At 44.7% G+C, this 140,817-nt stretch overlaps 1 protein-coding gene across 1 annotated transcript; it reads right to left on the bottom strand.

The window, feature by feature from the left end:
* Positions 1–62,678: 62,678 nt before the first annotated feature.
* Positions 62,679–138,061, bottom strand: LOC117505821. The gene is given in 5 exon segments (XM_034165362.1): positions 62,679–63,428; positions 63,430–63,540; positions 63,801–63,819; positions 81,894–81,988; positions 137,904–138,061. Coding segments are annotated over 5 exon segments (1,050 nt in total). The 5' UTR covers positions 138,056–138,061; the 3' UTR covers positions 62,679–62,755.
* Between the last annotated feature and the right edge of the window lie 2,756 nt (positions 138,062–140,817).

The raw sequence follows: 140,817 nt of genomic DNA, 5'->3' as shown, positions 1-140,817 counted from the left end.
ACACCACACACACACACACACACACACACACACACACACACACACATATATATACACACACATATATATATACATACATATATATATATTATATATATATACTCGTATATATATACGAGTACACACACACATTAATCTGTAGTCTGTTACACTTTTTTGATAGAACTTCTTCAGCTGTAGAAAACACCTGCTCACACTGCACAGATGAGGCTGGAGTGCAGAGAAATTGTAAGGAACGTTGGTAGAGGTTTGGATAGATTGTCTTGTGGTTGTCCCAGTATCTCAGAGGATCCCGGGACCCTCTGCCAGGTATCTCTGCACCTCCTGGATGGCATCAGGTGTGGCACCTTTTGGTCTGCCTGCCCACTTCGATGTTGAGATGTTGCCAAAGGTCATCTAAAAACAACAAGGTGGCATTTCAGTACATGATTTCCAAACAACAACAAACAAATAATGCTGAATAACAAGCCTGACGTGGGTGCAGATGGTCCCGGCTGGGGCTCATTTGTTAGTCTGCTTACAGATGCACATTCTGACTGCAGTCTACTGATGGCTTCATTGCACTTGGAGGAACTGCAGAACCCAAGTGATTTAAATCAGGGGTCTAGAAGTGTTGCTAGGCATTGACAGATACACTTCCTTATCAACACAGTTTGGTGCATCAATGTCAGTTCGAAAAAGTTCCTGTATCAGTCACATGACTTTCTTAAAGCGACCGACACGGGGTTTTGCTCTATGAGCTTGACACGCCCACTGACACATCAGTGTTGCTGGACCCATCACTACTGGCTACTTTAAGCTTGTTATATAGTGCTTCCGATATGCTGAAACGTATGTCTGTGTTATTTCATTTGTGTAGGGGCGTGTCCTATGGAAGACACTGACTGGAGGATTTTGATTTTACTGTTTATTCAGAAATGAAATGGAGACAACCTCCAAATATACCCATGTCTGAGACTGACGCAGAGTCAGTCACAACCGGTTACAGATGCGTGGCGAGGAGTGATTGGAGGAGCGTATGAGAGGGGCGGGGTTTGGTGTTTGGCACGGACAGAAAAGTGGGGGCACAGAAGTCGGACAGGCGACTGAGCCGAGCGAGGCCTAAGTCTAGCGAGAACTGAGCCGAAGGAGGACGGGTGTGTCCTTCAATGCCGGCCAGAGAACACGAACTTGACGCTGGCAGCCAAACATTTGGCGGGTGAACAGGTGAGAGACATGCAGCGTAGGCGGGCATGCATGCACCTGGCTGGGAAATACCCAGGACTTGAGACGCGTGTTGCCGATGGAGGAGACGCTGAGCTACCGCAACTGAGAGCAGTATGAACGATGGACAGTGAGGTGTGAGAGAGCGACGACTTTGTTCGAGAGGACGCATCCGGAGCGGTTTGAGGTGCAGGTGGACCTGGAGTTGGAGAGACACAGTGGAATCAGGATGAGGAGAGATATAACTGATTCCACGCCGTGAATCAGGTCGTCTGTTTCCACGCGCCGGCCGTGGCTTTGAATAAATGTTCGACACAGTGATTGTGTGTCTGTGCTGAGGTTTCCTGCAACACTGGGGCTCGTTGTGACGCATCCAAGGTTGCCAACTCTCACGCATCTGGCGTGACACTCACGCTTTCAGCATCAATCTCACGCTCTCACACACACGCAAGAAATGTCATGCCAAAATAAAAAGTTATCCCGTTAATTTTCTGTTGATGACTAAATTAGACCAGACCACAGCGCATTGTTTCTTAATGAAAGGAGAGGAGTTTAAGGCGCACACTCCAAACAGCTGTTAACATCTGCCAACAGCGTTCTGACTGCAGGATTCTCTGATCGCTGATTTGCCAAAAACCTTGCAGCTGATACATCATCTGCACGTGAAGAGTTCAGCTTCAAAGCTTGTTTCTGAGTCGGCCACCTTCTGGATGACAAACATAAGCCAATAAAACAGCCTAACAAACCTAATAATATTTTATTGTCTAATAAAATTGGGTTGTGACTACAGGCGAAGCCTCATCAGTGTGTTGACACAGTCGACTACAGACTTCAACTAGTTGCAAACTTTGTTTTACCTTTTTTTTTTATCTTTCTCTTGCGCCGGGAAGGCGTGAGTACTGTGCTGGACTGGCTGCATGTGTGTGTGCCTGTGGGGGCCAGGGTGTGTTGTGTTCAAGGGGAGATGGAAATGTTGGTGGTTTTGATTTTAAGAGTTGGGAACAAATGATTAAGTGTGGGAAAGTTGAGGTTAATTTTATTGTTTTGATTTGTCTCGGGGTTTTAGCAAACGGCAGGATAATTTGTGGGTTTGGGGAAATGTGCTTATTGTGTCTTTATTAAATTGAATAAAATGGAGTTTATATGTTGGTATCAAAACTTCTCTCTGAGTCATTGCTCACTTACTAGGACTGCATTCCACACCACACGTTGGGGAGGACCTAATACCCTTTACTTGAGATTGGACCCAAAGCACTCCCCCATTCTGAAGTACAATTGTTATAGAGTGGTGGTATGGGTGCAACATATACATACATATATTCACACAGAATCATCTGTCTTTGATCAGGACAAATCCAAGGCACTGAAAATCTCCTTCAAAGTCCTTCAGGAATCAGCATGGGGTCTGTACTGGCACGGCCCCACAGACACGCTGTCCCGCTGCTCAGTGTTTCCCCAGGTCACGATGCACACCATTTACAAAGTTCTTGTCAATATGACAACCTTGGATTCATTTTTCCTTACCCCACAAGAGCCAGTCATAGTGCACCAGTTATGGACTAAGGGATGATCCTAAGCAGCTGTATCAAGTCTAGAATGTGTGGGAGAGAGGATGTGTGACAAATGCTCACACAGACGGGGGATTAATGAGACCAGATCTGAAGATACTTTATGTATATAGATCTGAACATCTATATACATAAAGGGCTACGTCTGTCTGTCTGTCTGTCTGTCCGGGATAAACTCCCAAACTATAATATGTAGCCCTAAAAACTATACATGTTGGGTAATTGTTTTGATTAAAATGATTGACATTTGGCTTATTATTTACACGGACATCTGGCTGAATGTGAACAATATATAAGCAGTACTAAGCTTATAGACTCTCTCAAATGTCATAAATTTGCCACGCCCTGTAAGGAATTTTTCCCTAAAGAGAATTAAATGTTAAAGGATCCATTTACTTATGTCATTGTACAGTTTATTTCACCCATCTTTTTTATTTATAATGATAATACTCAAATGTTATTGGGGAGGTGATGGTCTAGTGGTCACTGATGCAAGGCAATCTTCTAAGGATTTTATGTGGATGAGATTACCAGCAGTTATCGGGATGTACAACTGAGTATCATCTGCATAGCAGTGAAAGGTAATCCAAAAACACCACTGTATGTCCCCAAGGGGTGCTATATAAAGGGAGAAGAGAGCAGGGGGCCTAAGACGGACCCCTGTGGATCCCCAAATTTCAGGTTTAAGATTAAAGGTAGTGTTGTTGCACAAAACACAGTGAGAATGACTGGTCTGGTATGACGTCCCAAAAGTGATCCCAAAGTGATTCTCCAGCCTACTGAGTAGAATATGATGATCCATGGTATCAAATGCAGCACTGAGATCTAACAGAACCAGAACCATAGTGGTGTCTGAATCTATTGTAAGCAGAAGATCATTCACCACGTTAGTGAGAGCCGTCTCTGTGGAATAATATTTTCTAAAAGCAGACTGCAGTGGCTCAAAGAGATTATTCTCAGTAAGGTGGTCCACAAGGGGCTTGAGACCAGAGGATCCTTGGTTCACATTAATTTCCAATGCTGTTTTGTCTAAAAATAACAGGTAAGTTATGATTTTAATTTACAGATGAAGAAAGATTCCTAAAGAATCTTATATTTGTCCTTAGTCAACCCCTCCTTTCTTTTCTCTCTGGCGCCTGTGTGTGAGATCACTGTATTCCCAAACAAACCGATATCTCAACAGCTGCAAGGGTTTTTCTCCTTTTATTTTTCTCTGTCATTTCAACAGGGAGAAACGGTAGGGGGGAGGAGGAAGGCGGAATGAGGTTAGAGTGAATTTTGAAGCTATCCTCACCAATCCAACACTGTACCTGTTTTCTTTTTTTCCACTATCAACTCAAAGTTGTTTCTCCCTATGCTGTCATTAGTCGATTACAGTTGTATTAAGAATGACTTGGATAAGCTATCAGATTGGTCAAATGAATGGTTACTCAGGCTTAATAGTGGAAATGTAATGCATTTTGGTGCAAAAATCTTTGTTATGATGATTATATGAATGAAGATAAATAGACACTGTTATGGAAGAAAAAGATTTAGGTATTTTATTTATCAATAATTTATCATTTTCCAAGTACATAAGCAATGCAGCTGCAACAGCTAATAAAGTGCTCAGTCTTATTAAAAATCATTTATAAATCAGTTATATCAATGATGAATCTTTCCTGGTGTATAAGAGTTATTTTAGACATTAAAAAAAATTGTACCTGGTTCAGAACACTTATCTTATGAAAATAGGTTGAATGAACTCAGACTCACTACACTAGCAAACAGAAGAACCTGTGGGGACCTTATTGAAGTTTATAAAATATTAAACTGTTGATTATTGATCTAATTATGGATCATCACTTACTGGGTTATGTGAAACCTGGCTTAAACCTACAGCTGTCCTCCCCTTAAATGAGGCCTGCCCACTGGCATACACATTTAGTCACGTCCCTCGTGATGCGAAACAAGGCAGGGGTGTTGCTCTTATTTATAAATATAGGTTTGGTTTATTAGCTGTTGGGGGTCACAAACATAATTTGTTTGAGCATCTGATTCTCTACTCTGCCCACGGTGCTACATATTGCCAAGGTCAGAAGAATAAAAATCAGTTGTATTGCTTTGTCACTGTATATAGGCCTCCTGGCCCATACTCTGAATTCTTAGATGAATTTGGTGAGTTCATCTCTAACTTGTCAACTAGTGCAGATAACATTCTGATTACTGGTGACTTCAATATTCATATAAATAAGCCTTCTGATCCCCTCTGCAAATCATTTATGGAAATTGTGGATGCATTAGGAGTTTTAGCAATGCAGTCAGGGCTCGAAGCACATTAGTGGAAATACCCTGTATTTGGTTCTCACACGTGGTATTGCTGTCACAAATATTGACATCATACCTCTTACATCAGTGGTCTCTGATCACTCACTTATTAAGTTTACAGTTTCGCTGCCGTGTTTAGTGGAACAACAACCTTATTTATCACTACGGTGATGGATCAGCTAAGACTGAACTCAAAGCTAGACTGCCTGATGTCTTAGCTTCACGTTTGGAAAATACCCAATCAGTAGACAGTCTTGTGGACAGTTTAAACCCAGTGCTCAAAACTACACTGGACATGATTGCAGCACCTGTGTGTTAAAACCACGCTCCCCCAAAACACAGTTACTTTGGTTCAGTGATCACTTGCATGACCTCAAGCATAAGGCAAGAGGTCTAGAACGGAATCTCTCATTAACCCCTGGATCTGTTCCTAAATGTTTGAAATCTGCAATGATTAAACCTTTACTTAAGAAATCTAATCTTGACCCTTGTGTATTGAAAAACTATAGGCCGATATCAACAGGGTTGGGAGGGTTACTTTAAAAATGTATTCTGATACAGTTACTTGTTACCTGTTGAAAATGTAATCAGTAATGTAATCCAAGTACCATAATATTTAAGTAATGTAATTTGATTACTTTCAATTACTTCTGGATTACTCCAATATCAAATATGTTAATACAGACAAAAGAAACTAAATATAAATAGTCTTGACCACATAGTACAGTTTATTAAGCAAAAATCAAACTGTTTCTTTTCCATGGCATGCTCTGTTTTACTTCACATTATGAATTAAGAGCACCACAATATTGTTTTAAACACACCCAGTGTTCACCTGCTAAATTTTCAACAAAAAATGCCAAACAAATGAAGGATAATGAAAACTCAGGCGTGTGCGGATGAATTTGTAATTAAAAGTGGCAGAACAATATACAAAACAAAACAAAAAAGTCTACTACTTGTTCAGTAAATTCGCACCATGTTTAACATATCAGTCCACTTATTGAACTTTCAAAATAAGAACAAAAGCATAATGAAAACCATGAAGTAAATCCTGTCAGTAAGGAGGCGTGATTAACATTTTAATTCCAGGCAAGTTAGTGATTTGTGTGAATAGAAGTTCAAGAAACAGGTGGAATATGCTGGAAAGCTGCGCATGTTGGCAAAGTCACAAACGGAGGAACAAGGGAGACAATATTTCCTTCCATAAGTAAGTGGTTTTGATTCTTCTTGTCACCTTGTCCATGATATTTGGATGATAAACAGCTGTATGTCTCCTGCCGTAGCTGTGTCGCCCGATGACACGGACCATTAATTTCACTTATGTCTAGTTGATATTTTTTACTGCTAGATCGATGTCTAGTTAAAATACTTGTCGTTAGTGATTAAAATTGTTCGACAAGACTGGGGATTTTTTTTTTTTTATTTGCACCTTAAAATAATGAGATTATAATGACCCGCGCTGTGCCGCTCACAGTCACACACACATGCAGAGATGTGTACACACACCACTGACTTCATGAATGAAACTTGGTCAATAAACGTTAACTGTGTAAAAATATAATATGTATATAAATGTATTGTAATGGTTTTAGGAGCTGTGTTGAACAGCAGCTGCAGGACGCCTCAGCAGCTTGAACAGCACAGATCCGTGTAACTTTCAACACTAATATTTGGGAATGTGTGTATGTTAGAGTAAGTTTAATACTTTCCTGACATAATTTAATGTAATTTAATTTTACAGGCTCGATATCCAGGTCAAAAGGGCATTTTTTAACATGTATTTTGTGAGCATTTTTCTGAGTGTGACCAGTCGTGGATCTCCATTGAAAATGCATTAACATCCAGGTACTTCATCAATATTTTGCCCGGTTAGGAGACGTCATGTCGCTGTTCATGAAGGGACGTTTTCGTTTCAAAGAAAAAAATTATATACAGATAACAGGGTTCTAGCTAGAATAAAATTTTAACGTAGTGGTAATGTCGAGGGAGCAAAGCGGCTGGGGGGGGTTGCGGAAGGGGGGAAGCTTTTGAAAATTCAAGCTAAAAATTGGCCATTCTAGGGGTACCCAAAGGGGAAAAGCCAGGTATGACAGCCCAAGTCCCTTCATCATGTCCAGAAGGCTGGGGAAGTTTGTTGAGTGGGCGATCTCATTCTGGGTTAACCAGTACACGGCCCTCAGTGAGGCAGTCGGAGTCCGTGGACTTAAAACCTATTTTTATTCTCTTTCTTATGAGTAGCTTTTATTTTGTTATGTTTTATTCTTTTACTTCTGTTTGTAAATAGGTATTTCATCACTCTCTCAGAGCTGCGTGTCGTCAGAGCGAGCGGCAAAAAAGTTTGAACCTGAGTTTTCTGAGGTGGTGTTTGTAGTTGCCATCTGCCACGCCAGTGTTTGCCAACCCGGACAGTGGGAATACCACCTCAACATGGCAACTTAGCCCCGCGACTGGACAGCAGCAACGTCCGAGGCCCAACGTGGTGAATTCACTGAGGCCGCGCGCTGCGTCACGAGTGCCGCTTCCCCGAGGCCTCGTGCAGCCACCGCGGATCCATCAGCGCGGAAACACCAGCGCAGTGCAGATCCATCCCGGTGACAAACAACGCAGGCTGTTAACATCGGCGATCGTCAAGCTGCTCATAAGCCGACCATGGGGCCTAAGAATGTTCTGACAGCGGAGGAAGGTGACGATATTAAAAAATCTCTGGACTTTCTATCAGAGGAGATTTCTGTTGTGAAGCAGCAACAGAAATCAATCATGGATCTGGTGGAGGAGGTGAAGGCATTACGGCTCCAGAACGCCGAGAAAGACCGGCATCTGGTGCAGCTGGAAAATAGAGTGGCTGAATTGGAGCAGTACACCAGAATTAACGACGTCATCATCACAGGTCTTCACATCAAACCACGGTCCTACGCACGGGCGGTAACAGATGAGAGCTGAGGGGATCCCAGTGAACAGGAGGTCAGCTCTGTGGAAAAACAGGTTGCTGATTTCCTCCTATCTAAAGGTATAGAAATGGATTTAAATAACATTGAAGCGTGCCACCCTCTGCCCCGGAGAAATGACGGTGATAAACGAACCGTCATCATGAGATTCATCAACAGAAAACACAAAACAGCACTGTTAAAACAAGGAAGAAAACTGAAAGGGACAAACGTATTCATCAATGAACATCTCACCAAACGGAACGCCGACATCGCCAGGAAAGCACGCTTCTTAAAGAAACAGGGAAAAATCCAGCACACATGGACTTCAAACTGTAAAATATTCATTAAACTGAACGGATCACCAGAACAAGCAAAGGTTATGGCAATAAGGAACATCGAGGAGCTGGACAAATATGAACAATAGGTATGAGGACTCAAACACATCACAGCACCATGATGCAGACTGGAGCAACCCACTCATCCACATCATCTACACCCGGAGACAAGAGAGACATAATGACTAAGGATAATGATCCGTTTATTTCTGCCCAGGAGCTCTGTCTAGATACATTTAATTATAATAACTCTGCTAACCACCCCCCTCGAATCTGAAAATGATCCCGATACCTTTTTCAGTGAGAATATTGTGAGACAGTGCAAATATTTTACAGAAGAACAATTCAAAAATTATAAAATCAATGATGAAGATTTTTCAATTATACATTTCAACAGCAGAAGTCTTTCTCGTAATCTGTCCACTATTAATGATTGTTTGAAAACATCCAAAAAACGTTTTTCAGTTATTGCAATTTCAGAAACATGGTTAAATGAGGATAATAAAGATCTGGTATATCTTGATGGTTATGAATTGTTCCTGGTTAATAGGCAGACGAGAAGGGGCGGAGGCGTTGCATTGTTTGTAAGGTCAGATTATAACTCTAAACTCTAACAACATGTCATTTTCAGTGGACAACATCATGGAATGTGTTACCATAGAAATTACATCTATAAACTCCAAAAACATAGTTGTTAGTTGCATTTACAGAGCTCCTGGGACAAATATTGACACCTTTGAAGACATTATCTTAGGAATGTACAATAAAATCAACAGAAATAAGCATTTATTTGTCTGTGGAGATTTCAATATAGATTTTTTAAACCCTCACAATCATCCACAAATTACCTCATTTATAAACACCTTGTACTGTTTAGGACTGTTTCCAACCATCATTCATCCTAGCAGAATAACTATGGACTCAACAACTCTCATTGACAATATTTTAACTAACGTTATATCCGGTAATCTTAGTGGGGGACTACTGGTCAGTGATATCAGTGATCACTTGCCAGTTTTCTCAGTCTTTGCATTGGAGGGTTGTTGTAAGTATGGAAGCAATATTAAATTCATGAGTAGAAAAGTAACACCTGAAACAATTGATAATTTAAGGGAGGATTTATCAAGTCAGAATTGGTCAGATGTTTTTGTTGATGATGTTGACAGGTCATATGATGCTTTCATTTCCATTTTTTCCAGTTTGTATAATAAACACTGTCCATTTGTTGACAAAATATATAGAAATCAATATAGCAACAAACCATGGATAACTAAGGGACTTCAGAGGGCATGTAAAAAGAAAAACGTACTATATAAACATTTCATAAAACTACGAACTAAGGAAGCTGAAAGTAAGTATAAAACATATAAGAATAAGTTAATCAATATCATGAGACTCAGTAAAAAAAGATATTATAATGAGTTACTTGTCAAAAATAGAAATAATATCAAAAACACATGGAACATATTAAATGAAATAGTAAAAAAGAATAGAGTAACTAGAGATTATCCTTCATTTTTCAGAGTAACAACTACATCACGATTGATAACGACGAGTCTATTGCTGAACACTTTAATGAATACTTCGTTAATGTGGGTAAAAATCTTGCCAGTAAAATTGACTCATCAACTAATAACTTCTGGGTAAATAATTCAACATTTAACAAATCTGTTTCAATGTTCATTGGTGGTACTCATGAAAGGGAAATACTTGATCTGGTTCATGGTTCAAAAAGTAAGAAATCGACTGATTTTAATAATTTGGATATGGCTTTATTAAAAAAAGTTATTGATTGTATAGTAAAACCGTTCAATTATATTTGCAATATGTCACTAAGTACTGGTAAATTTCCTTCTCAAATGAAAATAGCCAAAGTAATTCCTCTGTTTAAAACTGGTGACAAATACACATTTTCTAATTATAGACCTATATCACTCCTGCCACAATTTTCCAAAATTTTGGAAAAAATATTTGCTAAAAGATTAAATGATTATTTACTGAAGCATAACATCATTTGTGAAGAACAATATGGATTCAGAAGGTCTCGAACTACATCACATGCTTTGATGGACTTTGTGGAAAGTATAGCAACTGCAATTGACAATAAACAATACACAGTAGGTGTTTTTTTGATTTACAGAAAGCGTTTCACACAATTAACCATGGAATACTATTAATTAAACTGCAGAAATATGGAATCAGAGGTCTGGCATATGAATGGATAGCTAGTTATTTACAAGGCAGATTTCAGTATGTTCAATTCAATAATACAAATTCTGAACTCAGGGATGTCACATGTGGGGTGCCGCAGGGCTCAGTGCTGGGTCCTTTGTTGTTTATAATCTATATAAATGATATAAGTTGGGTGTCGAGTTCACTGAGATGTGTCCTTTTTGCGGATGATACAACTGTGTTCTGTAGCGGTGAAAATCTTGAACAGCTTCTGGACATAGTGGAGAAAGAACTGGAAAAATTTAAGGTTTGGTTTGACGCTAATAAGTTGTCACTCAACCTTGGGAAAACTAAATGTATTATATTTGGAAATAAACAGGCACCAAAATGTAAAAATTTAACTATAAACAATAAGGAAATTGAGTTAGTAACAGAGAATAAATTTTTAGGTGTTATAATTGATAATAAACTTAGCTGGAAACCACATATAAAAAATTATGTGAAATCAAAATTGTCAAAAACTATAGCCATTTTGTATAAAGCCAAAGACCTACTGCCACAAGAAGGGTTACTTACTTTATATCATTCTCTGATGGTACCATATATGACATATTGTGTTGAGTCATGGGGAAACACTTACAAATCAAATACCAATCCAATATTCCTTTTGCAAAAACGAGCCATACGAATCATCTGCAATAAACAATATCGTGAACCAACTCATTCTCTATTTGTGTCTTTAAATTTATTAAAATTCATAGATTTGGTCGATTACATTACAATTCAAACTTTATTTCGAGCGAAAAACCAAGCCTTACCGAGACATGTCCAGAGTCTGTTCCGATTGAGGGAATCCAGATATAGTTTAAGAGGTTGTGCAATTTTTATGAAACCACCAGTAAGAACAAATGTAAAGGGTTTTTGTGTGTCTGTGGTTGGGGTGAGGAAATGGAACAAATGTTCAACAGAGGTTAGAATGAGTAGTACCTTAGTAAGATTTAAGAAACTACTCAAAAAGAACATTATGTCTAAGTATCATAAAGAAGCAAATATAATTTGATTTATATGGAATGTTCAATTTATAAGTGGGACTTATTGTATATTTGAATGTGTGGGTATGTATATGCGTATGTAGATATATAGATATGGGTAGGTGTATATGTATATGTATATAAGTGACTGTGTATATGTATGTATATATTTATGTTTGTAAAGTATATACGTATGTATATAGGTATATATGGCACAGCCCAAGCAGAGGGTCACCCCCAAGAGCCTGGTCTGCTTGAGGTTTCTTCCTTATAGGGAGTTTTTCCTCACCACAGTTGCCTAGTGCTTGCTCTGGGGGTTGGTAAGGTTAGTCCTTACTGGCGTAAAGTGCCTTGATTCGATTTTTTTGTGATCTGGTACTATATAAATATAATTCTAAGTGAATAGTATATTGATGTGTATGTCTGTGTGTCGACATGTAGTAATGAATTTGTATTTATGTAAATATGACTGATTAGAATTGTTGGACTTGTACTAGCAGGGGTGGGCGCTAATAAGCTTTGCTTCAGCCCACACCCTTTCGGACTCACTAGTTTTGTCTGTGTTTGTTTGTGGAATTGTTCATTTTTTTCTATTTGAATATTTTGTGTGCCGAATAAAAAAAACTTTGTCACTTTGTCACTTTGTATTTGAATTTTTTTATTTTATGGCTTTTGTTGTAATTTGGCGCTTTATATGCTGATTAAATTGAACAACATTTTATTGAGTCTTAACGTAAATAAATATGAAATTAGTTACTGGATAACCCTTTACCTACTAAGGCTATAAATCGATTGGTTATAATTTTTTATTATAGCAATAAAATTAAGAAATAATGTTCTATGTTTGTGTGCTTTGGTACCCTTTTCCAAGAGTACCTGAATTTCAATTATATTACACCTGATTAACTATTTATACACATTATTTATAAGTTTTAGCATTTAAAATGAGAAAAAAAACCCACACAAAAACAAACTTGATTTTTTCAGTTTTTTAGTGAAAAATGATTCTTATGTAAAGGAAGTTTGGATTTCACATTTTTAACAGGAAGCTGTACGTGTTTACAATCAAAATAATTAATTTTGCGTGTCTAGAACTCAGAAACAGTGCAGTTGGGTTTCCACTGCTTGTTGGCACCGGGCAGTGGCTTGTGGCTGATGGAGCCATCACACCCACACAAACACGCACACACACCTTCACAAATGACACTAACACCCTGCCTTTTCCTCAAAAATTACTACATTTATGTTTGCTGTCCGTCTCTGTACTTTTCTGTCACTTTTACGCTCTTCTTCATACTTTTCCCTCATTTCAAAAGTCACTGAACGCACTTTACCGTAATATATGCAACATATAGCTGTTGGAAAGCACGGGTTCTTGGCTTGCTGTCAGTGTTGAAATTTTTCAGATTGAGGGCTTACATGAGAACTTACGGTAATGAGAATCAGCGGCGCACGAGTGTGAAACTTCTGTGTTTTTCCTCTGCGTTATGACGTCACAGGCATACGTTTACCGTAATACACCATATATCATTGGAAAGCCTGTGGTGTTAGCTTAACAATGCACTTTGAATCATTCGGATTGGACAGACTATGGCGGCGTTACGCAAAAAAAAATACGCATATGGAAAATATGGCGTGGGCGCCATCGCCGTGGATAAAGGGTTAAACTCTGGACATAATAAACTCTACATGGTGGATCCTTGATCTCTGGACATGAACAGAAATAAAATCTGTTAGTTTTTGTCAAAAGCGTTTCCTTTCAGACATTATTATTGGCATGAATGTCTTTCCATATCTATGAGCTGAGCTCTTACAGATGTGCTGCAGGTCAGGTTTATAAAGAATGCAACACGTCTCATTTTGGGAGAAAAAAAAAAATGTTTTAGTCGATTGTAGTTTATTGTCTGTATTGCAACATTTGTAAGAGGTGTCATTTTATTTAAAGCGGCGATTCGTTTTGAAGTCATTAATTCTGAGCGGACTTTCAGAGAGACAGAGTCAGAGAGCCGCAAAGAAGAGGAGAACAGCAGGAGAAGAAGAAAACTAGAAGGGTGGAAATGAGAGTGGGGACTTTGAATGTTGGTAGTATGACTGGTAAAGGGAGAGAGCTGGCTGATATGATGGAGAGGAGAAAGGTAGACATATTGTGTGTGCAAGAGACCAAGTGGAAGGGAAGTAAGAGCAGGAGCATCGGCGGTGGGTACAAGTTGTTGTACCATGGTGAGGACAGGAAGAGAAATGGTGTTGGGGTCATTTTAAAGGAAGAATATGTTAAAAGTGTGTTGGAGGTTAAGCGAGTGTCCGACAGGGTGATGAGTGTGAAGTTGGAAATTGAAGGGGTGATGATGAATATCATCAGTGCATATGCCCCACAGGTAGGTTGTGAGATGAAGGAGAAAGAAGATTTCTGGAGTGTGTTAGATGAGGTGGTGGAGAGTGTGCCCAAGCATGAAAGAGTGGTGATAGGAGCGGACTTCAATGGGCATGTTGGTGAAGGGAACAGAGGTGACGAGGAAGTAATGGGTAGATATGGTATCAAGGATAGGAATGGGGAAGGACAGATGGTAGTTGATTTTGCAAAAAGGATGGAAATGGCTGTGGTGAATACCTACATTAAGAAAAGGGAGGAGCACAGGGTAACATATAAGAGTGGAGGAAGGTGCACACAGGTGGACTACATTCTTTATAGGAGATGCAATCTAAAAGAAATCACAGACTGTAAGGTGGTAGCAGGAGAGAGTGTCACTAGACAGCATAGGATGGTTGTTTGTAGGATGACTTTCGAGGTAAAGAAGAAGAAGAGAGTGAGAGCTCAACAAAGGATCAGATGGTGGAAGCTGAAGGAGGAAGACTGTTGTGTGAAATTTAGCGAGCAGGTGAGAGAAGCACTAGTTGGAGGGGAAGCAATTTTGGACAACTGGAAAAGTACTGCAGATGTGGTGAGGGAGACAGCGAGGACAGTACTGGGTATGACATCTGGACAGTTGAAGGAAGACAAGGAGACTTGGTGGTGGAATGAAGAGGTCCAGGAAAACATAAGGAGAAAGAGGTTGGCGAAAAAGTTTTGGGATAGTCGGAGAGATGAAGAAAGTAGACAGGAGTACAAGGAGATGCAGCGTAAAGCGAGAAGAGAAGTGGCAAAAGCGAAGGAAAAGGCATATTGCGAGCTGTACAAGAAGTTGAATAGTAAGGAAGGAGAAAAGGACTTGTACCGATTGGCCAGACAAAGGGACAGAGCTGGAAAGGATGTGCAGCAGGTTAGGGTGGTAAAAGATGCACATGGTAATGTGCTGACAAGTGAGGAGTGTGTGCTGAGAAGGTGGAGGGAATATTTTGAAGAGTTGATGAATAAAGAAAATGAGCGAGAGAAAAGGCTGGATGATGTGGTGAGAGTAAATCAGGAAGTACAAGAGATTAGCAAGGAAGAAGTGAGGGCTGCTATGAAGAGGATGAAGAGTGGAAAGGCTCAGAGCATGGAAGAGGAACAGGGTCCAGAACTATACCAACAGGCCCTAAAGGGCCAGATCAGTATACCTTCGGGTGATATTTGACAGCCGTTTTAAACCTGATAAGCAGATCTGTGTTTCTTCCAACTCCATCTCCTAGTCAAGTCCAAGCCATATTTCTCCAAGATTGACCTTGAAAAGGTTATCCACACCTCTGTCACAAGTAGACTAGATTATAGTAACTCTCTGTACGTTGGCTTGGATCAGTTCTCTCTAAACCGCCTCCAGCTTATTCAGAATTCTGCTGCTCGTCTTCTTTTGGGAAAGGAAAAGTCGCCGGTCTTGGCTACTCTTCACTGGCTTCTGGTCTGTTACCGAGTTGATTTTGAACTTCTTTTAATTGTTGTTAAAGGTGGGGGTGGTGGACAAGTGGTTAATGCACTTGGTTTCAGTCCAGAAGGTTCCGGGTTCAAATCCCATCCCTACCACATTTCTCCATGTAATGTGGATTTGCGTCAATAAGGGCATCCGGCGTAAAACCTGTGCCAAGTCAACATGCAGATTCACCTTGGATTTGCTGTGGCGACCCCGAGTGCAAAACAAGGGAGCAGCCGAAGGGACTTATTTTTTTAATTGTTGTTAAAGCCCTCAGTGGCCCCAGTGTATCTTTGGGAGCTTCTTCTTCCTCACACCCCAACCAGAGCCTTAAGGTTTTCTGACCAACTGTTTCTGGAAGTGCCTAAAACCAGATGAAAGATGAGAGATGACAGAGCCTTTGCAGCGGCTGCACCCAGGCTCTGGAATAGTCTCCCCTTTAATATGAGATCATCCCTGTCCTGGGAAACTTTTAAAGCCTCTTTAAAAACCTGTTTCTTTTCTGTGGTGTTTCCTAAATCAGCGATTACATCTCTGTTTCACCTTAGGATTTAGTCTGTTTATCCTGTTGCTTAATGCTGACAAATTTACCTTATTTGTTGTCTTTCGGTATCATGGCCTAAGCAGAGTCTCGCCCCTGTGAGTCTGGCCTGCTTGAGGTTTCTTCCTCAGAGGGAGTTTTCCTTTACCGCTGTTGCCTGTGTGCTTGCTCTAGGGGTTGGTATGGTTAGACCTTACTTGCACCTTACTACCTTGCACCTGAGGCAGCTTTGTTGTGATTTGACACTATGTAAATAAAATAAGTTATTTTCTACTACTTTTTACTTTTCATTTTACTTTGTCTTTTATTTGTTGTAATTTTATTGTTAAATTTTATTTATTTATTTATTTATGATAGGGGGTAACTTGGTGCCTATTTTTTAATTGTGTAGCACTTTGATCCACGACTGTTTTAAATGTTGAGTGAGTAGCAAATTTTCAGGGTCTCATGCAGCAGTCTCTTATTAATGTGATACAAGGCATGGCATAATGCTCATTTGCAATAGCCAGAATGAGTTCTCTCTGAGTTGTTTAAACTGCAGTGACTCTCTGGTATGCAAGGGATTATGGGATGTCTCAACCAGACAACTACAGAATCATGACACTGTGTTCATCTAAATTTAAGGAAAGGTTTTCTGCTTACCATTTTGTTGTTGCCACAGAGGTCCAGCATCAGCAAATCAACTGTCAGACTCAGTAAGACTGCTGTGGATTTCGCCAAATTTTCACTCGAAGACCACATCCGGGTTATGGCGCCAGACTGTTGGGGATTTACTGCCTGAGATCCCCATCCCGGTAATTTTATGTGGTAAGCAAATGTAAAACTCAAATACAGACAGGAGACGGACTTAGAAAACCAGATGCTGTGTTGACAAGATGCCCACACTGAACAAAAAAAGTCACCATTACAGTGCTGCTAACAAGAGCCCCGACCACTGGGCTCACCTGCATGTGGCCAACCTCCAAGTGGGTGGCCCATCCCTGCGGGGTGGATCAGTGGAGCTATGTGATTGGGTGAAAAAGTGTGGCCTTATATGCGGGTGACATGTTCATGTTGTTCATCTGAACGATATGTGTTCAAGACCCTGTGATGGATGTTTGTGTCAGCATTAGCACAGAACAGAATATTTCATGATGCTGTCTGCCCCAGAGGGAGACATGTAGACTTTCAGTTTTACCAGGTATGTATCATCAAGTTGCATCATGGAACCATTGTTGGGCTTTTGCCAGCTGTTAACAGCTGTTAATGTTAATGAATTCCAGGTGTTTGGTAGGCTGTCCAAGTACTTAAAGTAGACCTGCATTGAAATAAATGTGGTCAGATCTCAGAAAGAAATAGCTGATATGTATGAATACAGTAAAGTAAATCTGTAAGCCCAAATTTGTAATTCAGCGGAGAAATCTTCGTTTAAAAATGACAAATTTGCAGCTAAAATTTAGCCCTCTGTGAAAACAGTTTGTACATCCGGGTCATTTCCATGATGTCGGGGAGAAGACGACGTGCTCCCGCCTTCAGTCCGATTAAAAAAAAAAAAAAAGCCTTCACTCCGATCTCGCATTGAAATTGATTTTATCTGTTAGTAATGTTACTGTTATACACATCCTGATTTCAACATCCAAAAGTAAGCTGCAATGAATGTGAGATACAGCTCTGCATGCTCAGATCAGCGGTGACATCGACAGCGGACGACGTTCTTCTCTGTTTTGATGCGGAGCGGCCAGTAACACCTGCTGCCCGCAAGGACAGACTTCTTGTGGCAAAATCCGCAGCGCTGCACGTCTCAGTAATCGGAGCCGCAGAGCTCCATTGCCGCTGAGAGAGGTTTATATCTTTTTAATGACTTGAATTCTTTGCAGGTCCCGCATCCGTACCCCGTGACGGTAACACCGGAGGCTAAAGACAGTACATTTTCAATGCAACACCACTCAATCAAATGGGCGTATGAAAAAGTCCCCAAAAATCATTTTCAAGAAACAATAAAATAAATGTGTACTCACCAAATGTATCGCAAGACAGTGGAGGTCGTCTTGAAGTCCTGAGCGATTTCTCTCACCAGGCGCTGGAAGAGCAGCTTGTGGATCAGCAGCTCGGTGCTTGAGGACCACAATGTAAATAAGCATCCGTATTGGAAGCGTTCTTGTGTTATCCTCTGCGGTATTTTTATGTATTGTTATATAATTTTATTGCCGAATAAAATAAAATAAAATTCTGGGAGGAGTGGATTTCTGTAGCGGCGGATCTCTCACAGCGCCACGGTGCCGTGAGGCTTCTTCACGCCGACGTTGAAACTTCTGCAATTGTTCGCCAAATGCACGAAGTGTAATCACAGTGGCCACCGCGTTGTAATCCAGAATGGCCGCGGGACACAAAATGACGTGACCGATATGTCACATGAAAACCCCCTATAAGACAATAAAAAGGTGCTTTTGTAAGAGATGCAAACTGACATAAATCCACAAATTACAGTTGGCACGCGCAATGCATGCTGGGAGAAAGTCTTCTCCCTGACGTCTCGGCAGCGTCCTGGATGTGCTGACAGTTTTGCGGAGGGCTAAATTTTAGCTGTAAATTTGTAATTTTTAAACTAAGATTTCTCCTGTTGAATGACAGATCTGGACTTGCAGATTTACTTTACTACATTCAGAAGGATCTTATGTGTAAATATAAGTCATTTTTTGGTCCAAAGATCTGACTGCATTTATTTCAGTGCAGGTCTACTTTAATAGAGTGAGGAGCAGGGATCCTGTTTAATTATGGTGGGCAGAAATTGAGAATCCCCCATCGGATGTTCCTTTACATTCAGTTTTACATCTTATGCGGTTAGGATTAGGGTTGTGATTTCCATTGGGGATTCTAAATGCTTTCCTTGTGTAATATGCATGTTTATCTGGCGTTTTCATTAACTCTTTTTAATATGTCTAAGCCATGTATATGTCTAAGCCACTTCAAGTAAAGCTGAGAGAGAAAACGAAAATACGCTTACGTTGCCACATCAGAGATATTTGTGATAGACATTTTTGATCGCTGTTTTCCAACCATGGATTATGACTGCTTACTCAAATGTGACAAAGCCTGCCTGCCAATCCACAGATACTACGTATATCCCAAAATAAGTGGGAAAGTTTACAAGTAAAGTCAAAAGCCTGGACAGGACTTGACAGATTTGGTGATATTCATGACACAACTTCATGGGAAAGTGGACCAGCAGGTTATTATGTGCATAAGTCTTGTTATATAACAATCTCATCTTCAAGTTATTTGCAAAAGGCCCAGCAACGCAAGCAGAAAGAACAGGACATTGCTCAGTGTTCTAGTCAACCATCAGCTTCTAATATGTGTCATGATGTGCCTGAGGAAACTACTCCAAAGCGTTTGCGTTCATCATTTAGTGGGCCTCTACATGATAAAACAATGTGCGTTTGGTGCAAGTCCGGCGCCAGAAAAAAAATATTAAGGGGGCGATGAGTTTATCACAGGGAGGCGGGGTCGCCCCCTCTCCCAAAAAAAAGTGCGCACCGGAGGAGACGTGCCTCTGAGTGTGCGTAATCAATTGAGTGCGCTCCTGGAAAGCTCATGTATTTAGGCTACACCGTTGTAAGAGACTGACTGAGAGTAAAGAGTGATGACAGTATTTTTTTTAATTATTATTTGAACGTATAGACCCTCGGTCAAGTGATCTGCATACCACAAAACCAAACCAACAACTGATCTGAGAAATGACACGAGACAGTAGATTAACCCCACATACAGCCCTCCATCACAAGCGCAAACAGCGCAATTGGGCATGACAGTCACAAAGTTCTTCTGAAAAACTGGAGCGATCTGGATTCAGTTGGATGAATATGGGTGTGTGTGTGTGGAGACAATTCACCTCATTCACAACGTGACAGAACGTACGATGCGCTGTTACGCGCAATAGCGCGCAACAACACGGAACACTATTCATGACCGTGCGTAATGGTTCCTGATAATTCTCCAGCAACACGTGCCATTAATTGTAACGTGTGGTAACAGGTTGCAGCAGTTCCTGAGGACACCTGAGAATTGTGTTGTTGCGCGCTATTGCGCGTAACAGCGCATCGTTAAGTTCTGTCACGTTGTGAACAGGGGAATTGTCTCCACACACACCCATATTCATCCACCTGAATCCAGATCGCTCCAGTTTTTCAGAAGAACTTTGTGACTGCATGCGTAGTTGGGCTCTGTGCCATGGAGTGGAGCAGAGAGGAGGAGGAGGAGGACAGAGTCAGATGTGTGGCTTCATGCGGGTCTCCTCTGGCGCATTTTCCCAAACATCAGGCACATGCACCAGGTGGCACACCTGCAGGAGCGCGCTGAAGAGCACTGAAATGAGACTTTTAGCCGACTTGGTGTCAGCAATCAAACTGAATGCAGTGCAGCAGGGTTTAATTGTGCGCACGCTTCTTCCTCCGCCGGACTGGAGGAGGTGCAGAGATGTCTGGCTGCACGTGAGTCTCCTCTCGCTCCTCTGGTTGCTCAGACTTGTTCTCCCGCTCATCGGTTACACCAGCAGGTGGAACACCTGCAGGAGCGTCCTGAGGAGCTTCAGCAGGAACTGTGGAACGACACTTGAAGCCGAGTTTAATTGTGCGCACCTGACAGAAAACTGATTTGTTGTGGCGCGCAGTGAAATGTGATGCCACGTTACAAGTCGTGTCAAAACATGACAGTTTCCGTGTCACTTCGTAATAACACGTGACAGTTTGGGCTCCAAGAACCATCACAGGAACCACTACGAACGTTGTCACGTTCTATTAAGGATCAATACTCATCAAGACGGATCAATACGCTCAGTTGCGACCTCCACGACGTGAGACGAAATGAGGGTGCTGTGTGACATTCGTGGAAGATTTTTTGACAGACACAAACATGCTCCATGTATATCAAGAATATCACACACCAAAACGCACTATTAAGAAACCTGTTCAGATGCGTTAAGTCACGTTAAGAATGTCAGGAATGTGTCACAAATGACAGAAAAATGACATTCATGACTTGTCGTCGTTATGTGTAAACACAGCATTAACACCCTCCCCAAGTGAGTCGTGCTGCATGATCTGCCTTTTACTTGGTGGACTTGATGAATCCCAGGAACTCCAGCTCTGACACTGCTTGAATAAATCTAGCATGCTTTAGTTCGTCCACCTTGCCATAATCGCTGGACTCAGGATCCTTGCGCTCTGCCACACTGACAAGCGCAACCCTCAACCTATCAAATCGCTTGAACACAACACGTCATATCCGTTTCTTTTAAAATTAATTACTTTAGTTAATTAATTTGGTTTATTTGTTAAATACGTGATATTATTGAATAACTAATATTTTGCTATATTTTCCAGTATTTCTTTTTCTTTTTTATTTTTGATAACTCTCATATCTGAGGGCGCCGGGTCTGGTTTGGTGCATGAAGGCCGAGAACGGCTACACAACGGTGGAGAGCGCGCTGCACTCTGGGCGGCCATCAACATGCTGAAATGACCAGATCATTCCAAAGTGAACGCTGTGGTGATGTGGGACCGGAATCCAGAAATCACAATGTATGATTTTTTTAATAATTTATTTGTATGTAACTGCTGCAAATAAGTATTTCAACACCTGCCAATCAGCAGAAATTCTGGCCCTCAAAGACCTGTTAGTCTGCCTCTAAAAAGTCCACCTCCACTCCACTTATTATTCCAAATTAGAAGCACCTATTTGAGGTTGTTAGCTGCATAAAGACACCTGTCCACCCCACACAATCAGTAAGACTCCAACTACCAACATGGCTAAGACCAAAGAGCTGTCCAAAGACACCAGAGACAAAATTGTAGACCTCCACAAGGCTGGAAAGGGCTACAGGGCAACTGCCAAGCAGCTCGGTGAAAAAAGATCAACTGTTGAAGCAATTATTAGAAAATGGAAGAAGCTAAACATGACTGTCAGTCTCCCTCGGACTGGGGCTCCATGCAAGATCCCACCTCGTGGCGTATCAATGATCCTACGAAAGTTGAGGAATCAGCCCATTGCACAGGAGGAGCTGGTCAATGACCTGAAGAGAGCTGGCACTGTTTCCAAGGTTACTGTGGGTAATACACTAAGACGTCACTGGTTAAAATCATGCATGGCACGGAAGGTTCCCCTGCTTAAATCAGCACACGTCCAGGCCCATCTTAAGTTTGCCCATGACCATTTGGATGATCCAGAGGAGTCATGGGAGAAAGTTATGTGGTCAGATGAGACCAAAATAGAACTTTTTGGTCTTAATTCCACTCGCCGTGTTTGGAGGAAGAAGAATGCCGAGTACCATCCCAAAAACACCGTCCCTACTGTGAAGCATGGGGATGGAAGCATCATGCTTTGGGATGTTTTTCTGCACATGGGAGAGGACGACTGCACTGTATTAAGGAGAGGATGACCGGGGTCATGTATTACGAGATTTTGGGGAACAACCTTCCTTCCCTCAGTTAGAGCATTGAAGATTGGTCGTGGATGGGTCTTCCAACATGACAATGACCCTAAGCACACAGCCAGGATAACCAAGGAGTGGCTCCATAAGAAGCATATCAAGGTCCTGGAGTGGCCGAGCCAGTCTCCAGACCTAAACCCAATGGAAAACCTTTGGAGGGAGCTCAAACTCTGTGATTCTCAGCAACAGCCCAGTAACCTGGCTGATCTAGAGAAGATCTGTATGGAGGAGTGGACCAAAATCCCTGCTGCAGTGTGCAAACCTGGTGAAAAACTACAACAAATGTTTGACCTCTGTAACTGCAAAGGCAACTGTACCAAATATTAAAATTGATTTTCACAGGTGTTGAAATACTTATTTGCAGCAGTAACATACAAATAAATTATTTAAAAATCATACATTGTGATTTCCGGATTTTTTTTTTTTTTTTTTAGATTGTCTCTCACAGTGGACATGCACCTAAGATGAAAATTTCAGACCTCTCCATGATTTCTGAAGTGGGAGAACTGTTGTGTGGGCCGCTGAAGAGGAGGTACTGCTGGCCCACCACCACAAGAGGGCGCCCTGCCTGGAGTGCGGGCTCCAGGCACCAGAGGGCGCTGCCGCCTTACGGGAGCAGCCAGGGTGACAGCTGCCTCCCATCACTGGACACAGCTGTTCCACTCAACACAGAGGTATATCAGCAGAACGGCGTCTCCACCTCAGTGCCGAGATATCGCCTTGAGACTAAAGTAACCTTCTCTGCAAGCATATATTGAAGACTCTGATAAACCTTGTTAAACCTTTTCAGGACAGCTGACTACAGAAAGCTACTTGCTTGGATAAGTACTCACCTTCCTGCATCATTGTGACAAGAGGTGGAGGCGGCTTCTCCCCTCTCCGTCTACTGGGTGCTGTTGCATCCATACCTGTGTGTTTGTGCTCTTTCCCGCCAGCAGTACCGGATCCGACGAGCGGAGGCAGTGGCCACCTGGGAATTCGGGACTTGGCGGTTCCAGTACTTCTGGGGTTCGGTGGCAGAGGAGATCTGGGTGGTTCCGGTTCGACTAGGACGGACGTCTCCTACCTTCGAGCCTGCCCACACGACACCAGCAGATTTCGGCTTAAAACTCCAAATTATTAATTGTTGTATTGGTTGTGCTCTTTTCACAACAGTAAAACTTGTTATTCACCTTTCTCCATTGTCCGTTCATTGCACCCCCTGTTGTGGGTCCGTGTACCGACACTTTCACAACAAGAACTTGCAAAATTGCAGGGCGTTCAAATACTTATTTTCCTCACTGTATTTATTTCTAGTCTGAAAGAGGAGCTTGCATGCCTCAAGTCAAAGCCGAGTCAGGCAGGTTTAGATTCTTTATGTAGTAATGTTAGTAGCACTTTATTAGGAGTAGCAAAGGAGATGTTGTGAAGGTGTAGGAACACGGACCCACAACAGGGGGCGTTAAATGAACGGACAATGGATAAGCCAAACAGTAACAATTTAATGTTGTGAAGTGCACAACGGAATACAGACAAATACAGTTTTGGTACCACAGACAATTATATGTTGAGTGACGTGTGGGCAGGCTTGAAGATAGGAGACGTCCGTCCTGAACCGAGCCGAATCCCACACGGCCTTCACCGCCAACAGATCTGAAGAACACCGGAGCCGCCAAGTCCTGGATCCCCAGGAGGCCACCGTCTCCAGCTGTCAGACCTGGTACTGCTGGCAGAGAACAGAAACAGTTTTGATGAGTGTGAGTTCGCACACTCAGTAATCCCACCGTCTATGTTCTTTAGGGAGGGAGCACCTCCACCTCCAATCACACACTCGTGCAGCTCCTGTCTAACCACTTATCTGGTTGGGGTGTGAAGCGAAGCCGTCGCTGATCACACCAAACTCCAATCCTACCGATAAGGCAACACCACAGGAAAATGGCTGCAAAGAAGTTCAGACTATAAGTCAGTGTTTAGTTCAGCAGAGAAAATTACCTCTTCTGGTAGCTGATTTCTCGGCGAGGAGGTGGAGTTGCAGTCCGGCCTTTATGGTGAGGTTGATGAGTTGGCTGAGTGACAGCTGGTGCTGATGGTGTGTGACAGCTGTCACTCCCAGTGGCTTCGACGCCCTCTCGTGCTTGAAGCCCGCACTTCAAGCAGGGCGCCATCTGGTGGTGGTGGGCCAGCAGTACCTCCTCTTCAGCGGCCCACACAACAGGACCCCCCCCCAACGGGCGCCAGGAGGCGCCCGACCAGGTTTGTACGGGTGCCGGGTCGGCCAGGAGGGCCGGGTCCAGGATGAAGCTCCTCTTCACCAGGAGCGTTCTTCGGGTCCGTATTCCTCCCAGTCCACCAAATACTGGAACCCCCGGCCCTTCCGGCAGACGTCCAGGAGCCGGCACACAGTCCAAGCCGGCTCCCCGTCAATGATCCGGGCAGGCGGCGGCGCCGGTCCGGGGGCACAGAGGGGAGAGGAGTGGCAGGGTTTGAGTCTTGACACATGAAAAACCGGATGTATCCGCAGTGAAGCTGGCAGCTTCAGCTTCACTGCGCCTGGACTGAGGACCTTTAGGATGGTGAAGGGTCCGATGAATCTGTCCTTTAGTTTTTGGGATTCCACTTGTAGGGGAATGTCCTTAGTTGATAGCCAAACCGCCTGCCCGGGCTGATACGTAGGGGCCGGGGCACGCCGGCGGTCGGCATGGGCCTTAGCCCTCGTCCGGGCTTTGAGCAGGGCAGAGCGGGTGGTACGCGACACCCGACGGCACCTCCTCAGATGGGCCTGGACTGAGGGCACCCCGACCTCTCCCTCCACCAACGGAAACAATGGGGGCTGGTACCCCAAACATATCTCGAATGGGGAGAGGCCGGTGGCAGATGACACTTGGCTATTATGAGCATACTCGATCCAGGCCAGATGGTCACTCCAGGCCGTCGGGTGCGCGGAGGTCACGCAGCGGAGGGCCTGCTCCAATTCCTGATTCATCCGCTCTGCCTGCCTGTTCGTCTGGGGGTGGTACCCGGACGAGAGGCTTATGGTGGCCCCCAGTTCCCTGCAAAAACTCCTCCAGACCTGGGAGGAGAACTGAGGACCACGATCTGAGACAATGTCCGATGGAATCCCATGCAGATGCACGACATGGTGGACCAGGAGGTCTGCAGTCTCCTGGGCCGTCGGGAGCTTCGGGAGGGCCACGAAGTGGGCCGCCTTGGAGAACCGGTCCACTATCGTGAGGATGGTAGTCTTGCCCTGGGACGGCGGGAGGCCCGTGACGAAGTCCAGGCCGATGTGAGACCAGGGGCGATGAGGCACGGGCAAAGGCTGGAGGAGACCCTGGGTTTTTTGGTGGTCCTCTTTGCCCCTGGTGCAGGCGGTGCAGGCCTGGACGTACTCCCGGACGTCGGCTTCCAGAGCCACCCACCAGAAGCGCTGCCGGACAACTGCCACGGTTCTTCGCACCCCTGGGTGGCAGGAGAGCTTGGAACCGTGACAGAAGTCCAGAACTGCAGCTCTGGCTTCTGGTGGGACGTACAGTCTGTTCTTTGGGCCGGTTCCCGGGTCCAGGTTCCGTGTCAGGGCCTCCCGGACGGTCTTCTCCACGTCCCAGGTGAGGGTGGCCACGACAGTGGACTCGGGGATGATGGTTTCGGTCGGGTCTGACAGCTCGGTCCTGACTTCCTCTTCGTGCACCCGGGACAGGGCGTCAGACCATTGGCTCTTCATCCTGGGGCGGTATGTTATCCGAAACTCAAAACGCCCGGAGAACAGTGACCAGCGGGCTTGCCTGGGGTTCAGACGCTTGGCGGTCCGGATGTACTCCAGGTTCCGGTGGTCTGTGAAAACCGTGAATGGCTCCGAAGCTCCTTCCAACAGGTGTCTCCACTCCTCCAGAGCCTCCTTTACTGCAAGAAGTTCCCGATTGCCGACGTCATAGTTCCTTTCAGCCGGGGTCAACCTGCGGGAAAAATAGGCACAAGGGTGGAGAACCTTGTCGGACTCCCTGCTCTGGGACAGCACGGCTCCTATCCCTGAGTCAGAGGCGTCCACTTCGACTATAAACTGGCGACTTGGATCGGGCTGCACCAGAACTGGTGCAGTTGAGAACCGGCGTTTCAACTCCCTAAACGCGGCTTCGCACTGATCCGACCAGGTGAAAGGGACTTTTGTGGAGGTCAGGGCTGTCAGGGGACTAACCACCTGACTACAGCCCTTGATGAACCTCCGGTAAAAATTAGCAAAACCGAGGAACTGTTGCAGTTTCCTACGGTTTGTTGGTTGGGGCCAGTCTCTCACCGCCACTACCTTGGCCGGATCAGGTGCGACGGAGTTTGAGGAGATGATGAACCCCAGGAAGGACAAAGAAGTACGGTGGAACTCGCACTTCTCGCCCTTCACAAACAGCCGGTTCTCCAACAACCGCTGCAGGACCTGACGTACATGCGTAACATGAGTCTCAGGATCCGGGGAAAAGATGAGTATATCGTCTAGATATACGAAGACAAACCGATGCAGGAAGTCCCGCAAGACATCATTTACCAAAGCTTGGAACATCGCGGGGGCGTTTGTGAGGCCGAACGGCATGACCAGGTACTCAAAGTGACCTAACGGGGTGTTAAATGCCGTCTTCCATTCGTCTCCCTTCCGGATCCGAACCAGGTGGTACGCATTCCTAAGATCCAGTTTTGTGAAAATTTGGGCTCCATGCAGGGGCATGAACACTGAATCTAACAGGGGCAGAGGGTATCGGTTGCGAACCGTAATTTCGTTCAGCCCCCTGTAATCAATGCATGGACGGAGTCCGCCGTCTTTCTTGCCCACAAAAACGAAACCAGCACCCATCGGGGAGGTGGAGTTCCAGATCAGCCCGGCAGCTAATGAGTCCCGGATGTAGGTCTCCATTGATTCGCGTTCAGGACGTGAGAGGTTGTACAGCCTGCTGGACGGGTACTCAACGCCCGGGATCAAATCAATGGCACAATCGTACGGACGGTGCAGGGGAAGGGTGAACGCCAGATCTTTGCTGAAAACGTCAGCAAGATCGTGGTACTCACTTGGCACCGCCGTCAGATTGGGGGGGACTTTGACCTACTCACTAGCTGTCACACCAGGCGGAACCGAGGATCCGAGACATTCCCGGTGGCAGGTTTCGCTCCACTGAGCCACAACCCCAGACGGCCAATCAATCCGGGGATTGTGCTTTATCATCCAAGGATAACCCAAAATCACATGGGAGGTAGAAGGTGTGACATAAAACACAATCTCCTCCAGTGTCACTGGGGGTGTCTGGTGTGTAATTAATGGAAAAAGGGTGCCATCTAGTGCCCGTACCTTCAAAGGTGAAGGTAGAGCCACTAGAGGGAGCCCGACTTCCCTTGCCCATCTGCTGTCCAGCAGATTCCCTTCCGACCCCGTGTCTACCAGTGCTGGGGCGTGAAGGGTCAGATCCCCACTCAGGATCATAACTGGGATGCGTGCAGATTTACGGGGTTTCCCCGCATGCGTATTATGGCCCACCCTTAGCCCAGCTTCTAAGGGCGGGCGTTGTCGTTTAACCATTTGGGGCAGTTCCTCTGTAGATGCTCACTCGAGCCACAGAAAAAACACTCCCCGCGGACCAGCCTCCGTTGTCTGAGCTTTGTATTGACTTTAGCCCTGCTCGTGTCCATAGCTTCGTCAGCAGGGGGAGCTGTTGCCACACGAGAGTCACGGGCTGTGGAGCGTGGGAAAGACGGCACCCTTTCGGACCTGGAAGGAAGGAAGAGGGACGGCTCGTGCCACGCCCCCCGCCCTGCTCCCGACAGTGTTCCTCTAATCGTTTATCTAATCGTATAACCAGATCAACAAGCCCATCGAAATCCCGCGGTTCATCGTTAGCCAGTAGATGCTCCTTCAGGACCAGAGACAGTCCGTTTATGAAGGCGGCGCGGAGTGCAATGTTGTTCCAGCCGGACCTCGCTGCCACGATGCGGAAGTCGACTGCATACTCCGCTGCACTCCGACGGATGGTGAGAGGTTCGCTGAACGACCAGCGGAATGTCTGTCTCAGGCCTCCGGTCAGCAGGAGGAGGTGCTGCAGCAGCACCCTGAGCCTGCGCTTCCACCTGGGCGGTGAGAGCCTCCATCCTCCAATTGAGAATCACATTCTGCTCGGTGACTAAGTCCAGCCGAGCAGTGAAAGCGGTCAAGATTTGCTGCAGCTCACCTAACACGCCTCCTGCCGACGCCTGTGCACCTCGCTCTTCCATTGGCTGTTCAAGCGATGGTTGACGCCCCTCGGGATCCATGACGCTGGCCAAGAAATCCTGTTGTGATGGTGTAGGAACATAGACCCACAACAGGGGGCGTTAAATGAACGGACAATGGATAAGCCAAACAGTAACAATTTAATGTTGTGAAGTGCACAACGGAATACAGACAAATACAGTTTTGGTACCACAGACAATTATATGTTGAGTGAAGTGTGGGCAGGCTTGAGGATAGGAGACGTCCGTCCTGAACTGAGCCGGATCCCACACGGCCTTCACCGCCAACGGATCTGAAGAACACCGGAGCCGCCAAGTCCTGGATCCCCAGGTGGCCACTGTCTCCAGCTGTCAGACCGGGTACTGCTGGCAGAGAACAGAAACAGTTTTGATGAGTGTGAGTTCACACACTCAGTAATCGCACAGTCTGTGTTCTTTAGGGAGGGAGCACCTCCACCTCCAATCACACACTCGTGCAGCTCCTGTCTAACCACTTATCTCTAGATAAGAGATCTCTACTGGCCTCTACTGGTGGTTGGCTCTCACTGCGGTATTGTATCACTTCCTGTTCCGGAGCACAGCTGTGTTTTTCTGTATCTGTTAGCTGTTTAATCTGCGCAGTTAGATTGATCTAGTTATCTAGATTACGATTTGTTTCCCAGTGTAATCTTTACGTGCCTTAACTAAAGCACTCCTTCTGCTGAATCACCTCTAAATTATTTACACATTATTCACTTTGCGTGTTTTTAGGAATCCGCTAGCTTAGCGCAGATACTAGCTCTTAGCCGATTTAGCATGGTGGCTTCTCCTGTCTCTCCCGCACTTTTCTGCTCTGGGTGTGAAATGTTTAGTTATTCCTCGGCCTCCTTTAGCAGCAATGGTACTTGTAATAAGTGTAGCTTATTCGTAGCTTTGGAGGCCAGGCTGGGCGAATTGGAGACTCGGCTCCGCACCTTGGAAAATTCTACAGCTAGCCAGGCCCCTGTAGTCGGTGCGGACCAAGGTAGCTTAGCCGCTGTTAGTTACCCCCTGGCAGATCCCGAGCAGCCGGGAAAGCAGGCCGACTGGGTGACTGTGAGGAGGAAGCGTAGTTCTAAACAGAAGCCCCGTGTACACCGCCAACCCGTTCACATTTCTAACCGTTTTTCCCCACTCGGCGACACACCCGCCGAGGATCAAACTCTGGTTATTGGCGACTCTGTTTTGAGAAATGTGAAGTTAGCAACACCAGCAACCATAGTCAATTGTCTTCCGGGGGCCAGAGCAGGCGACATTGAAGGAAATTTGAAACTGCTGGCTAAGGCTAAGCGTAAATTTGGTAAGATTGTAATTCACGTCGGCAGTAATGACACCCGGTTACGCCAATCGGAGGTCACTAAAATTAACATTAAATCGGTGTGTAACTTTGCAAAAACAATGTCGGACTCCGTAGTTTTCTCTGGGCCCCTCCCCAATCGGACCGGGAGTGACATGTTTAGCTGCATGTTCTCCTTGAATTGCTGGCTGTCTGAGTGGTGTCCAAAAAATGAGGTGGGCTTCATAGATAATTGGCAAAGCTTCTGGGGAAAACCTGGTCTTGTTAGGAGAGACGGCATCCATCCCACTTTGGATGGAGCAGCTCTCATTTCTAGAAATCTGGACAATTTTCTTAAATCCTCCAAACCGTGACTATCCAGGGTTGGGACCAGGAAGCAGAGTTGTAGTCTTACACACCTCTCTGCAGCTTCTCTCCCCCTGCCATCCCCTCATTACCCCATCCCCGTAGAGACGGTGCCTGCTCCCAGACTACCAATAACCAGCAAAAATCTATTTAAGCATAAAAATTCAAAAAGAAAAAGTAATATAGCACCTTCAACTGCACCACAGACTAAAACAGTTAAATGTGGTCTATTAAACATTAGGTCTCTCTCTTCTAAGTCCCTGTTGGTAAATTATATAATAATTGATCAACATATTGATTTATTCTGCCTTACAGAAACCTGGTTACAGCAGGATGAATATGTTAGTTTAAATGAGTCAACATCCCCGAGTCACACTAACTGTCAGAATGCTCGTAGCACGGGCCGAGGCGGAGGATTAGCAGCAATCTTCCATTCCAGCTTATTAATTAATCAAAAACCCAGACAGAGCTTTAATTCATTTGAAAGCTTGACTCTTAGTCTTGTCCATCCAAATTGGAAGTCCCAAAAACCAGTTTTATTTGTTATTATCTATCGTCCACCTGGTCGTTACTGTGAGTTTCTCTGTGAATTTTCAGACCTTTTGTCTGACTTAGTGCTTAGCTCAGATAAGATAATTATAGTGGATGATTTTAACATCCACACAGATGCTGAGAATGACAGCCTCAACACTGCAATTAATCTATTATTAGACTCTATTGGCTTTGCTCAAAAAGTAAATGAGTCCACCCACCACTTTAATCATATCTTAGATCTTGTTCTGACTTATGGTATGGAAATAGAAGACTTAACAGTATTCCCTGAAAACTCCCTTCTGTCTGATCATTTCTTAATAACATTTACATTTACTCTGATGGACTACCCAGCAGTGGGGAATAAGTTTCATTACACTAGAAGTCTTTCAGAAAGCGCTGTAACTAGGTTTAAGGATATGATTCCTTCTTTATGTTCTCTAATGCCATATACCAACACAGTGCAGAGTAGCTACCTAAACTCTGTAAGTGAGATAGATTATCTCGTCAGTAGTTTTACATCCTCATTGAAGACAACTTTGGATGCTGTAGCTCCTCTGAAAAAGAGAGCTTTAAATCAGAAGTGCCTGACAACAAATCTTGCACGATGGCCAGAGGATCACGTTTGCACAAGACTTCTCGGCCGAAACAGCCCGGACAAGAAAGAACTTTCAACCTGTCATCAAGAACTTCATCGACATTAACGCTTTCCGTGGGTTTCAATACAATCCATGCAGGATTAGAATTCTCCATGACAGTAAGATCCACCTTTTTTCCACACCTAAGGAAGCAGAGGAATTCTACAGGCGACTTCAAGGTTCCACGGAGATCACCGGTGGCGTTTGAACTGAAACGTGGTAATATGTGGATCAAGAATTTCCTGATATAAAACAAACATTTCTAAGCAGGTGATACCTGATAAATACAGGGTGTGTTTTTGTTTTGTTTTGTTTTTCTTATGTCTATATTTTCATTTAAAATATTTTTTGTTTATTTACTAAGCTAAGCTTCAGTAACTCAAGGTTATAGTTGGCAGTTATAATTTGGATATCAATAGCAATATATACAGTATACTGTTATTTTTACATCTTCCATTGTTATACTTATTTCAAGGGGGTTAAGAGACATTAGAACTAACATGGTGTTGGGGTGTCGATGTTGGAACAAGGGAGAAAGGTCATGTTGGTTAGCTTCTCCCCAGTACTGTGGATCGGCATCCTGGGGAACTTCAGTGTTCAAAGGGGTGGGGTTCTCATTCCACTGGATGGAATACCAGGGGTGGGTAAGGGGAAGTTTAAAATATGTTCTGGGTTCAATGTGTGTGTATATATGTGTATGAATGAGTATGACTGTGTAAATGTGCACTTTATCAAGGAAAGAGGTATGGTGATTTTTGGTCCTAATCTTGTTTATCATAAATCACTAAATGGAAAGTAAAAAAGAATATATTGATGCTCTTATTACAAGCTGGAATGTCAGGGGAATGAGAAAATTAATTAAAGTGAAAAAAATATTGAATAGAATAAAGTTGTTAAAATCTAAAATTATTTACCTACAAGAATCACACCTGACTATGCAAGATATCAAAATACTAACCAAAAGATGGCCTGGCCAAGTGTTTCATGCGTGCTTCACTAGTCATGCCAGAGGGGTTTTAATTTTGATCCATAAATCAATACCATTTCAGAAATCCAAGGTCATTATTGATCCAGGAGGAAGATATATTATATTACAAGGTACTATATTCTCTCAAAAGATGAATCTTATAAATATTTATGGCCCCAACTATGACTCCCCATCCTTTTTTGAAAATCTTTTTCTTAATATTTCCACTTCAGATGGAATGTGTATTATGGGGGGAGACTTTAATTGCACTCTCAACCCAGTCTTAGACCGTTCATCCCAAAGTGATAGCACACATATGAAAACCAGGAAGATACTTCATAACTATATGAAAGATCTAAAACTACATGATATATGGAGGATTAGAAATCCAAATAGTATTCGATATTCCTGTTTTTCAGGCAGCTGTAAAAGCCACTCGCGCATTGCTTATTTTTTAACATCCGTAGATTTGGAGCCACAAGTGAAAGAGTGTTGGTATAATAGCATTGTACTGAGTGATCACGCGTCGGTTTCTGTTAAGATACAATTGGGTAAAATAGTGTATAGTCCAAAAAGATGGAGATTACAGACCTTCTTGTTACAAGATGAAGTATTCGTAAAATTTGTAGAAAAATGTATAGATAATTATTTTGACTGTAATAAAGAAGAAACATCCGCTAGTATTAGATGGGAAGCTTTTAAAGCCTATATACAAGGTGAAATAATAAGTTTCATAGGGACTAGAAATAAAAAATATAACATGGAGATTAAATTAATGGAACAACAAATTAAAACTTTAGAAAATGAATTTTATAACACTAATGACCTAGACAAACTGCAAAATTTAAGAATTATGAGAACTAAATACGATAAACTAACAACTGAAAAAGTAGCAAAAAGTTTATTGTGGACGAAGCAAGCATATTACGACCAGGGAGAAAAAGCAAGTAAACTGTTAGCCTGGAGGATAAAAAAAATGCAATCAGACAGAGCAATTCTTAGTATAAAAACAAACTTGGATGATCTAACTTATGACCCTCTAGAAATAAACGATAGCTTTAGGACATTTTATGAACATTTGTATAAATCAGAATGTAACGTGAACGAAGAAATCCAAAACAACTTCCTGGATAAATTACAATTTCCAAAACTGTCAGAGGAAGATAATGAAATATTGGACAGGACATTGACAATTACTGATATAAAAGAAGCAATAGGAAGTTTGAACAGTGGCAGAGCACCGGGGCCAGATGGACTACCGGTAGAATTCTATAAGATGTTCAAAGATAAAGTAGCCCAGCCACTCTTAGACATGTTTAAAGAATCATACAAAATTGGGACCCTCCCAGACACCCTAAGATTAGCAACTATCATCCTCATTTTAAAACCTAACAAACCACAAACAGATTGTGCATCATATAGGGGAATAAGTCTCATGGGATGCGATTTGAAAATATTGTGCAAAGTGCTCTCCAAAAGACTAGAAAGGTGTGTACCCAAATTGATATTGGATGATCAACAAGGATTCGTTCAACAGAGACAAGGCTATCATAATATCAGACGTGTGTTAAATGTATTATATGAGAAACATAATGCTCGTGATACAGCAATATTGTCAGTAGATGCACGTCAAGCGTTTGATAGGATAGAATGGCACTATCTGTTGAAACTACTCCCAAGATATGGAATGGGGGAAAACTTCATCAAATGGATTAAATTGTTATATACAAACCCCACTGCCCAAGTTTTAACTAACAATAACCTTTCCAGACCATTTCATTTACAACGTTCCACTAGACAAGGATGCCCCCTGTCACCAATTCTTTTCATACTAGCTATGGAAACCCTGGCTATAGCGGTGAGAGCCCAGGTAGGACTCTCAGGAGTCAACATTGGTGGTAGAAATCATTTGATATCCTTATTTGCGGATGACATAATATTCTTTTTAACAGACTTAAAGAACACTATTCCTAACCTGATGAACCTGCTTGAGAAATTTGGCGAATTTTCCGGATATAAAATCAATAATAGTAAATCAGTACTACTGTTTCTTAATGATGAGGACAGGAAATCCCCTCCAATAAAAAACAAATTCACTATCACTACAGATGGGTTCAAGTATCTGGGAGTCCAAATCACCCCAGATATAGATAATATTGTCACTATAAATTACGATCCCTTGGTAGATGAGGTTACAGAAACACTTGGTCGCTGGTCAAGTTTACCTATTTCTATGATAGGACGCATTAATATAATAAAGATGTCAATTTTACCAAAATTTTTATATTATTTTCAAACACTTCCTTTGCCACTACCTCGATCATTTTTTGATAAATTGAACAAAATATTCAGTGAATTCATATGGAACAAGAGGAAAGCAAGACTTCGGTTCAAGCTACTTTATTTACCTTATGAAAGAGGGGGCCTTCAATTTCCAAACCTTCAGTGGTATTATATGGCAGCACAATTAACATCAGCATTGCACTATTTCAGTACAGGCACTCCTCCAGCTTGGGTATCCATCGAGCAACAATCAATCCCAAATTTACCAATAAACAACTATCTATATTCATCTGATATAAAACTACTTAAAAAACAAACAAAAAATCCATTTCTAAAAAACACAATAACTGTATAGTACAATGCTCATAAACTTGTCAAAAACCCTATAACAATATCTCGTTTCTCACCTATATGGAACAATAACCAGTTCATACTAGGTAGGATGGATGCAGGATTCAAATTATGGAAAGACAAAGGCATTCAGACAATCAAGGACCTATATGTAGATGGAAAACTGCTTACATTCAATGAATTGTGTGAAAAATTTCAAATCCCCAAAAAGCACTTTTTTAAATATTTACAAATAAGAAATTTTATATCATCAAAATATAGAGAAAGTACGAATATCCCCTGTCTATCAACAATTGAAGAAATTGCTATAAAACACCAGAAAGGGAAAGGTCTATTATCAAAATTTTACAACCTGCTCATGGTCCATTCTAAAGATTCAACACTAGATAAATTGAATGCTTGGAGGAATGACTTGCATGAAGATATAAGTGAAACTGAATGGAACGAAGCATGTTTAAGAGCACAGAAACAAACAATAAATACAAGACTTAAACTACTTCAATACAAATGGCTAACAAGGACATATATAACTCCTGAAATACTTCACCATATCTCTAATAATATTCCCGACACTTGTAATAAATGTGGTAACTTTAAAGGAACTCTTGTACACTGTCTTGGGAATGCGCGACAATTCAACTTTTTGGAAAAATGTAATTCAATGCTTAATGGAAAATTTAATATAAACATTCCACTTTGTGCAAAATTATGTATATTGGGAATATATCCTGATGGCCTATTGAAAAAAAAAAACAAGTGAAACTATTGGATTTGGACTTTTACAAGCTAGAAGAGTTATTGCTCTGAATTGGAAGAATATTGAAGCCCCTTCCCCAAGACAGTGGATTAAGGAACTTTCAGAATGTATAGGTCTTGAAAGACTGACATATATAGTCAAGGGTAAACGAAAAGATTTTGTTAAATTGTGGGAACCATATTTGAATATTATATCTATGAAATAGGAAATACAGAAGTCATCTCTACATTATTATTATTATGCATTTTCCTTTTTGTTACTGCTGAATAGTGATATTTGAGTGGATTGTGATAAATAGCGCAATGTAAGGTTTATATGTGCACAAGTATGGATGTGTATGTGTGTGTGTGAAATGTATTGTTCTTCTTGTATATTGACATGTTCATATTGTCAATTATTCATATTGTTATATCTTTGCAAGAAAATTTAATAAAAATACTGGAAAAAAAAAAAAGAAGTGCCTGACTCCGTGGTATAACTCACAAACTCGTAGCTTAAAGCAGATAACCCGTAAGTTGGAGAGGAAATGGCGTCTCACTAATTTAGAAGATCTTCACTTAGCCTGGAAAAAGAGTCTGTTGCTCTATAAAAAAAGCCCTCCGTAAAGCTAGACATCTTTCTACTCATCACTAATTGAAGAAATAAGAACAACCCCAGGTTTCTTTCAGCACTGTAGCCAGGCTGACAAAGAGTCAGAGCTCTATTGAGCTGAGTATTCCATTAACTTTAACTAGTAATGACTTCATGACTTTCTTTGCTAACAAAATTTTAACTATTAGAGAAAAAATTACTCATAACCATCCCAAAGACGTATCGTTATCTTTGGCTGATTTCAGTGATGCCGGTATTTGGTTAGACTCATTCTCTCCGATTGTTCTGTCTGAGTTATTTTCATTAGTTACTTCATCCAAACCATCAACATGTTTATTAGACCCCATTCCTACCAGGCTGCTCAAGGAAGCCCTACCATTATTTATGCTTCGATCTTAAATATGATCAATCTATCTTTGTTAGTTGGCTATGTACCACAGGCTTTTAAGGTGGCAGTAATTAAACCATTACTTAAAAAGCCATCACTTGACCCAGCTATCTTAGCTAATTATAGGCCAATCTCCAACCTTCCTTTTCTCTCAAAAATTCTTGAAAGGGTAGTTGTAAAACAGCTAACTGATCATCTGCAGAGGAATGGTCTATTTGAAGAGTTTCAGTCAGGTTTTAGAATTCATCATAGTACAGAAACAGCATTAGTGAAGGTTACAAATGATCTTCTTATGGCCTCGGACAGTGGAATCATCTCTGTGCTTGTTCTGTTAGACCTCAGTGCTGCTTTTGATACTGTTGACCATAAAATTTTATTACAGAGATTAGAGCATGCCATAGGTATTAAAGGCACTGCGCTGCGGTGGTTTGAATCATATTTGTCTAATAGATTACAATTTGTTCATGTACATGGGAATCTTCTTCACAGACTAGGGTTAATTATGGAGTTCCACAAGGTTCTGTGCTAGGACCAATTTTATTCACTTTATACATGCTTCCCTTAGGTAGTATTATTAGACGGTATTGCTTAAATTTTCATTGTTACGCTGATGTTTCTTTCTCTTTTTGCTCTGTATGCACCACTCTGCATTTAATCATTAGTGATTGATCTCTGCTCTCTTCCACAGCATGTCTTTTTCCTGGTTCTCTCCCTCAGCCCCAACCAGTCCCAGCAGAAGACTGCCCCTCCCTGAGCCTGGTTCTGCTGGAGGTTTCTTCCTGTTAAAAGGGAGTTTTTCCTTCCCACTGCAGCCAAGTGCTTGCTCACAGGGGGTCGTTTTGACCGTTGGGGTTTTACATAATTATTGTATGGCCTTGCCTTACAATATAAAGCGCCTTGGGGCAACTGTTTGTTGTGATTTGGCGCTATATAAAAAAAAAAAAAATTGATTGATTGATTGATTATCTGGTTGGGGTGTGAAGCGAAGCTGTCGCTGATCACACCAAACGCCAATCCCACAGATAAGGCAACAACCCGGTAAAACGTCTGCAAAGAAGTTCAGACTATAAGTCAGTGTTTAGTTCAGAGAGAACATTACACTAGAAGTCTTACCTCTTCTGGTAGCTGAATTCATTAAATACAAGTCAAAGGTCTATCCTAAGAATTTTAGGAACAGGTGGAGAGTGTTGAAGTCTAATAACTTAAAGGAGTATTGGGATATAATCAACAAAAGCTCAGTTTCACAACAAACTATAGAAAAAAATACCATTGCAGGTGTTCACAGATCATTTTTGTAATCTTAGTAAGAAGCAGAATTCTGATCCTACCATAGAAGACAACTTTGATCCATGATCTATTGATTATTCCCTTAATGAGCAGTTAAATCTTGACTTCACCACAGAAGAAGTGAGATACTTAATTTAAAAAAACCCTTAAAATAGCAAAGCATGTGGAATAGATTTACTAAGAAATAAATTTTTTAAATCTGTGTTGGTGAAATGTTGGATTTTATAACTGACTTGTTTAATTTTGTCCTGAATAGTGGTATTATCCCTTCTGATTGGTGCATGGGACTTATTGTACCCTTGTACAAGAACAAGGGCAGCAAAACAGACCCAGATAATTATAGGGACATTACTCTTTTAAGGTGCCTTGGCAAACTGTTTACAGCTGCTCTTAACCATAGAATTACAGATTATCTTGAAAGTGCAGGCATACTCAGTGACGAACAGGCAGGATTTAGGGATGGGTACTCAACTATGGATCATATTTTTGTATTAAACTCCATCATTAACATCTATCTAAGTCGGAAAAAAAGGTTGTATTGTGCGTTTGTAGATTACAAAAAGGCCTTTGATCTTGTCGATAGGTCTGCACTATGGAGAAAACTGAGTGGTATTAATGGTCAAGTTATTACTGTTATATATATAACTTGTACCAAGGTGCTAAATCGAGTTTACTATTAATGGGAGAGTCTCTGAGCCTTTCTCATGTAATATTGGAGTGAGATAAGGTGAAAATGTATCTTCTCTTTGCAATATACCTCAACAACTTTGAGTTTTTGTAAACAGACACTACAAAGGCCTAGATGCTATTTCTCATGACATAAGAAATATTTTAAGTGATGATGATGTGGAGGTGTATTTGCACTTGTATGTTATGTTGTACGCTGATGATACTGTTATAATGGCAGAATCACCGGTTGATCTACAAAACGCCTTAAATGCTACATTCTCATATTGTCACAATTGGAAATTGACTGTATATAGTAGCAAAACTAAAATTGTAATTTTCTCTAGAGGTAAGATTAGGAATAAGCCTATATTTAACTTTGGTGGAGAACCACGTGAGATAGTTGATTCTTATGTTTATTTAGGTGTACTGTTTAATTACAATGGAACTCAGACGTGCATTGCAAAGCAAGTTACTGAAGCCAGAAGAGCTCTATTTAGTATGACATCAAAAGTCCACAGACTGAAGCTCCCAGTGGATGTTTAGTGTGATCTGTTGAGAAGTTGGTGTTGCCTATTTATTATATGGATGTGAAATTTGGGGGTGTGAAGATATCACAGAAATTGAAGTATTCTATAGAGAGTGTATCTCGCAATGTTTAGAATTCCTTTAAGGAATTCTAAACATTGCGAGATATACTCCATGTTGCTTGGTTTACGGTGAAACAGCTTAAAATGAATTAATAGGTGTGGTTAGGCAAAGAACAGTTGCCTTCTGGAGTAGGATGATGTAACACCTCCTTCCATGAACAGAAGAAAAGTTTTTCTTTGGAAAAACAATTTCAATTTAGACACCAGGTTCGGCTACTGGAGCAGAATGGGTGAATAGTAAGACCACACCGCGAATGTCAGTAAGGTACCTGTTTGTATTGGAACATTCACACATTCAACTTTTTACACAGTACAATACAATACAAGACCAAAAAAAAAAACATAATGGGCCCCACTGAAAAGTAAACTAAAATTCACCCCAGGAGATTTTATCTCACTTGCGGCTGCCTAAGTCCACACTATGAAGTTGTGGCTTCCAGTCCTCCTCCTTTCAACAGCTGTGGAAAGTCAAGGAGGCACAGATTTGTCCTACCACTCAGCAGAATCAAAGTTCAGCCAGTCCAAGGAAATCAAAGTCTCTCTGAATCAGTTGCAATCTGTGGATCTGGGTTGGCTCGCCACCTTTGGACTGGTTCAGCTCATGGAATCATACATCAAAAAAAACCTGACCAAAGGTTCATGAAACAGGGCTCTCCCGAGGCCTCAAAATTGGCGTCAATGCGACACCGACACACAGGGAGAATTCCAAACAAAGTTCTGACAAAGCACAGTCTTTCTTCTGCTCTCGCTTTGTTCAAGTGTGTCTTCCTCCCAATGTGTTTCCCTCCTTTTCCTCCTCTCCGGCACATACCAAGAGGCGGAGTTAACCTTCCCTCCCTTCCTGAGATTTTCCAAATAAAACTCATCTACTTCCAACCCCTTTTCAAAATAAGAGCATGTATTTAACTCTTTTCTTTTAATATAGCATCTCCTCATCAGTCACAATTATATTAACTGGGTTACAATGACGACACGCAAACAGTCCAAATTGTCTGTGATTTTGTATAAGTTACTGAAATGTGTGCATACAAGGTCTGTTAGAAAAGTATCCGACCTTTTATTTTTTTCAAAAACCATATGGATTTGAATCACGTGTGATTGCGTCAGACAAGCTTGAACCTTCGTGCGCATGCGTGAGTTTTTCACGCCTGTCGGTTGCGTCATTCGCCTGTGAGCAGGCTTTGTGTGAGCACTGGTCCACCCCTCTCGTCTATTTTTTTATTGCAAATAAATGTCTGAACGATTTGGATCTTTGCTGCATCAATTTTTTTCCAGAAACTGTGAGAGACCTCCAGGTGGACACCGTTCAGAAAATTAATATAGCTTTCAGGGAGGATTTTGTGGGGATTATACAGATTAAGGAGTGTTACTGCCGCTTTAAGGACTGCCCACAACTGCTGAGAGCGCGGCCCGCTCCCAGCGCCGATCGACATGCTCAGACCCCGCTGAAACAACCAGATCATTTCCAACATGAAGGCTTTGTTGATCCGGGACATCGTCTGACTTTCACAAAAACGCAGAAGTCGTGGACATCAGCACTTTTTCGGCACATTCCACTGTTACAGGAGTTTTTTTCATGGAAAGAAAAGCGGAGGGACGCGCCACGGAGCCGTTCATTACGCGGGACAAAACCACCTCGGTGTTGGTCTCACAGGACGGCTTTCAGGTGGATTTCAGACGGCTGTCGGCTGCTTTTCAGTCGTGTGATTATCCGAGAAATTGAGCATGAGCTGGACATGCCCCAACATGTCCTGGAAGGCTTCATCACGGCGTTGCTTTGGGCTATTGGGGAAATTGGGCTATTAGTAAAAAAAAGTAGAAAAGGGGGTGTTCACAATAATAGTAGTGTGGCATTCAGTCAGTGAGTTCGTCAACTTTGTGGAACAAACAGGTGTGAATCAGGTGTCCCCTATTTAAGGATGAAGCCAGCACCTGTTGAACATGCTTTTCTCTTTGAAAGCCTGAGGAAAATGGGACGTTCAAGACATTGTTCAGAAGAACAGCGTAGTTTTATTAAAAAGTTGATTGGAGAGGGGAAAACTTATACGCAGGTGCAAAAAATTATAGGCTGTTCATCTACAATGATCTCCAATGCTTTAAAATGGACAACAAAAAAAAACAGACGCGTGGAAGAAAATGGAAAACCACCATCAAAATGGATAGAATAATTATTTATTTATTATTTTATTTATTTCTATAGCACTTTACAACAGTTTTCACTGAACCAAAGTGCTTTCCAATAGCACCAGCTAGAGATAAAATAAAAAGAACAATACGAAAAACACAATAAAACCCAATAAGAGCATCCAAAATAGAATAAAAATAGATAAAAAAGTGTCAAAGCAATTATGTGCAAAAAGCTGCCCAAAAAGAATAACCAGAATGGCAAAGGCTCACCCATTGATCAGCTCCAGGATGATCAAAGACAGTCTGGAGTTACCTGTAAGTGCTGTGACAGTTAGAAGACGCCTGTGTGAAGCTAATTTATTTGCAAGAATCCCCACAAAGTCCCTCTGTTAAATAAAAGACGTGCAGAAGAGGTTATAATTTGCCAAAGAACACATCAACTGGCCTAAAGAGAAATGGAGGAATATTTTGTGGACTGATGAGAGTAAAATTGTTCTTTTTGGGTCCAAGGGCCGCAGACAGTTTGTGAGACGACCCCAAACTCTGAATTCAAGCCACAGTTCACAGTGAAGACAGTGAAGCATGGTGGTGCAAGCATCATGATATGGGCATGTTTCTCCTACTATGGTGTTGGGCCTATATATGGCATACCAGGTATCATGGATCAGTTTGGATATGTCAAAATACTTGAAGAGGTCATGTTGCCTTATGCTGAAGAGGACATGCCCTTGAAATGGGTGTTTCAACAAGACAATGACCCCAAGCACACTAGTAAACCAGCAAAATCTTGGTTCCAAACCAACAAAATTAATGCCTCGCAGATGTGAAGAAATCATGAAAAACTGTGGTTATACAACTAAATACTAGCTTAGTGATTCACAGGATTGTTAAAAAAGCAGTTTGAACATAATAGTTTTGAGTTTGTAGCATCAACAGCAGATGCTACTATTATTGTGAACACCCCCTTTTCTACTTTTTTTTTACTAATAGCCCAATTTCATAGCCTTAAGAGTGTGCATATCATGAATGCTTGGTCTTGTTGGATTTGTGAGAATCTACTGAATCTACTGGTACCTTGTTTCCCATGTAACAATAAGAAATAGACTCAAAACCTGGATTAATCCTTTTAGTCACATAGCGCTACTATTATTCTGAACACTACTGTAGAAATATGTAGATTCATGCAAGAAGAAATGTTGGTTCATGGTTGGGAAGTGTGCGTGTTTGACCACTAGGGGTGATGCGCTTGATATATAAGTCACATGACAAGTGCATTTCCTCACTGGACAGTCGGGTGGAGGTGATATAGTTTTTTGACCGACTGTTTAGCTGTGACCTCGAGCGTAGAATATTAATGTTTATTTTTTTGTACTTGATCTAATTCATTAGTAAACATTTTTAAATTAAGATTTTTTTTTGAGTTGGAGGAACTATGTCGTGTCAGACTGGTTGCTTTTACACCCGCTCCGTTGTGGCATGCAGAGCTAGAAGGAGCAGCCACTACATAAAGTCAAAAAACTCAATCAGAAAGTCAGAAACACTGAAAGGTATGAAGATTCCATTCAAAGAACAGCAGGCAACAGACCCATTGTAGAAGAGGAGCCAGCTGATATTGCTAAGTGCTGAGTCATGCAGTGAAGACGTGGTGTCTCCTTCAGTCACAGAGGTTTGGAGCCATCTAATGTTAAGACACATTAGTGGAGCTTAATGATTCCATATTTCCTTTAATGGATGAGGAAGATAGAAGAGTGGATCAGGAACGTTTCACCAAGAAATTAATGTCAGTCAAGGCATATGTTGACTATTCTTTGGAATGTGTCAGTCGCCAGCATGAGAAAATAGAAAAGGTTCCAACTGCACTCTTAGAAGTTCCAGTAGAACAAGATGATGTGGGTGATAGTGTTTCACACGTTAATCTGCAGGATTGCAGGCCTAAAAGTACATGTGGATCAGTCACATCAATTGGGTCAAGAAGATCCTCAGTGTCAACCGTGCACGCCAAGGAGGCAGCAGCACATGCAGCTCTCCTAACACGAGCAGCGGCATCAGAACAAAGACAAGCTCTGGATCTTCAAGAAGCTAAACTCAAAGCCAAAAGAGAGAAGTTCAAAGTTGATGCAGCACTTGCAGAATCCACAGCAAAATTGTGTTAGAGTCTTATGAAGAAGATGGCATTGTTGTGAAAGTGTAGTGACACGGACCCACAACAGGGGGCGCAAATGAACGGTCAATAGATGAGCCAAAAGGTAACAATTTAATGTTGTGAAACGTGCACACCGAACATACAGACAATCTCAGAATATAATTACAGTCAAATTACAAAGGTGACTCAGGATCCGGAGAAAAGATGAGAATATCGTCCAGATATACGAAGACGAATTGGTGCAGGAAGTCCCGCAAGACATCGTTAACCAAGGCTTGGAACGTCGCGGGGGCGTTGGTGAGGCCGAACGGCATGACCAGGTACTCAAAGTGACCTAACGGGGTGTTAAATGCCGTCTTCCATTCATCTCCCTTCCGGATCCGAACCAGGTGATACGCATTTCTAAGATCCAGCTTAGTAAAGATTTTGGCTCCATTCAGGGAGGTGAACACGGAATCCAACAATGGCAACGGGTATTGATTGCGAACCGTAATCTCATTCAGCCCCCTGTAATCAATGCATGGACGGAGTCCGCCATCTTTCTTGCCCACAAAAAAGAAACCTGCCCCCATCGGGGAGGTGGAGTTCCGGATCAGCCCGGCAGCTAACGAGTCCCGGATGTAGGTCTCCATTGACTCGCGCTCAGGTCGTGAGAGGTTGTACAGTCTGCTGGACGGGAACTCAGCGCCTGGAACCAAATCAATGGCACAATCGTACGGACGGTGCGGGGGAAGGGTGAGTGCCAGATCCTTGCTGAAGACGTCAGCAAGATCGTGGTACTCAACCGGCACTGCCGTCAGATTGGGAGGGACTTTGACCTCCTCCTTAGCCTGTAAACCGGGAGGAACCGAGGATCCTAAACACACCCGATGGCAGGTTTCGCTCCACTGAACCACCACCCCAGACGGCCAATCAATCCGGGGATTGTGCTTCAACATCCATGGGAAGCCCAAAATCACGCGGGAGGTAGAAGGAGTTACAAAAAACTCAATCTCCTCCCGATGGTTTCCAGACACCACCAGAGTTACTGGTTGTGTCTTGTGTGTGAGTAAAGGGAGGAGGGTGCCATCTAGTGCCCGAACCTGTAATGGCGAAGGAAGCGCCACCAGAGATAGCCCTACCTCCCTTGCCCATCTGCTGTCTAGCAGATTCCCTTCTGACCCCGTGTCCACCAGTGCTGGGGCTTGAAGGGTTAAATCCCCGCTCAGGATTGTGACTGGGAGTCGTGTGGCAATCTATGTGTGTCTCAATTGAATGTTTTGACCCCCCCTTAGCCCAGTCTCTAAGGGCAAGTGTTGTCGTTTTGGCCGTTTGGGGCAGTTTTTCTGTATGTGCTCCTTTGAGCTGCAGAGAAAACACTCCCCGCGGATCAGCCTCCTCATTTTGGCCCTGTGCGTTTCCATAACAACGTCAGCAGGGGGAGCTGTTACCCCACGGAGCGCTGTGGCTGTGGAGCGTGGGGAGGGCGGCGCCTTTTCGAACCCGGAAGGGAGAGGGGCGGCGCGTATCCGGTCACGTCCTTCGCCTCGCTCCCGACGGCGTTCCTCCAACCGATTGTCTAACCGTATAACGAGATCGATAAGCCCATCTAAATTCCGCGGTTCCTCCTTAGCTACCAGCTGCTCCTTCAGAACCAACGACAGTCCGTTTATGAAGGCGGCGCGGAGCGCAACGTTATTCCAGCCGGACCTCGCAGCCGCGATGCGGAAGTCGACTGCATAAGCGGCTGCGCTCTCGCGTCCCTGTCTCATTGACAGCAGCACTGTTGAAGCGGTCTCTCCTCTGTTAGGGTGATCAAACACTGTTCTGAACTCCCCCACAAACCCAGTGTATGCTGATAACAACCGTGAGTTCTGTTCCCAGAGCGCCGTAGCCCAGGCGCGTGCTTTACCCCTAAGCAGAGCAATCACATAAGCTATTTTACTAGCATCTGACGCGTACATGACGGGACGTTGTGCGAAGACGAGCGAACACTGCATAAGAAAGTCCGCGCACGTCTCCACACAACCTCCGTACGGCTCAGGAGGGCTTATGTATGCTTCAGGGGATGGTGGGAGGGGTTGTTGAACCACCACTGGAACGTTCATATCCTGCACAGGGTCGACAGGAGGATGAGCTGCAGCAGCGCCCTGAGCGCTCGCCGCCATCTGCGCGGAGAGAGCCTCCACCCTGCGGTTCAGGAGGATGTTTTGCTCAGTCATTTGATCCAACCGAGCCGTAAAGGCGGTGAGAATGTGCTGCAGCTCACCAATCACGCCTCCTGCAGACGCCTGTGCTCCCTGCTCTCCCATTGGTCGTTCAACAGCCGGGTGACGCCCCTCGGAGTCCATGACGCTGGCCGAGATATCCTGTTGTGAAAGTGTAGTGACACGGACCCACAACAGGGGGCGCAAATGAACGGTCAATAGATGAGCCAAAAGGTAACAATTTAATGTTGTGAAACGTGCACAACGAACATACAGACAATCTCAGAATATAATTACAGTCAAATTACAAAGGTGACGTGTGGGCAGGCTCGAGGATAGAAGACGTCTGTCCTGAGAAGAGCCGGAACCACACGATTTCCGCCCCCACAGAACCTGGTGAATACTGGAGCCGCCAAGTCCCGAATTCCCAGGTGATCACCATCCCCGACTGTCGGATCTGGTACTGCTGGCGAAGAACAAAGACAGTCAAGTGTGGGTGTGTGTACACCCCGTAACAACAGCGGTGGGAATGCCACCTCCACCTCTCACTCAACACGTTGCAGCGGTCTCAGATGAAAAGGAGCGCCGTCTTGCACAGCCTCCGCAAAAATGACCGGTTCTCCTGCAAACACTCACAATAACAGATTTATAAATCTCACAAAAAGGCTGAGAGTATTACCTCCAATGAAGTATGATATCTCGGCGATGAGGTGGAGATGACGTCTGGTCTTTATGGAGTGCGATGATGAAGAATGTGTGACAGCTGTCAGGAATTAATGAGTGACAGCTGTCACTCCCGGCTGTGTCCGTGGCGGCAGCGCCCTCTCGTGCCTGAAGCCCGCACTTCAGGCAGGGCGCCCTTTGGTGGTGGGCCAGCAGTACATCCTCTTCTGGCGGCCCACACAACAGGCATGAGCAGTTACATCTCTAAAAGATCCCCTAGACAAAAGATGAAGGAGGAGGAAAAAGATGATAGAGTGCAGCCATCAGCAGGAAGACTAGTACAGAGCTCTGGTCCTGGAATATACCAGTCAGTGAGTGTCCACCAGAGGCAATCTGCAAGACAATTGGATGACGACAAAGACCTCAATCAGGCGTTACAGAAACAAAGTGTCATTACAGAGATGCTTGTTAGACAGCACAACCTGTCAAGTCTACCACGTAAGGAGGTTCTGGTGTTGAAGGATGATGCTCTCACATACAAGTCCTTCATTAGATTGTTTGAACATGCAGTTGAGAGCAAAGCTGATACTTACCAAGATATGTTCTACTATCTGGAGCAATACACCAGCAGTGAAGCGCAAGCTCGTCTGTAGCTGTGAGCATATGCCATCTGAAAGAGGCTACAAAGAAGCCACAAGGCTGCTGGAGAAACACTACGGAAATGAGCTAAAGATAGCAAATGCTTATATGGAGAAGGTGTTGAATTGGCCTGTTATAAAACAAGAAGATGCTAAAGCTCTTAATACATATGCGCTATTCCTGACTGGCTGCAAGAACACAATGGATGATTTGGAGTTCATGGAGGAAATGGATAACCCCACTAATATGAGGACTGTTCTTTCAAAGCTTCCTTACAAATTGCGGGAGAAGTGGAGAGTGGCAGCTTTTGAAATTCAAGAGAAGGGAAGAGGACGTGCAAGGTTTTCGGAACTGGTTGAGTTCACTGATTGCCAGGAGAAAATCGTCATGGACCACCTATTTGGAAGCGTGTCAGACTCTCATGCAATGAAGCAAGGAAAGGACAGAAAAGACATTCAAGTCAAGAAAGGTAGTCAAAAAGGAAACAGTAGCTTTGTGACAGGTGTTGAGGCACCCCAAGAAGAACAAGAAAGGATGGTAAAGAAGGCTGTTAATGTTTCCTTGCAGAAACCTTGTGTCTACTGCCACAACAAGCACACTAGCAGAGTGTAGAAAGATTAGAGAACTACCACTCAAAGAAAGATTGGATTTTCTAAAGTCCAAAGGTCTTTGCTTTGGATGCCTTTTCCCAGGACACCTTAGCAATGACTGTAAAAAGAAAGCAGGGTGTCAAATACAACCCCTGGCAATAATTCTGGAATCACCTGCCTCGGAGGATGTTCATTCAGTTGTTTCATTTTGTAGAAAAAAAGCAGATCACAGACATGACACAAAACTAAAGTCATTTCAAATGGCAACTTTCTGGCTTTAAGAAACACTATAAGAAATCAGGAAAAAAAAATTGTGGCAGTCAGTAACAGTTACTTTTTTAGACCAAGCAGAGGGAAAAAAATATGGAATCACTCAATTCTGAGGAATAAATTATGTAATCACCCTGTAAATTTTCATCCCCAAAACTAACACCTGCATCAAATCAGATCTGCTCATTAGTCTGCATCTAAAAAGGAGTGATCACACCTTGGAGAGCTGTTGCACCAAGTGGACTGACATGAATCATGGCTCCAACACGAGAGATGTCAATTGAAACAAAGGAGAGGATTATCAAACTCTTAAAAGAGGGTAAATCATCACGCAATGTTGCAAAAGATGTTGGTTGTTCACAGTCAGCTGTGTCTAAACTCTGGACCAAATGGAAACATGGGAAGTTTGTTAAAGGCAAACATACTGGTAGACCAAGGAAGACATCAAAGCGTCAAGACAGAAAACTTAAAGCAATATGTCTCAAAAATCGAAAATGCACAACAAAACAAATGAGGAACGAATGGGAGGAAACTGGAGTCAACGTCTGTGACCGAACTGTAAGAAACCGCCTAAAGGAAATGGGATTTACATACAGAAAAGCTAAACAAAAGCCATCATTAACACCTAAACAGAAAAAAACAATGTTACAATGGGCTAAGGAAAAGCAATCGTGGACTGTGGATGACTGGATGAAAGTCATATTCAGTGATGAATCTCGAATCTGCATTGGGCAAGGTGATGATGCTGGAACTTTTGTTTGGTGCCGTTCCAATAAGATTTATAAAGATGACTGCCTGAAGAGAACATGTAAATTTCCACAGTCATTGATGATATGGGGCTGCATGTCAGGTAAAGGCACTGGGGAGATGGCTGTCATTACATCATCAATAAATGCACAAGTTTACGTTGATATTTTGGACACTTTTCTTATCCCATCAATTGAAAGGATGTTTGGGGATGATGAAATCATTTTTCAAGATGATAATGCATCTTGCCATAGAGCAAAAACTGTGAAAACATTCCTTGCAAAAAGACACATAGGGTCAATGTCATGGCCTGCAAATAGTCCAGATCTTAATCCAATTGAAAATCTTTGGTGGAAGTTGAAGAAAATGGTCCATGACAAGGCTCCAACCTGCAAAGCTGATCTGGCAACAGCAATCAGAGAAAGTTGGAGCCAGATTGATGAAGAGTACTGTTTGTCACTCATTAAGTCCATGCCTCAGAGACTGCAAGCTGTTAGAAAAGCCAGAGGTGGTGCAACAAAATACTAGTGATGTGTTGGAGCGTTCTTTTGTTTTTCATGATTCCATAATTTATTCCTCAGAATTGAGTGATTCCATATTTTTTTCCCTCTGCTTGGTCTAAAAAAGTAACAGTTACTGACTGCCACAATCTTTTTTCTTGATTTCTTATAGTGTTTCTTAAAGCCAGAAAGTTGCCATTTGAAATGACTTTAGTTTTGTGTCATGTCTGTGATCTGCTTTTTTTTCTACAAAATTAAACAACTGAGTGAACATCCTCCGAGGCCGGTGATTCCATCATTTTTGCCAGGGTTGTATGTTCACAAAGGCATCCAGATCTACTGCACATGGAGAAGAAAGAAGGCAGCATGCCTGCTGTTAAGAAAGAAGAAGATTGCTCTGAGAGCAAAGAAATCTCCAGTGCATGTGTGTCTTTAAGTAATGAAGCTTGTGTCTATACTGGGGCCGGAGGGAAATGTGCATTAGCTGTTTTGCCTATCAAGATCAAATCCAAGAGGTCTGATAGGTATGTGGAAACATATGCATTTATGGATCCTGGCAGCACAGCAAGCTTTTGCACTGAAGACCTCCTAAAAAAGCTGAAACTCAAGGGCAGATGAACACAGATTCTTCTCAACACCATGAGCTGCAGCAGGGCAGATGACAGCAAGATTTTGAAGACATTTGTCCTGACAGATTTAGAAGTGTGTGGTATGGAAAAGGATTTATACATAGACCTACCCAGGGTATTCACCCACAGTTTTATTCCAGTGCACAAAGACAACATCCCCAAGCATGAAGACATTGCAAGGTGGCCCTACCTGAAAGATGTGTCTCTACCTCAGATCAATGCTGAAATAGGAATGCTCATAGGCACCAACGTTCCAAAGGCAGTGGAGCCATGGCAGGTAGTGCATAGTGAAGGCGATGGTCCATATGCGGTGAGAACTGCTTTAGGCTGGGTGGTAAATGGGAAGAAGAAGTCTACAGATGGACAGTGACACCAGTGAGAGCCACACAGTTAACCGCCTTTCACTTGTGGAAATAGGTTGTTAAGACAACAGTATGATGCAGACTTCCCCGAGCGTGACTGTGAAGAGAGAAGAAATGTCACAGGAAGACCACAAATTCATGTCTCTGGTGAGCAGTTCTGCCAGACTGGTGGATGGGCATTACTCTGTGAGCTTGCCGCTGAAAGATGTAGCAGTAAAAATGGCAAATAACCACTGTATTGCAGAACAGAGTGCCATCAGCCTGAAAAGAAAACTGAAAAGTCACTCAAGCTTCCATGAGGACTATAATACATTCAGGAAAGATGTTCTTGAGAATGGATAAGCAATCAGAGTTCCCAGGGAGCAACTGCTGCGTGATGATGGCAGGGTGTGGTACATTCCCCACCACGGAGTGTATCAGCCCAAGAAAAGACGATTCGTGTGGTCTTTGATTGCACAGCAACCTACAGAGGTGTCTCTCTAAATGAACAGTTGCTGCAAGGTCCGAATCTTACTAATACGCTCATTGGTGTTCTAATGAGATTCAGGCAAGAACCAGTGGCACTGATGGCAGATGTAAAGGCCATGTTCTATCAGGTTAAAGTTCCTGAAGAAGATGCATATCTTCTGCGTTTCCTATGGTGGCCGGATGGCAACTTGAGTGAAAAGATGGAAGAATTCAGAATGACCATTCACTTGTTCAGTGCTACATCTTCACCAGGTTGCGCATCTTATGCCTTGAGGAGAACTACAGAGGACAACAAGGGAACAACAAGCCCAGAAGCACCCATATTGGCCTCTCTTCATTGGCTTCCTGTTAATTCTAGAATAGAATTTAAAATTCTTCTTCTTACTTATAAGGTTTTGAATAATCAGGTCCCTTCTTATCTTAGGGACCTCGTAGTACCATATCACCCCAATAGAGCGCTTCACTCTCAGACTGCAGGCTTACTTGTAGTTCCTAGGGTTTGTAAGAGTAGAATGGGAGGCAGAGCCTTCAGCTTTCAGGCTCCTCTCCTGTGGAACCAGCTCCCAATTAGATCAGGGAGACGGACACCCTCTCTACTTTTAAGATTAGGCTTAAAACTTTCCTTTTTGCTAAAGCTTATAGTTAGGGCTGGATCAGGTGACCCTGAACCATCCCTTAGTTATGCTGCTATAGACTTAGACTGCTGGGGGGTTCCCATGATGCGCTGAGTGTTTCTTTCTCTTTTTGCTCTGTATGCACCACTCTGCATTTAATCATTAGTGATTGATCTCTGCTCCCCTCCACAGCATGTCTTTTTCCTGGTTCTCTCCCTCAGCCTCAACCAGTCCCAGCAGAAGACTGCCCCTCCCTGAGCCTGGTTCTGCTGGAGGTTTCTTCCTGTTAAAAGGGAGTTTTTCCTTCCCACTGTCGCCAAGTGCTTGCTCACAGGGGGTCGTTTTGACCTTTGGGGTTTTTACGTAATTATTGTATGGCCTTGCCTTACAATATAAAGCGCTTTGGGGCAACTGTTTGTTGTGATTTGGCGCTATATAAATAAAATTGAATTGAAAATTGAATTGAATAGAAGCAGTTGACAGTTCTCCGCAACTTTTACGTGGATGTCAGTTCCCTCTGATGCTCAAGCAATTCAGCTCGTGAAAGATTTAAGAGCACTGTGTGCCATGGGTGGCTTTCAGCTGACTAAGTGGGTCAGTTCCAGTAAGGCTGTTCTGTTGACCATCCCTGAAGAAGACCGTGCAACTGACGTTAAAGACTTGGACCTAAGCCAAAACATCCCCCCTGTGGAGTGTGCCCTGGGTGTCCAGTGGTGCACAACTTCAGTTTCAAGTTCCAACTGAATGTTCCTGAAAGGCCTATGACAAGGCGTGGAATCCTGCCTGTTGTCAGTGCATTGTATGACCTCCTAGGATTCTTGATGCCAGTTATTCTGCCTGCAAAGCAGATCCTGAGGACTCTGTGTGAAGAAAAGTATGGCTGGAATCAAGAAATCAAAGACTGCCAGGCACTCAGATGGCAAGAATGGTTGGCAGAAATGCAATTGTTAAAAGGATTCACAGTAAGCAGATGTGTTAAGCCTATATCCTTTGAACCTTTGCAGTCAGCACAACTACAACATTTTACTGACGCATCCGTCACCTACATGCTGCTGTCAAACCAAGCTGGAGAGAAGTGCTGCACTCTTTTAATGGGAAAAGCAAGGGTCGCTCCTTTGAAACGTGTAACAATCCCACGGCTAGAACTAACAGCTGCAGTGGTGGCTGTGAAAATGGACTAGATGTTGTGACGTGAACTACAGGTGCTGTTCCAAGACTCCATCTTTTGGACCGACAGCACCACAGTTCTGAGATATATTGAAAATGAACACAGTCGCTTCAAGACCTTTGTTGCAAACAGGGTCACAGTGATAAGGGAACATAGCCAACCTTCCCAATGGCATTATGTGAAGTCAAGAGACAATCCAGCAGACCAAGCCTCAAGGGGAATGAAAGTAAAGGAGTTCATAGAAAGCAAGACTTGGTTGCAGGGCCCAAGTTTTCTTCTAAAGACCCAGAAAGATTGGCCTTAATTGCCCAATGTGAAAGACCTACTCCAAGATAACCCTGAGGTCAAATCAGGTGCAGTAAAGGTTGAAGAGGATGATCAGAACAAGACATCAGCTCTGAATAAGCTGATCACGTACTATTCTGATTGGACACGGCTGAAAAGGGCAGTGGCATGGCTTTTGAAGCTGAAACGAATGCTGCTACAGTTGAGAGAGAAAAGAAAGGTCTTTATGGACAAAATCAGAAATCAGAGAGCTGTCCAAACCAACAGGAGCTGCTGGCAACAGCTCACATGAAAAGGTGTAAGTAGACGCTGAAGCCAACGTTGCTCACCATAGAAGACGTGGAAGAGGCAGAGAAAGCTAATAAGGGTTAGTCAGCTTCAAGCTTACCCAGAGGAAATTCTGGCTCTACAGCTGGATATACGAAAAAGACTAGTTCAATCTACAAATTAGACCCCTTCTTGAAGGATGGAATTGTGAGAGTGGGCGGACATCTCTCCAGACTGTCAATGCCAGAGGAGACGAAGCACCCGGCAATTCTACACAAGGGATCTCCAATTGCTGCTCTCATCTTGCAACACACCCACAAGGAAATTGGACATTGTGGACACAACTACATGTTGTCTAAGTTGCGCACAAGGTATTGGATACCTCAGGTGAACTCAGAAATTAGAAGTATAATTTCAAGGTGCACAATTTGCAGACGGTTCAACCGTAGGACAGGAGAGCAGAAAATGGCAGATCTGCCATTGGATCGCATCATACCAGATCAGCCTCCATTTACTAACGTAGGTGTGGACTTCTTTGGGCCTTTCGAGGTAAAGCGAGGGCGAAGCCACTTCAAAAGGTATGGGTTACTCTTTACCTATCTTACTATAAGAGCTGTCCACATTGAGATTGCCCATAGTCTGGACACCAACTCTTGCATAAATGCTCTCTGCCACTTTGTATGCAGAAGAGGTCAGGCAAAGATCACGCGCTGAGACAATGGGACTAATTTTGTCGCAACTGAGAGAGAGTTGCGAGAGGTACTTCAAGACTTGAACCAGAAGAGGATTGCTGATGCAATGATGGAGAAAGGAGTCAAGTGGATCTTCAATGCTCCCACAGCCTCTCACCATGGCGACGTGTGGGAAAGACAGATATGTACAGTCCGGAAGATCTTGAACTCAATTGTCAGACAGCAGTCACTGGATGATGAAGGTCTGCTGTCATGTGTGAGGTGGAATCCATCATCAATAATAGGCCTCTCACACTGGCATCAGATGATCCTAGTGATCTTGACGTCTTGACACCCAACCGTTTATTGCTTTTGAGAGCACAATCAAGCATCCCTCCTGGAATCTTTTCCAAGAATGACCAGTATGTACGAAGACGATGGTGGCAGGTGCAATATATTGCAGATCTATTTTGGACTAGGTGGCTAAGAAAGTACCTACTGTTACTTCAGAATTGCCAGAAGTGGTCAAGACCCAAGAGGAACTTTCAAGAGGGAGACGTTGTCTTGATAGTGGATGACACTGCTCCACGCAACTCTTGGATAATGGGCCGGATCACAAAGACCTTGCCTGATGCCAAGGGTGTGGTAAGGCGAGCTATTGTGCAAACGAAGACAAGCCAATTGGACAGACCAGTGAGTAAGCTCTGCTTGATTCAAGAGTCCGGATAAATGACTCAATGATTATTACTGGACTGTGCTGAAAGTTTGAATATTAATAGTTTAAGATTAGTTTAAGGATTAAGAAACCTGTATCATTAGTTACATTTGTGTGAAGGTTGTAAGATTTAACTTATGTTCATGGCTCTTGTTTAGATGGGAATTTGATAATTGTTCTGCCTATAGCATGAACAATTAGGGGCCAGACATATAGAAATATGCTTTTGCTTTAAATTATTATTGTTGGTATATTATGTTGAGATGTAGAATATGTAGATTCATGCAAGAAGAAATGTTGGTTCATGGTGACCACTAGGGGTGATGCACTTGATATATAAGTCACATGACAAGTGCATTTCCTCATTAGACGGTGGGCTGGAGGTGATATAGTTTTTTGACCGACTGCTTAGCTGAGACCTCAGCCACTAATGAAATACACAGCGTAGAATATTAATGTTTATTTTTTTGTACTTTAATTCATCAGTAAACATTTTTAAATGAAGATTTTTTTTTTGAGTTGGAGGAACTATGTCGTGTCAGACTGGTTGCTTTTACACCCGCTCTGTTGTGGCATGCAGACCTAGAAGCCACTACAGCTGGTGGTGTGAGTATTTTAATGTAGAGAGGGGAAAATATTTGGGGAAAAAAACGTATGGGAAACGCAAATATCTACACATGAACTCATTATTCAATTTTAAGAGAATCTCTAAATTAAAAAACCTAGCAAGGTTCGTGAATGCTGTGATGTATCATTTCCGTAACTTATATAATGTCGTGCAACCAGAGATACCTCAAACAAGTACTTTTACTACTACAAATTGTGGCAGACCAGTTATTCATCCAGTTAGGGTAAACCTATATTTATTTTTTTAGTGTTCTTGAATGGATCATAGTAGGGCTTACTAGTAGTTAACAGGTGTTTTGCTTTATTTTATTTTATTTAAGGGTGCAGACTTGGAACTCTGCATTACGTGTTGTTGTGTGTGTACTGTTTGTGAGCTATATATGTTCATTGTACAGTTATTGTTTTATATATTTATTGTATTCTGTACTCTCATACCCCATGTGGGGCTCAGAGTGATCAATAAACTTCAAACATGTGGGAAACGTTTGTTTGGACAATCCAGTAAATATGATTTTAACCTGTTTGCTTTTACGGAGTGATCCGGGTTTAAATACATTTTGTATGACAGGGTCTTTTACTGTTGAGGAAGACTGGAGGGATGGTGTGTGTGTGTGTGTGTGTGTGTATGACTGGGCACGGGAGAACGACGACTCAGCTATGCGGTGTTTTAATATTTTAATGTGTAATTAAAGTTGTAGTTTTATTGATTGTAATGTGTCTTTTTTGTGTTCTTTAAGTTTGGTGTTTTGGTTCGAGTTAGTCCGTTCAGAGTAGGACATCTGTTTCATCATGACATAGTGTTTGTGTGGATGGACTAACTCTGTTTTCCTAATTTTTATCTTGTTTTTTTTTGTCTCTTCCCCATTTGTCTGCTACACTATTCAGATTCTGATCATTTTCAATCTTATTTGCTTGCGGTGTGCTGGCCTGTAGTGTTTTGGGTTCAAGTGAATCTTAGTGCATGTTACTGCGGGTTTACCCGCCTTTGCGGTGTTTTGCTGTGAGCTCATGTTTTAAATGGATGGTTTCGGATTGGTCAGATCAAGATAGAATATTAACCTACCGTGGGCTTCGATGTGAAGAATAAATATTGTTAAACTTTATTCTGTGTCTGGTCCATTCTATGAACTACCTCTGGTAACACACACACACACACACACATACATATATATATATGTGTGTGTGTGTGTGTTCAGAATAATAGTAGTGCTATGTGACTAAAAAGATTAATCCAGGTTTTGAGTATATTTCTTATTGTTACATGGGAAACAAGGTACCAGTAGATTCAGTAGATTCTCACAAATCCAACAAGACCAAGCATTCATGATATGCACACTCTTAAGGCTATGAAATTGGACTATTAGTAAAAAAAAAAAGTAGAAAAGGGGGTGTTCATAATAATAGTAGCATCTGCTGTTGATGCTACAAACTCAAAACTATTATGTTCAAACTGCTTTTTTAGCAATTCTGTGAATAACTAAACTAGTATTTAGTTGTATAACCACAGTTTTTCATGATTTCTTCACATCTGCGAGGCATTAATTTTGTTGGTTTGAAACCAAGATTTTGCTGGTTTACTAGTGTACTTGGGGTCATTGTCTTGTTGAAACACCCATTTCAAGGGCATGTCCTCTTCAGCATAAGGCAACATGACCTCTTTGAGTATTTTGACATATCCAAACTGATCCATGATACCTGGTATGTGATATATGGGTGATTCTTAGACTACGGGCACTTATGTCCTTTGATCATATTGTATGAAAAACAGAAAAAAGGGGAAATTTCACACTTTCATAGTTATTTTTACAATGAAAGTGTGTTAAGAAATTTGTTCTAGTAGTCTACGATGAATTTTTCACCTTTTTTCAGCATCATTATATGCAAATATTGCTGTTTTGTGCTTGTCCCACACCCAGACCTTTGATCTTCAATGATAAAAATGAATGGTAAAGAAACGTTTTTATAATGTTTAAAATATCACTGAATAAAATATCAGTAAAATAATCAAAACATAATTGGGGTATTCAATGTCATACAACTGTTGTGATTTTTTAAACAAAATGTAGTTGTCCCACACTATTGCCGTAATTTCCACCACAACACTGTAATGTCCCTTTAAACAGTTTGAAAGATTGTTTGGGTAGTTTCTATGGAGATAAACAGTGACATCAGAGCACATGTATATAGCGCCAAATCACAACAAACAGTTGCCCCAAGGTGCTTTATATTGTAAGGCAATGGTGTGGTGGAAATTACATTTACAAGGCCAATAGTGCCTGTAGTTAAAGAATCACCCATATAGGCCCAACACCATAGTAGGAGAAACATGCCCATATCATGATGCTTGCACCACCATGCTTCACTGTCTTCACTGTGAACTGTGGCTTGAATTCAGAGTTTGGGGGTCGTCTCACAAACTGTCTGCGGCCCTTGGACCCAAAAAGAACAATTGACTGAATGCCACACTACTATTATTGTGAACACCCCTTTTCTACTTTTCTTTTACTAATTGCCCAATTTCATAGCCTTAACAGTGTGCATATCATGAATGCTTGGTCTTGTTGGATTTGTGAGAATCTACTGAATCTACTGGTACCTTGTTTCCCATGTAACAATAAGAAATATACTCAAAACCTGGATTAATCTTTTTAGTCACATAGCACTACTATTATTCTGAACACTACTGTAACAGTCTGTCAGAGTCAGAAGCTGAAGAGCTGCAGAAGGACCAAAGCATCCTTATCCTGCCAGCGGATAAAGGCAGATGCACAGTGGTCCTGAACACATCGGACTAGGAGGCCTAGATCAACAACTTGCTCAGTGACTCCAATACATACGAGCGTCTGAAGAGAGACCCCTCAAGCGGCTATAAGAAGAAAATCATTAATTACCTCTGAAACCTAGAGAAAGAGGGACTCATCGACAGGCAGGCATACTACAGACTGTACCCTGGGGATGCCACTCCATGCATCTATGGACTGCCCAAAATCCACAAACAGGCCACTCAGGCCTATTGTATATAGCTCCCAGAGTTCAGGAGTGTCGTCTGCAGCCACCTGGTTTGCACAAACTGAGGCACAGTTCACTCTAAAAGAGATCACCGTGGATGACACAAAATATTATTACGTCGCCTCGGCCCTCAGCAGCTCCATGGCAATGAGGCTGGTTGTGCTCCTGCAAAGCCTCCCAGCTGCAAACAAATATGCAGCCATCAAGGATTACCTACTCATACCTTCTGAACTGTCAGACACTGAAAGGGCCAGCTGGCTCTTCTCCCTGCACGGTTTGGGGGACAGCAAGCCCTTAGAGTTTATGGACAGAATGCTGCAGCTCCTGCGAGGACACCGGCCGGACTTTTTGTTCACCCACCTATTCCTACAGCAAATCCTTCCTCAGGTGGGTGCAGTGCTGGCCAAAACCACAATCACGGACTGCTGTGCACTGGTGGAGGAGGCCGACGAGTTCTTCCTAGTTGGCCAGCACCTTGGCTTGACAGCAGCCGCACTCGCCCCAGCACACACAGCTGCAGCGACCCCACAACACACACCAGCACTGCCCCCAGAGGAAGCAACACAGCAGCTGCATCTCTCCCTCCATGGCAGAGCTCACAAACTGACTTCTGTTTATACCATGCAACGTTCGGCGCAAACACCAGACGCTGCAGCTCACCATGCACCTTTCAGTGTAAGGGAAATGGCAGGGCCAACGCTCTTTAGTAGCCTTGAATGCTGGCCACACCAACAAGCTGCTGTTCATCCAAGGTGACATCTCAGGTTGACAGTTCCTGTGTGACACTAGAACGCAATGGAGCATCCCGCCCCTCACAGCCACCAACGTTCATTGGTACGATTCGCTCATTTTGGAACCCTGGCGGACCTCTCTTCAGACAATTCACATCAGAACTATTGAACATGATCGCCAACAGCCTGATGGTGAAACGCCACTGGAATGCAGCGTATCACCCCTAGGCCAATGGACTGTGTGAGCGCTTCCATGAAAGGTGCTCTATGTGCTGGATTAACTGACAGTGGTTGGCTCGACAGGCTTCCGGGGATCATACTGGGCCTGCAGGCCTCCCCCAAGGTGGACCTCCAGTCCTCATCGGGGGAGCTAGTTTATGGTTAACCACTACAGATCCCTGTGGATTTCATTCCTGACACCATGGCCCTCTGGCCAGCGACCCGCCAAAAGAGTGACCTTTAGGACAAACTTTGACTTTTTGCACCAGTGCCGACAACACAACATGGTACTCCATTTTCCTATAAGCCCCCACAACTGCAAACAGTGGATTGCATTTTTATTCGTCATGATGCACACAGTGGACCACTACAGCCCCCTTATGATGGTCCCCTTTGTGTCCTTAAAACAGGTGACAAAACCTTCACGGTGGACGTCGGCGTCAAATCTGAACATATTTCGCCTCAAACTGGTCCACCTGGATCTGGAAAGACCCATGTAGCTGGCACACCCACCTACACGAGGCCATCCACCAAGCCGCCCAACATGCAATGTCTAAAGCTCCTACAGGCAGCACTTCCGCCACCCCGCTGTGGTGGATTATACATCCCCCCATTCCCGTCGACTTTTCTTTTAACATTCTTTTTTTTTTGTTCTTCCCTATGGTGGGAGGGCCTGTGTAGCACTTGTGCACAAAAGGACTCTCGTACATAATTCACTGACTCAAACGTTGTTCAGAAGCTGCAGACTGTCTGCATCTGAAGAATGTGTATTTTATCTGCCCGGTCTTTTGTCCTCCACGGATACCCCCCCGCAGTTTCAGCCGGGCCAGGAGTATTTAAGATGTGTGTCTGAAAAGTGATGCCGCTGTTTTTTTATGTCTCTGTGATTAAAGCACACACTATACATGTTTGAGTGTAGAACCCGTCCTCCTTTCTACAATACTGCAGTTTCATAACACTGATCAAACCTACCTCTGGCTCAAACAAACAATGCACTTCTCTGCCTACTGACTTTTTGTTTTATCACAAAGTTGAAAACTACCCCTTTGTTTTAGTACAAAGGGTAAAACTACTTCACTAGGAAATCACTCCCAGTTGGTAATGAAATGAAAACCTCACAGTCACAGGCACTTTTCTTTCCTTTGAATTCGCTGGACAGAGCTGAGATCGGTCAGATCGCCCCTTATCCCCTTATTGCTGAGCTTTGTCGAGGTACAGGAGGAAGTTTTGTCCCGGCAGTCAGCTGCGCCCGATCCTAGGGTTCACCAACGAATCTTCAGTCCGCCTCACATGGGGCACCAAATTGTTGTGCAAGAAAATGTTCCCTTTCCTGTTGAACATGGTGAAACAAACACTAAAACTCTCCCGATGGTCTTTTTGTAAATGAAATGTAGACATCCCATTGTCTTCTCCAGCTACTGTGTTCAACACTCAGGCACCACATGCTGGATCACACACAGAGAAATGGGCCGCTGTCAGTTTGTAACCCAAACATACTAGTTTATCAGTCAAACATTCATGCATTCCTGTGAAGGAGCACTTTTCACAGCAGGTGTACTGAATCCAGCAGCAACAAGAGTGACTGAATACGGCAGCAGGGATCCAGTATGCACGTGGATCGTAAATCTTTTGGTTACTAAGGCCCCGGAGTAGAGCCGCTGCTCCTTCATGTTGAAAGGAGCCAGCTGAGGTGGTTCGGGCATCGGGTAAGGATGCCTCCTGGGCACATCCAGCTGGGAGGAGACCCCGGGGAAGATCCAGGACTCGGTGGAGAGATTATATCTCCACACTGGCCTGGGAACGCCTCAGGATCCCCCGGTGAGCAGTGGTTAATGTGGCATGAGAAAGGTACGTCTGGGGTCTGCTGCTGGAGCTGCCCCCCCAAATCCCAGATGAGCGGTTGAAGATGAATGAGTGATTAGCATTTTGTCCACATGGAAATGACAAAAATGATACTTTTTGAAAACAGGTCAGAGTGGATAAATCTGAGAAAGCTGCCTTCACGTGTTTGTGTGGAAAAGCTACAGAACCTTTCTGAAATGATGTCACAGCCCTGCCTCTCTAACCTCAGCCACTCACAATGAATGACACGTTGTTGTTAACAGTGTAATTGAATTTTTTTTTGGTCTTGGTCAACCATTAATGGGATTTATTTTCAACCTGAGCAGAATGCTGAAAACATGACGGTTGTCTGTGGTGAACACGGTGTGAATAAATGGCTTACATGAGAGCAAACTCGTCTCAAACCCGTTGTAAACCATTGTAAACTGTAAGCAGCTTTGTGCAAGCGGGCAAATAAGATTTTGAAATGTTCAAAATCTGTCACACATTAATAATGAATTCATGTGATCATTGCCATCCATCCATTTTCTTTCGCTTTATCCGGAGTCGGGTCACGGGGGCAGCAGCTCAAGCAAAGCTGCTGCTGCTGAGCCTCCTCAGCAGCAGCAGGATTGTGATCATTGCACAATTAAAAAACTGAGTGTGAATCATTGCATCAGCGCACTGCACTACAGTGCAGCCCGTAAGAACGATTGTAACGAGATGTTAAATCTATCATAAACCTAATTTTACAGCTACTCATAAGAAGGAAAGAACATGCAACTGTTTTACCAAGCCATACAATATAAACATTACGGTCCTCTGTGATTCCGGAAGCTATTAGAGGTGTTTTCAACAGCCAACTCTGACAGAAAATGATTAATCCGCTACGAAATAATTATTTTATATAAGCAGCATCCAGCGCACTAAAGCACGGCGTCCAGCTGGGAACACAGCGGGTGGGATCGTCACAACAAAGTGCATGCAAGTGCACAGATCAAAGTCGTGCAAGTGTCAGGGCACCTTAAGTCAGAACTGCATGAACAGTCTCGCAATGACTTCACTGAAAAGAAATTTAACAGACACCTCTGGATTTATGTGGACCAATAAATAGAGATTTTGTTAAGATGACTTATTAGTGTGCCACTTTGTAATGTAGCATTAGCTTCTGCTGCTGAATGATGAGCTCTGACACACACGTTCTCTGTTTTCTGTTACCGTGCCACATACAGGCCTGACATATGTACTGCAATGTTTTCCACTGGTTTTGTGCGGACGCAGAAAAATGTTGGAATGGTGCTGTGGTTATGTAACACTATTTGAAGAGGCCAGAAAAGATCGTATTGGGAAAGTGCTGTATCCATGTGGAAAAGGTACATTATGATGTTTGGGAGCTTTACAGTGCGTTCTTTCATCAGAGATGCAGATTGTGTTGAATCCCGACTTTTCTTTTTAATTGTCTTTTATCATCCATTAAAAACGCTGATATGATTCATCTCCAAGCAGCTCATGTGGGCTTGCTGATTTATTGTTCGGGCTCTGATGTTGCCACTGACAGTTTTCCTGCTGTCTGGCTTCACTTCTCCATCTCCAAAACCATCGTAGCCATGGGTTAAAATTTGTGTAAACATGCAAACATTCTTTTGTTATAAATCACAACACACGTGTTAAATCTTTGCGGTCCTGTTCTGTGTGTGTGCCACAGGTAGAAATGAGGCCCAGGTTCTGTTTAGCTTCCAGCCCTAAAACTCAATCATTTATTTTGACGTATCATTGAAGTCTTGCAGTTGACACATAACTGAATCTAATCAAATCATCAAACGGAGCATTCAGGAGCCACAGATTTGCTTTGAAAGAATCAAGCAGCATGTTTCTATAGCTGACTTGCTAACACGCAAATACCTACCCAGCCTTACTTTTACTACTTTGTGCCCAGAATTGTTCAGATCGGTGTTCCAGGCAAATGTCCTCTGGAATTCCTTAGGGCCCCGTGAGACACCGACCCCGCGGCTCCACAGTCTAACACCTGTCCACTGCATTTACTGGCACATCTCGAAAGTGGATCATCTTCCTGCGCAGGGATGCTTCGCTCACAGAGTTGACTTGTTGAGTGTGCTTGAGGAACAGTTCGTCTGTGGCAGTGCTTCTGGATGATGTAGAGAAGGACAATGATGAGCAGGATGAGGCAAAGCATGAGCAGAACAGACACAACCACCAGTTCTTTCAGGTAACAGGGGCAATGCACCAGCATCCGTGGCTCCCCATCCAACAGCTCCACCTCTTTACAGCCAGACCGCTGCGTCCACATGCTGACATTTCTGGCTACTTGTCGAGTGGTGAGCTGAACTTCAGTGGTGGCCAATGTCAGGTCAGTGGCTTTTTTTGCTGAGTCTCTTCTTTTGGGCGTGTAAGTGGCATGTACTCCAGGTCTTGACCAAGCCCGTGTAGCAGGTAAGAAGTAGGTGTGAGGCCGGGAGTAAGTCGGTGGTGTTTGAGGTAAGGGACTGCTTTTCTGTTTGACAAGATAGATGGCCGTAGTCAGCTGGTAGCTGTTCTCAACAGCCAGACACAGGTAATGGCCCAGGGTAGCTGGGGTTGCTATGAAACACAGTGTCATCGTGGAGATGAAGGTAGAGGTCTGATGAGAGGCGGCTGTTTGGACGCTCCCACAGCTGATGGGACAGCTTTGATGCCGGTGGACATGGCAGCCGCACCACTTCATTCGGTAAATGGAATGGACTGCATTTATATAGCGCTTTTCCATCTGCATCAGATGCTCAAAGCGCTTTACAATTATGCCTCACGTTCACCCCGATGTCAGGGTGCTGCCATACAAGGTGCTCACTACACACCGGAAGCAATAGGAGATTAAAGGCCTTGCCCAAGGGCCCTTAGTGATTTTCCAGTCAGGCGGGGATTTGAACCGAAGATCTTCTGGTCTCAAGCCCAACACCTTAACCACTAGACCATCACCTCCCCCATTCGGTGAAACCCACACCAGTTCACCTGCTGGACACAAGAACCACATGAAGGTAGCAGCTCATGAAAACTCACCATCAATAAAATACAGCATTTTAGAGAGGACCTGCAATAGTCCTAATCCAGGACAGCGGAGGACACTTTAGTCTCTCTTTACACAGATTCTGAGAAGTTATGAAATTGCTGACGACACTCAACTTTACATGCTAATTAATGCAAATAATCTCTCTGAAAATAGGATTTTAGAGAAGTGGCAGAGTCGTCTTCTGTGGCACCAGTCACAGCCACAGAAGACAATGTCTTCAGGGTTGTCCGGGTGTCTTGGTGGCTTCCCTCACTCGTCTTACAGCACTGTACTGTTCTCCTTGTATTTATTGCTGATTGATGCAAATGAAGTCCAAGTCATATTCAGTGACTTGGAAATGTTCATGTGTTCATCCACTGATGTTTCAAGAAAACTGGCTGTAAAATTTTGGCTTTTATTTTTATTTCATTCATGTCACGTGGTAGAGTCAGATTTTTTTTTTTTATGTCATTCCAGCATTCAGATGTGTAAAAGCTTGAGGGGTTCACAGCCTTTTTTTGCCATTGTACTTTGACTGTACCGAGCATAAGATGGCCCTGAATCTATTTGTTTTCAAAAAAATATATATTTTTATTTGAAAATCATGCTGATGAAAAGACACCGAGTAAAATAATCAGTGCACTGCAAAAAAAGAGGTGTCTAAAAACAAGATAAAAACACTAAATCTGAGAGAAAAGGTACTTAAAATGTGAAATTATCAGTCCATGCAGCGAGATCATTTCACTTGACACGATTCTTGACTTAAGATGGTTAAATCTAGAAATAAGCATGTCAAACACTTAAAATAAGCAATTAACTCTTAAAACTAAAAAAAAAAAAATATCAAACACTTCTAAATCTAAGCTTTTTATTTATCTTGGTAAGAACCAAATCATTTGCAGTGAGGTCCTTTCAAGATAAGTAAACCTGCTCAAGCTGCTTATTCAGATATTAAAAGACTTTAAAATATCTTTCACTGTTCTGGGGCCAGAATGAAACCAGCAGATCCTGATGAAGACCACAGAGGGCTTCACGGCCTGTTTCCTCACAGTGAGAAGGTCCCATGTTCTCCTCCCGCCTGGTCCTTTCCTTGTGGACTCGACACATTCTCTCCGGGTGCTTCGGCTTCCTCCCACTTGCAAAAACATGCAGGTCAGATGAACTGGTGACTGTAGGTGTGTGTGAGAGTGTGAATACCAGCCCTGAGACTGACAGACTCCTGCCCCCATGACCCTTAACTGGAATAAGCTGGTATAAAATGAAGGAATGGATGAATGAAATCCAGAGGGGTGAAGCCCCACCAGCTGTGCCTGTAGGCTTGGACCCTATAATCTTCAGAAGAGTGCTGCAGCCTTTTAAAGATGAACATGAACCACGCTGCTCTCCTGACTGAATCTGAGCCCATTTAAAAAATAAAGTAAAATATTAGTCATGAGAAGGAGTTCACAGCAGTGCAAAGAATTCTGGGAAAAGTGTGATAATAAATAATGATTTATTGTGTTACCTGAGTACGTTTTAGGGCCTCTTCACACAGAACACGAAAGACACAGAAACCGGAAGAAAATCCGCAAATCAAAAATGAAATGGGGAGCCGTGAAACATTCCACCTGCTGTTGGGAGGGACGCATGTTTTAATTTACAACCCCAATTCCAATGAAGTTGGGACGTTGTGTAAAATGTAAATAAAAACAGAATCCAATGATTTTTAACTCCTCTTCAACCTATATTCAATTGAATACACCACAAAGACAAGATATTTAATGTTCAAACTGATAAACTTTATTGTTTTTGTGCAAATATTTGCTCATTTTGAAATGGATGCCTGCAACACGTTTCTAAAAAGCTGGGACAGTGGTATGTTTACCACTGTGTTACATCACCTTTCCTTCTAACAACACTCAATACGCGTTTGGGAACTGAGGACACTAATTGTTGAAGCTTTGTAGATGGAATTCTTTCCCATTCTTTCTTGATGTATGACTTCAGTTGTTCAACAGTCCGGGGTCTCCGTTGTCGTATTTTGCACTTCATAATGCGCCACACATTTTCAATAGGCGACAGGTCTGGACTGCAGGCAGGCCAGTCTAGTACCTTCACTCTTTTACTATGAAGCCACGCTGTTGTAACACGTGCAGAATGTGGCTTGGCATTGTCTTGCTGAAATAAGCAGGGACGTCCCTGAAAAAGACATTGCTTGGATGGCAGCATGTGTTGCTCCAAAACCTGGATGTACCTTTCAGCACTGATGGTGCCATCACAGATGTGTAAGTTGCTCATGCCATGGGCACTAACACACCCCCATACCATCACAGATGCTGGCTTTTGAACTTTGCGCTGGTAACAATCTGGATGGTCTTTTTCCTCTTTTGTCCAGAGGACATGATGTCTATGATTTCCAAAAACAATTTGAAATGTGGACTCATCAGACCACAGCACACTTTTCCACTTTGTGTCTGTCCATTTCAAATGAGCTCGGGCCCAGAGAAGGCGGCGGTGTTTCTGGATGTTGTTGTTTGGCTTTCACTTTGCATGGTAGAGTTTTAACTTGCACTTGTAGATGTAGTGACGAACTGTGTTAACTGACAATGGTTTTCTGAAGTGTACCTGAACCCACGTGGTAAGATCTTTTACATAATGATGTCGGTTTTTAATGCAGTGGTGCCTGAGAGATCAAAGGTCACAGGCATTCAATGTTGGTTTTCAACCTTGCTGCTTACGTGTAGAAAGTTATCCAGATTCTCTGAATCTTCTGATTATATTATGGACTGTAGATGATGGAATTCCTAAATTCCTTGCAACTGAACTTAAACTGTTGGACTATTTTTTCATGCAGTTGTTCACATCTTTGCTTGTGAACAGCTGAGCCTTTTGGGGATGCTCCTTTTATACCCAATCATGACACTCACCTGTTTCCAATTAACCTGTTCACCTGTGGAATGTTCCAAACAGGTGTTCTTTGACCATTCATCAACTTTCCCAGTCTTTTGTTCCACTGTCCCAGCTTTTTTGAAACGTGTTGCAGGCATCCATTTCAAAATAAGCAAATATTTACACAAAAACAATAAAGTCTATCAGTTTGAATATTTAAATATATAGGTTAAAGAGGATTTGCAAATCATTGTGTTCTGTTTTTATTTACATTTGACACAACGTCCCAACTTCATTGGAATTTGGGTGACATCCACGCTTGACACTGTAGTTATGCATCTTCATATCCTACAAGCCAGTACAGGTGTTCTTGAGCTGTGACTTGCGAGCAGAGATATCTGAACAGCTGCACATTGTAGGGGGACACACCCACCTCTGTCAATTTTCACAGACAGGTTGAATGTGGTCACCTGCTGTCTGTCATGCTGGGACCGCAAATAGCCCCGCCTTTTCCAAGTGTCCAGCAAGCAGTGTTAGATGATCATGAGAGAAACCTGGAATTTGGTCAACACCTGCCACGAAAGGAGTTGAATGAGCACTGGCACGGGATTTGCTGTCTTTCGGCCACTATTGCGCGCAAATGGTTGTTGCGACAGCTGTATAAGGCATTTGAGGCGGGTCTTGATTTATCACGAGTAGCATTTGACTCCTCCTTTGTACTCCATTGCACCTCAGTCATGGTATGTGTGAAGGGGCCTTTATGCTCGTGATTGTGGTGAGCTTGTTGAGATATGTATATATGTGATTGCGATGTGAAAACAAAGTAGTAACATTCAGTCCCGTGAGTGTAAGTTATACGAGGTCTGTCCATAAAGTATAGGTCCTTTTTATTTTTGTCAAAAACTATATGGCTTTCATTCATATGTTTTTACGTCAGACATGCTTGAACCCTCGTGTGCATGCGTGAGTTTTTCCACGCCTGTCGGTGACGTCATTCGCCTGTGAGCACTCCTTGTGGGAGGAGTCATCCAGCCCCTCGTCGGAATTCCTTTGTCTGAGAAGTTGCTGAGAGACTGGCGCTTTGTTTGATCAAAATTTTTTCTAAACCTGTGAGACACATCAAAGTGGACACGGTTCGAAAAATTAAGCTGGTTTTCGGTGAAAATTTTAACGGCTGATGAGAGATTTTGAGGTGATACTGTCGCTTTAAGGACTTCCCACGGAGCGGGACGTCGCGCAGCGCTCTGAGGCGCCATCGTCAGCCTGTTTCAAGCTGAAAACCTCCACATTTCAGGCTCTATTGATCCAGGACGTCGTGAGAGAACAGAGAAGTCGGTTTCAGCATTTTATCCGGATATTCCACTGTTAAAGGAGATTTTTTTAATCTGTCTGCTGATTTGCGGATATTAATACTGTGTTATGGTTGCAAATAGCCATTTTAACAGTGGTGGGCACAGCTAATCAAAAAGTTAGCTTCGATAACTGCTAATCAGTTTACTGAAAAGTTATCTTTTACAACACTTAACCGATAAACCACCAACAAAATTTATCGGAAGCTACAGCTAACCGCTAACTTTCAGCATTGTCTCTGGTACACTCTCAGCTACTGACAAGCCAGTTTTGAGTTTAAATACCACCAACGCTTCTGACAGAATCAAAGGTGATCCAAACCAAAACTGTCTTTGTGCGCCCTGCCCACTGCTGTAGGGAAGCGTCATTTACCTTGACAGCATACAGTGGTCGAGCCATGAGGCAGACTTCTTGAAAAGGAAAGCAGATTTCTGAGTTATGGTTTTGATTTATAAACCAAATTAATCCACATAGTTTAATGACAATAATGTCAAGTCTGTCATTTGTGCAAAGTGAAAATATCATATCTTAATTTTAAAATAATGTAGTAATTCTGAAGTTTTGAACATATTAACACACAGACGCCACACACAGGTGGAAGAAAGGAGTCCTCGTAATATCTCTAATGTGGAAGTGAAAGGACAATGTAGGATCAAGTTTCCTTACTTTGTCAGTGTGATGTATGACACACGAGCCTAGGCTAAGCGTTAACTGGTCAAATTGATGCCGATGTCTCACTGGACCAAAAACCATCATTTCATTTCTTCTCAGAGTTTAAAAGTAGGAAGTTTCTAGACATCCAGCTTCTCACTGATGCAAGGCAATCTTTTAAGGATTTTATGTGGATGAGATTACCAGCAGTTATCGGCATGTATAACTGAGTATCATCAGCATAGCAGAGAAAGGTAACCCAAAAATGCCACAATATGTCCCCAAGAGGTGCTATACAAAGGGAGAAAAGCAGGGGGCCTAAGATGGACCCCTGTGGAACCCCAAATTTCATGTCACTAAGTTTACAGGTAGTGTTACTGTACAAAACAGTGAGAACGACTGGTCAAGTATGACAGCCATGCAAGGGCACTCCCAGTAATCCCAAAATGATTTTCCAGCCCATCAAGTAGAATATGATGATCCACTGTATCAAACACAGCACTGAGATTTAACAGTACCAGAACCGTAGCGGCATCTGAATCTATTGTAAGCAGAAGATCATTCACCACTTTAGTGAGAGCCGTCTCTGTGGAATAATATTTTCTAAAATCAGACTGCAGTGGCTCAAAGAGATTATTCTCAGTAAGATAGTCCATGAGCTGCTGTGAAATTACTTTTGTTCCAGAATTTTAGAGAAAAATGATAGATTTGATATTGGCCTATAGTTTTTCAATACACTAGGGTCAAGATTAGATTTCCTAAGTAACATTTTAATCACTGCAGATTTGACACATTTAGGAACAGATCCAGAAGTTAAAGAAAGATTATCAATTTCCAACAGAGTTGGCACAAGAGTGGGCCACGGTGTTGGTTTTGGATCTCATAAGCAGATCGTACTTTTAGCAGATGTTACAAGTTTCGTCAGCATGCCTAGTGAGATACTCTCAAATCCGTTAAATCTAGACAATATATCAGTGATGACACCCAATTCAATAGCGGGGTGTATATGGCTGGGTTAAGGCATGCTGGGATGTGTTTAACCTGATGTCGTCTATTTTCTTCTCGAAGTAATCCAGGAAATCTTGTGCTGTAAAAGGAGCGTGAACTACAGGTGGTTGTCCATGAATAAGTGTTGCCACCATGTCGAACAAGAACTTTGAGTTATGCTTGTTTTTGTTGATCAAATCAGAGTAGTAGGTCCGCTTTGTAGCCAGTAATGCATGCTTATAGTCTAAGATAGCATCACGCCATGCAAGGTGGAATACTTCTAACTTTGAACTACACCATTTCCGTTCTAGACCTCTAGCCTCATGCTTGAGGTCATGCAGGTAATCACTGAACCATGATGACTGTGTTTTGGGGGCCTGGTTTTAATAAAGGTGGCACAATCATGTCAAGTGTAGTTTGGAGCACTGAGTTTAAACTATCCACAAGACTGTCTACTGACTGGGTATTTTCCAAACGTGAAGCTAAGACATCAGGCAGTCTAGCTCCGAGTTCAGTCGCAGTTGAGGAGTTGATGCCTCATTGCAGTAATAAATAAGGTTGTTGTTCCACTAAACACGGCAGCAAAAGTGTGAACCTAGTAAATGAGTGATCAGAGACCACTGATGTAAGAGGCATGATGTCAATATTTGTGAGAGCAATAGCATGTGTGAGGACCAAATCCAGGTTATTTCGACCAATGTGTGTTGAATCCTGAATGCATTGCTGAAATCCTAAGGCATCCACAATTTCCATGAATTATTTGCAGAGGGGATCAGAAGGCTTATTTATATGAATGTTAAAGTGACCAATAATCAGAATGTTATCTGCACTAGTTGACAAGTTAGAGATAAACTCACCAAATGTATTTATTTTATTTATTTATTTATTTGAATTAGGACAGTGCACATTAATCAATGCGTCAGCAAAGGCTTCAACATAAATATGCCAGAGTTAGCACAGAAGCTAAATTTCATCCGTTGTCCTAAGGCAGGTACAAACATTTAACAATAAATTGACAACACAGACATTTAACATTATACCAAACACACACAACTTAAACTATTTACAATAAAATGATCAGTCTGGAGATCCCCCCCCCCCCCCCAAAAAAAAAACAAAAACAAAAATAAAAAAAAACAATTATCTATGGCTACATGATTGGTTAGTTTTCAACCAATTTTTAAGAGCTTGCTTGAAAGCTGAGTATTGTCCACAGTTTTTAATGTGCTCTGGCAGAGCGTTCCATAAGCTTGTTCCTCTGATAGACACCACCATTTGGCCAAATTTAGTCCTACGTCTTTGAACAATACAGTCCCCTCTTGTTGATGCTCTAGTGCCCATTCCATTATTATTATTTTTCCTATCAAATATTTTTAATGGCAGAGGGGCCAGCCCATTTAGAACTTTAAAAACCAGGCAAGCATCCAGGAACATCTGATAACTTTCAAAATCTAAAATACTGTACTTACTTAAAATGTTACAATAATGATCATTTAAAGGCTTTCTAACTAAAACTTTTAAAGTTCTCTTAAACAGAGATTTCAGGGGCTTCAAAGTATTCTCTGTTGTCTGGGACCATGTTGTATAGCAATAAGTGATGTGGCTAAATATCATTAAGTGCATATAAGCCCTTGCTGGAGCTACAGTTAAATATGGTCTTATGTACTTAAAATTAGACAAGTTAAATTTTATATTGGACACTTTGTTTACATGGTCCTTAAAGGTTAGATTTGAATCATTGATTACCCAAGATAATTAAAATTTTCTACCACTTGTAAACATTCCACATCCACTGACCAAGACATCTGGTTGTTCACCCCCTGCTGGCTTGTGTGAAAAGAACATGCAGACTGTTTTCTTAGTATTAAGGTGCAGGCAGGAGTTTTGAAGCCAATGGGACACCGGCACCATGGCTCCCAGTAGAATTGTAGCTGCCTCGCCTTTCGTTTTTGCATGGGTATAAAGAACTGTATCATCTGCATATAATTGTGTATTTATGTTTGCAGACATTAGGAAGATTATTAACATATAAACTAAATAGGATAGGGCCCAATATAGATCCTTGTGGAACTCCAGTGGAACATTTAAGAAATGATGACTGAATTAGCAATTTGTACAGCCTGCTTTCTATCACACAGGTATGACTTCATCCAGCAGATGGCGGTACGAGAGAAATTGAAATAAGTCAGTTTAGCAAGCAGAACATTATGATTAATGGTGTCAAAGGCACGTTTTAAATCAAGCCACCCTGATCTAACAGATGCTTCACAGTTTCTTGGAAGTAACAAACGGCTGTATCAGTGGAATGATGTTTCCTAAAACCAAACTGCATTGGATGGAGAGGAGTTTGACTGTTATTTAAATAATCTGTTAGCTGTGTGGCAACCCATTTCTCAGCTATTTTTGATATTATTGGCAAGATACTTACTGGTCGGTAGTTCTCAGGCTTTGTTTTGTTCCCTCCCTTAAACACAGGTGTAACCCTAGCAAGTTTCCATGTTGTTAGCACTATACTTTGTTTTATTGACAGATTCACCAGATGTGCAACTGGGCCTGTGAAAGAATCTTTGGGTGATTCTTAGACTACGGGCACTTATTATGTCCTTTGATCATATTGTATGAAAAACAGAAAAAAGGGGAAATTTCACACTTTTATAGTTATCTTTACAATGAAAGTGTGTTAAGAAATTTGTTCTAGTAGTCTATGATGACTTTTTCACCTTTTTTCAGCATCATTATATGCAAATATTGCCGTTTTGTGCTTGTCCCACACCCAGACTTTTGATTTTCAATGATAAAGAAACATTTTTTCTAATGTTTTAAAATATCTCTGAATAAAATATCAGTAAAATAATCAAAACATAATTGGGGTATTCAATGTCATACAACTGTTGTGATTTTTTTTTTTTTAAACAAAATGTAGTTTGCCCAACACTACTGCCGTAATTTCCACCACCACACTGTAATGTCCCTAAACAGTTTGTATGAAAGATTGTTTGGGTAGTTTCTATGGAGATAAACAGTGACATCAGAGCACATGTATATAGCGCCAAATCACAACAAACAGTTGCCCCAAGGTGCTTTATATTGTAAGGCAATGGTGTGGTGGAAATTACATTTACAAGGCCAATAGTGCCCGTAGTTAAAGAATCACCCCTTTATGCAACTTTAAAAAATGACCAGACAGACCAAAAGTATCTTTTTTTTTTTTGGCTCTTGAGTTTGTTAGAGTTGATATTATTTTTAACACATCAGACACTGATATTTCATTTATGTGGAAAATTGGTTGACTGGTATCTATAGGATGACATAAAATGTCTGGACATTTTAATTGCTGTGTTATTTCTTTAACTGAGTCAATAAAGAATCTATTTTTTTTTTATGGCGGCGCGTTCAAACGCAGCGGCCTGCGGTCTCTTTTAAGTGCAAGTGTGTTTGTGTGTGTGTATGTGGGTTTTCGTTGTTTTTATTTGTCGTTTCATTGGGTGAGCATCATGTACACCAGACTTCAGCTCCTGCAGATTGGATTAAGCAGTAAACAGACAATTACAGCTGAGTTTCTCCGCTCTCGTAACATTTTGGAGGACATCGCCAGAGTTCCGGGCGCTCCGTGGATTACTATCCCCGATGGCAGGCGCCGTAGGCGGTGTCGGGTGAGGAGGCAGAAACGCGGCTGTCGAGCTGGAGTCCTGGTGAGGTTACGGAAACGGCCATACAGACCGCCGCTCCCCAGTGTTTTTCTTGCCAACGTGAGATCACTGGGGAATAAGATGGATGAGCTGAGGATGCTTGTGTGTAAGAACAGACTCGTGAAGGAGTGCTGTATGCTATCGTAAGCTTTGTAAGCTATCGAGCTAGCAGGCTACACAGCACATCGTCATGACAGAACACGGGCCTCTGGTAAGAGCAGAGGAGGAGGGGTGTGGATTTTTATCAATGACATATGGTGCACAAAGACTGTGAGCAGCCACTGTTCTGCAGACCTGGAGTTCATGTCTATTAAATGCAGACCCTTTTACTTGCCCCGTGAATTCACAGCTGTCATGATTATGGCTGTTTACATTCCACCTGGTGCTGACTCTGGCTCTGCCCGCGGGCGGCTACATGACAATCAGCAAACAACAAACCACATATCCTGAGGCTGTCCACATCATAGCAGGTGATTTTAATCATGTTGATTTAAAGATTGTTTCATCAGCATGTTAAGTGTCCAACAAGGGGAGACAACATACTGGACAAGGTGTATTCTAACATCAAAAAGGGCTTCAGAGTGAAACCTCTACCCCACCTTGACCAGTCAGATCACATGTCCCTGCTTGTGAGGTCAGCATACATCCCACTCAGGAAAAGTGCTCCCGTTATATCCAGAACTGTTAAAATCTGGCCTGATGGTGCTATTCAACAACTCCAGGACTGCTTCGAGTCCACAAACTGGTCTGTTTTTGAACATGAGGACTTGGAGCAGTATACAGCAGCTGTCTTGGGATATATCAGGTTCAGCACCGACATGGTCACTGTGGATAAGTACATCCGTGTTTATCCCAATACGAAGCCTTGGATGACTCGGGAGGTGCAGAACCTGTTCCAGGAGAGGAACTCCGCCTTCAGGTGTGGTAATGGGGAGCTGAACAGCGCCGCCAGAGCCAACCTGAAGAAGGGGATCAGACATATCAAGACGGCTTATAGGAGGCGAATAGAGGACTGCTTCCAGGGTCAGGACTCTCGGCGGGTGTGGCAGGGTGTTCAGCACATCACGAACCACCGACCCAGCACCCTGTTGGCAGACTACAGTGATGCCTCACTGGCAGAGAACCTCAATAGCTTCTTTGCCTGTTTTGAGGTGCAGCCACCAGAGACAGTCATCGTCCCCTCACCTGCCCTCAACAGCCACGTCCTCACGCTGGAGGAACAGGAGGTGAGGCGGGTGTTGAGGGAGTTGAATTCAAGGAAAGCTGCGGGTCCAGACGGCGTCTCGGGACGGGTGTTGAGGGAATGTGCAGCTCAGTTAGCCGGTGTGTTTACAAACATTTTCAACCAGTCCCTGAGCCAGGCTGCTGTACCCCCCTGGCTGAAGTCCTCTATTATTGTCCCCCTCCCTAAGAAGACCAGGATCAGTGATCTGAATGACTGTTGCCCGGTGGCACTAACGCCGATTATTATGAAGTGCTTCGAAAAGTTAGTCCGGGCCTACATCACCCCCTGCCTTCCCCCTGGGTTTGACCCTCACCAGTTTGCTCATCGTGTGAGCAGGTCCACGGAGGATGCCATCATTATGGCTCTACATGCTGCTCTGTCCCATCTGGAGCAGCAGGGGAGCTACGTGAGGCTGCTTTTTGTGGACTTTAGCTCAGCATTTAATACCATCCTTCCAAGCAGGCTGGTGATTAAGTTGTTGGACCTGGGGGTGTTCCACTCCATTTGCCGGTGGATCTTGGACTTCCTCACAGATCGCTCTCAGAGGGTGAGAGTTGGCCCTCACATCTCTTCAGCCATTAGCCTCAGCACCGGCTCCCCTCAGGGCTGCGTGCTGAGTCCTTTGCTCTACACCCTCTACACCTATGACTGCACCCCCTCTCACTTTAGCAACAATATCATTAAGTTTGCTGATGACACTACTGTGGTGGGACTCATTTCTGGTGAGGATGAGTCCGCCTATAGAGAGGAGGTGCAGCGGTTGTCGGCCTGGTGTAGGGAGAACAATTTGATTCTCAACACCTCTAAGACAAAGGAGATGGTGGTGGACTATAGAAGGAGGAAAACAGTCATCCAGCCACTGGTCATCGATGGGGACTGTGTGGAATGGGTGTCTGAATTTCGTTTTCTGGGCGTGTATTTGAGAGACGACCTGACTTGGAGCACAAACTCTATGGCTACTATCAAGAAGGCACAGCAGAGACTATTTCCTGTGGGTTCTCAGGAATAAGCATCTGCCACAGAGACTGCTGGTGTCCTTCTATCGCTGCTCCATAGAGAGCATTTTGACCTACTGTCTGTGTGTGTGGTTTTCCAGCTGCACAGTCACAGACAGGAAAGCTCTCCAGAGGGTCGTCACCACAGCCCAGAAGATCACTGGTTGTCTGTTGCCTTCATTAGAGGAACTGTATACAAGTTGTTGTCTCAGGAAGGCAAGACTATAATCAGAGACCCCTCCCATCCTGGACACTATTTGTTTGAATTATTGTCATCAGGCAGACGATACAGGGCACTTAAGGCCAGAACAAACAGACTTAAAAATAGCTTTGTGGGAAGAGCTGTTTGTGCACTGAATGCTGCTGGACCTGCCATTTTATGATTGTGATTGAGTGTTTTAACTAGGTTTTATGTAGAATTTTTAGGGTTATTTATTATTCTATTTATTTATTTTAAATGTGCATTTAAGAGATTGTTTTTAATTTCATTGTCATGCACAGTATTTTTTTTTCTGGTATCATGTACAATGATAAATTTTATTCTATTAAAACCATTAACAATTATGTCTAATTTGTCAGTTATAGCACCATTAATCTGGAGCTGTAAATCTTGTTACTCGTTTCTTTTCTCGTTCTAATAACTTATTTAGATGTTTCCATACCAACTTTCCATTTCCATTTGCTTTATTAGTTGAATCAATAAAGAAGTTTATCTTTGCTTTACGCAGTAGATTGATAACCTTATTTCTCAGTGCCGTAAAGATCTGGCGGTCACTTGTAAGTCCTGTTTTCAGAGATTTTTTTTAATGCATTGTCCCTTTCTTTCATCTAATTCTTAATATCATTATTAAACCATGGAAGAGATTCTCTATGTTGTTTTGCTTCTCCTGTCTTTGTAAAATGTGCCAATGTTTCACTTACTAATTTCACAAAACAATTAGAGCTATCCTCACTGGAATTATTTTCCAATACATTAGACTATTTTAGTTGTTCAAGTTGCACGCCTTTAGGGATGAAGGAGTAGGATATATCCTTGTTTGAAGGGTCCAGAGGTTGTCTTTTTAGCTTTCTCACACAGAAGATAAAATTGTGATCAGAAAGACCAGAAAGGAGATTAAAAATCTTCACAATTCTCAGGTTTATTCGTAAAAATAAGATCAACTGTGGTTTTAGATCGATTTGTTACTCTTGCTGGACCATTTATGATCTGCGCAAGAGTGTGTTTATCAACAATTTGCGTTAGTTTCTTTCTGTCTGATTGATTATCCCAGTTTATGTTAAAATCACCCATAAATAAGATTTCTCTTGAAGAATTACAGTGATTCAAAATAGTTTCAAGCTGGCCATAAAAAGAATCCTTAGCAGAGGGAGGTCGGTAAGAGCAAATAACAGTGAAAGACATTGCAGAATGCAGTGGAGTATTCAATACATTCAAGTTCAATTTCGTCTGGCCATTTAATTAACTCACATTTAAAATTACCGCCCCCCCCCCCCCTTTCCTATTTCTCTGTCTCTTCTAAATACTCTGTAACCTGGCATATTCATCGCTGTTGGAAGGGATGTATTGGTCAACCAACTTTCAGTTATTCCAAGCACATCAATATTGGAGTCACTTAGCAAATGTTCTATTTGCTCTGTTTTCTTGACAATGCTGCGAATATTAATATGCCTAGTAGAATTCCTTTGGTTTCAACTTGGAGTCCCAAATAATTTTTGTGTTATTGAGGGTTTGAAAGATGCACATTTTCTTTTGTTTTGTATTGCAGGGTTCAAAGTCTTAACATTTAATGATGAGGGTCCCTTATTTGAATTATATTTTGTCTTTGATGGTTTATTTGGGGCACACTTTCCAGTTACATCAGTTGCTGTTACCTGTGGTAAATCATCAGCCTGCTGGGGTAGGAACTCTGCTAGTTGAGGTCTAATACCAGTGGGCTGAGGTAAAATGCCAGCTGGCAGAGGTGGAAGGCCGGCTAGCTGAGGCTGTGGAAGGCTGGCCAGCCACGGTGGAAAACTGGCCTAACTGGCTGGAAAATTCATCTAAGAATTCAGAATATGGGCCAGGAGGCCTATATACAGTGACAAAGTAATACAGCTGATTTTCATTCTTCTGACCTTGGCAATACATAGCATTGTGGGCGGAATGGAGAATCAGATGTTCAAAGGGATTATATTTGTGACCCTCAACAGCTAATAAGCTAAACCTACATAGTTTTATAAATAAGAGCAACACCCCCGCCTTGTTTCGCATCATGAGGGACTTGATTAAATGCATATGCTGGTGGGAAGGCCTCATCTTATGTTAATGCGACTAAGGACCTCAGTGGGATTGACAGCTGAACTGTTTGTATTTAGGGGTGGTTCCAGAGTAACATATATGAGATGCCTGGAAGTAGGTTTAGGTTTGAGACATTCCACACGGGTTGTAGGTAGCAGACACAAAATACGAGGTCTGTCCATAAAGTATAGGTCCTTTTTATTTTTTTCAAAAACTATATGGATTTCATTCATATGTTTTTACGTCAGACATGCTTGAACCCTCGTGCGCACGCGTGAGTTTTTCCACGCCTGTTGGTGACGTCATTCGCCTGTGAGCACTCCTTGTGGGAGGAGTCGTCCAGCCCCTCGTCGGAATTCCTTTGTCTGAGAAGTTGCTGAGAGACTGGCGCTTTGTTTGATCAAAATTTTTTCTAAACCTGTGAGACACATCGAAGTGGACACGGTTCGAAAAATTAAGCTGGTTTTCGGTGAAAATTTTAACGGCTGATGAGAGATTTTGAGGCGATTTTGTCGCTTTAAGGACTTTTCACGGTGCGAGACGTCGCTCAGCGCTCTCAGCCGCCGTCATCAGCCTGTTCAAGCTGAAAACCTCCACATTTCAGGCTCTATTGATCCAGGACGTCGTGAGAGAACAGAAGTTTCAGAAGAAGTCGGTTTCAGTATTTTATCCGGATATTCCACTGTTAAAGGAGATTTTTTTTAATGAAAGACGTGCGGGCGGATTGCAGCGTCGGCTCGCAGCCGCTGCGACGCTCCGCCACAGGAAAAACACCTCCGTTGGAAGCCTTAAGGACAAGTTGGAACATGTCCAGCTGTTAATCAATTTCTCATATACTCACTCCACTGAAAGCCATCAAAAGCCGCCTGGATTTTACAAATGGTTATCAACACGGAGGTGTTTTTCCTGTACCGCCGCACCACGGCTGCGTCCCGTCTTTCATTAAAAAAAATCTCCTTTAACAGTGGAATATCCAGATAAAATGCTGAAACCGACTTCTTCTGAAACTTCTCTGTTCTCTCACGATGTCCTGGATCAATAGAGCCTGAAATGTGGAGGTTTTCAGCTTGAAACAGGCTGACGACGGCGCCTGAGAGCGCTGCGCGACGTCTCGCTCCGTGGGAAGTCCTTAAAGCGACAGTATCACCTCAAAATCTCTCATCGGCCGTCAAAATTTTCACTGAAAACCAGCTTAATTTTTCGAACCGTGTCCACTTCGATGTGTCTCACAGGTTTAGAAAAAATTTTGATCAAACAAAGCGCCAGTCTCTCAGCAACTTCTCAGACAAAGGAATTCCAACGAGGGGCTGGACGACTCCTCCCACAAGGAGTGCTCACAGGCGAATGACGTCACCGACAGGCATGGAAAAACTCACGCATGCGCACGAGGGTTCAAGCATGTCTGACGTAAAAACATATGAATGAAATCCATATAGTTTTTGAAAAAAATAAAAAGGACCTATACTTTATGGACAGACCTCGTATTTGCTGGAACAACCACTGGGTCATCCTCAAATTCAGCATCATCCAATGTAGTAATGGGTATTAAGTTTGTAAAGCATATCCCTTTATGCTTTGCAAATATGGAGTTAAAACTGTCTCAATATTTGTAAATGCACGCAGGGTGATGTACAAATAATCACTGATTTGCAAATGTGTTCTGATATCCACAAATGCAAATTTCATATTTGTAACTTGTAAATTGGTCTTTGCAAATAATGTTGTATTTGCAAATATAAAACTTAATTTGTAAAAAAAAAAAAATTACATTTGTAAAACTGGAAATTGTATTTGTGAATTGAGTTTCAACATTTGTGGATCACCAATTACACGCATTCATCGCTTTCCTCTGCGACGTCATTTTGAAACATTCTTTTCGCAAACACAGATCTACAAACAAATGCCGACTGATTCACAAATACACACTCATGCACACTGGATATCCACTAGGTGGCAGTGTGGTTCCATTCATTGATGTGGCAAACTGAAACTATATGCTCACGGATGAGAGAAGACCGACATTTCAGAATAAATCATTTCACATTACCGTAATGGAGGCGTCTGATGGATGGGTATCTATGTGGTGATATTGTCTGCAAGGTCAATTATTTTTTAAAATTATGATGTGTCTGCGGATTTCATCATGGGGGGGGGGGGGGGGGGGGTGTTAGTGTTGTACTCTTTAACACAGTGGTTCAAATAAGCGGATTAAACAGCACTGCGCCTGTGCGTGCTCCATGACACAGACATGCTGCAAAATTCTTCTTTTAAAAACTTTAAAGTTCTAAAAGTTTGCGATGTCCACACGCTACATTTAGCTAAGCATCACACAGGAACCACACAGTGTCACCGCAGCAACCAACCAGTCCCGCTTTACGACAACTGTCGCAACAGCCAGGCTTTGAGTGGCATTTATTCTCGAAACTCCACGGATCCGAGGAAACTGATTTGTATCTACACAGATCAGCGTCCGCAGACTTATAAAACTTGCATGATGTCATAAAAAAAGAACGCTTTGCGATAAGCATTTTAAAAACTCAGTAGCGATCACGATAAAAGTCATCTGGGAGCATATAGTTTCAGCCACATCAATGAATGAAACCACACTGCCATCTAGTGGATATCCAGTGTGCATGAGTGTGTATAAGTTTTATATTTGCAAATACAACATTTGCAAAGACCAATTTACAAGTTACAAATATGAAATTTGCATTTGTGGATATCTGAACACATTTGCAAATCAGTGATTATTTGTAGATCACCCTGTGTGCATTTACAAATATTAATGAGACAGTTTTAACCCCATCTGCAAACTTCCCATTGGCTGGATGGCAGTGTGAATAGCGACCAACATATTTTCTGAATCTAAAATGCAGTTTTGCAATCAGATCCACAAATGCTGAATCACACTTCACAAACAGAATTTTCAGTTTTGCAAATGCATTTTTTACAAATAAAAGAAATATTTACAAATACGCATTTATTTGTTAAAACCAACACACAAGTTACAAATCAGAAATTTGTGTTTGTGCATCACAAAACACGTGTGCAAATCAAGGAATATTTGTAGATCACCCTCTGTTCATTGCAGGTGTTAATGAGAAATTTAACTCCATAAATAAGTCTTTTCACTTGAAAAAGTAAAGATTTGCATGTACGCACTGCCTTTAAAACAGACACACTGTTGATCGGTGCTGCACTGCATCATGGGAATTTGGTTCATTTTTTTCTTATAATTATCTTACATGTTAGTTTAGCAGTGTTATTAGTGTTTTTATAGTTCAAGTTGTTAGTTTGGTGTCACCGTCTGCACTGCTGTATGTTAAAAGTAAAAGACACTTGTTTTTGCAGCAGCTGGCAGCTGCCCCGCCCCCTCTGCTGGGGGAGGGCTGAGCTCCTCACAGCGGCCTGACTGCTGCAAAGACCATGACAGGAACTAACATGTTTGGTTTTAGGGATTACAAATGTTTTTGACCATTAAGCTTTACTCACTATGCCAGCAAAAACGTTAGCGCACTGAAAGTTAGCGGAACCACATTTAGCAAAAGCTAACTGGTCCACTGATGGTTTTCAAAGTTAGCTGAAAAGCTAATCTGCTAACAAAAAAGTGAGCTTCACTAATTAGCAGTTAGCGGATTAGCAGACATGTCAGCAGGCCACAGACCTCCTCTTACCATGCACCTGTTCTGAGGAACTATCGGAGACAAAACTGTCTGATTCTCTGGTGTCATTCAAATCCAGGTTAAAGGTTCATTTGTTGTCCCCAACGGTAAGAACATCTCTCTGGTGTCACAGTGGATGTATGAAAGTTTGGATAAAACCTACAGCTTATTTTCCAAAGTGTCTGCTTTTTTATTTACAGGAGCACTGACACAAGTCTGGAACAGTTCTATTTCTACACTGTACCTCTGTTCTGTTGCAGCAGGAACCAGGTTTTGTGTTCCCCTTCAGTATTTAATGAGCCAAAATCAAACTTTACAGCAGTGACACTTACTTGCAGGCAGGCTGTTTGGCCTAAACCCGGGCCGGTGGGCTGGTGGAACACCATTACATGCTTTTTCAACATTCCCTCCATCTACATCCTGGCCTCTGAGGACAACAGAATCATCAGTCAAAAGACAGGTTTCAAACTGGGATCCCTGTGAGCCAACAAAGAACCTTCAAAAATGAATTATTCAGATGACAGCGCTAATTTACAAACAAACGACTGTTACGTTAAGGCCCACTGACACTTGCACAACTTTGAATCATGCACTTGCACACTCTGTGTCATATAGGAGAGTAAACTCGTCTTTAACGGGTACAGACTGAACGTGAGAGGGGCGCCGGCGCGTGCATCTGCACAAAGAGAATTTTTAAATGTTCAAAAAATCTTTCACACAAATGTCATGCAACGTGGCCCGATCTTCTCACCAACACTACGTGCAGCTCATCAAGTGGAGTAAAGAAGAAGTGAATAGAGAGTGATTGCGTCAGTGCACTGCATCAGAGCGCAGCTCGTCTGAATGATTATAACAAGATGTTAAATCTGTCATAAACAGAAGTACACATGTACACAAGAAGAAAACAACATGCAACTCTTTTACCAAGCCATTACAATATAAACATGACAATTACCTTTTTAGAAGGCTCCAAAGGCTTTCTCCAACTCGTTCGGCACGTGCGCAAACGGCTGCTGCTGGAGCGGTCCTCTGTGATTCAGCATGCAATTAGAGCCGCTTTCAGCAGCCAACTTGCAGAGAAAAAAGATTAATCCTCTACAAAATAATTATTTTCTATACGCAGCATCCAGTGGCATCAGCGCGTGTTAAGGTTTGGAGCCTGGACTAGACAGAGTAGAATCCCAATATGCAAGGACAGACAAACCCAAAAAGTAAGTTCCAAAAACAGCTAAGATTTAATAATTAAATAGTGTCCATTATAGAGGGTTTTCACGTGACGTATCGGTCACGTCATTTTGTGTCCCGTGGCCATTCTGGATTACAACGCGGTGGCTGCTGTGATACGCTACGTGCATTTGGTGAACAACTGCAGAAGCTTTAACATCGGTGTGAAGAAGCCTCACGGCACTGTGGTGCTGAGAGAGATCCGCCTCTACCAGAAATCCACTGCTCCCAGAATTGTATTTTATTCTGCAATAAAATGATATAAGAATACATAAAAATACTGCTGAGGATAACACAAGAACGCTTCCAATACGGATGCTTATTTACATTGTGATCCTCGAGCACCGAGCTGCTGATCCGCAAGCTGCCCTTCCAGCACCTGGTGAGAGAAATCGCTCAGGACTTCAAGACGACCTCCGCTTTCAGAGCTCCGCTGTGATGCTCTGCAGGAGGCCGGCAGCTTCCTTGTTCACAATATCGCAGTGTGACACTGTCAGCCAGTTTGTTACATCACCACTAAATTCACTATCTGGTATAAGATACGGATCCACTGAACCAACTGCTACACATCGATCACGATAAATAGCTTTATCCCGAGGATTTAAAGCATCGTAATAACTGTACATTCTCTCCATTTTTCTATCACGCGCCAGCCTCCTTGTAATCCAGAATGGAGACGGCACCTGTCCTGCAGCAAATCGGTCACGTGATTGAAAACCCTCTATACACAAAAACAGGTGAGGGGAAGGATATAACAAAAATACAATCTACTCCCACAGGGGTGTGGAATCCAAAATGCAACAGAGGTGGGGAAAGTTTAACCAAAAATACAATTCACCTCTGAGCAAAGAGTGAAGGGAAAAACCCAGGAGCTAGTGATGGGATGAACAACACTGGTGTGTCAACACTGTACCGAGCACACAAGAGTGAAACCCCGTATCGGTGCGTGTATCGCTTTAAGAAAAAATCACGTGACCGATACAGGAACTGTGTCGTTCGCGCCAAATTGTGTTCATAAGGAAACAAACTGTATCGACATGTTGCGGATTTGTTGGATGGAGTTTTGCTGGTGGATTTTTTTCTTGCCCTCACCTTGTTCCACTGACTTCATGGATCGTTCAAAGACGTTTCCCCAGTCTGGAATAATTTTGGTCTTTTGACGCCAAATAAGGTAAATCTTTGTTTACTGTTATTTTTCCAATTAGATATGTTTGTACTCCTTTACAATACTGGAAGAATAACCAGAAAACATATCCACACCTTTATCAACTCACACTGAAATCTTTCTGCTCACCATCTTCATCTGTACCCTGTGAAAGAGTTTTTTCTAAGACAGGGGAACTGGTGTGTAAGAGGAGAAATCGCCTTGGAGCAAAGACACTTCAGAAACATTTGTTCCTCAATAAAAATGCATAAATGAATCTATTTTCAGTCTTTTATTTCGTATGCTTTGACACTTAAGTTAACAAATTTCCATACATAAGTTACAAATTTTAACTCTGAATTTTATTACAGACAAATTTGCTATATTTTACAAACCAACTCAGTTCAGCATTTACACAAACAAGGTTTTAAGCAAACTTGAAACTCTTCTCATGAACAACTTAACTCCACACACAAATTGAGCACATGAAATTATGCAATGATGAGATCATATTTTAAATAGAGGACTGGCGATTAACTATTTCACTTTGCAGCACGGTAACTTTTCCATCTTATTTACCTGCAATGACTTTATAACTACTGCAGGGGTCACTATTGAGCGACCAACACAGTTTGTGTAGTGTGTCAATACAATCCTTGAGGTATCATCATCCCATCACTACCAGGAGCTACAGGAGTGAAAACAAATGACCAAAATACTAAAGTCCAAAGGAATCAACTGCACACAAAACTTGACAAGAAAATACTAGAAAAAAATCCACAACAAAAACCAGTATAATACAGACCACCTCTCACGCACAAAGACGAACAAACAACAGACCTCCAAGGAAGAACAAACTGAGGAGGTTTAAATAAACTGGCTAAATGAGAAGCACCTGGGAAGAGCTGCAGCTGGAGGAATCAGAAAATCCATGTGATAATCAAAACTAAACAGAAGGGGGCAGCAGAACCAAGGCATCTCTGAAAGACAAACCATAACCTAAGACCAAGACAGAACCCACTTAAATAATATGAGATGAATGCAAACAAAACCAAAAACACTCATGAGAAAATCAAAATACTGGGAAAGAAACATAATGCACATAATAAAAAGAGTAAACCCAAGCCTAGAAATGAACCTGAAATGCTCAATACAATAAATATAACTCAGAAAATAACATGCAACCATAGATGAAAACATCAGAAAGCATGTAAATAAATCAAAACACCTGACCCAAAACCTGGACTGCAAAACTAACAAAGAACAATTAATAATCAAACAGCAACATACACAGTTGCACACTGAGGGGGCGTGTCCCATACAGAAAACAGTTGCACACTGAGGGGGCGTGTCCCATACAGAAAACAGTTGCACACTGAGGGGGCGTGTCCCATACAGAAAACAGTTGCACACTGAGGGGGCGTGTCTCACAGAAAACAGTTGCACACTGAGGGGGCGTGTCCCATACAGAAAACAGTTGCACACTGAGGGGGCGTGTCCCATACAGAAAACAGTTGCACACTGAGGGGGCGTGTCTCACAGAAAACAGTTGCACACTGAGGGGGCGTGTCCCATACAGAAAACAGTTGCACACTGAGGGGGCGTGTCCCATACAGAAAACAGTTGCACACTGAGGGGGCGTGTCTCATACAGAAAACAGTTGCACACTGAGGGGGCGTGTCCCATACAGAAAACAAAGGCATGAGCAGCAGACTTAAGATTAATGCGACCCGGCAGCGAGGTGGATGACGTGACAGACAACAGAACAGACGCACAACACCACATCTAAACAAACACGTTTACGAGGTCTATTAGAAAAGTATCCGACCTTATTATTTTTTTCAAAAACCATATGGATTTGAATCACGTGTGATTACATCAGACATTCTTGAACCCTCGTGGGCATGCGAGAGTTTTTTCACGCCTGTTGGTTACGTCATTCGCCTGTGGGCAGTCTTTGAGTGAGGAGTGGCCCACCCTCTCGTCGATTTTTTTCATTGTTTAGGAATGGCTCAGACTGCTGCTTTGTTTGATCAAAATTTTTTCAAAACTGTAAGGCACAACTGAGTGGACAACATTCGATAAATTCAGCTGGTTTTTGGTAAAATTTTAACGGCTGATGAGAGATTTTGTTCTGGTAGTGTTGCTTTAAGGACGGCCCACGGCGCCTGACAGCAATCTGCGCTTCGAGGCGGCAGCGTCTCGCCGTTTCAAGTTGAAAACTTCCACATTTCAGGCTCTGTTGACCCAGTAAGTCGTCAGAGAACAGAGAACTTTCAGAAGAAGTCGGCATGAGGAGTTTATTCGGACATTCCATTGTTGACGGACATTTTGTAATGAAAGAACGTGCGGGCAGAGTGGCATGTCGGGCTGGACCCGACCGTGGGGGGTTGCGACAGGAAAAACACCTCCGTTGGAAACCTTAACGGGCAAGTTGGAACATGCCCAAGCTGTTAAACAATTTCTCAGTTACTCACTTGTTGAAAGCCATCAAAAGCCGCCTGAATTTTACAAATGGTTTTCAACACGGAGGTGTTTTTCCTGTCGCGGCGCACACAGATTTGCCGAGTCGTCACGGAAACGACTCGCGAATTTGCGCACACGTCTTTCATTACAAAATGTCCTTAAACAGTGGAATGTCCTCATAAAGTCCTCATGCCGGCCTCTTCTGAATCTTCTCTGTTCTCATGACGTCCTGGGTGAATTAAGCCTTAAATTAGGATGTTTTCAGGTTGAAACAGGCCGACGACGGCGCCTGGAAGTGCTGCGCGACATCCCGCTCCGTGGGAAGTCCTTACACCAACAGAAACACCCCATAATCTCTTATCAGCCGTTAAACTTTTCACCGAAAACCAGCTTAATTTCTCGAATCGTGTCCACTCGGATATTCCTCACAGGTCCAGAAAAAATTTTGATAAAGCAACACGCGCCGTCTCGAGCAGCGTGTGAAACAAAGGAATTCAGCCGAGAGGGCAGGACCACATCTCACTCAAGGCCTGCCCACAGGGAAATGACGTCACCGACATGCGTGAAAAAACTCACGCATGCGCACGAGGGTTCAAGCATGATTGGTGTAATCGCACGTCATTCAAATCCATATAGTTAAAAAAATAAAAATAAAAGGGTCGGTTTATTATCTAATAGACCTCGTAAACTCCAGAAAGACAAGACTACACCAGAAGACAGGTAACTAGAAAACAGACAGAGTGTAAAGAACAGACACACCTACTGCAGACAAAAAGGACACGCCCAAACAAAACAGAGCTGCAGACACATGAAGTGATTTGGACAGACATGCAGACAAAGACACACTGGGAGAGGAAACAGATCAGCCATAAACCAAGAGCTTGGTCCTGCAACAGGAAAGCAGATGCTCAAAGGACAGACAACACAACAAACTAATAAAACCCCATAATCAGAACACAACATAACAGCGCGTGGCAGCCGGTGGAACAAAGCACAGCATCCAGCTGAGAGCAGTGGGTGGGATCATAATGACGACATGCTTGCAAGTGCGTGTATCAAGTGTCAGCGCATCTTTACTACATCTTTACAAACATCTCAAACTGCTGCTAACATTAGAATGCAGCTGTGGTTAAAAAATTAAGACTTGGAGGTGAAGTGTGTTGTCTCCTCTGTACAAAGCGCTGAACTGGGCAATGCATGTGATGCTCATGCACATCCACACGCTGGTGGAAAGTCCATATCTCCTGAAAATAACATTCCTGACTTTTTCCAATGTTACGGCCCAGTCATACGGCATACAACAATTCCTGCACAAAGGGAAAAAAGTAAAAAAAGTCACAAATTGTTGAGAAAAGGTGGACGAATGAGCTTAGCCTGTAAATCAAGAGCGCAAAAAGGGAAGAAAATGGAACAAAATGAAACTGAAGCTGACATTGATCTCGACATTTTAAATGAAACGCGCCTGGAGCCACTGCTGGAGCAGTGTTTGTCTGCATCTCTGAGTTCCAGGACTCCGCGCTGGGACGGAGCTCATAGCACCTGAGTCCTGGAGAAGCTGCAAACAGAAGTGCGTGATCCGACCCACTGGGGAGATGATGAAAACTTTTTATTTGATTAGCATTCAACCCCCCAAATGAAATACAATTACATATATACATACACACACATATTCAACAAAAAACATTTCAAAAAGGGATGACACTAATCAAAAAGGTATAGGCTGAAGCTCAAGCTTATTATGCCTAACCTTTTTACAAAAACAAATTCAACAATATGAAATATAAGAGCAAAAAAAAAAAAAAACTGAAGCACTTTAGAAAAAATAATATATAAATAAATACAATTTCACAATAATACAACCAAAAGTTACATTAATTACATTATCATTCTTCATACTTGATTTATACGAGGTCTGTTAGAAAAGTATCCGACCTTTTTATTTGTTTCAAAAACCATATGGATTCGAATCACGTGTGATTGCGTCAGACAAGCTTGAACCCTCATGCGCATGCGTGAGTTTTTTCTCGCCTGTCGGTTGCGTCATTCGCCTGTGAGCAGGCTTTGAGTGAGGTGTGGTCCACCCTCTCGTCGTTTTTTTTATTGCGAATAAATGTCTGAACGATTTGGATCTTTGCTGCATCAGTTTTTTTCCAGAAACTGTGAGAGACCTCCAGGTGGACACCGTTCGGAAAATTAATATGGCTTTCAGGGACGATTTTATGGGGATTATACAGATTAAGGAGTGTTACTGCTGCTTTAAGGACCGCCCACAACTCCTGAGAGCACGGCGCGGTCCCAGCCCCCATCGACAGACTGACACCCCGCTGAAACAACCAGATCATTTCCAACGTGAAGGCTTTGTTGATCCGGGACCTCGTCTGACTTTCACAAAAAGGCAGAAGATGTGGACATCAGCACTTTTTCGGCACATTCCACCGTTACAGGAGTTTTTTTCATGGAAAGAAAAGCGGAGGGACGCTCCACAGAGCCGTTCATTACGCGGGACAAAACCACCTCGGTGTTGGTCTCACAGGACAGCTTTCAGGTGGATTTCAGATGGATTCCGGTTGCTTTTCAGTCGTGTGATTATCCGATTGTGATTGTGCATGAGCTGGACATACCCCAACATGTCCTTTGAGGCTTCATCACGGCGTTGCTTTGCGCCATGCAGCTCCACCGCGACGCGCCGAACTCCTCCGCACGTCTGTCTCAATGTGCCGATAAAGTGCTGATGTCCACGTCTTTTCACAATTCCTGTGCTAGTCAGACGACATACCGGATCAAGACAGCGTCCAGTTTAAAAATGAACGGCACATTCCACTGTTACAGGAGTTTTTGTCATGAAAAGAGGAGCAGAGTTCCGCGCGTTTTCATCTATGCTGCCCCCTTCTGTTTAGTGAAACCAACACGGAGGTGGTTTTGTCCCACGTAATGAACGGCTCCGTGGCGCGTCCCTCCGCTTTTCTTTCCATGAAAAAAAACTCCTGTAACAGTGGAATGTGCCGAAAAAGTGCTGATATCCACAACTTCTGCCTTTTTGTGAAAGTCAGACGAGGTCCCGGATCAACAAAGCCTTCACGTTGGAAATGATCTGGTTGTTTCAGCGGGGTTTGAGCCTGTCGATCGGTGCTGGGACCGCGCCGCGCTCTCAGCAGTTGTGGGCCGTCCTTAAAGCAGCAGTAACACTCCTTAATCTGTATAATCCCCATAAAATCGTCCCTGAAAGCCATATTAATTTTCCGAACGGTGTCCACCTGGAGGTCTCTCACAGTTTCTGGAAAAAAAATTGATGCAGCAAAGCTCCAAATCGTTCAGACATTTATTCGCAATAAAAAAATGATGAGAGGGGTGGACCACTGCTCACACAAAGCCTGCTCACAGGCGAATGAAGCAACCGACAGGCGTGAAAAAAGTCACGCATGCGCACGAAGGTTCAAGCTTGGCTGATGCAATCACACGTGATTCAAATCCATATGGTTTTTAAAAAAAATAAAAAGGTTGGATACTTTTCTAACAGACCTCGTATAGTTCTGTAATATTTTAGTTTTAAACATGTTTTTAAATAATGAAAATTAAGTACACCTTTTTAATTCATTGTCACAGCTATTCCATAAATTAACACCTCTTATAGAAACATCTTTGCTTTATATTTGTTCGTATCTTAAATTTTTTGTAAATACTTGTTCCCTTCAAATCATATTGACTCTCTCTGATTTCAAACAGCTTCTGAATATTATTGTGTACTTTATACATTATCTGTGCCATTTTAAATTCCACTAAATCATAAAGTTTGAGGGCATTACTGTCAATAAACTAAGCATTATTTGATTCCCTATAATTTGATCCATTAATAATTCTTATAGCTTTTTTTTTGCATCCTAAAAACAGGAAGAGTGCTAGTTTTATATGTGTTACCCCATATCTCTAGACAATAAGTAATATATGGAAGTAGTAATGAACAATAAAGTATGACTTTTTGTTAAGGACATCCTTTACTTTATAAAGTATAGCATTAGTTTTTGACATTTTAGATTTTACTGTTGTGTGGGCCGCTGAACAGGAGGTACTGCTGGCCCACCACCACCAGATGGCGCCCTGCTTGGAGTGCGGGCTCCAAGCACGAGAGGGCGCGAGACCCAGAAGAAGTGACAGCTGTCACTCATCCTCTGCACCAGCTGTCACTCGTTCATCATCACCACCATAAAAGCCGGACTGCAACTCCACCTCCCCGCCGAGAAATCGACTACCATTACCAAGGTAATTTCTCTGTGAACTTAAGACTGTGTATCTGTCTAAACTCTTCTTTGCAGCCGTTTTCCTGTCGGTGAGACTCGTCTGTGGAGGTGGCGTTTGAGGTGTTCAGCGACGGCTTCGCAACACCTCCCACCCAGATAAGTGCTCAAGCAGGAGCTGCACGAGTGTGTGCTTGGAGGTGGAGGCGCTTCCTCCCTCGTTAACTGTGGATTTACTGAGTCTGCGGACTCACACTCACTCATCATATTTCTGCTTTCTGCCAGCAGTACCAGGGTCGGCAGCCGAAGACAGAGGCCACCTGGGGACTCGGGACTTGGCGGCTCCGGTGTTCTTCAGACCGTTGGTGGTGGAGGCCGTGTGGGACGCAGCTTCTCTCTCGTCGGGGGTTTTCTATCTTCGAGCCTGCCCACACGTCACCTGGTGTTAAATTGACTGTGCAGATTACAGTACGTTTTGTTGTGTATTATCGCAACATTAAATTGTTACCTATTTGGCTTATTCATTGTCCGTTCATTTGCGCCCCCTGTTGTGGGTCCGTGCTACGACACCTTCCCAACAGGATTTCTCGGCCATCGTCATGGATTCCGAGGGGCGTCAACCCGAGCTTGAACGGCCAATGGAAGAGCCAGGAGCGCAGGCGTCAGCGGGAGGCGTGTTGAGTGAGCTGCAGCAGATCTTAACCGCCTTCACGGCTCGGTTAGATTTAGTGACCGAGCAGAATGTCCTCCTTAATCGGAGGGTGGAGGCTCTCACCGCCAGGGTGGAAGCGCGCGATCAGGGCGCTGCTGCAGCCACTCCTCTGGCTGGTCCTGGGCCTGTATCAGACGTTCCACTGGTCGTTCAACGAACCCCCCCCACCGTCCCCTGAAGCATACATAAGCCCTCCGGAACCGTATGGGGGCTGTGTCGAGACGTGCGCGGACTTCCTCATGCAGTGTTCGCTCGTCTTTTCACAGCGCCCTGTCATGTACGCATCAGACGCTAGCCGGGTGGCTTATGTTATTAATTTGCTTCGAGGAGAGGCACGCGCATGGGCTACAGCGCTTTGGGAGCAGAATTCACGGCTCCTAACGTCTTATACTGGGTTTGTACGGGAGTTCAAACAAGTGTTTGATCATCCCAACAGAGGCGAGACCGCTTCGAACGTGCTGCTGTCGATGAGACAGGGGCGCCGTAGCGCAGCCGAGTATGCAGTCGACTTCCGCATCGCGGCAGCGAGGTCCGGCTGGAATAACGTTGCGCTCCGCGCCGCCTTTGTAAACGGACTGTCCCTGGTCCTTAAGGAGCACCTACTGGCTAAGGAGGAACCGCGGGATTTTGACGGGCTTGTCGATTTAGTTATACGCTTAGACAACCGTTTAAACGAGCATCGTCGGGAGCAGGCCGGGGGGCGTGACCGGGCACGAGCCGTCCCTCCCCCTTCCGGTTCCGACAAGGTGACGTCGTCCCCACGCTTCACTGCCAGAGAGCTCCGTGTGGCTACAGCTCCCCCTGCTGAGGAGGCTATGGACACGAGCAGGGCCAAATTAAGATCAAATATCAGACAAAGGAGGCTGGCCCGCGGGGAGTGTTTTGTCTGCGGCTCTTGCGAGCACATGCAGAAGGACTGCCCCCAAACGGTCAAACTACAACGCCCGTCCTTAGAAACTGGGCTAAGGGTGGGCCATAACACGCACGCGGGAAAACCCCGCGAATCTGCACGAATCCCAGTAACAATCATTTGTGGGGATTTAACCCTTCACGCCCCAGCACTGGTAGACACGGGGTCTGAAGGGAATCTGCTGGACAGCAGATGGGTAAAGGAAGTAGGGCTCCCTCTGGTGGCTCTGCCGACACCATTGCGGGTGCGAGCACTAGATGGCACCCTGCTTCCATTAATCACACATCAGACACAACCAGTGACTTTGGTTGTGTCTGGGAATCACAGGGAGGAGATAGTGTTCCATGTAACACCTTCTACCTCCCGAGTGATTTTGGGCTTTCCATGGATGGTGAAGCACAATCCCCGGATAGATTGGCCGTCTGGGGTTGTCACGCAGTGGAGCGAAACCTGCCACCGGGAGTGTTTAGGATCCTTGGTCCCTCCCGGCACTACGGCTAATGAGGAGGTCAAAGTCCCCCCCAATCTATTGGCGGTGCCAAAGGAGTACCATGATCTTGCTGACGTTTTCAGCAAAGATCTGGCGCTCACTCTTCCCCCGCACCGACCGTATGATTGTGCCATCGATTTGGTCCCGGGCGCTGAGTACCCGTCCAGTAGGTTGTACAACCTCTCACATCCGGAACGCGAATCAATGGAGACCTACATCTGGGACTCCTTAGCTGCCGGGCTGATCCGGAACTCCACCTCCCCAATGGGTGCTGGTTTTTTTTTGTGGGTAAAAAAGACGGCGGACTCCGTCCATGCATTGATTACAGAGGGCTGAACGAGATCACGGTTCGCAACCGATACCCGTTACCTCTGTTGGATTCAGTGTTCACGCCCCTGCATGGAGCCCAAATTTTCACTAAATTGGATCTTAGAAACGCGTACCACCTGGTTCGGATCCGGAAGGGAGACGAATGGAAGACAGCATTCAACACCCCGTTAGGTCATTTTGAGTACCTGGTCATGCCGTTCGGCCTCACTAACGCCCCCGCGACGTTCCAAGCTTTGGTAAATGACGTCTTGCGGGACTTCCTGCATCGGTTCGTCTTCGTATATCTGGACGATATACTCATCTTTTCCCCGGACCCTGAGACCCATGTCCAGCATGTACGTCAGGTCCTACAGCGGTTGTTGGAGAACCGGCTGTTTGTGAAGGGCGAGAAGTGCGAGTTCCACTGCACTTCTTTGTCCTTCCTGGGGTTCATCATCTCCTCCAACTCCGTCGCCCCTGATCCGGCTAAGGTTGCGGCGGTGAGAGATTGGCCCCAACCAACAAGCCGCAGGAAACTACAGCAGTTCCTAGGCTTTGCAAATTTCTACAGGAGGTTCATTAAAGGTTACAGTCAGGTAGTTAGCCCCCTGACTGCCCTGACCTCCACCAAGGTCCCCTTCGCCTGGTCGGATCGGTGCGAAGCCGCGTTCCAGGAGTTGAAACGCCGGTTCTCGACTGCACCAGTTCTGGTGCAGCCTGATCCTGATCGCCAGTACATAGTAGAAGTGGACGCCTCTGACTCAGGGATAGGAGCCGTGCTATCCCAGAGCGTGGAGGCTGATAAGGTTCTCCATCCTTGTGCCTTTTATTCCCGGAGGTTGACCCCCGCTGAACGGAACTATGACGTCGGCAATCGGGAACTTCTTGCGGTGAAGGAGGCTCTTGAAGAGTGGAGACACCTGCTGGAGGGGGCATCGTTGCCCTTCACGGTTTTCACGGACCATCGGAACCTGGAGTACATCTGGACCGCCAAGCGGCTGAACCCCAGGCAAGCCCGCTGGTCTTTGTTCTTCGGCCACTTTGACTTCCAGATCACGTATCGCCCCGGGACCAAGAACCAAAAACCAGATGCATTGTCCCGGGTGCACGAAGAAGAAGCCAAAGCGGGGCTGTCGAACCCCACCGAGACCATCATCCCCGAGTCCACTGTCGTGGCCACCCTCACCTGGGACGTGGAGAAGACCGTCCGGGAGGCCCTGACAAGGAGCCCGGACCCGGGGACTGGCCCCAAGAACCGACTGTACATCCCACCAGAGGCAAGAGCTGCCGTATTGGACTTCTGTCACGGGTCCAAGCTGTCCTGTCATCCCGGAGTGCGTAGGACCGTGGCAGTAGTCCAGCAGCGCTTCTGGTGGGCGTCCCTGGAAACCGACGTCCGGGACTACGTCCAGGCCTGTACCATCTGCGCCAGGGGCAAGGCAGACCATCGGAGGACGACGGGCCTCCTCCAACCCCTGCCAGTGCCTCATCGCCCCTGGTCTCACATCGGCCTGGATTTCATCACGGGCCTCCCGCCGTCCCAGGGCAACACCGTGATTCTCACGATAGTGGACCGGTTTTCCAAGGCGGCCCACTTCGTGGCCCTCCCGAAGCTCCCGACGGCCCAGGAGACGGCAGACCTCCTGGTCCACCACGTCATGCGGCTGCATGGGATACCATCGGACGTTGTATCAGATCGTGGTCCCCAGTTCTCTTCACAGGTGTGGAAGAGTTTCTGCAAGGAGCTGGGGGCCACCGTGAGTCTCTCGTCCGGGTACCACCCCCAGACCAACGGCCAGGCAGAGCGGGCCAACCAGGAGTTGGAGCAGGCCCTTCGGTGTGTCACCTCCGCGCATCCGGCGGCCTGGAGTCACCATCTGGCCTGGATCGAGTATGCCCACAACAGCCAAGTTTCGTCTGCTACCGGCCTCTCCCCTTTTGAGGCATGTTTGGGGTACCAGCCCCCATTGTTCCCACTGGTGGAGGGAGAGGTCGGTGTGCCCTCGGTCCCGGCCCACCTCAGGAGGTGCCGCCGGGTGTGGCGGACCGCCCGCTCTGCCCTATTACAGGCCCGGACGAGGGCTAAGACCCATGCGGACCGCCGACGTTCCCCGGCCCCCACATACCGGCCCGGGCAGGAGGTGTGGCTTTCAACAAAGGACATCCCCCTTTGTGTGGACTCCCCTAAGTTAAAGGACAGGTACATTGGACCATTTCAAATCCTCAAGATCATCAACCCGGCCGCAGTGAAGCTCCGACTCCCGGCTTCACTGCGGATCCACCCTGTATTCCATGTGTCCCGCATCAAGCCATACCGCACCTCGCCCCTCTGTGCACCTGGACCTACGCCGCCTCCTGCCCGGCTCATCGACGGGGAGTCTGCTTGGACGGTCCGCAGGCTCCTGGACGTCCGTCGTAAGGGCCGGGGGTTCCAATACCTGGTGGACTGGGAGGGGTATGGACCTGAAGAACGCTCCTGGGTGAAGAGGAGCTTCATCCTGGACCCGGCCCTCCTGGCCAGTTCTACGCAAGACACCCGGACAAGCCTGGTCGGGCGCCAGGAGGCGCCCGTTGAGGGGGGGGTCCTGTTGTGTGGGCCGCTGAAGAGGAGGTACTGCTGGCCCACCACCACCAGAGGGCGCCCTGCTTGGAGTGCGGGCTCCAAGCACGAGAGGGCGCCAGACCCAGAAGAAGTGACAGCTGTCACTCATCCTCTGCACCAGCTGTCACCCGTTCATCATCACCACCATAAAAGCCGGACTGCAACTCCACCTCCCCGCCGAGAAATCGACTACCATTACCAAGGTAATTTCTCTGTGAACTTAAGACTGTGTATCTGTCTAAACTCTTCTTTGCAGCCGTTTTCCTGTCGGTGAGACTCGTCTGTGGAGGTGGCGTTTGAGGTGTTCAGCGACGGCTTCGCAACACCTCCCACCCAGATAAGTGCTCAAGCAGGAGCTGCACGAGTGTGTGCTTGGAGGTGGAGGCGCTTCCTCCCTCGTTAACTGTGGATTTACTGAGTGTGCGGACTCACACTCACTCATCATATTTCTGCTTTCTGCCAGCAGTACCAGGGTCGACAGCCGAAGACAGAGGCCACCTGGGGACTCGGGACTTGGCGGCTCCGGTGTTCTTCAGACCGTTGGTGGTGGAGGCCGTGTGGGACGCAGCTTCTCTCTCGTCGGGGGTTTCTATCTTCGAGCCTGCCCACACGTCACCTGGTGTTAAATTGACTGTGCAGATTACAGTACGTTTTGTTGTGTATTATCGCAACATTAAATTGTTACCTTTTTGGCTTATTCATTGTCCGTTCATTTGCGCCCCCTGTTGTGGGTCCGTGCTACGACACCTTCCCAACATTTACATTGTTTATATGAGGTTTCCAACAAAGCTTATGATCGACTGTCACGCCAAGAAACTTATTTTCATACACTCGTTCAATTTCAATATTATTAACCCTGATTGCACCCGGGTTTTTAATTTGTCGAGTGGCAAAAACAATAAACTTTGTTTTGTTCAAATTCAGAGATAACTTATTAATGTCAAACCAGTTTTTTATATATTTAATTCCTTTTCCACTGTAGTCAGAAGCTGTTCTAGGTTTTTACCAGAACAGTAAAGAGTGGTGTCATCAGCAAATAAAACACACTTTAATAGTTTGGAAATATTACACATATCATTGATATATAATATGAATAATTTAGGACCCAACACCAACCCTTGAGGGACCCCACAGGTAACCTTCAACTGATTTGATTTTACATTATTTAGTTGCACATATTGATATCTGTCATCTAAATAACTTTTCATCCATGTGTATGCTAACCCTCTTATACCATATCTCTCCAGTTTATTCATCAATATATTATGATCAATAGTATCAAATGCCTTTTTTAAATCTATAAAAACACCAACAGTATATTCCTTATTATCCATTGCAGTAGAAATGCCTTCCACGAATTCCATCACTGCCATTGAAGTGGACCTTTTTGCTCTAACACCATACTGGTTATCACTTAAAAAATTATGTTTATCAATATATTTATCAAGTCTATGAACAAATAATTTTTCTAAATTTTTTGAGAATTGTGGAAGTAATGATATAGGTCTATAATTGGTCAATTTGTATATTTCCCCATTTTTATAAATAGGGATTACTTTTGCTGTTTTCATTTTTGAAGGAAAAATACCAGTTCGAAAAGACAAATTGCAAATGTATGTGAATGGTTGCACTATATACTCTATAATACTTTTAACTAATAACATGTCAAAATCAAAACAATCTGTAGACCTTTTATTCTTAAATGTTTTCACAATGACAAGTATTTCTCTATCATTTACAGCATTAATAAACATGGAGGAAGAGTTTTTGATAATATGTTTATCTCTTTCATAATTAATTCTTGACGGGAATTTCTTTTGCAAGGTTATAACCAACATGTACAAAAAACTCATTAAATTCATTTACTATTTCTTTAATATTATCAATCTTAATATCTTTATCTGCTATAAAATACTCTGGATACTCCTTCCTTTTGGAACCCTTTCTAATTATACTATTTAATACTTTCCATGTTTCTTGTGTGTTACTCCTGTTCTGTGCGTACGTCAGTGGAGCCACCTGCTCTGGTTCCTCATCCAGAACAAAAGAGGGATCATCATCATCATCAGAATCTTCACTGTCTGGTTCAGACTCTGACGACACTCTGCGCGCTCCGTCTTGCTCCAATTAAAAAAAAAAACCCTCAAGCGCTTGCCCCACCACCACACCACACACGCTAAACACTCCACCAAAATAATACACACTGCAAACAGCAAATATTTCTCAAATCTCTCAAATACCAAAACTCTAATTGCTGTCTGTACACCTGAAATGCGCATGTACAAGTCAGGAGAGAGAGAGAGAGAGAGAGAGAGGGAAAGCGAGAGAGAGAAAGAAAGCGAGAGAGAGAGAGAGGGAAAGCGAGAGAGAGAGGGAAAGCGAGAGAGAGAGAGAGAGAGAGAGAGAGAGAGAGAGAGAGAGAGAGAGGGAAAGTGAGAGAGAGAGAGAGAGAGAGAAAGACGCTGTCTGTCTCTCTGCCTTTTTTTTCAAAACCCTGGTGTCTTTGGTGTTTCTGAAATACACACCCATCAACGATCGTGTCGGCCGTCACCTCCATGGAAAAAAACTAGGCTGATCATGTTCTTGCAAAGCTCCCTGCTGCTAACAAATACACAGTGATCAAAATCACTTCCTAAAAACTTCTGAAGTGTGAGACTGAAAGGCCAGCAGGCTCTTGTATCTGCGCGGGCTGGAGGACAGCAAGCACTTCAGAGTTCATGGACAGAATGCTGCAGCTCCGGCCAGACGTTTTGTGCAGCCAGTCCCTCCTCATGTGCATGCACCACTGGATCAACACCATGATGACAGACTGCCGTGCACTGGTGGAGAGGACAACAAATTGTTCCTGGCCAGCCAGCACCACAGTGTGACCACGGCAGCACTCGCCACATCACATGCAGCAGCAGAAGCCCCACATCGCACACCAGCACCGCCGTGGAGGAAGCAGCTGCATCTCTCAAAAGCGCTGATAATCCGGCTTCTGTACTGTGTGAAAACATTCAGCTGGTTGAACGAAGTCAAACTAAATGCCAACATTACAAAAACTAAGCAAACAATAGAAAAACCGTTAACAACTACAGCAAAACAAAATACGGAAGAATTGAGGTTTTCGGCAGCATTCTTTCAAATTTTTCAATAGTTTAAAAATCCTGAAAAAAGCGCCAGCTGCAGGAACAAAGCTGCACGAAGGTTAAACGATGCCAACGAAACTCAACGAAAGTCCAGATTTCTTGTTTTGTTTGGGCTTTGTTACCCTTCGTTAAGCGCCGTGTGGCCAGGCCTTTAGAAATACAGTAGGATTTTCAGGCAGCCTGTAAAAACAGCGTCATGGCAGCGTTTCAGACACATGTACACACAACCAGTGTGTTGTGGAGAGTTTCAAGTAAGTGTTCATGGTGGCAGTTATACTGGGATTAAAACAGTGCCGTCCTCCGACACATCAGGATCCAAAATCTGCAAGACTCTCTCAAAAAAAGTTAAAGCGTTGGGGGTGGCGCGTCATTTCTTCTGGCTCGTAGCAAGTCCATTATCTCCTGAAAATAACATATTCCCAATGTTTCCAAGCATATGCTCACAGGTCCGCCGATCTAAATGAATACTGAGCATCACTGTCGTATGAGCGTTCAGTAGTTTCATGATCTAATGTTGCAGAGTTTTGTTTCACTCTGTCTGTTCACGACTGCACTGTTCCTGTATTTTCTCCGACTGTCATCATTTGCTGAGAAATTGTGAGTAAAACGTTTGCTGGAAATGCAGCTGCAGAATCACTGAGCAAGAGGTATGTCAGAGACCACAGATTGTGACCTCACGGACAGACTCACAGTCAATCAGGAATACTTTGATGTGTTATGTAACGGCACGTTAAAGAACGTGATGTGCCCTTTAAAATTAAATACAGGTTCTGACTACAACATTTCAAGAGACCTTTTTTTCTCATAACACCACAAACTTACCCCACTACTGTTGAATAATTTCCTTTACTTTTATGCCGTCCTGATAATTCATTTGTCAATACTAAAAGTAAGAGTATGACAAAATATAATTAAGCTCTCTGCCAATATTCAGTGTATTTTACTCATGACTTTGATGTTGAAAGTCAGATCTTAGATAAACTGATGTAAAAAGTAAAATAAATATCTCATTTAAAATGTGTAAATATGTTGTGCAAATCATCATATTTTTATATTAATTTTAAATTTATTATATACATTCCTAATCTATTTTTCTTGCTATTTGAGTCTGTGATATTTCTGGGCTACAATGAAAACAAGTGAATTTTGCTTGATTGAGTTACTCTGAATTTACATGTATTGTGTTTGTTTATACGAATAAATTCAATCAATCAATCAAAAGAAACATTTTCTACTTATTTCAAACCTTGGAATATTTACCATTGCCTATTTATTTCTAGACTGGAACCAGCTTATTTTAAGATTGATTGTCAAGTAAAAATTTGCTACATGAAGAGATCATCTCAGTTCTGTGAAGCACAGTTGAGTCTGAAAACATTTAAAAGCAATTGGTTACAATTACAGTACTACTGTATTTTTGGAAAAGTAATTGATTAAACATACAATTACTTTCAAAAGTAGTTGTAAATATAAGTAGTTACTTTTAGAAGTAATTACTATAACTTTTGCTATTATTATTATTATTTTTTTTTTTAGGCCATTGACATGATGATTGAAACAGCACATATTGTACATGAGAGCTCTTCAGCATTCTTTGTCTCAACAGCAAGCAAATGAACTCAATTAAAAATCCATTAACTCAATTAATGTGAGTTGCTCAATCAGTTGATTGACAAGTACCAGTCAATCTGTTATGTGGGCCGCTGAAGAGGAGGTACTGCTGGCCCACCACCACCAGAGGGCGCCCTGCTTGGAGTGCGGGCTCCAAGCACAAGAGGGCGCCGGACCCTGAAGAAGTGACAGCTGTCATTCATCCCCTGCACCAGCTGTCACTCGTTCATCATCAGCATCACCATCTTAAAAGCCGGATCGGAACTCCACCTCCTCGCCGAGAAATCGACTACCGTGAGGTAATTTTCTCTGCTGACTTTAACACAGTGTTTAGGATTCTGACCTTTTGTTGCAGCCGGTATCCTGTGGTGTTCACCCTTATCTGGAAGTGGCGTGGAGCGTGACGACGACAACCGCGCTACAGATAAGTGGTCACACTAGGAGCTGCACGAGTGTGTGATTCGGAGGTGGAGGTTCTCCTCCTAACTGTGCACAGACTGTAGACCACTGAGTGTAAGGATTTACACTCACTCATCTTTTTCTGCTTTCTGCCAGCAGTACCAGGGTCGACAGCCGAAGACAGAGGTCACCTGGGGATTCGGGACTTGGCGGCTCCGGTGTTCTTCAGACCGTTGGTGGTGGAGGCCGTGTGGGACGCGGTCTCTCTCTCATCGGGGTCTTCTATCTTCGAGCCTGCCCACACGTCACCTGGTGTTCATTGACTTTGCAATTTCTGTACATTTAGTTGTGTATTGTCACAACAGTAAATTGTTACCTTTTGGCTTACTCATTGTCCGTTCATTTGCGCCCCCTGTTGTGGGTCCGTGCTACGACACCTTCCCAACAGGATTTCTCGGCCAATCGTCATGGATTCCGAGGGGCGTCAGCTCGAGCGTGAACGGCCAATGGCAGAGCCAGGAGCGCAGGCGTCAGCGGGAGGCGTGTTGGGTGAGCTGCAGCAGATCTTAACCGCCTTCACGGCTCGGTTGGATTTAGTGACCGAGCAGAATGTCCTCCTTAATCGGAGAGTGGAGGCTCTCACCGCCAGGGTGGAAGCGCACGATCAGGGCGCTGCTGCAGCTCCTCCTCTGGCTGGTCCTGGGCCTGAATCAGACGTACCACTGGTCGTTCAACAAACCCCCCCACCATCCCCTGAAGCTTACATAAGCCCTCCGGAGCCGTACGGGGGCTGTGTCGAGACGTGCACGGACTTCCTCATGCAGTGTTCGCTCGTCTTTTCACAGCGCCCTGTCATGTACGCCTCAGATGCTAGGCGGGTAGCTTATGTTATCAATCTGCTTCGAGGAGAGGCACGCGCATGGGCTATGGCGCTTTGGGAGCAGAACTCACGGCTCCTAACGTCTTATGCTGGGTTTGTACGGGAGTTCAAACAAGTGTTTGATCATCCTAACAGAGGCGAGACTGCTTCAAACGTGCTGCTGTCGATAAGACAGGGGCGCCGTAGCGCAGCCGAGTATGCAGTCGACTTCCGCATCGCGGCAGCGAGGTCCGGCTGGAATAACGTTGCGCTCCGCGCCGCCTTCGTAAATGGACTGTCACCGGTCCTCAAGGAGCACCTACTGGCGAAGGAGGAACCGCGGGATTTTGACGGGCTTGTCGATTTGGTTATACGCTTAGACAACCGTTTGACTGAGCATCGTCGGGAGCAGGCCGGGGGGCGTGACCGGGTACGAGCCGTCCCTCCCCCTTCCGGTTCCGATAAGACGTTGTCCCCACGCTTCACTGCCAGAGGGCCCCGTGGGGCTACAGCTCCCCCTGCTGAGGAGGCTATGGACACGAGCAGGGCCAAAGTAAAATTAAGTGACAGACAAAGGAGACTGGCCCGCGGGGAGTGTTTTGTCTGCGGCTCTTGTGAGCATATGCAGAGGGACTGCCCTGAACGGTCAAACTACAACGCCTGTCCTTAGAATCTGGGCTAAGGGTGGGCCATAACACACACGCGGAAAGACCCCGCAGATCGGCACGAATCCCAGTGACAATCCTTTGTGAGGAGTTAACCCTTCACGCCCCAGCACTGATAGACACGGGGTCAGAGGGGAATCTGCTGGACAGCAGATGGGCAAGGGCAGTAGGGCTCCCTCTGGTGGCTCTGCCGGCACCATTGCAGGTGCGAGCACTAGATGGCACCCTGCTCCCATTGATCACACATCAGACACAACCAGTGACATTGGTTGTGTCTGGGAATCACAGGGAGGAGATAGTGTTCCAAGTAACACCATCTACCTCCCGAGTGATTTTGGGCTTTCCATGGATGGTGAAGCACAATCCCCGGGTTGATTGGCCGTCCGGGGTTGTGACGCAGTGGAGCGAAGCCTGCCACCGGGAGTGTTTAGGATCCTCTGTTCCCCCCGGCACTACAGCTAATGAGGAGGTCACAGTCCCCCCCAATCTATCGGCGGTGCCAGAGGAGTACCACGATCTTGCTGACGTTTTCAGCAAAGATCTGGCGCTCACTCTTCCTCCGCACCGGCCGTACGATTGTGCCATCGATTTAGTCCCGGGCGTTGAGTACCCGTCCAGTAGGTTGTACAACCTCTCACGTCCGGAACGCGAATCAATGGAGACCTACATCCGGGACTCCTTAGCTGCCGGGCTGATCCGAAACTCCACCTCCCCGATGGGTGCTGGTTTCTTTTTTGTGGGCAAGAAAGACGGCGGACTCCGTCCATGCATTGATTACAGAGGGCTGAACGAGATCACGGTTCGCAACCGATACCCGTTACCTCTGTTAGATTCAGTGTTCACGCCCCTGCATGGAGCCCAAATCTTTACGAAATTGGATCTTAGAAATGCGTACCACCTGGTTCGGATCCGGAAGGGAGACGAATGGAAGACGGCATTCAACACCCCGTTAGGTCACTTCGAGTACCTGGTCATGCCGTTCGGCCTCACTAACGCCCCCGCGACGTTCCAAGCTTTGGTAAATGACGTCTTGCGGGACTTCCTGCATCGGTTCGTCTTCGTATATCTGGACGATATACTCATCTTTTCTCCGGACCCTGAGACCCATGTCCAGCATGTACGTCAGGTCCTACAGCGGTTGTTGGAGAACCGGCTGTTTGTGAAGGGCGAGAAGTGCGAGTTCCACCGCACTTCTTTGTCCTTCCTGGGGTTCATCATCTCCTCCAACTCCGTCGCCCCTGATCCGGCTAAGGTTGCGGCGGTGAGAGATTGGCCCCAACCAACAAGCCGCAGGAAACTACAGCAGTTCCTCGGTTTTGCAAATTTTTACAGGAGGTTCATCAAAGGTTACAGTCAGGTAGTTAGCCCCCTGACTGCCCTGACCTCCACCAAGGTCCCCTTTGCCTGGTCGGATCGGTGCGAAGCCGCGTTCCAGGAGTTGAAACGCCGGTTCTCGACTGCGCCAGTTCTGGTGCAGCCTGATTCTGATCGCCAGTACGTAGTAGAAGTGGACGCCTCTGACTCAGGGATAGGAGCCGTGCTGTCCCAGAGCGTGGAGGCTGATAAGGTTCTCCATCCTTGTGCCTTTTATTCCCGCAGGTTGACCCCAGCTGAACGGAACTATGACGTTGGCAATCGGGAACTTCTTGCGGTGAAGGAGGCCCTTGAAGAGTGGAGACACCTGCTGGAGGGGGCTTCGTTGCCCTTCACGGTTTTCACTGACCATCGGAACCTGGAGTACATCCGGACCGCCAAGCGGCTGAACCCCAGGCAAGCCCGCTGGTCTCTGTTCTTCGGGCGCTTTGACTTCCGGATTACATACCGCCCCGGGACCAAGAACCAAAAACCAGATGCATTGTCCCGGGTGCACGAAGAAGAAGCCAAAGCAGGGCTGTCGAACCCCACCGAGACCATCATCCCCGAGTCCACTGTCGTGGCCGCCCTTACCTGGGACGTGGAGAAGACCGTCCGGGAGGCCCTGACCAGGAGCCCGGACCCGGGGACTGGCCCCAAGGACAGACTGTACGTCCCACCAGAGGCAAGAGCTGCCGTATTGGACTTCTGTCACGGGTCCAAGCTCTCCTGTCATCCCGGGGTGCGTAGGACCGTGGCAGTAGTCCAGCAGCGCTTCTGGTGGGCGTCCCTGGAAACCGACGTCCGGGACTACATCCAGGCCTGTACCATCTGCGCCAGGGGCAAGGCAGACCATCGGAGGATGACGGGCCTCCTCCAACCCCTGCCGGTGCCTCATCGCCCCTGGTCTCACATCGGCCTGGATTTCATCACGGGCCTCCCGCCGTCCCAGGGCAACAACGTAATCCTCACGATAGTGGACCGGTTCTCCAAGGCGGCCCACTTCGTGGCCCTCCCGAAGCTCCCGACGGCCCAGGAGACGGCAGACCTCCTGGTCCACCACGTCATGCGGCTGCATGGGATACCGTCGGACATCGTCTCGGATCGTGGTCCCCAGTTCTCTTCACAGGTGTGGAAGAGTTTCTGCAAGGAGCTGGGGGCCACCGTGAGTCTCTCGTCCGGGTACCACCCCCAGACCAACGGCCAGGCAGAGCGGGCCAACCAGGAGTTGGAGCAGGCCCTTCGGTGTGTCACCTCCGCACATCCGGCGGCCTGGAGTCACCATCTGGCCTGGATCGAGTATGCCCACAACAGCCAAGTTTCGTCTGCCACCGGCCTCTCCCCTTTGAGGTGTGTTTGGGGTACCAGCCCCCATTATTCCCGCTGGTGGAGGGAGAGGTCGGTGTGCCCTCGGTCCAGGCCCACCTTCGGAGATGTCGCCGGGTGTGGCGGACCGCCCGCTCTGCCCTGTTAAAGGCCCGGACGAGGGCCAAGTCCCATGCAGACCGCCGACGGTCCCCGGCCCCCACGTTCCAGCCCGGGCAGGAGGTGTGGCTCTCGACCAAGGACATTCCCCTCTGTGTGGACTCCCCCAAACTGAAAGACAGATACATAGGACCCTTCCCAATCCTCAAGATCATCAACCCAGCCGCGGTGAAGCTCCGACTCCCAGCTTCACTGCGGATCCACCCGGTATTCCACGTGTCCCACATAAAGCCTCACCACACCTCGCCCCTCTGTGCACCTGGACCTACGCCGCCTCCTGCCCGGCTCATCGACGGGGAACCTGCTTGGACGGTCCGCAGGCTCCTGGACGTCCGTCGTAAGGGCCGGGGGTTCCAATATCTGGTGGACTGGGAGGGGTATGGACCTGAAGAACGCTCCTGGGAGAAGAGGAGCTTCATCCTGGACCTGGCCCTCCTGGCCGAGTTCTACAGCCGACACCCGGACAAGCCCGGTCGGGCGCCAGGAGGCGCCCGTTGAGGGGGGGGTCCTGTTATGTGGGCCGCTGAAGAGGAGGTACTGCTGGCCCACCACCACCAGAGGGCGCCCTGCTTGGAGTGCGGGCTCCAAGCACGAGAGGGCGCCGGACCCTGAAGAAGTGACAGCTGTCATTCATCCCCTGCACCAGCTGTCACTCGTTCATCATCAGCATCACCATCTTAAAAGCCGGATCGGAACTCCACCTCCTCGCCGAGAAATCGATTACCGTGAGGTAATTTTCTCTGCTGACTTTAACACAGTGTTTAGGATTCTGACCTTTTGTTGCAGCCGGTATCCTGTGGTGTTCACCCTTATCTGGAAGTGGCGTGGAGCATGACGACGACAACCGCGCTACAGATAAGTGGTCACACTAGGAGCTGCACGAGTGTGTGATTCGGAGGTGGAGGTTCTCCTCCTAACTGTGCACAGACTGTAGACCACTGAGTGTAAGGATTTACACTCACTCATCTTTTTCTGCTTTCTGCCAGCAGTACCAGGGTCGACAGCCGAAGACAGAGGTCACCTGGGGATTCGGGACTTGGCGGCTCCGGTGTTCTTCAGACCGTTGGTGGTGGAGGCCGTGTGGGACGCGGTCTCTCTCTCGTCGGGGTCTTCTATCTTCGAGCCTGCCCACACGTCACCTGGTGTTCACTGACTTTGCAATTTCTGTACATTTAGTTGTGTATTGTCACAACAGTAAATTGTTACCTTTTGGCTTACTCATTGTCCGTTCATTTGCGCCCCCTGTTGTGGGTCCGTTTAGGCCTCTACTGGTGGTTGGCTCTCACTGCGGTATCGCATCACTTACTGTACCGGAGCACAGCGGTGTTTTTCTGTATCTGTTAGCTGTTTAATCTGCGCAGTTAGATTGATCTAGTTAACTAGATAACGATTTGTTTCACAGTGTAATCTTCACATGCCTTAACTAAAGCACTCCCTCTGCTGAATCACCTCTAAATTATTTACATATTATTCACTTTGTGTGTTTTTAGGAATCCGCTAGCTTAGCGCAGCTACTAGCTCTTAGCCGGTTTAGTATGGCGGCTTCTCCTGTCTCTCCCGCACTTTTCTGCACTGAGTGTGAAATGTTTAGTTATTCCTCTGCCTCCTTTAGCAGTAATGGTACTTGTAATAAGTGTAGCTTATTCATAGCTTTGGAGGCCAGGCTGGGCGAATTGGAGACTCGGCTCCGCACCTTGGAAAATCCCACAGCTAGCCAGGCCCCTGTAGTCGGTGCGGACCAAGGTAGCTTAGCCGCCGTTAGTTCCCCTCCAGCAGATCCCGAGCAGCCGGGAAAGCAGGCCGACTGGGTGACTGTGAGGAGGAAGCGTAGTCCTAAACAGAAGCCCCGTGTACACCGCCAACCCGTTCACATTTCTAACCGTTTTTCCCCACTCTGCGACACACCCGCCGAGGAACAAACTCTGGTTATTGGCGACTCTGTTTTGAGAAATGTGAAGTTAGTGACACCAGCAACCATAGTCAATTGTCTTCCGGGGGCCAGAGCAGGCGACATTGAAGGAAATTTGAAACTGCTGGCTAATGCTAATCGTGAATTTGGTAAGATTGTAATTCACGTCGGCAGTAATGACACCCGGTTACGCCAATCGGAGGTCACTAAAATTAACAATGAATCGGTGTGTAACTTTGCAAAAACAATGTCGGACTCTGTAGTTTTCTCTGGGCCCCTCCCCAATCAGACCGGGAGTGACATGTTTAGCCGCATGTTCTCCTTCAATTGCTGGCTGTCTGAGTGGTGTCCAAAAAATGAGGTGGGCTTCATAGATAATTGGCAAAGCTTCTGGGGAAAATCTGGTCTTGTTAGGAGAGATGGCATCCATCCCACTTTGGATGGAGCAGCTCTCATTTCTAGAAATCTGGCCAATTTTCTTAAATCCTCCAAACCGTGACTATCCAGGGTTGGGACCAGGAAGCAGAGTTGTAGTCTTACACACCTCTCTGCAGCTTCTCTCCCCCTGCCATCCCCTCATTACCCCATCCCCGTAGAGACGGTGCCTGCTCCCAGACCATCAACAACGAGCAAAAATCTATTTAAGCATAAAAATTCAAAAAGAAAAAATAATATAGCACCTTCAACTGCACCACAGACTAAAACAGTTAAATGTGGTTTATTAAACATTAGGTCTGTCTCTTCTAATTCCCTGTTAGTAAATGATATAATAATTGATCAACATATTGATTTATTCTGCCTTACAGAAACCTGGTTACAGCAGGATGAATATGTTAGTTTAAATGAGTCAACACCCCCGAGTCACACTAACTGTCAGAATGCTCATAGCACGGGTCGAGGCGGAGGATTAGCAGCAATCTTCCACTCCAGCTTATTAATTAATCCAAAACCCAGACAGAGCTTTAATTCATTTGAAAGCTTGACTCTTAGTCTTGTCCATCCAAATTGGAAGTCCCAAAATCCAGTTTTATTTGTTATTATCTATCGTCCACCTGGTCGTTACTGTGAGTTTCTCTGTGAATTTTCAGACCTTTTGTCTGACTTAGTGCTTAGCTCAGATAAGATAATTATAGTGGGCGATTTTAACATCCACACAGATGCTGAGAATGACAGCCTCAACACTGCATTTAATCTATTGTTAGACTCAGTTGGCTTTGCTCAAAATGTAAATGAGTCCACCCACCACTTTAATCATATCTTCGATCTTGTTCTGACTTATGGTATGGAAATTGAAGACTTAACAGTATTCCCTGAAAACTCACTTCTGTCTGATCATCAGAGTAAATGTAAATGTTATTAAGAAATGGACTACCCAGCAGTGGGGAATAAGTTTCATTACACTAGAAGTCTTTCAGAAAGCACTGTAACTAGGTTTAAGGATATGATTCCTTCTTTATGTTCTCTAATGCCATATACCAACACAGGGCAGAGTAGCTACCTAAACTCTGTGAGTGAGATAGAGTATCTCGTCAATAGTTTTACATCCTCATTGAAGACAACTTTGGATGCTGTAGCTCCTCTGAAAAAGAGAGCCTTAAATCAGAAGTGCCTGACTCCGTGGTATAACTCAAAAACTCGGAGCTTGAAGCAGATAACCCGTAAGTTGGAGAGGAAATGGCGTCTCACTAATTTAGAAGATCTTCACTTAGCCTGGAAAAAGATTCTGTTGCTCTATAAAAAAGCCCTCCGTAAAGCTAGGACATCTTACTACTCATCACTTATTGAAGAAAATAAGAACAACCCCAGGTTTCTTTTCAGCACTGCAGCCAGGCTGACAAAGAGTCAGAGCTCTATTGAGCCAAGTATTCCTTTAACTTTAACTAGTAATGACTTCATGACTATCTTTGCTAATAAAATTTTAACTATTAGAGAAAAAATTACTCATAACCATCCCAAAGACATATCGTTATCTTTGGCTGCTTTCAGTGATGCCGGTATTTGGTTACACTCTTTCTCTCCGATTGTTCTGTCTGAGTTATTTTCATTAGTTACTTCCTCCAAACCATCAACATGTCTATTAGACCCCATTCCTACCAGGCTGCTCAAGGAAGCCCTACCATTAATTAATGCTTCGATCTTAAATATGATCAATCTATCTTTATTAGTTGGCTATGTACCACAGGCTTTTAAGGTGGCAGTAATTAAACCATTACTTAAAAAGCCATCACTTGACCCAGCTATCTTAGCTAATTATTCCTTTTCTCTCAAAAATTCTTGAAAGGGTAGTTGTAAAACAGCTAACTGATCATCTGCTGAGGAATGGTCTATTTGAAGAGTTTCAGTAAGGGTTTAGAATTCATCATAGTACAGAAACAGCATTAGTGAAGGTTACAAATGATCTTCTTATGGCCTCAGACAGTGGACTCATCTCTGCGCTCGTCCTGTTAGACCTCAGTGCTGCTTTTGATACTGTTGACCATAAAATTTTATTACAGAGATTAGAGCATGCCATAGGTATTAAAGGCACTGCACTGCGGTGGTTTGAATCATATTTATCTAATAGATTACAATTTGTTCATGTAAATGTGGAGTCTTCTTCACAGACTAAGGTTAATTATGGAGTTCCACAAGGTTCTGTGCTAGAACCAATTTTATTCACTTTATACATGTTTCCCTTAGGCAGTATTATTAGACAGCATTGCTTAAATTTTCATTGTTACGCAGATGATACCCAGCTTTATCTATCCATGAAGCCAGAGGACACACACCAATTAGCTAAACTGCAGGATTGTCTTACAGACATAAAGACATGGATGACCTCTAATTTCCTGCTTTTAAACTCAGATAAAACTGAAGTTATTGTACTTGGCCCCACAAATCTTAGAAACATGGTGTCTAACCAGATCCTTACTCTGGATGGCATTACCCTGACCTCTAGTAATACTGTGAGAAATCTTGGAGTCATCAGGATATGTCATTCAATGTGTATATTAAGCAAATATGTAGGACTGCTTTTTTGCATTTGCGCAATATCTCTAAAATTAGAAAGGTCTTGTCTCAAGAGTGATACTGAAAAACTAATTCATGAATTTATTTCCTCTAGGCTGGACTACTGTAATTCATTATTATCAGGTTGTCCTATAAGTGCCCTGAAAAGCCTTCAGTTCATTCAAAATGCTGCAGCTAGAGTACTGACAGGGACTAGAAGGAGAGAGCATATCGCACCCATATTGGCCTCTCTTCATTGGCTTCCTGTTAATTCTAGAATAGAATTTAAAATTGTTCTTCTTACTTATAAGGTTTCGAATAATCAGGTCCCATCTTATCTTAGGGACCTCATAGTACCATATCACCCCAATAGAGTGCTTTGCTCTCAGACTGCAGGCTTACTTGTAGTTCCTAGGGTTTGTAAGAGTAGAATGGGAGGCAGAGCCTTCAGCTTTCAGGCTCCTCTCCTGTGGAACCAGCTCCCAATTTGGATCAAGGAGACAGACACCCTCTCTACTTTTAAGATTAGGCTTAAAACTTTCCTTTTTGCTAAAGCTTATAGTTAGGGCTGGATCAGGTGACCCTGAACCATCCCTTAGTTATGCTGCTATAGACTTAGACTGCTGGGGGGTTCCCATGATGCACTGAGTGTTTCTTTCTCTTTTTGCTCTGTATGCACCACTCTGCATTTAATCATTAGTGATTGATCTCTGCTCCCCTCCACAGCATGTCTTTTTCCTGATTCTCTCCCCTCAGCCCCAGCAGAAGACTGCCCCTCCCTGAGCCTGGTTCTGCTGGAGGCTTCTTCCTGTTAAAAGGGAGTTTTTCCTTCCCACTGTGCTTGCTCACAGGGGGTCGTTTTGACCGTTGGGGTTTTTCCATAATTATTGTATGGCTTTTGCCTTACAATATAAAGCGCCTTGGGGCAACTGTTTGTTGTGATTTGGCGCTATATAAATAAAATTGATTTGATTTGAAGTATGTTTTCACAACATTGAAACTTTGATGGATATATTCATTAGTCAAATATACCAAACATATTTTTCTAAAGTAACTAGGCACGCGCATATGACCAAAATATGGCGTCCGCTGTTTTGGACGTACCAACTGCATCTGGCTTGTGAGACTTTCCAGGTAGTAGTGCTGAGTTCACACTTCGAGGAATGCATTTATATTTTGACAATTAGGTGTTGGGAAGGTGTCGTGACATGGACCCACAACAGGGGGCGCTAAGGAACGGACAATGGATAAGCCAACCAGTAACAATTTAATGTTGTGAAAACACACAACGGAATACAGACAGAGATGTGGATTGCCAATGATACACCAGGTGACGTGTGGGCAGGCTCGAAGATAGAAGACGTCTGGCGAGAGAAGAGCTGATTCCCACACAGCTTCCACCACCAGCGGGCCTGAAGAACACCGGAGCTGCCAGGTCCCGAGTCCCCAGGTGGCCTCTGCCTTCGGCTGTCGACCCTGGTACTGCTGGCAGGGAACAGAGAAAATCCAGGTGAGTGTGAATCTGCACACTCAGTAGTCCACTCACAGTCAATGTTCTTTTGGGAGGGAGCGCCTCCACCTCCAATCACACACTCGTGCAGCTCCTGTGTAACACTTATCTGCTACGGAGCGTGATGCGAAGTCGTCGCGGTCACGCCCTTCTCCAGCTCCGATAAGAACACCACAGGGCAAGCGGCTGCAAGAAAGAGTTACGTTAGCAGAGAAATTTACCACAGAGAAGATTACCTCTTGGTTGCTGATTTCTCAGCGGGGAGGTGGAGTTGTAGTCCGGCTTTTATGGTGATGTGGTGAATGAATGACAGCTGGTGCAGATGATGAATGACAGCTGTCACTCTCTGTTGCTCCGACGCCCTCTCGTGCTTGAAGCCCGCACTCCAAGCAGGGCGCCATCTGGTGGTGGTGGGCCAGCAGTACCTCCTCTTCTGGCGGCCCATACAACATTAGGAATCTCCCTATTTGATGACGTAGATGAAATCCCCCCGCAACCTCATTTTCAAACAGTATTCCTGTGACGACAAGTTAGGAATTTACGTGAAAAATGGAATTGGAAAATTGTGTTTTCAATTTCAATTTATTTTCATTTATATAGTGCAAAATCACAACAGAGTTGCCTCAAAGTGATTCACACAGGTAAGGTCTAACCTTACCAACCCCCAGAGCAACAGTGGTAAGGAAAAAGTCCCTCTGAGGAAGAAACCTCAAGCAGACCAGACTCAAAGGGGTGACCCTCTGGTTGGGCCATGATACAGACATAAATTACAGAAATAATTCACAGAACAATTCACGGACGAATATACAAGAAATGCTATTGGCGCACAGGACAGGAGGATCGCCAACACAAATACAACTCCCATCTCTGGATGGAGCTGCACCTTAAATAGAGAGAAAAAACAGAATCAGGCATCAGAAAGACAAGAAATACTGTATAATTTGCCAGCATTAAACAACAAGAAAAACAGAGAAATACTAGCCCTAAACTTCACTAAAAGACCCAGATTTTAGGTAAAGTTGAGGCCGCGGCACGCACCAATTACTAATAACATGAATTAAAAGAGTAAAAAACATAAAACAAAACTGTACTAGTATGCTAGCCATATGAAAGGGAAAATAAGTGCATCTTAAGTCTGGACTTCAAAGTCTCCACAGAATCTGACTGTTTTATTGACCTAGGAAGATCATTCCACAGAACACGGGCATGACAAGAGAAAGCTCTGTGACCCGCAGACGTCTTATTCACCTTAGGGACACAAAGTAGTCCTGCACCCTGAGAACGTAAAGCCCAGGCTGGTACGTAAGGTTTAATTAGGCCAGCTAGGTAGGGAGGTGCCAGTCCGTGAATAATTTTATAGGTTAGTAGGAGAACCTTAAAATCTGATCTCACTGGGACAGGAAGCCAGTGAAGAGACGCCAAAATGGGTGTAATGTGGTCAAACTTTCTGCTTCGTGTCAAAAGTCTGGCTGCAGCATTTTGAACCAATTGGAGACCCCTAATGCTAGACTGCGGTAAACCAGAAAATAGAACATTGCAGTAGTCCAATCTAGAAGAGATAAATGCATGGATCAGGGTCTCAGCATCAGCCATAGACAGGATGGGACGAATCTTTGCTATATTTCGCAGGTGGAAGAAAGCAGTCCTAGTAATATTTCTAATATGGAGGCCAAAGGACAACGAAGGATCAAAAATTACCCCAAGGTTCCTCACTTTGTCAGTGTGATGTATGACACACGAGCCAAGGCTGAGCGTTAACTGGTCAAATTGATGGAGATGTCTCACTGGACCAAGAACCATCATTTCAGTCTTATCAGAGTTTAAAAGTAGGAAGTTTCTAGACATCCAACTTTTCACTGCAGCAAGGCAATCTTCTAAGGATTTTATGTGAACGAGATTACCAGCAGTTATTGGCATGTATAACTGAGTATCATCTGCATAGCAGTGAAAGGTAATCCCAAAACGCCGCAATATGTACCCAAGCGGTGCTATATAAAGGGAGAAAAGCAGGGGGCCTAAGACAGACCCCTGTGGATCCCCAAATTTCATGTCACTAAGGTTAGAGGTAGTGTTACTGTACAAAACACAGTGAGAACAACTGGTCAAGTATGACATCAGCCATGAAAGGGCACTCCCAGTAATCCCAAAATGATTTTCCAGCCTATCAAGTAGAATATGAATATCCACTGTATCAAATGCAGCACTGAGATCTAACAGCAACAGAACCGTAGTGGTGTCCGAATCCATTGTAAGCAGAAGATCATTCACCACTTTAGTGAGAGCCGTCTCTGTGGAATGATATTTTCTAAAAGCAGACTGCAGTGGCTCAAAGAGATTATTCTCAGTAAGATAGTCTATGAGCTGCCGTGACACCACTTTTCCCAGAATTTTAGAGAAAAATTATAGATTTGATATCGGCCGATAGTTTGTCAATACACTAGGGTCAAGATTAGGTTTCTTAAGTAATGGTTTAATCACTGCAGATTTGAAACATTTAGGAACAGATCCAGAAGTTAAAGAAAGATTAATCATTTCCAGCACAGCTGGCCCAAGAGTGGACCACAGGTCCTTAAACAGTTTTGTTGGTATAGGATCAAATAAACATGTTGTGAAACAGGATGAAACACTCAGAGGTCACAAAAATGGACATAGAGAGGACTTGTGACCTTGCCAGAAAGATGTGTCGGCATCAATTAATAGTCTCTGGTCCCCTCCCCTCCCAGGGTACTGATGAGGCTTTTAGCAGGCTGACATCGTTAAATAGGTGGCTGGCGCAATTTTGGAGACAGCAAGCTTTACCTTTATTGATAACTGGCCATCATTCTGGGGCCGCCGTGGCTTGCTGATGCCAGACAGCCTCCACCCTACTGGGGAAGGTGCCGCCATCTTATCTGCGAACATAGATAGAGCTCTACAGGGAGGGTAACATTAGGAATCTACAGCAGGTCACGGAGCAGGTGATTAGAGACCCTGCAAGGCTTATGACATATGTGGGTGTGGAATCCATTATCTTAGCAGGGAAATTAGTGCAGAACATCCACTATGGTGAAAGTGCAGTTTATGTGGCAGGGAGGGAAATTTAACAAATTGAGACTGTGGCCTGCTTCCGTAAACATGTCCATAAAAACCATAGACGGATATGCTTTGCAAACTTAATACCCATTACTACATTGGATGATGTTAAATTGAGGATGGTCTGTTGGCTATTCCAGCAATATCAAAGATTTTGTGTCTGCTACCTACAACACGCGTGGAATGTCTCAAACATAAACCTACTTCAAGGCATCTTATATATGCTACTCTGGAACCACCCCTAAATCCAAACAGTTCAACTGTCAACTCCACTGAGGTCCTTAGTCTGGGTCTCATTAACATAAGATCACTGTCCTCAAAATCATTGTTGATTAATGATCTAATTATTGATCATCACTTAGATATGATTGGGTTATGTGAAACCTGGCTTAAACCTACAGCTGTCCTCCCCTTAAATGAGGCCTGCCCACCAGCATATACATTTAGTCATGTCCCTCACAATGTGAAGCAAGGCGGGGGTGTTGCTCTTATTTATAAATCTAGGTTTAGCTTATTAGCTGTTGGGGGTCCCAAATATAACTCGTTTGAGCATCTGATTCTCTGTGCAGAGCAGATATCAGCATATTATAAATTGCCAAGGTCAGAAGAATAAAAATCAGCCGTATTACTTTGTCACTGTATATACACCTCCTGGCCCATATTCTGAATTCTTAGATGAATTTGGTGCGTTCATCTCAAACTTGTCAACTAGTACAGATAACATGATCATTGGTGACTTTAACATTCATATAAATAAATACCCTGGATATGGTTCTCGCACGTGGTATTGCTGTCACGAATACTGACATCATGCCTCTTACATCAATGGTCTCTGATCACTCACTTATTAAGTTTACAGTTTTGCTGCCATGTTTAGTGGAACAACAACCTTATTTATCACTGCAGTGAGGCATCAACTCCTCAACTAAGACTGAACTCGAAGCTAGACTGCCTGATGTCTTAGCTTCACATCTGGCAAATACCCAATCAGTAGACAGTCTTGTGGATAGTTTAAACTCAGTGCTCAAAACTACACTCGACTGCGCCCCCCCCAAATCATAGTCACCTTGGTTCAATGATTACCTGCATGACCTCAAGCATAAGGCAAGAGGTCGAGGACGGAAATCGCGTCGTTCAAAATTAGAAGTATTCCACCTTGCGTGGCGTGATGCTATCTTAGACTAAAAACAAGCATAACTTAAAGTTCTTGTTCGACACGGTGGCAGCACTTATTCATGGACTCCTCTTACAGCACAAGATTTCCTGGATTACTTTGAGAAGAAAATAGAAGACATTAGGTTAAACATATCCCAGCATGCCTTAACCCAGCCACTACACCCTGCTATTGAGGTGGGCACCATTACTGAGGTATTACCTAGATTTACAGAATTTGATAGTATCTCACAAAGCATGCTGACGAAACTCGTAATGTCAACAAAAAGCACAACCTGTTTATTTGATCCTATGCTTTTCTCCCTTTATATAGCTCCCCTTGGGCACATACTGTGGCGTTTTGGGATTACCTTTCACTGCTATGCTGGTGAAACTCAGTTATACATGCCAATAACTGCTGGTAATCTCATCCACATAAAATCCTTAGAAGACTGCCTTGCATCAGTGAAAAGCTGGATGTCTAGCAACGTCCGACTTTTAAACTCTGATAAGACTGAAATGATGGTTCTTGGTCCAGTGAGACATCGGCATCAATTTGACCAGTTAAGCGTTAGCCTAGGCTCGTGTGTCATACACGAGCCTAGGCTCGTGTATGACACCCTCCACCACCTTATTGTGGTGGAGGGTGGACTTTTTTCTGGTTCCGGAGCACAGCGGTGTTCTGCTGTATCTGTTAGCTGTTTGAACTGAGCTGTTTGAGTTCTTTGAATTAACAGTCTTTTTCAAGACTTTTTTACTTTTTCACCGTGCTCCAACGCCTAAAGAAGACCTCTAACGGTCGAAGCATCGCGACGGAGCTCTTTTATCAGCTAACCTTCATCAGCGTTGGCAAGCTAACTAGCTTGCTAACGCTTTCGTTTTTATTTTTATTTTATTTTTTAGCACTGTTGTCGTGCTGCTCCACAGCCTGCCTAGTGGATTTTTATTTTATTTTAGCACTGTTGTCGTGCGTTACCTGTGCTGCTCCACAGCCTGTCCAGTGGATTTTTATTTTATTTTTTAGCACTGTTGTCGTGTGTTACCTGTGCTGCTCCACAGCCTGTCCAGTGGATTTTTATTTTATTTTTAGCACTGTTGTCGTGTGTTACCTGTGCTGCTCCACAGCCTGTCCAGTGGATTTTTATTTTATTTTTTAGCACTGTTGTCGTGTGTTACCTGTGCTGCTCCACAGCCTGTCCAGTGGATTTTTATTTTATTTTTAGCACTGTTGTCGTGTGTTACCTGTGCTGCTCCACAGCCTGTCCAGTGGATTTTTTATTTTATTTTTAGCACTGTTGTCGTGTGTTACCTGTGCTGCTCCACAGCCTGTTCAGTGGATTTTTATTTTATTTTTAGCACTGTTGTCGTGCGTTACCTGTGCTGCTCCACAGCCTGTTCAGTGGATTTTTATTTTATTTTTTGGCGCTGTTGTCGTGCGTTGCCTGTGCTGCTCCACAGCCTGTCCAGTGGATTTTTATTTTATTTTTTACCACTGTTGTCGTGCGTTACCTGTGCTGCTCCACAGCCTGTTCAGTGGATTTTTATTTTATTTTTTGGCGCTGTTGTCGTGCGTTGCCTGTGCTGCTCCACAGCCTGTCCAGTGGATTTTTATTTTATTTTTTAGCACTGTTGTCGTGCGTTACCTGTGCTGTTCCACAGCCTGTCCAGTGGATTTTTATTTTATTTTTTAGCACTGTTGTCGTGCGTTACCTGTGCTGTTCCACAGCCTGTCCAGTGGATTTTTATTTTATTTTTAGCACTGTTGTCGTGCGTTACCTGTGCTGTTCCACAGCCTGTCCAGTGGATTTTTATTTTATTTTTTACCACTGTTGTCGTGTGTTACCTGTGCTGCTCCACAGCCTGTCCAGTGGATTTTTATTTTATTTTTTAGCACTGTTGTCGTGCGTTACCTGTGCTGCTCCACAGCCTGTTCAGTGGATTTTTATTTTATTTTTAGCACTGTTGTCGTGTGTTACCTGTGCTGCTCCACAGCCTGTTCAGTGGATTTTTATTTTATTTTTTAGCACTGTTGTCGTGCGTTACCTGTGCTGCTCCACAGCCTGTTCAGTGGATTTTTATTTTATTTTTTGGCGCTGTTGTCGTGCGTTGCCTGTGCTGCTCCACAGCCTGTCCAGTGGATTTTTATTTTATTTTTTACCACTGTTGTCGTGCGTTACCTGTGCTGCTCCACAGCCTGTTCAGTGGATTTTTATTTTATTTTTTACCACTGTTGTCGTGCGTTACCTGTGCTGCTCCACAGCCTGTTCAGTGGATTTTTATTTTATTTTTTACCACTGTTGTCGTGCGTTACCTGTGCTGCTCCACAGCCTGTCCAGTGGATTTTTATTTTATTTTTTGGCGCTGTTGTCGTGCGTTGCCTGTGCTGCTCCACAGCCTGTCCAGTGGATTTTTATTTTATTTTTTACCACTGTTGTCGTGCGTTACCTGTGCTGCTCCACAGCCTGTCCAGTGGATTTTTATTTTATTTTTACCACTGTTGTCGTGTGTTACCTGTGCTGCTCCACAGCCTGTCCAGTGGATTTTTATTTTATTTTTTGGCGCTGTTGTCGTGCGTTGCCTGTGCTGCTCCACAGCCTGTCCAGTGGATTTTTATTTTATTTTTTACCACTGTTGTCGTGCGTTACCTGTGCTGCTCCACAGCCTGTCCAGTGGATTTTTATTTTATTTTTACCACTGTTGTCGTGCGTTACCTGTGCTGCTCCACAGCCTGTCCAGTGGATTTTTATTTTATTTTTTACCACTGTTGTCGTGCGTTACCTGTGCTGCTCCACAGCCTGTCCAGTGGATTTTTATTTATTTTTTACCACTGTTGTCGTGTGTTACCTGTGCTGCTCCACAGCCTGTTCAGTGGATTTTTATTTTATTTTTTAGCACTGTTGTCGTGCGTTACCTGTGCTGTTCCACAGCCTGTCCAGTGGATTTTTATTTTATTTTTTACCACTGTTGTCGTGTGTTACCTGTGCTGCTCCACAGCCTGTTCAGTGGATTTTTGTTTTATTTTTTAGCACTGTTGTCGTGCGTTACCTGTGCTGTTCCACAGCCTGTCCAGTGGATTTTTATTTTATTTTTTACCACTGTTGTCGTGTGTTACCTGTGCTGCTCCACAGCCTGTTCAGTGGATTTTTGTTTTGTTTTTTGGCACTGTTGTCGTGTGTTACCTGTGCTGCTCCACAGCCTGTCCAGTGGATTTTTATTTTATTTTTTACCACTGTTGTCGTGTGTTACCTGTGCTGCTCCACAGCCTGTCCAGTGGATTTTTATTTTATTTTTAGCACTGTTGTCATGTGTTACCTGTGCTGCTCCACAGCCTGTCCAGTGGATTTTTATTTTATTTTTTAGCACTGTTGTCGTGCGTTACCTGTGCTGTTCCACAGCCTGTCCAGTGGATTTTTATTTTATTTTTTACCACTGTTGTCGTGTGTTACCTGTGCTGCTCCACAGCCTGTTCAGTGGATTTTTGTTTTGTTTTTTGGCACTGTTGTCGTGTGTTACCTGTGCTGCTCCACAGCCTGTCCAGTGGATTTTTATTTTATTTTTTACCACTGTTGTCGTGTGTTACCTGTGCTGCTCCGCAGCCTGTCCAGTGGATTTTTATTTTATTATTTTATTTTATTTTTTTATTTTTTTTTTAGCACTGTTGTCGTGCGTTACCTGTGCTGCTCCACAGCCTGTCTAGTGGATTTCTATTTTGTTTTAGCACTGTTGTCGTGCGTTACCTGTGCTGCTCCACAGCCTGTCTAGTGGATTTTTATTTTGTTTTAGCACTGTTGTTGTGCGTTACCTGTGCTGCTCCACAGCCTGTCTAGTGGATTTTTATTTTGTTTTAGCACTGTTGTTGTGCGTTACCTGTGCTGCTCCACAGCCTGTCTAGTGGATTTTCTATTTTGTTTAGCACTGTTGTCGTGCGTTACCTGTGCTGCTCCACAGCCTGTCTAGTGGATTTTTATTTTGTTTTAGCACTGTTGTCGTGCGTTACCTGTGCTGCTCCACAGCCTGTCTAGTGGATTTCTATTTTGTTTTAGCACTGTTGTTGTGCGTTACCTGTGCTGCTCCACAGCCTGTCTAGTGGATTTTATTTTGTTTTAGCACTGTTGTTGTGCGTTACCTGTGCTGCTCCACAGCCTGTCTAGTGGATTTTTATTTTGTTTTAGCACTGTTGTTGTGCGTTACCTGTGCTGCTCCACAGCCTGTCTAGTGGATTTCTATTTTGTTTTAGCACTGTTGTCGTGCGTTACCTGTGCTGCTCCACAGCCTGTCTAGTGGATTTTTATTTTGTTTTAGCACTGTTGTTGTGCGTTACCTGTGCTGCTCCACAGCCTGTCTAGTGGATTTTTATTTTGTTTTAGCACTGTTGTTGTGCGTTACCTGTGCTGCTCCACAGCCTGTCTAGTGGATTTTTATTTTGTTTTAGCACTGTTGTTGTGCGTTACCTGTGCTGCTCCACAGCCTGTCTAGTGGATTTCTATTTTGTTTTAGCACTGTTGTTGTGCGTTACCTGTGCTGCTCCACAGCCTGTCTAGTGGATTTTTATTTTGTTTTAGCACTGTTGTCGTGCGTTACCTGTGCTGCTCCACAGCCTGTCTAGTGGATTTTTATTTTGTTTTAGCACTGTTGTTGTGCGTTACCTGTGCTGCTCCACAGCCTGTCTAGTGGATTTTTATTTTGTTTTAGCACTGTTGTTGTGCGTTACCTGTGCTGCTCCACAGCCTGTCTAGTGGATTTCTATTTTGTTTTAGCACTGTTGTCGTGCGTTGCCTGTGCTGCTCCACAGCCTGTCCAGTGGATTTTTATTTTATTTTATTTTATTTTTTAGCACTGTTGTTGTGCGTTACCTGTGCTGCTCCACAGCCTGTCTAGTGGATTTTTATTTTTATTTTATTTTATTTTTTAGCACTGTTGTTGTGCGTTACCTGTGCTGCTCCACAGCCTGTCTAGTGGATTTTTATTTTATTTTAGCACTGTTGTCGTGCGTTACCTGTGCTGCTCCACAGCCTGTCTAGTGGATTTTTATTTTATTTTAGCACTGTTGTCGTGCGTTACCTGTGCTGCTCCACAGCCTGTCTAGTGGATTTTTATTTTGTTTTAGCACTGTTGTCGTGCGTTGCCTGTGCTGCTCCACAGCCTGTCCAGTGGATTTTTATTTTTATTTTATTTTATTTTTTAGCACTGTTGTTGTGCGTTACCTGTGCTGCTCCACAGCCTGTCTAGTGGATTTTTATTTTATTTTAGCACTGTTGTCGTGCGTTACCTGTGCTGCTCCACAGCCTGTCTAGTGTCGGATTCCCTGTTTGGGAATCCGCTAGCTTAGCGTAGCTACTAGCTCTTAGCCGTTTTAGCATGGCGGCTTCTCCTGTCTCTCCCGTACTTTTCTGCTCTGGGTGTGAAATGTTTAGTTATTCCTCGGCCTCTTTTAGCAGTAACGGTACATGTAATAAGTGCAGCTTATTCGTAGCTTTGGAGGCCAGGCTGGGCGAATTGGAGGCTCGGCTCCGCACCGTGGAAAATTCTACAGCTAGCCAGGCCCCTGTAGTCGGTGCGGACCAAGGTAGCTTAGCCGCCGTTAGTTCCCCCCTGGCAGACCCCGTGCAGTCGGGAAGGCAGGCTGACTGGGTAACTGTGAGGAGGAAGCGTAGCCCTAAACAGAAGCCCCGTGTACACAGTCAACCCGTTCACATCTCTAACCGTTTTTCCCCACTCGACGATACACTCGCCGAGGATCAAACTCTGGTTATTGGCGACTCTGTTTTGAGAAATGTGAAGTTAGCGACACCAGCAACCATTGTCAATTGTCTTCCGGGGGCCAGAGCAGGCGACATTGAAGGACATTTGAAATTGCTGGCTAAGGCTAAGCGTAAATTTGGTAAGATTGTAATTCACGTCGGCAGTAATGACACTCGGTTACGCCAATCGGAGGTCACTAAAATTAACATTGAATCGGTGTGTAACATTGCAAAAACAATGTCGGACTCTGTTGTTTTCTCTGGGCCCCTCCCCAATCAGACCGGGAGTGACATGTTTAGCCGCATGTTCTCCTTGAATTGCTGGCTGTCTGAGTGGTGTCCAAAAAATGAGGTGGGCTTCATTGATAATTGGCAAAGCTTCTGGGGAAAACCTGGTCTTGTTAGGAGAGACGGCATCCATCCCACTTTAGAGGGAGCAGCTCTCATTTCTAGAAATCTGGCCAATTTTTTGGGATCCTCCAAACTGTGACTGTCTAGCGTTGGGACCAGGAGGCAGAGCTGTGGTCTTATACACCTCTCTGCAGCTTCTCTCCCCCTGCCATCCCCCTATTACCCCATCCCCGTAGAGACGGTGCCTGCTCCCAGACCACCAATAACTAGCAAAAATCTATTTAAGCATAAAAATTCAAAAAGAAAAAATAATATAGCACCTTCAATTGCACCACAGACTAAAACAGTTAAATGTGGTCTATTAAACATTAGGTCTCTTTCTTCTAAGTCCCTGTTGGTAAATGATATAATAATTGATCAACGTATTGATTTATTCTGCCTAACAGAAACTTGGTTACAGCAGGATGAATATGTTAGTTTAAATGAGTCAACACCCCCGAGTCACACTAACTGTCAGAATGCTCGTAGCACGGGCCGGGGCGGAGGATTAGCAGCAATCTTCCATTCCAGCTTATTTATTAATCAAAAACCTAGACAGAGCTTTAATTCATTTGAAAGCTTGTCTCTTAGTCTTGTCCATCCAAATTGGAAGTCCCAAAAACCAGTTTTATTTGTTATTATCTATCGTCCACCTGGTCGTTACTGTGAGTTTCTCTGTGAATTTTCAGACCTTTTGTCTGACTTAGTGCTTAGCTCAGATAAGATAATTATAGTGGGCGATTTTAACATCCACACAGATGCTGAGAATGACAGCCTCAACACTGCATTTAATCTATTATTAGACTCTATCGGCTTTGCTCAAAAAGTAAATGAGTCCACCCACCACTTTAATCATATTTTAGATCTTGTTCTGACTTATGGTATGGAAATAGAAGACTTAACAGTATTCCCTGAAAACTCCCTTTTGTCTGATCATTTTTTAATAACATTTACATTTACCCTGATGGACTACCCTGCAGTGGGGAATAAGTTTCATTACACTAGAAGTCTTTCAGAAAGCGCTGTAACTAGGTTTAAGGATATGATTCCTTCTTTATGTTCTCTAATGTCATATACCAACACAGAGCAGAGTAGCTACCTAAACTCTGTAAGGGAGTTAGAGTATCTTGTCAATAGTTTTACATCCTCATTGAAGACAACTTTGGATGCTGTAGCTCCTCTGAAAAAGAGAGCTTTAAATCAGAAGTGTCTGACTCCGTGGTATAACTCACAAACTCGTAGCTTAAAGCAGATAACCCGTAAGTTGGAGAGGAAATGGCGTCTCACTAATTTAGAAGATCTTCACTTAGCCTGGAAAAAGAGTTTGTTGCTCTATAAGAAAGCCCTTCGTGAAGCTAGGACATCTTTCTACTCATCACTAATTGAAGAAAATAAGAACAACCCCAGGTTTCTTTTCAGCACTGTAGCCAGGCTGACAAAGAGTCAGAGCTCTATTGAGCTGAGTATTCCATTAACTTTAACTAGTAATGACTTCATGACTTTCTTTGCTAACAAAATTTTGACTATTAGAGAAAAAATTACTCATAACCATCCCAAAGATGTATCGTTATCTTTGGCTGCTTTCAGTGATGCCGGTATTTGGTTAGACTCTTTCTCTCCGATTGTTCTGTCTGAGTTATTTTCATTAGTTACTTCATCCAAACCATCAACATGCTTATTAGACCCCATTCCTGCCAGGCTGCTCAAGGAAGTCCTACCATTATTTAATGCTTCAATCTTAAATATGATCAATCTATCTTTGTTAGTTGGTTATGTACCACAGGCCTTTAAGGTGGCAGTAATTAAACCATTACTTAAAAAGCCATCACTTGACCCAGCTATCTTAGCTAATTATAGGCCAATCTCCAACCTTCCTTTTCTCTCAAAGATTCTTGAGAGGGTAGTTGTAAAACAGCTAACTGATCACCTGCAGAGGAATGGTCTATTTGAAGAGTTTCAGTCAGGTTTTAGAATTCATCATAGTACAGAAACAGCATTAGTGAAGGTTACAAATGATCTTCTTATGGCTTCGGACAGTGGACTTATCTCTGTGCTTGTTCTGTTGGACCTCAGTGCTGCTTTTGATACTGTTGACCATAAAATTTTATTACAGAGATTAGAGCATGTCATAGGTATTAAAGGCATTGCGCTGCGGTGGTTTGAATCATATTTGTCTAATAGATTACAGTTTGTTCATGTAAATGGGGAATCTTCTTCACAGACTAAAGTTAATTATGGAGTTCCACAAGGTTCTGTGCTAGGACCAATTTTATTCACTTTATACATGCTTCCCTTGGGCAGTATTATTAGACGGTATTGCTTAAATTTTCATTGTTACGCAGATGATACCCAGCTTTATCTATCCATGAAGCCAGAGGATACGCACCAATTAGCTAAACTGCAGGATTGTCTTACAGACATAAAGACATGGATGACCTCTAATTTCCTGCTTTTAAACTCAGATAAAACTGAAGTTATTGTACTTGGCCCCACAAATCTTAGAAGCATGGTGTCTAACCAGATCGTTACTCTGGATGGCATTTCCCTGATCTCTAGTAATACTGTGAGAAATCTTGGAGTTATTTTTGATCAGGATATGTCATTCAAAGCGCATATTAAACAAATATGTAGGACTGCCTTTTTGCATTTACGCAATATCTCTAAAATCAGAAAGGTCTTGTCTCAGAGTGATGCTGAAAAACTAATTCATGCATTTGTTTCCTCTAGGCTGGACTATTGTAATTCATTATTATCAGGTTGTCCTAAAAGTTCCCTAAAAAGCCTTCAGTTGGTTCAGAATGCTGCAGCTAGAGTACTGACGGGGACTAGCAGGAGAGAGCATATCTCACCCGTGTTGGCCTCCCTTCATTGGCTTCCTGTTAATGCTAGAATAGAATTTAAAATTCTTCTTCTTACTTATAAGGTTTTGAATAATCAGGTCCCATCTTATCTTAGGGACCTCATAGTACCATATTACCCCATTAGAGCGCTTCGCTCTCAGACTGCGGGCTTACTTGTAGTTCCTAGGGTTTGTAAGAGTAGAATGGGAGGCAGAGCCTTCAGCTTTCAGGCTCCTCTCCTGTGGAACCAGCTCCCAATTCAGATCAGGGAGACAGATACCCTCTCTACTTTTAAGATTAGGCTTAAAACTTTCCTTTTCGCTAAGGCTTATAGTTAGGGCTGGATCGGGTGACCCTGGACCATCCCTTGGTTATGTTGCTTTAGACGTAGACTGTGTTTCATAATTATTGTATGGCCTTGCCTTGCAATGTGGAGCGCCTTGGGGCAACTGTTTGTTGTGATTTGGCGCTATACAAGAAAAAAGTTGATTGATTGATTGATACATCACACTGACAAAGTGAGGAACCTTGGGGTAATTTTTGATCCTACATTGTCCTTTGACCTCCACATTAGAAATATTACTAGGACTGCTTTCTTCCACCTGCAAAATATAGCGAAGATTTGTCCCATCCTGTCTATGGCTGATGCTGAGACCCTGATCCATGTGTTTATCTCTTCTAGTTTGGACTACTGCAATGTTCTATTTTCTGGTTTACCACAGTCCAGCATTAGGGCTCTCCAATTGGTTCAAAATGCTGCAGCCAGACTTTTGACACGAAGCAGAAAGTTTGACCACATTACACCCATTTTGGCGTCTCTTCACTGGCTTCCTGTCCCAGTGAGGTCAGATTTTAAGGTTCTCCTACTGGCCTATAAAACTCTTCACGGACTGGCACCTCCATACCTAGCTGACTTAATTAAACCCTACGTACTGGCCTGGGCTTTGCGTTCTCAGGGTGCAGGACTACTTTGTGTCCCTAGGGTGAATAAAGGCCCATTTACGGGAGCATGCTGTTGTGTGGGCCGCCAGAACAGGAGGTACTGCTGGCCCACCACCAGAGGGCGCCCTGCCTGAAGTGTGGGTTTCAGGCACGAGAGGGCGCTGCCGTCACAGCCACAGCCGGGAGTGACAGCTGTCACTCATTAATTCCTGACAGCTGTCACTCATTCTTCATCATCGCACTCCATAAAACCCAGACGTCATCTCCACCTCATCGCCGAGATATCGTACTTCTTTGGAGGTAATAGACTCAGCCGTTTGTGTTTTACAATATAATCTGTATATTGTGAGTGTTTGCAGGAGTACCGGTCCCTCTGTCTGTGGAAGCTGAGTGAGTGCTGGACGGCACTCTTTTCCCCTGAGGAATCACTGCGGTACTCTGCAGAATATTGAGTGAGAGGTGGAGGTGGCATTCCCACCGTTGTTGTTACGGGGTGTACACACACCCACACTTGACTGTCTTTGTTCTTCGCCAGCAGTACCAGATCCGACAGTCGGGGACGGTGATCACCTGGGAATTCGGGACTTGGCGGCTCCGGTATTCACCAGGTTCGGTGGCGGCGGAAATTGTGTGGTTCCGGCTCTTCTCAGGACAGACGTCTTCTATCCTCAAGCCTGCCCACACGTCACCTTTGTGGATTGACTGTAATCATATTCTGAGATTGTCTGTATGTTCGTTGTGCACATTCACAACATTAAATTGTTACTTTTTGGCTCATCCATTGACCGTTCATTTGCGCCCCCTGTTGTGGGTCCGTGTTACTACACTTTCACAACACATGCCTTTGCTTCATGCAATAGCACAAACTGTGTCGTGATGATCCCACCCGCTGTGTTCACAGCTGGACGCTGTTCTTTGTTCTACCAACTGCCACGTGCTCTGTGCTGGATGCTGTGTATATAAAATAATTATTTTGTGGTGGATTAATCATTTTTTTCTGCAAATTGGCCATTGAAAACGGCTCTAACTACTTCCTGAATCACAGAGGAGGCTGCAGCCAGACCCTTTTGCATGCTTGCCTAACAAGCTGCAGAAAGCATTTTGAGCCATCTAAAAAGGTAATTATTTGACTTGTTTACATTGTCATGGCTTGATAAAACAGTTGCATGTTTTTCCTTCTTGTTTGCAGCTGTTAAATATTTATTTTTTTGTTCATAACAGATTTAACTTCTTGTTCTAATCGTTCAGACGAGCTGCGCTCTGATGTGATCCGCTGATGTCACCACTCGCACTGTTTACTGCTTGTTTACTCCACTTGATGAGCTGCACGTGTTGGAGATTAGATTGCGCCACATAGCAGGACATTTGTGTGTGAAAGATTTTTTTGAACATTTCAAAATTCTCTGTGTGCAACAGCACACACCGGCGTCCTGTCTGCACCCGTTAAAGGCAAGTTTACTCTCCAGCATGACACATCACGACACAGGCATGCTCATGTAAATGCCCCTTTAGAAGTCTGCAGGTCACAGAGCTTTCTCTTATCGTGCCCCTGTTCTGTGGAATGATCTCCCTGCATTAATAAAACAGTCAAATTCTGTGGAGACTTTCAAGTCCAGACTTAAGACGCACTTATTTTCCCTTTCGTATGCCTAACATACTGGTATAGTATGTTACTACTACTTTTAGTGAAGCTTAGGGCTAGTGGCCGGCGATCACCTTAGTATTTCTTCTGTATTTCTTGTTGTTTAATGCTGACAAATTATATTGTATTTCTTGTCTTTCTGATGCCTGATTCTGTTTTTTCTCTCTGTTTAAGGTGCAGCTCCATCCAGAGATGGGTGTGGTATTTGTGCTGGAGACCCTCCTGTCCTGTGCACCAACAGCTTTTCCAGTATGTTCGTTTTGTGAATTGTTCTGTAATTTGTGTCTGTAGCATGGCCCAAGCAGAGGGATTTATTTCAATTTATATAGCGCCAAATCACAACGCTGCCTCAAGGTGCTTCACATAGTAAGGTCCAACCTTACCAACCCCCAGAGTAAGAACACAGGTGACAGTGGGAAGAAAAAACTCCCTCTAATGATGCTGAGGAAGAAAACTCATGTTGTGTGGGCCGCTGAAGAGGGGGTACTGCTGGCCCACCACCACCAGAGGGCACCCTGCTTGGAGTGCGGGCTCCAAGCACGAGAGGGCGCCAGACCCAGAGGAAGTGACAGCTGTCACTCATCACACCAGCTGTCACTCATCTACACCAGTACTTAAGCCGGACTGCAACTCCACCTCCCCGCCGAGAAATCGACTACCGAGAGGTAACTTCTCTGCTGACTCATATCATTGAGTGGATTCTGAACTTCTGTTGCAGCCGGTATCCTGTGGTGTTCGCCCTTATCTGGGAATTGGCGTGTAGCGTGACGACGACGACTGCGCTACAGATAAGTGGTTACACTAGGAGCTGCACGAGTCTGTGATTCGGAGGTGGAGGTCCTCCTCCTAACTGTGTACAGACTGTAGACCACTGAGTGTAAGGATTTACACTCATTCATCTTGTCTCTGCTTTTTGCCAGCATACCAGGGTCGACAGCCGAAGACAGAGGTCACTGGGGATTCGGGACTTGGCGGCTCCGGTGTTCTTCAGGACCGTTGGTGGTGGAGGCCGTGTGGGACGCGGCCTCTCTCTCGTCGGGGTCTTCTATCTTCGAGCCTGCCCACACGTCACCTGGTGTTAATGACTTTGCAATTTCTGTATATTCAGTTGTGTATTGTCACAACAGTAAATTGTTATCTTTTGGCTTACTCATTGTCCGTTCTTTTGCGCCCCCTGTTGTGGGTCCGTGCTACGACACCTTCCCAACAGGATTTCTCGGCCCTTTATCATGGATTCCGAGGGGCGTCAGCTCGAGCGTGAACGGCCAATGGCAGAGCCAGGAGCGCAGGCGTCAGCGGGAGGCGTGTTGGGTGAGCTGCAGCAGATCTTAACCGCCTTCACGGCTCGGTTGGATTTAGTGACCGAGCAGAATATCCTCCTTAATCGGAGAGTGGAGGCTCTCCGCCGCCAGGGTGGAAGCGCACGATCAGGGCGCTGCTGCAGCTCCTCCTCTGGCTGGTCCTGGGCCTGAATCAGACGTACCACTGGTCGTTCAACAAACCCCCCCACCATCCCCTGAGCTTACATAAGCCCTCCGGAACCGTACGGGGGCTGTGTCGAGACGTGCGCGGACTTCCTCATGCAGTGTTCGCTCGTCTTTTCACAGCGCCCTGTCATGTACGCATCAGATGCTAGCCGGGTAGCTTATGTTATTAATCTGCTTCGAGGAGAGGCACGCGCATGGGCTACGGCGCTTTGGGAGCAGAACTCACGGCTCCTAACGTCTTATACTGGGTTTGTACGGGAGTTCAAACAAGTGTTTGATCATCCCAACAGAAGCGAGACCGCTTCAAACGTGCTGCTGTCGATAAGACAGGGGCGCCGTAGCGCAGCCGAGTATGCAGTCGACTTCCGCATCGCGGCAGCGAGGTCCGGCTGGAATAACGTTGCGCTCCGCGCCGCCTTCGTAAATGGACTGTCACCGGTCCTCAAGGAGCACCTACTGGCTAAGGAGGAACCGCGGGATTTTGACGGGCTTGTCGATTTGGTTATACGCTTAGACAACCGTTTGAATGAGCATCGTCGGGAGCAGGCCGGGGGGCGTGACTGGGTACGAGCCGTCCCTCCCCCTTCCGGTTCCGACAAGGCGACGTCGTCCCCACGCTTCACTGCCAGAGAGCCCCGTGGGGCTACAGCTCCCCCTGCTGAGGAGGCTATGGACACGAGCAGGGCCAAAGTAAGATTAAGTGACAGACAAAGGAGGACTGGCCCGCGGGGAGTGTTTTGTCTGCGGCCTCTTGTGAGCACATGCAGAGGGACTGCCCTGAACGGTCAAACTACAACGCCCATCCTTAGAATCTGGGCTAAGGGTGGCCATAACACACACGCGGAAAAGGACCCCGCAGATCGGCACGAATCCCAGTAACAATCCTTTGTGAGGAGTTAACCCTTCACGCCCCAGCACTGATAGACACGGGGGTTCAGAAGGGAATCTGCTGGACAGCAGATGGGCAAAGGAAGTAGGGCTCCCTCTGGTGGCTCTGCCGGCACCATTGCAGGTGCGAGCACTAGATGGCACTCTTCTTCCATTAATCACACATCAGGACACAACAGTGACCTTGGTTGTGTCTGGGAATCACAGGGGGGAGATGGTGTTCCATGTAACACCATCTACCTCCCGAGTGATTTTTGGGCTTTTCCATGGATGGTGAAGCACAATCCCCGGGTCGATTGGCCGTCCGGGGTTGTGACGCAGTGGAGCGAAACCTGCCAACGGGAGTGTTAGGATCCTCGGTTCCCCCCCAGCACTACAGCTAATGAGGAGGTCAAAGTTCCCCCCAATCTATCGGCGGTGCCAGAGGAGTACCATGATCTTGCTGACGTTTTCAGCAAAGATCTGCTGCGCTCACTCTTCCTCGCATCTGACCGTATGATTGTGCCATCGATTTAGTCCCGGGCGCGGAGTAACCGTCCAGTAGGTTGTACAACCTCTCACGTCCGGAACGCGAATCAATGGAGACCTACATCCGGGACTCCTTAGCTTGCCGGGCTAATCTGGAACTCCACCTCCCCGATGGGTGCTGGTTTCTTTTTTGTGGGCAAGAAAGACGGCGGACTCCGTCCATGCATTGATTACAGAGGGCTGAACGAGATCACGGTTCGCAAACCCGATACCCGTACCTCTATTGGATTCAGTGTTCACGCCCCTGCATGGAGCCCAAATCTTTACGAAATTGGATCTTAGAAATGCGTACCACCTGGTTCGGATCCGGAAGGGAGACGAATGGAAGACGGCATTCAACACCCCGTTAGGTCACTTCGAGTACCCGGTCATGCCGTTTCGGCCTCACTAAACGCCCCAGCGACGTTCCAAGCTTTGGTAAACGACGTCTTGCAGGACTTCCTGCATCGGTTCGTCTTCGTATATCTGGACGACATACTCATCTTTTCCCCGGACCCTGAGACCCATGTCCAGCATGTACGTCAGGTCCTCAGCGGTTGTTGGAGAACCGGCTGTTTGTGAAGGGCGAGAAGTGCGAGTTCCACCGCACTTCTTTGTCCTTCCTGGGTTTCATAATCTCCTCCAACTCCGTCGCCCCTGATCCGGCTAAGGTTGCGGCGGTGAGAGATTGGCCCCAACCAACAAGCCGCAGGAAACTACAGCAGTTCCTCGGCTTTGCAAATTTTTTACAGAAGGTTCATCAAAGGTTACAGTCAGGTAGTTAGCCCCCTGACTGCCCTGACCTCCACCAGGACCCCTTCACCTGGTCGGATCGGTGCGAAGCCGCGTTCCAGGAGTTGAAACGCCGGTTCTCGACTGCACCAGTTCTGGTGCAAGCCTGATCCTGATCGCCAGTACGTAGTTGAAGTGGACGCCTCTGACTCAGGGATAGGAGCCATGCTGTCCCAGAGTGTGGAGGCTGATAAGGTTCTCCATCCTTGTGCCTTTTATTCCCGCAGGTTGACCCCAGCTGAACGGAACTATGACGTTGGCAATCGGGAACTTCTTGCGGTGAAGGAGGCTCTTGAAGAGTAGAGACACCTGCTGGAGGGGGCTTCGTTGCCCTTCACGGTTTTCACTGACCATTGGAACCTGGAGTACATCCGGACCGCCAAGCGGCTGAACCCCAGGCAAGCCCGCTGGTCTCTGTTCTTCGGGCGCTTTGACTTCCGGATTACATATCGCCCCGGGACCAAGAACCAAAAATCAGACGCCCTGTCCCGGGTGCACGAAGAAGAAGCCAAAGCGGGGCTGTCGAACCCCACCGAGACCATCATCCCCGAGTCCACTGTCGTGGCCGCCCTTACCTGGGACGTGGAGAAGACCGTCCGGGAGGCCCTGACCAGGAGCCCGGACCCGGGGACTGGCCCCAAGGACAGACTGTACGTCCCACCAGAGGCAAGAGCTGCCGTATTGGACTTCTGTCACGGGTCCAAGCTCTCCTGTCATCCCAGAGTGCGTAGGACCGTGGCAGTAGTCCAGCAGCGCTTCTGGTGGGCGTCCCTGGAAACCGACGTCCGGGACTACATCCAGGCCTGTACCATCTGCGCCAGGGGCAAGGCAGACCATCGGAGGACGACGGGCCTCCTCCAACCCCTGCCAGTGCCTCATCGCCCCTGGTCTCACATCGGCCTGGATTTCATCACGGGCCTCCCGCCGTCCCAGGGCAACACCGTAATCCTCACGATAGTGGACCGGTTCTCCAAGGCGGCCCACTTCGTGGCCCTCCCGAAGCTCCCGACGGCCCAGGAGACAGCAGACCTCCTGGTTCACCACGTCTTGCGGCTGCATGGGATACCGTCGGACATCGTCTCAGATCGTGGTCCCCAGTTCTCTTCACAGGTGTGGAAGAGTTTCTGCAAGGAGCTGGGGGCCACCGTGAGTCTCTCGTCCGGGTACCACCCCAGACCAACGGCCAGGCAGAGCGGGCCAACCAGGAATTGGAGCAGGCCCTTCGGTGTGTCACCTCCGCACATCCGGCGGCCTGGAGTCACCATCTGGCCTGGATCGAGTATGCCCACAACAGCCAGGTTTCGTCTGCTACCGGCCTCTCCCCTTTTGAGGTGTGTTTGGGGTACCAGCCCCCATTGTTCCAGCTGGTGGAGGGAGAGGTCGGTGTGCCCTCGGTCCAGGCCCACCTTCGGAAATGTCGCCGGGTGTGGCGGACCGCCCGCTCTGCCCTGTTGAAGGCCCGGACGAGGGCCAAGTCCCATGCAGACCGCCGACGGTCCCCGGCCCCCACGTACCAGCCCGGGCAGGAGGTGTGGCTGTCAACAAAGGACATCCCCCTCTGTGTGGACTCAACCAAGTTGAAGGACAGATACATTGGACCGTTCCCTATCCTCAAGATCATAAACCCGGCCGCAGTGAAGCTCCGTCTCCCGGCTTCGCTGCGGATCCACCCTGTCTTCCACGTGTCCCGTCTCAAGCCCCACCACACCTCGCCCCTCTGTGCACCTCGACCCACGCCGCCTCCTGCCGGCTCATCGACGGGGAGCCTGCTTGGACGGTCCGCAGGCTCCTGGACGTCCGTCGTAAGGGCCGGGGGTTCCAATATCTGGTGGACTGGGAGGGGTATGGACCTGAGGAACGCTCCTGGGTGAAGAGGAGCTTCATCCTGGACCCGGCCCTCCTGGCCGATTTCTACAGACGTCACCGGACAAGCCCGGTCGGGCGCCAGGAGGCGCCCGTTGGGGGGGGAGTCCTGTTGTGTGGGCCGCTGAAGAGGAGGTACTGCTGGCCCACCACCACCAGAGGGCGCCCTGCTTGGAGTGCGGGCTCCAAGCACGAGAGGGCGCCAGACCCAGAGGAAGTGACAGCTGTCACTCATCACACCAGCTGTCACTCATCTACACCAGTACTTAAGCCGGACTGCAACTCCACCTCCCCGCCGAGAAATCAACTACAGAGAGGTAACTTCTCTGCTGACTCATATCATTGAGTGGATTCTGAACTTCTGTTGCAGCCAGTATCCTGTGGTGTTCGCCCTTATCTGGGAATTGGCGTGTAGCGTGACGACGACGACTGCGCTACAGATAAGTGGTTACACTAGGAGCTGCACGAGTGTGTGATTCGGAGGTGGAGGTCCTCCTCCTAACTGTGTACAGACTGTAGACCACTGAGTGTAAGGATTTACACTCATTCATCTTGTCTCTGCTTTTTGCCAGCAGTACCAGGGTCGACAGCCGAAGACAGAGGTCACCTGGGGATTCGGGACTTGGCGGCTCCGGTGTTCTTCAGACCGTTGGTGGTGGAGGCCGTGTGGGACGCGGCCTCTCTCCTCGTCGGGGTCTTCTATCTTCGAGCCTGCCCACACGTCACCTGGTGTTAATTGACTTTGCAATTTCTGTATATTCAGTTGTGTATCGTCACAACAGCAAATTATTATCTTTTGGCTTACTCATTGGTCCGTTCTTTTGCGCCCCCCTGTTGTGGGTCCGTGCTACGACACCTTCCCAACAACTCAAGCAGACCAAATTCAGAGGGGTGACCCACTGCTAACAGTGTGGCCAAGCTAACAGTTATAAGACTTTTACAGAGTTATACAAAGCTGAAGAAACAGAAAACGGGAATTCAAAACAACATGACATAACAACAAAAGAATATGTAATTGATGAGACGTCATGCAGGCATTTATGCCACAAGCAGGGGTCATGCAGCAGTCCAAATGTCATCAGTGGGCCTGTCCCCGCGGCAACGTCCATTTCAAATGTAGAATGCAGTGTGCAGTCTGTCAGTCCGGCATCCTGTGTTCAGTAGCCAATGGGATGAAATGGGAATATATTTCAACTTTTAAAATACCTTATTTTTCTTCTCGTTGATGGGACCAAAGCACTGGAGTTCTTTGGTTCAGGCTGAGAAACAGACCCGGGGCAGACAAACACTGAGGGACCTCTTTAAAAATGCTGTTTCTTCAGTAATTTTCACAATAAGGCCAGGTTCACACGGCAGGATAATTAGGGCCGATATCGGACCCGATCTTCTCCTTCCGACAATCTTAAGGACGCATCGACAATCGTGATGACACTAAAGATAATGTTATCAGATATTCCTACCGTGTGTGGTGTGTTCAGAGCACTCTGATCTGCTCGGAAGGACGTCAGGAGCGCTCCAATCACAAATCGGGGATATTCAACATGTTGGATTGTCTTGGCCCGATATCGCAGTGTGTGTGGTGTCCTCCGACCACAAATGTACACACAGCCTGCTGAATGTGACGTGTAGCCAATCAGGAAGTGAGGTGACGGACGCACGGAGCGGAAAATAAAATCAAAACAGCTGTTCTGACTTACCAGAAAGTCCGGTGGTCGCGCTGTCTCCACTCCTTTAAAGAACACCTTTCTTTTTCTATCATTTTTTTCCCCTCTGTTTTAAATAGCCCACAAGTATCTCGTTTTTTACTCTGAAGTCATTGTTTAATCTCGAGAGATTCTGCGAGATTTCCTGTCTGAGTTGTGAATGTTGGTGAAATCTGGGTGTGGTGGTTGTTGTCCTCACCGTGTGGCTGAACACACACACTGTAGGACCAAACCTGTTAGATCCATGATTTTTTTATCTTCATGTGTGTGTGGTCTCTCAGGTTTGGAAACCTAAACATAATTTTAAATCCTGTCGCGTGTCGTGTGAACCAGGCTTAAGGAATTTAAGTTTTCCAGATGGTGTCTTCCGAAACCTTTACATCTGTTTCTGGAAACAGATGTAAAGTGGAGGGTGACATTAAGAAATACAGCGGCCACAGAGCAGCTGGTTACAAATGTTGGGGTAGCAGCTTAATGTTGAAATTAAGGTGGGAAAACCACTTTGGAGAATGTGTGACTGGGACGAGATTTTTCATAGAGGACTGTCTTTTGTACATCAGGAAACTCACAAAGCATCTTGAGGCTCATTTTATAAAATCTTTGTGTTCTTTGTGTGGATAGTCGTCAAACTGCACAAGCAGACCTCACAATACATCAAATACATCACTATTTCTGTTGACATATGCATATCGGCCTTATAATTTTACAATTGTACAATGCGATACCTTATTCACATAAGCCCCTTTCACACCGGACTCACTTCCAGTTGCTTCCTGTTGCGTCATGACGACGCAGGAATGTCTGCATCAGTGCGCACAGCACGGGGCAGAGAGGAGGTGAGGATGCAGCCTGCAGGTTCTCTGCAGAGGGAAGTCAGAGTGCACAGTTTGGCTGCAGACAGACTGTGCACTCTAATTTCTCTTCTAGTTTATATTTGTTCTTGTGCTGAGCTGCAGGTCTGCACTCTGAGTTCTGTTATAGTTTATCTCTCCTCCTTTGACCGCAAGATGTGCGTGCGTGCGAGCGAACAAACTGTCCATGAGCAAATGTGGAGATGTCTGGAGTTCTACTTGATGTGGACATGTCCTGTCTCTGACAATCAGTCTGTGAGCAGGACTTGTGTCCTTTTTTTGTCACACAGTGATGAAGACTTTGAGGGAGAGAAGGAACTAACACTTTAGACTGTTAAGACAGATCTCCAAGAGTTGGCAGATGTGGTCTGGTGTAAGTTGACAAACTGACCAAATTCACACCAGACCACATCTGCCAACTCTTGGAGATCTGTCTTAACACCACATATTTCCTGTTTAGGGGAATTACTACAGGCAGATCCATAGTTGTGCGATGGAGTCCCGGTATCCCCCATTGTGGCCAATCTGTACATGGAGCGAGTAGAAGACAGCCTTGACGTCTTTCACGGCATCCCTCCCAGTCACTGGTTCAGATATGTCGATGACACATGGGTTAAACAAGCAACAGGTCGAGGACTTTACAGAACACATCAACTCGTGGATTCCAATATCAAGTTCACACGTGAGGATGCCAGAAACACCATTTAGCCTTCTTGGACTGTGATGTTACGATTGGAGAGAACAGGCAGCTCCAGACAGAGGTTTACAGAAACCAACTCACACTGACCAATATCTGCTCTTTGGCTCAAACCACCCCCTTGAACACAAGCTCGGGTGATCAGGACTCTTCAACAAAGAGCCCTACAGGTGCTCACAACTACAGAGGGAAGGCTAAAGACAACAACTTGTACGGAAAGCCCTCACAGTATGTGGGTACCCACGATGGTCCCTGGACAAAGTGCAGAAGTCCCAGAGACAGATAGACAGGAGACGGAGACAAGAAGAAGAGGAGTGTCTCTCCCTATTTAGCAGGTGTAGGGGAAAAACTACAGAGGATCTTCAGACAGCACAAAATCCCAGTTTACTTTAAACCTGTTTAAACCATGATGAAGCCTCACGGGACATGTTCTGGCATGTCCAGGCACATCCACAATTTCTCGGATAATCACTTGATGGAAAACCACCGACAGCTTTCTGAACGCCATCTCAAAGCCGTCCTGTGAGACCAAAACGCAGGTGGTTTTATCTCGCTCCAGTAGCGAATCCATCGTGACGCGCAAAGCCTCCGCTCGCTTTCCATGACAAAATCTCTTGTTAAAAGTGAAATCTGCTGGAAAATGGTTGATGTCCAGCTCTTGTGATAACCAGAGAATGGCACACGATGGTCACGGATCCAGACAGCCATCCGTTTAGAATGAAATGGTCGCTCAGCCTGTTGATGGCAGCTTCGGAGCGCGGCGCGCCCCACAGCTGCTGGGGCCGTCCTTAAAGCGACAGTAACACTCCTTATATCTGTGAAGCCCGTCACATTTTCACCGAAAGCCAGATAAATTTTTCTAATGGTTTCCAGCTGCCAGTCTCTAACAGTTTTCTGAAAAATTCTGATGGAAAAAAAGCCCAAATCATTCCGCCATTTCTTGACATGAAAATCCGACGAGGGGCTGGACCACTCCTCACTCAAAGCCTGCTCACAGGCGAATGATGCAACCGACAGGCGTGAAAAAACTAACGCATGCGCACGAAGGTTCAAGCTTGTCTGACGCAATCACACGTGATTCAAATCCATATGGTTTTTGAAAAATAATAAGGTCGGATACTTTCTAACAGACTTCGTATATAACCGTGCAATAATGAGCCATGATGTAATACAGTAAATGGGGAATATTTGAACATTGAGATTAAGTCTTGTCTTATGACTACACAATGCTAACATAGCTTCCATACACACAGTATACGGCATCCATTTCTCTGCGAATGAGCAGTACTGTGAATTTGAACTGTAACATTAAATGTACGGCTCCTCAGTTTAAGTGGAACTAGTGAGTGATAGTGTTAATTCTTATCATGAACTCATCCCAGCCATCGCAGCTGCTCTGCTTTGTGTAAACCTGTTCCCATCTGGTTTCCAGAGCGAAGCACAGGAGGTCCTGATTAGTTCTTGGATAGTTCAGGGTTTGTGTGAGCTTCTACCCCTTACCAAAAATAGTACTGATGAGTATATAAAAAGTAAACTAGAAGTATACTTGAAACATACTTGCATATACTACTTTTTGGTAAGGGACTGGTTAACTGAAGTTGCATCAGGAAGGGCATCTGTGTGAACTTGTGCCAAACCCATGCGGTCTGTGTGGCCGGCTATGGTGACCCTGAACAAAAACAGGGTACTCAGAAGAAAAACTAACTCATACCAAGTGTTCCACTGTGCGGTAGTGTTTGTGTTTGTTCAGTGGATTATGCACTTTGTGTTACTCACAGCGTGTCCTGGATTTCAGTGGCAGCCACACAGGCTCTTCTAGTGTTGTCCCATCCACAGAAAGGGTCACGGCCAGAACACAGTGTGCACAGGTCCAGTAGAAGGAGCATTGGCTGCCGGCACACTGACCACACCCTCTGATGTGCCAACATAGATCACAGCCTGTGAGGAGACACCAGGAGATACATGTGAGGTTTCTTTGTTAATCCCATCAAATGCTCCTGATAAAAAGGAGTGAACAGTCCCTCCGCGGACTTATATTTGAGGTACATGTGTCAACTGCTGGTAGGAATGTGATACTTACTCATGGCACTTGTTTTGTGAAAGAAACATGGACTAAGACAAACTGGAAGCATGTTTTCTCTCTACCATCAGTGTTTGAAACTGGAGTGTCCTCTCGTGTTTGGAACAGGTAGAGGACAGTATGTCTAACTTATAAGGCAACAAGTCCATATGTACTGGAGGAACATGAGCTACTGTAGGACTCAGGGGCCGTCCATGCTGTGACGACCACAGACGTGATGACAAACATGTTTACTCTGCATGTGTGTCCATGTCACCTTTACTTAGACTGAATTTGACAGCTTGTCCCCTGCACAGGTTTTGGTGTCACCAGATGAGCACGAACATCTGTCCTGCTATGGTTGTATTTAACTGAAACAGAGCAGAACTTACAAATGGCTATCTGTCAGGATTCACTTGAAACTGGGTCACAGACACAAAGGCACACAACCAATGGACATGTTGTCTGCCTGGGTAGTTGCCATCCAGGACCTGGGCGGGTCTGTGTGTTGTGGATGCAAAGGTGAAAGTACCAGAGCATGTCCAAACTTTGAGTTGACCCTGAGAGGGACAGGAGCTTAAAAAAAACTACAAGTCAGAAGAAAAATGAACTGACGTATTAAACCCAAAAAGAACACGAGAGAGAACAGAGAGAGAGACCAGAGAGAGATCAAGAGAAGAGAGAGAATTTGAACTTTAAAACACAGTGTTTTTCACAATTGAGTTACAACACTTCCATCGTACTTTTTTTTTTTTTTTTTTTTTTGACAGGCGTCAGAAATGGAGCACCAAGCTTCCATTTTGCACAGACGAGAGAACAGCATTTATGCACCATGTGTCTCTGAAAGTGTCCATGTTATCAATTAGAGCATAAAACTGGAAATTCACTCTGATCCAGGCTGCCAAGAGTCCCTTCAGCATAAACTCAGGGTCCACTGACCCCTGAGCTAAAACACAGTTTTTCCGAGTCTTCCAGATGACCAACTTGGCGAGTCCACAAAGCAGGTTAATTAACACATGCAACCTCCTGGATTGTGTGCGATATTTTGGACAAAAAATAAACAAGTCCATAGTGAACAACAACCCAAGCCTACGAAACTACCTCCCCAACAACCCAAACAGCCCTGACAACCGGTGACACTATGCAAAAACATGGTGAACAGTTTCCCTAAGTGGACAGAAAGGACAAACCCCATCAACCCCTGGATCCAGGTGTGCCAGATACCCGTTTGTAGCCAGAAGCCCATGTACAATCCTCCACTGGAGGTCCCCATGCGTTTGTCGACCGGGGGTTTGTACAGGCTTCGCCAGCACCCCCAGGAGACAAGGCGGCACCAAAAAACTGACCACTTCGACCCGCCAACCCTGCCAAAGAGTAAGTGTGACACTTTGACCAGGTAAAATAGAGAGCTTTCTTGCCGATACTCTCAAACTCTCCCAAAACCAGTGACCTGAAAGACAGGAGAGCCCCCTGCTCCTCCTGCCATGCCCCCACAGCAGGCAGACAGTCAGAGAGGGGAACACGTACTCACATTCATCATCCCACTGGTCACAGAGTACAGTACTCTCAAACGCTCTGTGGGCCCTGGCAGGGAAGCACAAACCTCCTCCACCATCTGAGGAGCATCCTGGAGGCCCGAACTCCCATCGACTCCACCAGCCTCCCAACAGATGTGCACAGTAGATGGCCCAATTTGGTGCACCCCACCTCCCTCAGGCGCGACCGCAGAGTGGCAGATGACAAACCAGGAGAGCAAACAAAGTCATTGAAGAAAAGAGTTCCTCAAACAGCCACATCCCTGGTGTGCCACGTCATCCCTGTGCACAGAGAGGACCTGCCATGCCTGGAGAACCGACTGGTAAAAGCAGAGGTGTGCGTCCCGATGACGTCCCACCGATGTAGGAGGAACAGATGTTTGTCATACCCAAGATCAGCCTCCCTCCTCAGCAGGACACGTGCTGTATCCTGCCAGCTCAATCCCGAGGTATACAACAGTCTCTGAGCAGCCTGCAACCTGAACGACACCCGAGCAGAAATGTCCACCAGTCCCTGTCATCCTTCATGAAGTGGCATGTATAACACGGGAGCTCTGATCCAGTGATGGCCTCACCAAAGAAAGTCCACCAGTAACCGCTGCAACTGCTCAATAAGGGCCCGTGGTGGAGGGAGGACAGATAGTCTGTGCCACAGCGCTGAAGCGACCACGTTATTAGTGACCAGAACCCGCCCCCTGTAGGACATCTGGGGCAGCAACCATTGCCATTTGGACAGTCTGGCACACACCTTCTCCACAAAGCCCTCCCAATTGAGAGACAGAGAACAGAGAACAGAACAGAGAGACAGAGAACAGAGAGACAGAGAACAGAGAGAGAACAGAGAGAGAACAGAGAGAGAGAGAGAACAGAGAGAGAACAGAGAGAGAGAGAGAACAGAGAGAGAAAGAGACAGAGAACAGAGAACAGAGAGAGAGAACAGAGAGAAAAGAACAGAGAACAGAGAGAGAACAGAGAGAGAGAGAACAGAGAGACAGAGAAGAGAGAAGAGAACAAGACAGAGAGAGAGAGACAGAGAGAACAGAGAGAGAACAGAGAGAGAGAACAGAGAGACAGAGATAGAACAGATAGAGAAAGA

The sequence above is a fragment of the Thalassophryne amazonica genome, unplaced genomic scaffold (genome assembly GCF_902500255.1).
Source record: "Thalassophryne amazonica unplaced genomic scaffold, fThaAma1.1, whole genome shotgun sequence".
Classification (NCBI taxonomy): Eukaryota; Metazoa; Chordata; class Actinopteri; order Batrachoidiformes; family Batrachoididae; genus Thalassophryne; species Thalassophryne amazonica.
The sequence above is the reverse complement of the archived record's forward strand: the minus strand, read 5'-3'. Positions and strand labels throughout refer to the sequence as shown.